Raw genomic sequence first — 144,179 nt, forward strand, 5'->3', positions numbered from 1 at the left:
AGCGGAGCTAACTGGTAGATTAGACTCTTGCCGTATCCGGTCAGCAAAACAGCAAAATCGCCCTTCTTACAAAGGAACGATTCGAGCGCCGTCTTCTGTTCCTCTTTTAGATAAAAAGCCAAGTCTAACTCGTTCATTGTAGCGGCCAAAGCCGTTTCAAACAACTGGTGTTCATCCATAGCCATACTGTAATGTTTACTAATGACTTCGACATCACATCGCTGTCGTCATCTGTTTAGCTCGACTCTGGCCCGTCTATATCAGATGGTTGTGACTGGTGCAGGTCGGATACAAGGGCATATTTAATGAGCATCATTATTCGACGCCAGAGTAAACTCGCTGAGCAAATTCAACTCGTGCTCTCGCGAGAACTCTGGATTTCCAGGGTATGTAAGCAGCACAATGCAGTGTTAATGTTCAAACTGGGTTTTTACACTTTATAAAAAGGGGCTGACAATAATAAATATTCTTATTAGAAATACAACTGCCACATTTTTGAGCTGTGCATAGCTATAGCTGAATAGTTAGGCCTACTACACTACTGTATTTTAATATTGGTCATTATGGTGGTACTTAGAGAGCCAAATATTTTCTGAGGTGGTACTTGGTGTAAAAAGTTTGAGAACCACTGTGCCAGAGCATCCTATCTTTAATCACTTAGACTGGCTTAGCCAGTGACACTCAAATAGACTGGGTGACAACCAGGATTAGGTTGGTGACAACTGGATAGTCAGTTGAAAGCTTGGAAAGACAGCAACCGGGGCAGGAAGGGGTAGCAGTAAGACAGACCTAATAATGATGACTGCAGCAAACGGATTATCGACGAAGACAACGGGGAGACGCATTTGCGGGAAGGTCTGTAAAAATGAGCACGGCCTCAAGACATAAATTCAAATGTGAGCCAGAGTCGGCTCAGCACTTGTCATATATTTCTATTAACTATTCAGTGTTTTCAACCACATAATGTTTATTTTAGGTTTCAGACATTTAAATTTGCATAAGTAATAAAAAAATAAAAAAAAACATTTAGAGTTACACACTGATGTCTATGGAAGTGGCAATAATAATCCTTTCCATTATAATTAGACGACATGTTTTATTCATATCAGATACACATTGTGTAACTTTAAAGTTTACTCTATTCTTCTCCCAGTTCATCGGCCACTTACTTTCATGTATTTTGGGAGGAGTGGATGAATTTACGTGTTGTAAATCCAACAGATCCGATTCTCTGAACAGCGGCACAAACTAACAAGGCGATGAATGAAATGAATGAAATGCTTGCCACAGGAGGGTGCAGCACATGATTTACTGCTGGGGAGATGAGGGAGGAGCCCAGCCTGGAGTTACCCCACAAAGCCCCCCAGCTCAGCAAAGTAGTTCAACAACACATGATCAAAAAACTGCTGACCCACATAATGCCACAGGAATAGAGGAAGAGAGAGAGCAAGGAAGCTGAGCGCTTTTGTGTCTCAACCATTTAACCTGTTAGCCAGCAACCCCACTTTTGAAAAATCCTCAGAAATGGCATACCCAAACTAAAACAGATACAGTTCATGAACAAAATATCAAGTATGATCTCATTTGAAAGCTGACACTTGGCAGTGTATTGTAAATTTAGAATTAATTATTGTCATAATGAAAAAAATAGTTAGAAATAGCTTCAAAGTTGTGTAAAGTTATTAGATTATTATTATTGAAATATCTTCATGAAAATAAAATTGAAGTTGGCATTGTATCAATCTACAGTAGTAATACACTGCAGCTAAAATCACATGTCTGACCATGTTATATTTAAAGGTGGGGTATGTGATTCTCTTTTTTGTCTAATTTTTCAAAATCACTTGAAATCCTATTCCTAACCCACTTACAGCCACTGAGTTAGAAGCACTGAAATGAAAATTAAGCAATTTAATCATCTGTGGAACGGGCAGGACTCGAAAAACTCCAGTCAATCATTTCCAAGACCACCTAGAATCATTGGACAGTAAGTTCGTCAATCAAACGGTCGTAACATACCCCCTCCACCCACCCCCCTCGCGTGCGTGACAGAGAGAAAGTAATGGGTGAGACAGACAGAGAGAGAGAGAAAGTAATGGGTGGAGTCAGCGCCAGCGTTGGAGGAAAGAAGGTAGGACCATTTGAGTTGTGTATTTTCTAAATCTGACGGCCGTTTTGCAAATCCCATACCCTACCTTTAAAATCTGAAGATGATAAGTCTAAAACTCTGTACGAGCCCCATTCAGTCTCAGTCTCCCCTGCACATATTAACACCTCTCCGGCCTGGTTATGGCTCTAAATATTCTTTTGATTTGTCTTCATTATAATTACTAAAGACTGGCTATTCACGCTGTTTCAATCCCTAATTTATTTGATCAAAGTTCTCACTTCACATTTGAAACTGTATCAAATGCCCTTCTTGAAAAAAGAAACATTTCAGTAAGCATTCCTATTTAAAAATTTTCATAAAAATAACAACAAGGTGGCAGGTTTATCTTAGGGCTAGTTAGCATGTTAGCTTAGCACACCATCAATACACGACAATTTATGAGATTAAAACCATGTTTTTGCTCCAAACTTACTTTATAACGCAAGTCGATTGTTTTAAATAACCTTCTGTGATCTGATTTGGCTTTGGATAAAAAAAATCTGTCAGAAAATATATTATTTTACAGTATTCTGCATGATGATAAAGTCTATATCGATTAGCATTACATTATAAATATAATCTATTATTATGAAAATACCTGACATGGCTCAAAGAACACAGATAAATCATATATCGTTGCAATCATGTTTATTGTCTCCAAAACATCTTTATCTACATGTTACAGCAATCTCTGGAAGCTTTGTTTATGTCAGGGAGTTCCTGGAATGTCACATGATATGGCTCTTCTTCATGTGTGCCATATATGGACTAAATGTGCATAGGGCGCCCTCAGGCTGCTGGTATGGATTGAAAACACAGTACATCAGAGTATCCAGCGCTCATAATCATTACATCGGCCCATTTTGGGTATACATTCAATAAATGGGAGGGGTTTTTTTTCTGAATGGGAGCGGCTGACACTCATAATTCATATTAAAGATATTTACAATTTTTTTTCATTACATAACTCCTGACACAAATGAATACATAACTGTCACTATAAGTTTCTCAGAATAAAATAGTGGTCAAATACTGAAACTTGAGTCTTTTAATGATGTATACTTTGTCTTAGGTAATAACATTAAATCTGATAGTAACTTTGAACTATTTAAACAAAGAACGATTCAGTGTGTCTGCATCCTTGTGCTGGCTAACAGGCTAAATTCACAAAGCAGCTGTTAGGGCAGAAGCGGAGTGGTTATCTGGCTATATAGTGGTTATATAGGCCCTCATTTATCAAAAGTGCATACACCAAATTTCCAGCGTACACCTGGCGTACACCCAAAACCACGGTGACTTTGAGATTTATCAATATGGACGTTGGCGTACGGCACGCTCAAATCCTACGGCAGCTCAGGAGGTGGTGTACGCACGTTTTGAGTTAGTGCGGAAATGCGCAGAAAAACGATTCCTAACACCACAAAACGCACTGACAAACTAAAAGATATGATATATTATGACCCACTGTAAAAAAACAACAGCATAGTAATTATAAACTTAAGTGTTTATTTTTGTGCAACATGGACTTCAGTGTTTAATTTGTGTGACTTTACCAAAGCATTTGATTTGTAGGCATATGTATTCCTTCAGTTGCGAGCCTGTGCGCTTTACCTGACGTTTCAAGCCTTGTTTATACTTTCGCCTGGCTCCGCAGCGCGAGTCTCCGCAGACTGCGCGCGCACCTCCCCAAACGGACGAGGCGTTTATACTCGACGCGCTCGCCGTTGTAGTATTCTTTGAAACGATGGTTAGGCCAGGGTTAGGCCCGGCAGGTGCGCACGGACTGGGTTCAGTAATGAAAGGCTTTCAATGACCAAAAAATAATTCAGACTGACAAAATAATAAAAATGACATTCTTCTTCTTTTAAATAATAATAATAATACAAATAATAATAATAACGACATTCTTCTTCTTCTAAATAACAATAAGCGTCAATAATAATAAAAATCATAATAATAAGAATAAGAATATTACAAATTGTCATGCAATTATTAATGTGAATGAATGGTACTCCACATCACATCATCATCATTATTGTACACCCCAATACATGTGACATGATACGAAATTAAATGCTAATTGTTTCAAAACACGTGCTGTAAAATAATGCATTGTGATAGGTCATTTGCTCATCCAAACAGAAGTGAAAGTCTTCCGTGTGTCCATGGCGTAAAATGAGGGCGTGGGGGAAGCGGAGACTTGAATATATAGGGGCGTGTTATTCTAATGACGATCGTTTTCAGCCGCGGCATTTATCAAGGGCAGGTATTGCGTACACCTGGATTTCAAAGGTACACACAGCTTCATAAATCAGGCGGTGAGAGGAGTGTAAGCATAATCTTACGCCAACATATACGCCCGTTTCTATGCAAGAATGATAAATGAGGGCCATAGTGTTCTACCTAGAAGAATGACAGACTTCCTCCTGAAGAATGTCTACATTGACACCTCAGTACAGAAAGGAGGCATCCCTGGTATGGAAGGGTGTCTGGAACACACAGGAGTCGTCGCCTAGTTGATAAGGGAGGTACGCAAAGGGAAAGGAAACCTCATTGCACTTCGGCTTGATCCTGCCAATGCCTATGGTTCTATACCCCATAAGCTGGTTAACGCTACCATGTGCCTTACAAGATCAAGAGCCTTATCCTGAATTACTATGGGAACTTCAGGCTTAGTCACATCTGGGGAAATTACATCAGACTGGCATCGGCTGAAAAGGGGGACTGAAAAGGTGTACCATCTCAGTTATTATATTTACCCTTGCCATGAATATGGTGGTTTAAGGTAGCCGAAGGGAGTGCAGAGGTCCTCTGTCCAAGTCTGTCATTTGGCAGCTACCCATCAAAGCCTTTATGGAGGATCTCACGATCACTACATCATCAGTGACTGGAAAAAGGTGAATTCTGCAGGGCTTGGAAAAGCTCATCGCCTGGGCAAGAATGAACTTCAAACCTACTAAATCCTGTGTGATTTAGTGATGCTACTGCAATTCAGGCTACCACCAAGGAGCTTGGGACTTTGTCACATCAGTTGACAAGTCTGGACTACCTGGCAGGTTTAAGGCTTGGATTTACCAGTATGGGATTTTGCCTCAAGTCCTCTGGTCCTTGTTTGTATATGAAGTAACCCTGTCAACAGTAGAGACTCTGGAGAGGAAGATCAGCACGTACCTCTGCAGATGGCTGGGCTTGCCACGTAGCCTAAGTAGTGCAGCATTGTATGGAAGGGGCAACAAATTCCATCTCCTGATTAACCCTCTGGGGTCTGGGGTGTTTTGGGGGTCCTTGAGATGTTCTGACATGCCCTGACATTTGTGCTTTTTTCAGTTGCTTATAAACATATTAATGGCAAAGGTGTAAATTCACTCTATATAGCACAAACAGGACTACCATAATATGTGAGCCACATGTATGTACATGTTTTCATTTTTGAGAGAATAATGTTTATGCATGGTTATTGAAAAAACTAAAAATGAAAGTTTCTGAAATAAGGCCACAAAACACATACTAAATATGTATCAATAAGACTTTTGACTAATGGATGTCATCACCTAGAGTTTTTTCTTCAAAATGATGTGAAAATCATCCTGCCTAATCATTCACATAAAACGATACATTGATTTAAGTTTTGTGAAACACTTTTAGTTTGGAAAGCCAATATGTGGATGGGGCGTAAACGATCCAACAGCATCATGCATATTTAGTAGTTCACGCCTGATGAGACAATGTCCCTGCATACTTAATGAGCCATTCATTCAGGTGTGTCACCTATAGCTAACTTAAATATACAAGCTTCATAAAAATGATCATTCTAGAAGAAAATTTCAGATGGCATATATATATATATATATATACACACACTACCAAATTGGTTCACAGTTGGAAGCATCGCAATTTTTTTTATTTTTCCACAAATTGTGCTTGCAAATTGTATAATATCCAAGGTAAACATGTCTAGTAATTGTGCAGTTAATTCTCATACTGTATTTTCAGTTTTGGAATATTTATCCTCTCCCCAAATTTGTCACCAATAAAACACAATACAAATTATTGAAATAAAAAATAATATATTTACCTTTTAATAGTTTGTTTACATCTACCTTGTAAATATATTTTTTTTATTAAAAAGGTTACAATTACAACAACAATTCAAGTGTAATCTTTCTTTGTAAAAACTAAAGTATACAAAACGTATTATTTGATGACTTTATTTTTGACAAAACATACTATATTTAACATATGAGCAAAATTGGCAAACAAAAGTTTATTTGATGTGGCAGTCTATTGTACAGTAAAAACTTTATAATCTATTCAAAACTAGTCAACGTCTTTCAAAACTAAAGTATACATTTTATCATACGTATTTCAAAGTAAAGGATTTATTAGTTAGTTGATGACTTTATTTTTGACAAAACACATACAGTATATATTCCTCATCTCAGTATAGCAATAGAGTTTGCTAAAAGCTGTTCATTCAATACAGCAGTATTTGAAAATCGATAATATTTTGTAAAATTACATTTATATTTGCATTTATGTCAAAACCTAGACACTTTTAAACATCAAAATGACATTTATTAATATGTATTTGTGTCAAAATGACATATAAACAGATTTTCCTATTCAATTTTGCATGGAAACGCTTCCAAGACGCTTGCGTGTCGCGTGAAATATATATATATATATATATATAGAACATATGAGCAGAAATTGCTAAACAAAAGCTTATTTGATGTGGCAGTATATTCTACAGTAAAAACTGTACCCAAATCTAGTCAACAAAATGTTGTCTTTCATATTTCGCCTGACTGTAACGTTGTTTTTATGAAATATTAGGGCATATAAATGTTAATTTGCAGTTTAATACGTTGCTTATACAAATAGCCTACATTTTATTTCAACATATTTCAGTCGATTTTTACTCATCTCAGTATAGCAATACAGTTTGCTAAAACATCATCATTCATTCACACACGCGATTTAAATTTAAACTGTCTTTTTGCGAGCTGTGGTAAACAGCGCGCATCTCTGCCGTTCATTCATTCACACACAGAAACGCGAGTGTGCGAGCTGTGGTAAACAGTGCATCTCTGCCGTTCATTCATCACAAACAGAAACCCCATTCACTTGAGAAGGAAAAAAACTTACTACAGTATTCCTCAGCTCAGTCGGATCCTTGCTCCTCGAAATACCCGTACTTCTGAGGGACATTTTCCATTATTATTATTCCTCACAGCGCTGCGAGACGGTGTAAACAAGTAATGATCTGAATAAACTTGTGTTTTCTCGAGCTGATATGGGGGCGTTCACAGGTTTGCGTGGATTGCCTCAGACATTTGCGTTTGAATAGCGCGCGCTCTCCGGGGCGTGGTCACATTACATTTGAATGAGCTCTAATGAGCTCGACTGGAATACTGGAATACTCTCTGGAATACTCTCTTTACTCTCAGATTTCACAAGATGAGAATATTTGTTTTTTATATAAATTACTTAATTTAAAAGAAGAGAATTCAAGCTTCATGCCTGTGTGTCTGTATGTCTGTTTGACTAAGTATTCGCTGAGTTACAGTTCATTTTCGGACGCGTTTCAGAATGGACTTAACTGACAGAGAGAAGGCAGAACTCGCATCACGTTTATTTTTCTTTATTTGGCAAAAAGCACAACACTTTGTTTTTATTTTGAGTATACACAAAAATAATACACATTTAACCAGTGGCGGATTTAGCAAATTGGGGGCCCAAGGCGAAAGTATGTATGGGGCCCCCCATTCGATCTTTAAAAGAGAACGAATTTTTTTTTTACAGACTTAATGGTGGATAGGCAGGTAAAGCTAATCTACAGGGAAGTAAAGGTTGGGCAAAAAAAGAAAAAAAAAACTTTCCCTTTAAATCCTGCATACATTTTCTTTAATCCAAAAAGCAGAGAACACACAAAGTGTAGCACTACACAAACTAATAGTCACAATGGCACCCAACAGAGAATACGGTTTCAGGTAACACCAGAACAATCTAGCATCACAATAAGTGTATTGTGATATCAAAACATTTTAGTAACTAAACAGAAACATGTTACAATGTTTACATGGTACAATTTCTGGTAAGCTACGGGTTTTTTTTATTGCTTGACACAAATGTCACGATTTCAATTCAATTCTTGTGATTTGATTCAATATTGACTCATTTGGATAAATATTAGGTACGCAAGATAGGCGTTAATTTTTCCAAAGAAAAAAAAAACTCACATAATGCTGTAAACATATATTAAACTCAAATTAAACATAATGTGTTTTTATTATAATAACAATTTTAATAATATAAGTAAAAAAATATACTAAATATGTAATATATTACACATATTTAGCAAAATAATCTTTTTTCTAGCCAACTAACATGCTATAACATATATTACGGCTTTCCTGAGGTAACGTAACGTTAAGTGACATAATTGTTCTCCAGCTGTTTTATTGACGTCTTTCCAAGGTTGAAAAACACTGATTGATCGATATATAAGGAATATACATTTCGGTAAGTTGTACTATATCTTTCAACATTGTTCATTCGTGTTTATTCACTATTAGCTAGTAGAGAGGATCGATTCGGTTCACCTGCTGCTAGTGATCTGTCACGTCACATTTACAAGCGCCAAAACGGTATTATAGTAAGGGGGTAACGTAAGAGGGGCGAACTTGGGAGAGGTGATGTTGCATTTTGCTCCAAGCAAATCCACGTATATCCATGCGAGTGTGTTAACATTATTCTCACCTAGTGCCACTTCACAGCTAACGTTAAGTTAGATGCTGCTGCTGTAGAGGCATGTTCAACGCTTTGGACGTTGTTGTTCCTGTCTGTATCCCCAACAGTAGCCGTAAAAAAAATTGTCATCTTTGGCAGCGTTGCCAAATACTTATCTGCGTCTTTTCGCTTTTTTCTTTTATTTGAGCCGCTTGGGTAACTTCGTTTCATCTTCGCGTTTAGACTCGTTTTATATCGTCTCTGTTTGTGTACGTCCCAGTCCTCCTGTCACTGCGTGTTTATCTTTCGCGCCGCGCACCGTTACGGACTAGTCCATTTCATTGTGAAAGTCGGGGGTGTATGTGTAGAGACGGATAACCATGAAGGCATGAACTGGACATTTTAACTACTACTTCAACGTTTCAACGTATTTCTTAAGAATATTAATACAATTTACCATGCTTTTGAAGCGTTCATGATGATAAGATGCTTTTTTTTTTTTTTTTTGAGGTTGGTTGGGGGCCCCCCTACTACGACTGCTGGTAGGGGGCCCCAAGCCGCCGCCTACCTATGCCTCTATGTTAAGACCGCCACTGCATTTAACAGAATCGATTGATGTATGAAACTTGTTTGTAATATCAAAGTCAACAGAGCAAAATGAATTTCTTTTTAACTGATAAGAAAAAAAGCGAGCTGGTATCGCCGGCGATACCGCCGACCCCAGGGGGTTAATGAAGAGTTCAGGGCATCTTGTACAAGAGAGGCAATACTTTATCGGGACTCCATGGATCCTAGGGTGGCATCAGCCGGTATCATGGTCAAGACAGACAGGATGTGGAGAGCTCAGGAAGGCTTGGGAAGGGCAGAGTCCTGACAGAGTAGCAGGTATAGAGGAAGAACAGATTAACAAGGTAGTAAGCATGTGGCAAACAAGGTGCTTGGACAAGATGGAAGGGAATGCTGCAGAGGAAAATCTCACGGTATGATATCAGGCAGGCAGAAACCCAGCGAATTACGTTTATGGTCCAGGCTATGTACAATGTCATTCCAAGCCCAGCAAATCTTCAGACCTGGGGAATGAACAATTCTTCAGCATGTTCGCTGTGCCGTGGAAGAGGCTCTCTCGAGCGCTTACTCAGCAGCTGTCCAGTAGAGCTGGAGGAGGGACGATACTGCTGGCGACATGACCAGGTGCAAGGCAGTTGCAGAGGCTATCGCCAAATTTGTGAAACACCGCAGCCAGAACAACATCATCTTTGTAAGGGCAGGTGAGCAGTTAGTCACAGCCCAAACATCATCAGGGATGATCAATTCTGCATCAGATTGGGATCTCTGTGTCAACTTGGGGAGGCAGCTAAAGTTCCCGAATTACATCATGGCAAATATGTTGAGGCCAGACATGGCGCTGTCATCGCCTTCGTCCAAGCTGGGTCTCCTAATAGAACTGACAGTTCCTTGTGAGGACCGAATGGAAGAGGCTAATGAGAAAAATATATATAAAATATCAAGAGCTGGTGGAGCAGTATCTGTGGAGAGGCTGGAAGGAATGCTGCAAGCCCACTGAAATTGGGTGCAGAGGGTTTGCTGGCCACTCACTCTGTAAAGTCCTAACTAAGCTGGGCATTACCGGGGCCGCAAAAGGCAAAGCTATTAAGGCTTCTTTAGAGGCTGCAGAGAGGTCTTCGAGGTGGCTGTGAATCCGGAGGAGTGATTGTGGGTGAGTGCTGCTGGGACACAAGCCAGGGCCTGATCAAACCTGGATGGGTCACCTGAGAGAGTATGTATGATTTTGAAAGACCCGAAACACACAATGACCTCAGGAACATCACTGAAGATGTGTCCCAGTGCATATCTCATGTCCTAGGATGTATCTTTAATCATTAATTTAATTCATTCATTCATTCATTATTTTTTTCATATTTATATTTATTTTGTAGTGTAGTTGACTATTTATTATTTATTATTATTAGTTAAACATTCTAAAATGTTTAAACTAAAAGCACTGTATGTAAGGTTGTGGATAACATCTTACTAATAAATTATCTTATATGTGATGCCAAATAAATTAGCAGCCCTGTGCAACCCCAATGTCCATACTAGTATGTGAGATTAAAATAAGTGAGTCCCAAAGCATAGTATGTTGAAAAGAGTACGCCAGAAGTCCCCAGATATTCTACTATTTCCGACAGATTTTCAAAGTGTGGATCTGTACACACTATAACAGCTAATATTACCCGCAACCCATTGTGCTTTGGAGGAGGAAAACTACAAAAAGCTACAAAACATGGCGGATGTGTGCGACCGACGGTTAAGTAGAAAGGTTTATATAAAAGGGATAGAGTGACTAATAATCAACATTTAAGCTGATAAAAAATTATATATTTAATGTTATCCGTGTTGTATTTCATCTGCAAAAACAATGTGAACTTTAATAAAGATTCGTTTGGCTATTGACTATTAAATGCATCGTTATGCATTAATGTGAGGAGAGTGTCCATATGAAAGACCCACGACTGGCAGATCAACGTGCTACTGCATTTCTCTCCGATACAGTAGGAAATGAAATGAAATGTGGAGGATGTTAACTGTGACGAGATGATTGACATACCAGTTTACGGTGACAGGATGCGTGTAGCTAAGCCTCAGAGAGCAGCCATTAAAGATGCTATTTTATGATGTAATAGTGTGTCCCGAAGCTTGTCTACTATTCCGCTACACACTCAAAAGTATGAACTTTTTATTCACAAAAAGAGTACATACTTTTAGGGCGTAGTATAAGTAGGCGAAATGGGACGCAGCATATGACATTCAAAGTAATAATTTATAAAACTTTAAATGAGATAATTTGGTAACCATTTTGCAATCAAAAACTTGTGTAAATGTGCAACTTTATGGTTCGGAGGTCAGTTCTAAAAGGCTAAATCTGGCAATATCTTACAGTGTATTAGAAAAACAGAGCTATGTATTATTTAAATGCACATTTGGTTTTGGTTTGAAAGACTTTTTAGTCTTCCAGTCTGTTGCCATTTTCAAATCTCAACATGACATTTTATATCTGTGTTTGTTTGGAAAAGGAAAGCAGATTGAATATTTTTTGCAGAGTTAGAAAAGATTTAAGCAAAGAGCATGTGCAGTTGACATTTAACAAGAGAGGCTATATATATATATATATATATATATATATATATATATATATATATATATATATACACACACACACACACACACACACTCAGCAAAAACAGAAATGTCCTCTCACTTTCTACCGCTTTTTTTTTTTTTCAGCACATTTCTTATTGCATGTAAATATGTGTATAAACATAAACAGATTTAACAACTGAGAAATAAACTGAACAAATTTTACAGACACTTGGTGAACAGAAATGGAATAATAAGTCTCTGAACAGAGCAGGGGTCATAGACATTTCATATCTGGTGTGGCTACCAGCTGCTTTAAGTACTACAGAGCATCTCTTTTTGCTCTGGCTACATCTGTAGTCCTCATGACTTCCTGCAGCAGGTCTATGGTATGTTCACGTAGGTGATCAGGAACTCTAGGCATCTTTCTCCTGTTTTTTTTCAGACTCAGTAGAAAGGTCTCTTTACAGTGCCCCTATTATGCTATTTTAAAGGTTCCTAATTTTGTTTTTGAGGTCTCCTACAACAGGTTTATATGCATCAAAGGTCAATATAATATACATTGTCCATCTCTTCATTTCTCAAAGACTCAAAAACGACTCATCCGAAGATTCAGTCTCTCTAAATCCCTCCTTTCCGCAAACCTGCTCTGCTCTGATTGGTCAACCGTTTACAGAGCATGTCGGAAACGAAACGCCCATTACCATAACTGAATTCCAGCTATGGAGGTTTCCTAAAGTTTAGCAATTGTACACACTGTAAAAGAAAGTCACGATGGTGTTGATTTTCACTTATCAATTTGAAAGCAAGTCCGATAATTAAACATTTGAAGAACTAGTTATTCAACCCATCCCTACATCGCAAGGACGACTTGAGCAGGACATTTCTCAGTGATACGTTTTTACTCAGTTTGTCGTACCTTAAAAGATGTTGAAACTTTAATTATTCTACATCAGTATTAACAAGTGTTTGTCCATCAACAAGCCAATGTGTGTATTACTAATTGAGGTGCACATGTGGGAACTGTATTATTAACTGTATCAATGACAGTGCATACGTTAGCCGAGCATTAACGTGAATGACTGATTAAACATTAAAGTTTGTAAAAACAAATCTTGCTCCATCCTTTATCATTACTCAAAGTAGTAAGAACGACAGACAATCTGCATTGACTGACATAGTTTTAGGTAACAGCAGGCCCACAGCTGATTAGCAGAAGTATTTCAGTAAGACAGTAATAACATGAGTTAGCCGGTTCGCCAGAGGCCTACACAATATAAAACACAAAACCACATATTTTGAACACTCGGTAGAAAATGTAACCTCAATAATTTATCATACGTATCAGCTGTGATTCAGAGAAGCAAATAAACTGGGTACTGTCCCATCTTTAATGGATAAGCCTTTTGCAAACACCGCATTGACATTGTGGAGATCTGGGAAATAATCATCAAGGTTATACTGCTGTTGTATCGCTGCGGTAATTTTAACCATTGACTTCACATCCTCATCCTTTGGAAGTGTATACAAAAAGAGGTAACACTTTACAATACATGTGCACTAATATGCATTAGTTCATGCTTAACTAATGCACAGATAATCATGTGTTAATGTATGACTCATGAAGAACTTAATTGATTAATGATTAATGACTACTGTATCAGCAACTAATAAAGAGTCTATAGGATTAATAGATTAATGGGAAGCGTGATTGGGTTTTAAGCTTTGTTGGCTGAAGACCAAAGTTTGGTTTGGAGGTAAAAAGTGTACCAAGCACAATGTTCTCTCACCATTCCTGATTTCTAACATGCATTCATCGCATTTGGCGTGGTCTTGCGGCTGTCAGAGCCGAAACAAAAGCTCCTGCTCTCCGTATGTTTTCCGTCGTCTCCGGTCACATTCATATGTAAATTGTGACCTTATTTTGGCCATTAGATCGAAAGATCTGAAAAATCCCATAACATTTACCAACCCATAGACCCTCCCATGGGCGTCGGAACCATTGTATATGGGTGGGACAAGACCCATCCACTTTTTAAGACCAATGATATTGGACCCACTCACTTTTACCGTCTCTAAGGCTGCATTTACACTGCAGGTCTTGATGCCCAATTCCGATTTGCTGACTATATCTGATTTTTTTGACGACCCGCTTACATCATCTTTTAAAAGTGACCCGTATCCGATATTTGCATTTACACTATACACTGCCAAAACAACCAAATGTAGACGTTCTGACCCGGAAAATGAAGTAAAACAGGTCGATATGCAATGGATGCAGAAACAGACAAAATTATTATAAAGATGCGCGGATCGCGGTCATAACCGCGGGGGCTCTGTGGATAATCCGCGGATCGGGCGGGTTAAGTAGGCTAATAAAAATAACATTCTGATTAAAACCCTCTGGGGACCAAGCTGTTTTTGGGGTCCTTGAGATGTTCTGACATGCCTTGACATTTGTGCTTTTTTCAGTTATTTATAAACATGTTAATGGCAAAGGTGTAAATTCACTCTATATAGCACAAACAGGGCTACCATAATATGCGAGCAACGTGTATGTAGATGTTTGTATTTTTAAGAGAATAATGTTTATGCGTGGTTATTGGAAAAAATTAAAATGAAAGTTGCTGAATTAAGACCACAAAACACATATTAAATATGTGTCCACAAGACTTTTGACTAATGGATGTTGTCCCTTTGAGTTCTAGCTTCAAAATGATGTAAAAATAGTCTTGCTTTATCGTTCACAAAAAAAAATACATTGATTTAAATGGTGTAAAACAGGTTTTGCTTGGAAAGCCAATATATGAGGGGGAGGAGTAGTTTACACCTTAGATTATGAATGTCCCACCCACTCTGCATAATGATGAGCCATTCACTCAGGTGTGAAACTGACTGAGCCACAATGCAAGGACAAAAGATGTATTTAGAAGAAGACTTATATTGACCATTTAAGATTTCGCTTACATCTCTCTTGTAAATATGTTTTGCTATTTTATTAAAAATGTTACAATTACAACAATAATTACAATTTCAACAATATTTCAAGTGTACTCTTTCTTTGTAAAAAAAAAAAAAAAAGATTATAGGCCTACATTTTATCATATGTATTCATTAGTTTGAATATAGCCAACATTGGAACATCTAACATCTTAGTCTATGAATTTATTTTTGACAAAAATAGTATTTTTTTTGCAGTTTAATACGTTGCTTATACAAATACATTTTATTTCAACATATTCCAGTCGATTTTTACTCATCTCAGTAGGCTATAGCAAAGCAGTTTATTCTTTCACACACAGACGCGCGATTCATATTTAGGCTAAACAGTCTTTACAAATATGTCCCCTTCATTCATCTCACAGAAAGGCGAGTCATATTATAGAAATGCGATTCATCTTTTTGCGGTTTACATAGGCCTACACTAACGTTATTCCATAACGTTATTCCACACGTGAGAAAAGAAAACAGCCTACCTCACTCCTCAGCGGAATCTGCTCCTCATTTCAGGAGATATTGCTCCTCATCAGCACTGTTCTGAGGAATCTTTTCTCCATAAGGTAGGCTATAATGTCTCACTCGCGAGGAGTCGCGACGCGCTATGTTTACAGCTGATGTGGGCGTTTCACAGCTATGAAATAGTTCTCAGAATTTGCGTTTGAATAGCACGCGCTCTCCGGGGAGTGGTCACATTACTGTGAATTAGCTCGTAATGAGCTCGACAGGAGTCGCTCTCTTTTTATACAGATTACAGAAGCTGAGAATATTTGTTTTTTATATAAATGACTTCATTTAAAAGATGCGATCTCAAGCTTTATGCCCGTGGGTCTGTTTGCCTGTTTGACTGAATTTTCGCGGAGTTATAGATCATTTTCGAACGCGTTTCAAATGGGAGTTTACTGACAGAGAGAAGGCAGAAATCGCATCATGTTAATTTTTCTTTATTTGTCAAAAAGCAAAACACTTTATTTTTATTGTGAGTATACAGAAAAAAAATAGAAACTGAACAGGATCGATTGATGTATTACACGAAAATGAAAGATCAAAATTAACAGAGCATTTAGTGTTTATTTTCATTGCTAAAAAAAAAAAAAAAAACGAGCAAAACGCGCGGGCGCGTTTGTGGTCCCCAGAGTATGGCGGCAAATCAATGCCAATAATCACCGAGCACACAACTGATGCTAGCGCGCGCGGTGAATGACTTCCGCGAGAGGATAACAGATCTACACGCGAAGAAACGGGAACTCGCGAGCTCATTCAAACCCTGCGCGCGCGCATGACATCATCTCAGCACGCAATACAAGCCCGCGCTCGCGCTTTATCTGCTCTCGCCTGCTGCTTTTGCTCGCTCGAACACTTTTATTTTTGGCAGTCGAGGGGCGGGACTTACTGTTTTAATAACCTCAAATGTCATTGGTTACTTTTCCCCTTTTCCAGAAGTAAGTTGCGATTGGACGCCTGTCCAATGACTCGTAGCCTAATTCACTTGACTTGAGACATGAGACATCACTTCATTTGTTTTATTTATTGTGGTTTATTAATGTGTAATGTGATTTAATGCATTGTTAATATAGAATAGATTCTTACCAGATACTTTATTAACAGAAAGTCTTATTGCATTGTGTTGTTAAGAGATATTTAGGCTACAGACTAATGACGCATTTCCATGGTTATTAGCATTGCAAATTGACCCAAATTTGTATAAATTTTTACATTTTATATTTATAACACTGTGATTTGTGTTATTGGCATTAAAATACCTAAAAGAAATTGGAGAAAAATGGGAATGTAAAGTCATACAGGTGAAACTCGAAAAATTAGAATAAGTTCATGTGCAAAAGTTAATTTATTTCAGTAATTCAACTTACAAGGTGAAACTAATATATTATATAGACTCATTACATGCAAAGTGAGATATTTCAAGCCTTTATTTGTTATTTTGATGATTATGGCTTACAGCTTATGAAAACCTTTTCACAATATTCTAATTTTGAATTTGTTTCTAATTTTGAACTTTTGCACGATGTTCTAACTTTTCGAGTTTCACCTGTATTTGCTGTATATCACCACTACATTATCACTATACACCCATTCACCACTATTTACGTTTACCCAACCAAAATTATATTGGTTCTGAGAACCTCAGAAATGTAAAACGTGTCCATTAAATAGCAAATATAACAAGGGCTTTGGATGAAAGATACATTACTTGTTTATATCAATATTCAAGAGTTGTTGTGTAAGCTTTTTGTTATCATGTGTATTACTATTATGTCAATTCTGAGTGGTTTATTATATTTTCTATTAAATGTAAAATGGATTCTGGCTTCTCAAGTTAAAATACAGTACACAGCATAAATGATTACACCCCTCTGAAACCCAACAAATTCAGATTTTTTTCTTTATCTAGGACATATTTTATTTTTTATTTTATTTTTTAAAGATATGTTATGTTCAGATGGGGTGTAATCATTTATACTGTGTACTGTACTTGCCTCATACTTTCTCTTATTAGGTTATTAGCTTACAAAAAGTTAGATGGATAAGATCACTATATAATATTTTAATATCTAATTTGCTGTGTTTAGTAATTTGCTGGGTTTAATTTTGTTCCTCTATATTTTGTAGCAAATTCTGAAAAGGCATTTGTAAGCTAATTCATGCTGTGTACTGTATCTTAACTTGAAGCCAGAACCCCTTTTGCATTTAATAGAAAACATAATTAACCACTTATATTACCTAAAAATTTATAAAAAAAATTGGTCAATTTGCAATGCTAATAACCATGGAAATGCGTCATTAATCTGTAGCCTAAATATCTCTTAACAACACAATGCAATAAGACTTTCTGTTAATAAAGTATCTGGTAAGAATCTATTCTATATTAACAATGCATTAAATCACATTACACATTAATAAACCACAATAAATAAAACAAATGAAGTGATATCTCATGTCTCAAGTCAAGTGAATTAGGCTACGAGTCATTGGACAGGCGTCCAATCGCAACTGACTTCTGGAAAAGGGGAAAAGTAACCAATGACATTTGAGGTTATTAAAACAGTAAGTCCCGCCCCTCGACTGCCAAAAATAAGGCCCTGTCCCAAATGGCGCACTTCATGCGGACTTTCGGTCTCGTGGACTTGAATTGCGCGTGCTCGCTGAGTCTACGAGTCCGTAGGCCGTCCCATTCACCATTTTACCGCTCTGAAGTGTGCTCAGCAGCGCCCCCTTTGTACCCTTGAAGCGGTCTTCCGCGAAGCCCGCATAGAAGCAGGCTCCACGCACTTTAACTACCCAGGAATCCTTGCGAAAGGCCAATCAGACAACAGATGGGAGGAGATTTCACTCAACGGATAATTGCTGACATGGCTGAGAAGAAAATATTACGGTTTTTATGACCTAAATGTACATTTTACCAGTTGTTATCTACAGTTTATACAAACATTATGGTCGTCGACCAGTGGTTGATGTCTCAAACATAATAATAGCACGTTTAATAATACGATCGCATTATGATTCATTAAATAAATAGAACCGAATGTCAGGGCTTTACTGAGTCATATGTAAACATAGTATGAATATTGAAACCTGTAAATTGAAAAAAATATGTTTAAATTATGTTTTAAAATTGTAATCTTAGTTCAAATGGAACATTATGTAGCCTATTATTATGTACAGCTGTATACATCATTTAAATAAGCATGATATATCTATTGTTTAATGCCCAGGTGATATGCACAATATAAAAATATAGAACTGTAAAATTAGGATGTGTAGTTGACATGCATATAAGACGTCGGAGCGCAAATATGTGATTTCTCCTGTCCAACAACAACCAGGCCGTTATTTCCGGCGTGCCGATCGAGTCTGTCCCAAAAATACCTCTCAATGCGCCCTCGTGGACTCGCGCCAAGGGCCCTATAGGTCTGCACTACATGACGTCACCAAAGTGTGGACTCTGAGGAAGTCCACAAGTCCGGAGTGTGCCATTTGGGACAGGGCCTAAAAGTGTTCGAGCGAGCAAAAGCAGCAGGCGAGAGCAGATAAAGCATGAGCGCGTGGGGAATGATCATGCGCGCGCGAGGGCTTGTATTGCGTGCTGAGATGATGTCATGAGCGCGCGCACGGTTTGAATGAGCTCGCGAGTTCCCGTTTCTTCGCGTGTAGATCTGTTTAGCCTCTCGCGGAAGTCATTCACCGCGCGCGCTAGCATCAGTTGTGTGCTCGGTGATTATTGGCATTGATTTGTCGCCATACCAGAGGGTTAATTTCGGGTGGGTCGCGGGTGGATATGATAAATCATTATTAACGAAAATATTAACTACATTCTCTAAAATATGAGTATGTTCCATTCCAGTTTAAGTTTCAAGAGAGTAAAGCCTGTTTATGCCATTAAGAAAATGAAATTCTGTCAAATAAATTTTGTTTTAAAGAAATCAGCGCTCATTCATCAGTGTATTATGTTACCAAGATGCGCGCATCAACCGTCACCTCGAGTCTGCTGTTGAAGGTGATGATCATCCATTTATCCTTACGCGTAACAACACATACAAATACATAATTTGACCATTGGGTACGGATACTTAAATCAGACAAAAATATTGGTGCGGGTGAGTGGCGGGTGGATGATTTGTTTTTGGCTGCAGATTCGGGTGACGTTGGAGCTCATCCGCGCATCTCTAATTATCCAGTGTTTTGCTTTCCACACTATTTTCAAAAATCAGCAAAACATTGCTCTCGTAAGGCAGTGAAAAAAATACTCCACTGTGTTGAGCCTTCGTCTTCCATCGCACCATTAATAAGTCGTGATCGCAGTTGGTGTCAACCTGAGTTGACGTCCCTTTTTTAATGACGCATTTACTGGGGAATATCCAATTTGTCTGCTTACATGGCAGACGCAAATGCATGTATCTGATTCATATCCGATTTATTACCACATATGAGTGAGGCCTGAATCCGATCTGAGAAAATCGGAATCCATGTGTTTTTTTTCCTGCTTACACGTTCACCGGTCATATCCGATCTGTGCCACATGAGAGGAAAAAATCGAAATTGGGTCACTTGAACCATGCAGTGTAAATGGGGCCTAATTCAGCGCATATGTCTGTTCACTCTTCAAAGCGCCGTCAGTCAAATCCATTCCACTTGAGGAATGCCCTAATAAATTAAACTCCATTCCGCGCTTTAGCTACAGTGTTGATTTCCACGCTGCTGCTCAAATCCACTTGGCTCATTCAGAGTCCGACCAAACCCTTACTTTTCAGGCTAGACGAGCCACTGCGCATGGGAACCGGAGCTTCTAACAGATCGATGCAGTGACGCAATGACTTTACCAATCATCGATTGGCTCTTTTACTTAGAAGGCAGGACAGTTTCTCCCAGGGGATTATTATTATTTTTTTTCAATGTTCAAAGTGATCAACATTTATTGTTTTTTGAAAAAATACAGCATTATGGTAATTTTTTTAAAATGCTATAGCAAGAAAAAAGTGTCAAAACACGTTATAAAAACGTACTCGGTTACTAACGTAACCTCGGTTCTCTCTAGAAGGAACGAGTACTGCGTAATATCTTACGCTATGGGGAAATCTATTTTCCGCGAGATACTGAAGCCTAGCCTGAGATACTGAATCCTAGCCTGACGTCGTCATACTCAGATTCTAGTCAGAATGTGAGTCTGATACTGCTCCATTGAGATTTGATTATGGGGCGTGTTTCAACCGAACCAGGAAAAAAAATGCCTCTGCACTCAACTGGATAGACCTACAACCAATCAGAGCAACGGAGTAAGTGACGTATGTTTTTCATTCATGTTTCCGATCGCGGTTCTCTGTTCCTCTTTTAAAATTAATGCGCTGTCGATATCTTCTATAACAGACGCGATGGCGGAATCTACACATGATGTTTTATAAACAAAGTTCAGGAGGAGCACATTCAAATAATCAATCCAATCAACCGTCTACACTATCAGCATGAGAGGAAGCATATATTTATTCACTCTGTCAACTCACCTAACATTCCTTGACAGTTTTCAGCATCCCTCCACTCACTCTCGGCTTGTTCTTCCACAGATCGATGCAGTGACGCAATGACTTTACCAATCATCGATTGGCTCTTTTACTTAGAAGGCAGGACAGTTTCTCCCAGGGGATTTTTTTTTTTTTTTCAATGTTCAAAGTGATCAACATTTATTGTTTTTTGAAAAAATACAGCATTATGCTAATTTTTTTAAAATGCTATAGCAAGAAAAAAGTGTCAAAACACGTTATAAAAACGTACTTTGGGTTCGGGCCGAATACCGAGCCCGAAGCCTCTCCTCGGACAGCATGCCAAATATGCATTTATTCTATCTGACTTATTTGTAAGCGTGAACTCATGAAATCTCAATTCTTCAGCGGCAGTCATTTGAATTCAACCCAAGCGCTCGTTGATGATGTGGATGATTACGTTACCGTTGCTCATCTGTTCATCATCGTATAAAGCCCGCCCTGACAATTTGATTGGTCCGAACAATTTTTGTTCGGGCATAATAGCTCCTCAATGGAACGAGTCCAGACCGAACTTCCCGACCTAAAAAATGTGTGGGCGGGGCTAAGTTCGGCTGGCATCCAGGCTAACTGAAGCCAAAAATTATCCTTAATTGTGGAATAATGTAAAACGCGTTGTGGCAGCATGCAGACATAGGCGAGACAGCTCGCGCGCCTATTGGCTGCCCTGCGGCAACTGCAGCAGCCTATCGAAAGGCCCCATCGTGAGCTCGGGCTCCAGCAGAGAATCTAAGCTCTAGTTACAAAGTATATAACAATGGCATTGAACACAGCTCAGCCAATAATAATCAAGAACTGGAAGTTCTCTTACGAGAGGTTCTCTCGTACTGCGTAATATACTGCCAAAAATTATTTTGGAATAATGCAAAACGCGTTGTGGCAGCATGCAGACATAGGCGAGACAGCTCGCGCGCCTATTGGCTGCCCTACGGCACCTGCAGCAGCCTATCGAAAGACCCCATCGTGACGCCAGCTCCAATGGGGGCACTTTGCACCCACTGCGTCACGTCCCGCCGAAACGGGCGTGGCCTTGGGCTATAAATATAGCTTCGACAGGCTGGTTTAGCTGGTTTTTCATCGCCAGAGCGAACCAGAGCGTGTTGCAGGCACGGCAAAGATACGCAGTACTCGTTCCCTCTTCTAGAGAGAACCGAGGTTACGTTAGTAACCGAGTACGTTCTCTTACGAGAGGTTCTCTCGTACTGCGTAATATCTTACGCTATGGGGAACACAGTGTAAAACATTGTGCATGCTGAGATCCAATACCAAAGTCCCAAGGGCAAGTGCCCGGGGCTCATATAGTACATGATCATCAGGAACTCATAGAGAGTCCAGGAAGAGAGGCTAGAATAGCATCATTCCTGTAATAAACAGCATCCTATAAGGAGCAATTATGCTGATAGTGTTCCACACAGCCAGGACGAGCAAACTCGGCCTGGTCTGATGAATATTGTGGGTCTTACACACTGCCCATAGAGCTGCGTGATCGATCAGCGAGCGTTTGCTCAAGCAGTTTCAGTATTCTGGGCCGAAAACATTGGGGCAGACAATACCGATTTATTAGACCGAAAGCAGCTTAGCCTGCAAAGCGGGAACCTCTAGGTTATAAAACCTAGGGCCGCGTCCATGCACATCGTGAATGTACGGGGTGCTAGGGACAGGCCAACCGGTAGGACTGTGTATTGATATGCCTGGCCCTCGAAGGCGAATCTCAAAAATCGCCTGTGACGTGACACTATTTGTATCTGGAAATACGCGTCCTTCAGATCTATTGACACAAACCAGTCCCCTTGGCGAATTTGCGAGAGGATTTTCCTGGTTGTGAGCATGCTGAACCGGCGTTTTGAAAGCACTTTGTTCAGCCGTCTTAGATCTAGAATGGGTCTGAGACCCCCGTCTTTTTTTGGTACCAGAAAATATCTGCTGTACAGACCCCCTTCGCTCTGAGCTTGAGATAAAGGCTCTATGGCCCCTTTGCTCAACAGTTTCGCAATTTCGGTTCGAAGTAGATGTGCTACTTCCTTTTCCATCGTGGTTTCGATTCGCGCCGCGCAACGGCGGGGGCGTCGAGCAAACTGTAGCGAATAGCCTCTTTCTATAAGGTTCAGCACCCATTCTGATACCCCGGGAACCTTTGCCCATGCATTTGCATGAATAGCTAGGGGTTGAATGAGATCTGGGCTCTGGCCGTGACATAGTGGCGGCCGGAGAGCTTTGGTATGCTGTAACATAGACGCCGTGCTTGCAGTGTTCGAGGCGGGGGGCGCGCTGATCACAGCGGGCAGCCTGCCCGCGCTCGACTCTCTTACGGCGGATAGCTGAGAGAGAGCGAGCGGGGGGAACCCCGTGGGGCTTGTCATGTCTGTGAGTGAATGTGGGCGCGGAACAGCGGGCACATTTACTACAGTGAAAACACCGTCGGCCTGAGCTGACTGTATGTGTGTTGGTTTCGTTTTTACAGAAACCGAGAGACATGCAGTGTGTAGTGTTTGTGGGCACTGGGTCGTGGGCACATTCACTACATTTAATGCGCAATCGACATGAGTCGATTTTATGTGCGCGAGCTCTGTGGGACGGGCTGTGTCTGTGTGTAGGAATGAGCACTGGGCAGTGGGCATTTTTACTACACTCATAACACCATCGGCCATGGCCGGAATAGCAGGAAAAAAAATGGCGTTTGTGTGCAGGCAAGCGGGCCGTGGTACCGGCTTGTTTACTGCAGAATACACTGGAACAGTCGCATTTTCTGGAACTGAACGAGCGAGAAGTTTTGGTGGAAGTCTGGCCGCAGCGGGACTTGAACTCCGTCGTTTTCCTAGGCGGGCTAGGAAGACTTTGAGGCCTCAGGCTTTATCTCAATCTTTGGCCGGGGCCCACGTGGGGGGCAGCGGCTGGTAGAGCGAGAGCGCGTTCTCGAGCTTCGGGCTTGTCGACGCTGTGAGGCAGCGGCGGCGGGCTGCGGCTGCGGCTGGGAGCTTCGAGCAGACGGCTGTTTTGAGCGGCCTGTTGCAGAGCTAGCGCGCTTCGGCAGAAAATGCTTCATGGCCTGTGACTTTTTCTGCACCTCAGCGAATCTGTCCACGAAATCTTTGACGGACGATCCAATGAGACCGGCAGAAGAGATGGGGGCGTCGAGGAACGCAGCGCTCTTCGAGTCCGGCATCTCAGAGAGCGTCAACCATAGATGTCTCTCAGCAACGTGAGAGAGGCCATGTTCCGCCCTATGGCCTGTGCAGCGGACTTAGTGGCGCGGAGTGCAAGATACGTGACGCTTCTTAAATCCGGCATGCTGATAGCTTCCGGTCCTTCCTCATGAAGGTTGGCGGAGAAGGTTGGCCTGGAAAATCTGCAGGGTGGCCATCGTATGCAACGCCGATGCAGCCTGTCCAGCGGCGGTGTAAGCGCGACTGTGCATGGCTGAAGTCGTGCGGCAAGCTTTTGATGGCAGCGCCGTCTTAGCATGCTGCCATCAAAGATGCGCTGTAGCAGCCCATCTTTGCCGTCCAGCAGAGGGCGGGCAAAGATGGGCTGCTACAGCTTCTTCCACCTGAGGAAGAGAATGGTATCCTCTGCTTTTAGCACCGTCCACCACGGAGAATGCTGCTGAGGCAGATGTACGCACCCTGGCTGAGAAGGGGGCGCTCCAAGACTTCGCGAGTTCTTCATGAAGTTCAGGCAGAAACGGCGCGGGTCTTGAAGGCAGCGAAGCGCGGTCCCCTTGCAGGAAACAACCATCCAGCCGGTTGTGCGTAGGCTCCGCGGGTGTCCGTTGGAGGAGGCTCCGGGACCCGCTGAGCATGGCGCTTTTTACGGCGCGGCACCGCAGCGGGCGGGGGTGCAGTCTCGTTGAAGAATGACAGGCGAGTCCTCAGAGTCACCATGGGCAATAGCTCGCAGTGAGGGCATCCGCCATCAGCGAGCGCGAGAGCTGCATGATCCTCACCCAGGCAGGAAACGCAGATGACATGGCGGTCCCCGTTGCTGAGTGGGGCTCGGCACGAGCCACAGAAGGTGCGAGGCATCTTGATAAAGACGCTCGGCTCTTTTAGAAAAGGAGTGTGCGTCGCGGCGGTGAACACACACTAGCAAGAAAGGATATAGTGCGCCGGATAGCGCAGCAGGAACGGCGGCAGAAGGCGGCGCGGCCAGTGGCTTCAGATGCACGGCTCGTCCCGCTGAAAGGCTTTCTCTGACGGTGCGGCTTCTTCTCTCTGGATCCAGCGATGCATAAGCTCCGCTGAAGAGATGAAAAATCAGCTAAACCAGCCTGTCGAAGCTATATTTATAGCCCAAGGCCACGCCCGTTTCGGCGGGACGTGACGCAGTGGGCGCGAAGCGCCCCCATTGGAGCTGGCGTCACGATGGGGCCTTTCGATAGGCTGCTGCAGTTGCCGTAGGGCAGCCAATAGGCGCGCAAGCTGTCTCGCCTATGTCTGCATGCTGCCACAACGCGTTTTGCATTATTCCAAAATAATTTTTGGCTTCAGTATCTCGCGGAAAAGAGATTTCCCCATACTGTAAGATATTACGCAGTACGAGAGAACCTCTCGTAAGAGAACTTCAAGTTCTTGATTATTATTGGCTGAGCTGTGTTCAATGCCATTGTTATATACTTTGTAACTAGAGCTTAGATTCTCTGCTGGAGCCCGAGCTCACCGGCGGGCCGGGCAGATATTTCCCGACACTATCCTCGGGGTAAATATTTATTTTGTTTAAAAAATATTCTATATTCTAAAACCTTGTTTTATTATATTAGAGTAGTAGGCCTACTCCTTCTAGGCCATCCAAAGTTCATCCTTGTTCATTTTCTGTGTACATCATTGTTCAAGGTTTTTTATTTATTTATATGTTTCTTCATTTGGATCCATTTGTGATCCATTCCATTCTGAATAAACAAACAACGCAGTTAACATGCTTTGTCCTTGTTGCATTATTCATTAAGATAATAATTAATAAATGTACACACAATTATCTGTGAACTTGATAAATGTTGCAGATACGTTTTACTAGTATGCACAAACAAATGCCTTTCAACTTATGTGTGCAAAATTCAGAATTGTAATTTGTACAAATAGAGAGTCTGTAGGCCTAATATACGTGTTGTAGCCATTAAATAAGCGCATTTAGTTTCATATTTGTTAAAATATTATAATGTTTTTTTTTTTCATCTATGTTGATTATGAAAAGTGAACAGCACGAGTAAGATAGGATGCACAATATATCGGGAGTGGGTGAGACATAATTTTGACCATCATTAAGTTTTGTTTTGTAGAAAACCTTTCTTTAAAGTGAATTCCATTTTGTATAAATTGTATCTGTTTCATTTTAATCATTTTTTTTTATCAACCAGTTGCCTGGATTTAATAAATAAGAAGAACCAGATAACAGAACCAGACAAAATAATCATGAAATGGAGGCGCCGGCGCCGTCACTTGCATTGCACTTGCATCTCATCATAAATTAAAGGAATAGTTCACTTTAAAATGAAAATTCTGTCATCATATACTCACCCTCATGTTGTTTCAAACCTGTATGAATTTCTTTCTTCTGCTGAACACAAAGGAAGATATTTAGAAGAATGTCAGTAACCAGACAGTTTCTGGGTCCTATTGACTTCCATAGTATATTTGTTTCCTACTATGGAAGTCAATGGGACCCAGAAACTGCCTGGTTACTGACATTCTTCTAAATATCTTCCTTTGTGTTCAGCAGAAGAAAGAAATTCATACAGGCTTGAAACAACATGAGGGTGAGTATATGATGACAGAATTTTCATTTTAAAGTGAACTATTCCTTTAACTGAAACTCAGCGTATGCCTCACAGACATGGGAAATACATCTGAAGAAAGCTTGAAATGTCTTTAAACGAAACAATTCAAAACGAAAATAAATAGGCTACTCTCTGATTATGTAATCCATGATGTGCATTTCTCTCTATAGGCGCATTCACTACGGAGATGGCGATGGTCAACTTCATCTTTTTCGCCGACACTGACAGAAAACACTATAGTGTGCTTGTTCAGTTTAATAAAATTAATACTTTAATTGTGATAATTAAATAATTGAATATTAAATATTAAGTGTCCAATGTTTGCTCATTTATTAATAGTATATATAATATACCTACCCTCCCCTCGAAGAAATCAGGACAGAAGTGGCTAAAAGCGGACACAAGAGACTGGAAACAAACACCAGGTTTAAATGGGAATTTGTCTCCCTCGTCTACCTGTGATCTGATGAACCAAAATGCATCTTAATACCAGGTGTAAACAGGGCCTTACAGACAAAAAAAGAAAACCAAAATGTGCTCTTCCTCCAGCAAAGGATTGTATTTAAATAATGCGCGGCATCATTTTATAATGCACTGTAAATGGCATACAAACCTCAACAATGGTGAAAACTGACAAATCATTTTCAGATAAAAATATATACTCTGAGCTTTACAAATCAAGCTGCTGAAAGTGACAACAAACAAAAACAGCACAGACATAATCCACCGGTAATATAATAAAAGCGCCATGTAATTTATTCATACTGGGTGCCATCTGTAGAAATACAACCTAGATACTATACAAACACAGCTAATCATTTTATTTCTACAGCACAATTCTATTAAATGACTTCAATGGCCAATTTCACAAATGAAATATAGGAAGATCCAGTAAATTATTTGAGTTTACAACTAGTACTGTAAAATTACAAGGAAAGGAAAGTGTCTAGAGCCAGGATTACAAATTAACACTAAAATGTGTATTATACAGTGTATTTAATTCCTAGAAAGCTTTTCCTATGCTGATTTTAGTGTGTGATTGTTTGCTTGAAACACAAATAAAACAAATGCCTTATTACTTTTGTTTCATATTATCATGTCCCCAAATCGCTAATGTAAATGTTTGAGTTTATGCCTCTGCTTAGCTGTGATGAGATGAGCGCCAGCTGGAGATTACATTCCTTCAGCAGAGAGTTTTCTGTCTTCCCTTCTGTCATACTGAATTTCTGTCATACTGTAATTCCTCTCTCTTGTTCTGCTGGAGTTTGTACAGTATGCAACATTCTTGGCCTTAACCTCAAACACAGTTTATGCTACACATTTAGTGAATGAACAGAAGCCTAAAAAGAAGTTACTAAACAGCTAATGCTTGAAACCGGAGATGCACTCCAGTTTGGCACTGCTGCATCATAGGAGGACATGTGCCTGTTCCAAACATCAAAATAATGCTGCCTTATATATGATAACTTTTTGGCTCAATATATGGCTGCATCACATATATCCTTTGCAAATAATGCAATCCACTGTGAAACTATCCACCTCCTTCAACACCACCTGACTAGATCTGCTATGGGGATATTATGGGCCCTATGATACACCCAGAGCAGTTATCATTTTCATGTCCCACGCTACGTTGTTTAAATAGCAAATGCATTTGCACCCATCTGTGTGCCCATGGGCATGCTGGTCTGAAAACGAGGTGTGTTCAGGCGCATTGTTGGCACGTTGCCATTTTGAGACAACTGAAATAGACTGCGCCATTGACCAACTGAAACCTGGTCTAAAGTCAATGGCACAGTATATATCTTTTTTTTTTAAAGGACGCATTTGTAATATGAGTCCACAATGCGCGAACACTCTGCTTATTACACACACAGGGACGCGCAGCAGCACACAACTATATGCCAAATATTAAAAATAAAAGGATTACAGTGTAAAAGATTATTATTGTGTAAATAAAGATATGGTGGAATCCAGCTTGTCCCGTAGATGATCTGCTTAAGCGATTTAACCTCGCGCACGAGCAGATCCGTTTCCGCCATGTAAATAGCTAATCTGCCATGGCGCAAGCGTAACTGGCTTTTAAAGGGAATGGGAGATGAGACTCTGATTGGTTTATTGCACATTACGCCTAAAACACACACATTACTCATTAAGAGAATAGGGACAACCCTTTTAGACCATTTTTCCCGTCATTAAATTAGCAAAAGTGGATTCAGACACTTCTTTAAACCATGCGCTTAGATCGTTAAAATAGGGCCCTATGTGTGTCTATTTATGCAGCAGAATTTCTTACATGCTCACAACAGCACGTCTTGGCTGAAGTCTTCATTCTTGCTCTGCTGCTGCAGCAGAAAGATCAAAATGCTTAACATTTCATATCCGTTGTTTAGTTTAGCATCGACATTCTAAAGCTACTTTGAGAGTTTTGAAAGACTGAAATAACTTTTGAGAGACTGAAATAACAATCCACATTATATAAAAACTTGTATATATAGTTCTTTACATGAGAAAAACTTAAAATGTTGCCAGGGCACCTGATTTTAAATCTAACAAGAAAATTAATCAAGAAAAATTGCAACTAAATTTGTCAGCTAGTGATTGTCACTGTATTGAAACAAACAGCTTTGAACTTTTGATAATAATTAGCGTTGGGGATTTTGATACATTCAGAATCCGTCCTTCTTAAAAATATTGATGGCACGTGGCCCAGTCGGAACAGGCATAACACTTCTGAGTTTTAAAGTGGTTATTCAGAATAAAGATACACCTGAAACAGAGAACTAAAAACACAAAGGTGACTGCACAAAGTCAGTGAGGGGAGTCTGTATGGAAAACAATAAAATATCATCAGAGGACGATGAAGCAAGCATGTGGCAGGGAAAATGGGTCAGCACAGCAGGAACAGGCAAGAAAATAGCTGTCAGTTCAGCAGTACACCAATAACTCACACCATCAGCTCTAACAAGCATGCGAGAGGTGAGCGTTACAGTCCACTGGCTGCAGAGAGGTTCTGGAGGCCACCATTACCAATGCATCAAACACACATATACAAGCAGGAACGAGCCATTCACTCTTTTGGCATCTGTTCAAACATGTCCTGGACTCAATTCCCTTCAGTTCACATGCAACCACATGAGAAGTCAAACTCAGAATAATCCAAAAAAAATAAATAAAAAAGCCCCAAATCATGACTGACTCCTTGTTAAAAGATTGTTGCAGTACAGACATGTTCCAAGTTTAATATAGCCGTGATTGATTTGAGTACCACAGGTATTACTTTTCATCCCTAGACTTTTAGATTTCATTGCACTTAAAATGGAAGTCTATGGGGAAAAACCTATGGATGGATTATACTCCATATAACTACTACTTTATGGTTAGCTACATCATGTCACTTCAGGCATCCTTGTGCATTTCATGCAAAAGTTTCCATATTTAAACCTTTAAATGGTCAAGACAAATTGAAATACTTGATATAAATTTACACAGACATAGTTAATCGAATCATAGTTATCAAATAGTTTCTCATTGTGTGTTAACACACACAGGGCCCTATCTTGCACCCAGCGCAATTGACTTTGTACACTGACGCATGTATCATTCCTATTCTGCACCCGCGCAAAGCGCGCTTTTCCCTCCACAGAAGCACGTCGCTAAACTAGGGAATGAACTTGCGCTCCCTGGGCGGTTCAGCGCAAAAAAGGAGGCGTGTTCCGGCGCAAACGTTCCTTCATGCTATTTTGCAGGTTTAGAAAACAATTGCGCCACTAACCAGGAAAAAATAGTTTAAAGTCAGTGGCGCGTTGTGCATGTTATTCATATGCTATTTTAAGGGCGCATGCTTGGCCCTAATCAATGTAGCGTGTGCACAACGCGCATACACTTTGATTCTCTCATCTACACAGAAGCAGCAGTTTTCATTTTTGCAAATCATACATTATTATGATAGATAGATAGATAGATAGATAGATAGATAGACAATTTATTATAAAAGCATACATCTAGCTTACACATTTACCCATATTATCATACACCTTTTTAACCGAAGTTAATTTGGGTGGGTTTCTCCATCCCCAACGTCCCTGACGAGAGCGTTGCTCTCCTTGGCTGTGAACCGCTCCTGGCGCGCGTCTGGCAAATCCGCCGTTATAATAGGAATCCGCTTTAGAACAAAGCGCGTCTGCTCTTAAAGGGAATGTGAGATGATGCTCTGATTGGTTTATTTCACGTTACGCCCAAACCACACCTATGAATAATGAAGCTACTTCAGACCAACCCATTTTAGATTTGCGCCTGGCGCAAGAGTCATTTATCCCGCTGGGAAAATAGCAACAGCGCCAAGACCCGCCCACAAAGTTACTTGCGCTTTGCGCTTTGACACTTGCGTTTCAGATCGTTAAAATAGGGCCCACAATGTTTAATTTCAGGACTATACATTTGAAATGATGCAAGTGCAAGTACCCCATAGACCTCTATGGTAGTAAGTGCATTTTTTTCAGTTTCAGTAAAAATGTGAATGTTAATTAACACATCTAGGTAACAAGTGACTTTTCTCTGCAGCATGGGATTAACTTCACAAACTGAAAGCATTAAACAAAGCAGGATCCTTTCAGAATATTTGAAGCACTTAAGTAGATAGATGGTACCTTCAGCACATCTTAAATAACACACCATCATAATGTCACCTCCTACTGGCCAGCCCCACTAAAGACTTTGAAAAGAGCCAGAAAGGAGCTTCAACCCCCAAATTATCCTACATGCATTTTAAATTCCAGATAAGCTTCTGCCTTGGCATATTCTTTTGTACGCAGAGAAGCCGGGATATTAAAAGGTGAGATTGTCGGTGGGGAAAGACTCTGAAGAGAACATAATAAAATAACTCATTAAAAGTCTTCGTCTCATATGGTTTGAGATAAGCAGAGGGATAAGCAGGCGGAATTCACAGAGACAAATCAAAAGAACACACATCCGCAATTCAAATGTAGCTCTCCCGTTCACCCTTTATCAGAAACTGTGCGAATCTGAGAGCAGGAGTTTTTAATTGACCTCCGATTTAATGCCGCTAACTACTGTAAAAATGAGGCCAAAACCACAGAGGATGGGCATAAGGCTTTCTTTGCTTCTCAACATCCTGCCGCAGTCTCCAGAAACTGGTGCATGCGACTATTTCAGCTCACCAATTCACTGTGCCAAATTGACTGCCTGCCCAATAATAGCTGACTAATACGTCATGCACAATGATGAACACATCAAACAAACAGGCAAAAACAAAACCCTCTACAAAGTGCACTTAACTCATTGCCAAGCCCCTACAGACAGCACTTCCCACGAATCAAGTTTGCAGCGTAATTGCGCTTGAGGCAGGTAGCTGAGAGGGAAAATAGGGCAGAGAGAGAGATAGAATGGATATGAGACAAAAACGAGCGAGAGGGAGGTAAGTGCGAGGTGAGTGGGACGAGACAGGCAGTAGATTTGGGGTGAGAGATGTGTGTGCAGGTAAATTTGCGCTGATGGTAATTGCCGTACAGCTGTCTGATTTAGCTGTGAAATGGCCTGCCGTGTCCCGCAGCTGGGAGGGCGGAGAGCCAGGTGAAGCTAATGGAACAGCAGTCTGATTGCATTGAGCTGTCCAGTCCCTGGGCTCCATGAGAGTATGAGCGACCGGCCAGACACACAAACACTTGACCTTTGCGAACATCTCGGAGGGAGTCACTACTTGCAGAAGACGCTCGGCTGGCACAGTACATACCTGGCCAGATCATTTATTCGATTTTGTTGTTAAAATGCCCTATGATTAATATTTATGCTGGCAGTCAAGAAGGGTTAAAGCCAGTTAATGCAGATGACTTGAAATGGCAGTGACCACCACATATCCTAACCTCTCAGAAAAACAGATAATGAAATTGAGACTCTATTTACTTTCTTAATAATAGTCCCTGGCGTTATTGTGAATGTTCAATCAGTGATATATAACCTGTTGTACCTCCGAAATGAAATTACTTTCTTTTTTGGCTGATGCCATCACGCATGGGTATCATCAACTAATTCAGGGGTGACCAATCCTGTTCTTGGAGGGAACCACACACACATTTAGGTCAGGTTTCATTATGGTATGGAAAACCCCACATTTCACAATACAATCAAATCCTATTCAATGAAGTCACACCTTCACTGAAAATGTTTCTTAATAAAATTGTTGTAGTACATCATATTAGGGAAGTGAAATGGTACATAGGCACACTTCTGATATAAAGACTGTCCAAAAAGTTCGGCAGCAAAATTATGCTACTTAAAGTCCCCATGTAGTCAGGGGGGTGTTTATCCCTTAAAACTCTGATCATCAAAATTACATATTTAAATGTGTTTTTTTCCAAGTGTTCATTTGTTAAATAAGTTTGGTTTTAGTAGGATATCTAGTGCTATAAAAAAAAACGGGAGTGTGGCGTCATGACTGACAGCCGTGATTGACAGCTTCTCTGAGCGAAGTAGTCACTGAGGCACCAACAGACTTTTTTCGGGATTTTCAGGGGGGAGATTAGAGCTTTAACTTTAATTTCTACATACATCCTCTATGACGAAATACATGACAAGAAAAATAGTCTGCAGGTGCATTTAAAATGTTTTAACTAATCATCTTGTAATGAAAGCCATTTCAGTTCTTCTTTCTGAGAATGAATTATCATATGAAGTAAAAGACAACAATACTCAAGCACTGTAAAAAGTTTTGCCACAAACTCAACTGACTGGTTTCTCTCCTGTATGATGTCATGAGTCTCTTCAGACCTTAGAACTGTACATGATTTATGAGTTTCTAGAACTTCTGACCTCCTAACTGAACTCCTTTCCAAAAATGTATCATATAAATAAAAACAGTATCAATAAAAATGAATAACACAGTTTTCTCTTAGTCTTATTAAGTGCAACCATAATCAAAGTACTCACTCAGTATTCAAAGTGCAAATAAAGACCACATTTTTCTTCCAGCATAGTACAGAGCTAAGAGATGGTTACAACTACACAGCCCAGCCTAAGATTACAAAATGCAGGGTTTTGAAATTGTGTTTGAATGCTCGGGTTTTACTTTCGATTTCGCGATCGCGTGTACTCTGTGTATAGGGAGCGGCGGTGCTGAGCGCGCATTCTAAAAGATTAGACATTTGTCAGACGCTTATAGGCTCTGTTGTGATGTCATCACTTGATCAGTGAACTCTTGATTTGTGCTGCACTACGAGCTCTGCAGCTCGTGTTGGATGAGCTGGATGGAATTGAAGCGACCGTTACCCAACTGAATTTAATTGTTTTTTATTTCTATAAAAAGTAAAATGACAGTGGAGGCATAGGGCCCTATTTTAACGATCTGAAACGCAAGTAACTTTGTGGGCGGGTCTTGGTCGCTGTTACTATTATACCGGCGGGATAAATGACTCTTGCGCCCAATGCAAATCTAAAATGGGTTGGTCTGAAGCAGCTTCATTATTCATAGGTGTGGTTTGGGCGTAACGTGAAATAAACCAATCAGAGCGCCAGGAGCGGTTCAAAGCCGAGGAGACCAACGTTCTCATCAGGGCCGTAAAAGACAGAGAAGTGACATTGTATGGGGACGGGAGAAACCCACCCAAATTAGCTTCGGTTAAACAGGCGTATAATAATTTGGGTAAATGTGTAAGCTGGATTTATGCCTATTTTTTCACATCTTCATGGACACAACAATGATTTCCCTCGTGTGTTAATATTTTTCCTTGTAATAATGTATGGTTTTCTAAAAATGAGAACTGCTGCGTCTGTGTGTAGATGAGATAAGCAAAGTGTATGCGTGTTGTGCACACGTTACATTGATTATGCCCAAGCATGCGCCCTTAAAATAGCATATGAATAACATGCGCAATGCGCCACTGACTTTAGACTAGGTTTTTCCTGGACTGTGGCGGAATTGTTTTCTAAACCTGCAAAATAGCACCAGGGAACGTTTGCGCCGGAACACACCTCCTCTTTTTCGCTGAACTGCCCCGGGAGCACAAGTTCATTTCCTAATTTACCGACGTGCGTCTGTAGAGGGAAAAGTCCGCTGTGTGTCTGGTGCAAAATAGGAATGAAACATGCGTCGGTGTACAAAGTCAATTGCGCTGGGTGCAAGATAGGGCCCATAATGTTAATGTAGCGATGCGATATTCTATCCTAACTTCACCCTCACACTCAGTCATGGCAATATCTTGAGACAGCTTTTCACCTCGACTCCACTCCACTCTTGTGGAGAAAGGCATATAGTTCATCATAATATATGTCATTTACATCATTCACCTATACTATATTGCTAAATGTGCATGATTTTTCATATCAACAGAAAAATATATCGGGATAACCTGGCTTTGCTTGAGACTCAGCAGCAGTTAATGATATGCTAAAGCCCACCGGCACATTGACGATTGGTTACAAGGTAGTTTGTGATGTAAGAAACCACGTTCAAACCGCGTTTTTGAGACTGTCTTTGGTTCACTGCAGTTTAAAGGAGAAAATACTCAGCAATGGTGTTGACGTATGAATGGTACGTGGCAATGGTGTTGCACATGGTTTGTCTTAATGCATATTAAAAAAACACATAGACATATCAACAACATTAAAAACTTCACAACAGGGTGTTTTAAATTATGATATGCCTTGTTAGGCCAAATTAAGGTAGCTTTGCATGTATTGGAAAAGGCAATACCAGATTTTATTTAAATTACATTCATTAATGAAAAGTACAGATTGAAAATAAATGAGTTTATTTATAAACGCATTGAAATTTGAAATAAATAAATTTTAATTTTTTTAATTTTAAAAGAAATTTTAATTAGAAATTAGAAACACATTGAAATACCATTGCCTTGGTATCAGAGTGAAGAGGATATGGTGAATGGCAGGGTTAAAAGGAAGGGATTGAAAAAATACTGTGACTTCAGCCAAAAAGGAAAGTCATTTCAGAGGTAAAGAAAGCTAGAACATTTTGTTGAAAGATTTTTATGAAAGGAATCGTTCATAATAAGACCAGGACAGCGTATACAGAAAAAAAAAAGAAAAAAAAAAAGATTCATGTCAACTTTAACGCTTTCATTCCGTGCATAGTTAAAACTACAGAACTTCTATCCATGCTAGATGGAGAAATTAGTCAATGGAAACCCAATGGTATTAGAGTTTTATTAATCTGTATGAGTGTGCATATACAGTACTGAGAAACATTACTAAGTAATCAACAAACCACCACTATCAGCTTAAGACAGCTGTGTAGATGACAGGCCTGTGGCAACAGAGTTCTCCATCTCTACTCGTCAGTGTGATTCTACACACTGCAAATTACAGCAAATCAGTGCCCCAGGGCAAAGCCAACACTGAGCCACTGCTGTTTGTCTTAAATCCAAATGAATACATAACACACTGAATATTAAATCTGTCGGTATTTCTTCCAGTGGGACTGGATGTGTTGAGTGGATCAGTTTTGATACAGTCACCTACCCCAGAACACAATTCCACCTCACTCACGCACAGAAGAGTGTGGTGGATGTAGATAAGGCCACAAATATAATCTACGCAACTACATAAACAGACGCAAATGCGTGGCCAACACGCAATCCTATGCCTACATGTTCATACTTTTTGTTGTTCTTTTGGCACTTTTGTGGTGACAAACTTTGGTACTCAAGGGAGCAATAGAGTTACCTTAAAATGTCAAACAAAAACATGTGTGAAAACATAATTAAACATTTGCATAGGGTGCAGGCTAATCTAGCAGGCTAATCATCTAGCAATGTGCTAAGATGGTGGTTGGTTAGCTTGAAATATGTTAGCATGGTCCAGTTAGCCCCTGGTGGTACTTTCTTTTTTTTTTACCTTTACAGTCTGAAAAGTCCATTAAGGAAAATCTTGATAGGACAGGACAATAAATGAGGATGCACAATGCTAGTCTTGTGTGCTGCATTTGTCCAATCAATATCATTGATACCACAAATATAATACAATAATATAACCCAGGGTTTACAAAAATACAGCGTGAAACGTCAAATTATGAATACCAAGGAATAATGGTTAACCTTGGATAAAGTATTAGTAGTGTGAAACATGAAACTAGATAACCCAGGATTATGTTTACACAGGGTTTAGAATGACCCAGGGTTAAATATTTCAAGGGTGAAAAGCCCTAATCAAAAATCTTTTTTTTTTTTTTCTCTATTCAAAGGTAGCTGTGTATTCTGGCAAGATACACTGTAGGGGTCCGACGCCAACTGCAATTGAGATGAACGAGAATGCTAATCATTAGCTTTTCTTCAGGTAGACCTCCTTGGCTAAAAGTCACTATAGTCCAACTTGCAGCAATTCTTGCAAAGAGACCAAAATGTTGCATTATGAATTGTGTCCTGACATTTTTTGTTATGCAGCAACACATGAAATTGAGCTTGTGAAGCTGGAAATGTTTGCGTTCATGTACTTGCATAGAGTTTCGGGCCTGCTAGCTGCAAGTGATGAAAAAGAGATATGGCTTCACTTGTAATACGTGTCATTTTTCTCAGTAATATCATATTCATTTAAATCCACAGAACAAAAACACTACTCATTTTCTGTCTGGAACTTAAAAAGAACACCAATTAAAGCAGCGTCGTTTGAGCCTCAAAAGCGCACAGAGAAAGAATGTTCCTGATTGTTCCAGAGATGTCAACTTCCGACTCATGTAATTATGAAACGACCATTAAACATCTGCTAGGCAGCAATCAAGAAAATTACCCTCTCTGCAATTAAAGTGGATGTATGAGACAGCATGACACTCTGATGGGATGAAATTCAGTCTGGTCCGCAGTCTTTCATCTTCCCGTTCATGCAGCGCTCTCTCTGTACAGTTGCTTTAATTAGAGTGTCTGTGTTAAATTGCAGGTGAGGGATACGTTACTGCACATACGTAGTGCAGGAGTCAACAGGTACCTGTGAGAAACACACTGGTCAGGAAGCAATATTCATTCAGCTTTTTCTAATTAGTAATTCACAGTGGTTAATTTGGTGATAAAGGGATCATCAGCAATTTCCTAGCAGGGAAGTTGAAACAACAGCCTAAAAACCAATGAACTTTGACTATTGAACTGTTTTACTTGAAGCTTTATCACTAGATTCATAGGCTACATTCACACTATCAGTCCAAATCAGATTTTTTGTGTATCCGATTGGAATCTGATCTAAGATGGTTGATTGTCCACATTGTGTATCCCAACTGTTCAGATCCGATTTGTCTGTCCATGCTGCTCATTCGTTTTTTGGAATATCTGCCTTGGTTTCTATGGCAATGGCCATAGATTTGGAAGGTATACGCCAAAATCTACAACAACAGTAAACACAACATGGAGATGTTTGAAATAGGGATGTTGTTTTATTTTGAACATGACAATGTGTCGCCACAGCACTGGACTACTGCATCTTCTGAGGCAGCGACAGAAACGTAGGAGGCTGGTATGAGCGGCTTTATTCCGTGCTGTCGGTCTCAAAACATGTCTCCATTATTTTGTTGTTTTTTGCTCGTCCAGCACTTTGCAACAACACAAACTAGTTTCTGCAGTAACTTTCAGCATGTTTCCTGTGACAACGTCTGGCGTTCACGTTTTACGTGCTGTGAGAAAGTCACATAAACCACATGAAATCCGATCAGAGTAATATATTAAGTGATCAATAGAGTGGTAGCTCTCAGTGCTATGTAGATTACTAACAAATAATAGTCAGTTACTAATTTAAGATTACATGGCGATAATTGTAATTAGTAATGTTATTAATTTCATTGCATGTTAGATAATATAATCTGACTTCTTTTGATTACTTTTAGATTACTTTTTCACATAGATGTGAATAGGATAATCTTGTATCATATTTATATAAAGATACAACGAGAAAGAAAATATATTGCGTTTTTCTTATCAACAACATGAAGTGCAATGAACACCACTTTACGCCTCGGTTTCACAAACTGGGGTTCGTGAAGGCACTCCAGGGGCATGTAAGCTGATAAAGCAAATAATTAATTAAATAATAAATATTTTTAAATAAAACAACCAGAAAGATACAAAAGATATGACTATCTGACCATTAACTGACATAAGAGAACTGCAAACATGCAAATGTGTTCTAAATCTAAAAAAAATAATTTGAAGAGGTTCTGCTGATAAAAATAGTTTTGGAATCCCTCCATTACATGTAAATACTCAAACTGGGGACTCAACTAGAATATTTTAAACTTATGTGTGAAAGGGTTAAAGTTGGTGGATTCTGATTGGCTGTTCGTCTGATCGTGAAAAATTGTATGGCTCATAAACTAGATAAAAATCGTTCTGAAAGTAATTCCAATGACTTTGATCCTCTTTGTCGTTATTGTTATAGTTGTGGTGTCGACTTCTTTATTCTCATATCGTTATAGTTATCATTATAAATAGTCATTAGCTATCTTTCTGGGTGTGAACGGCCCTTTATTGACCTTGCCACAGTCAATGGGGTTTTTATTTTTCTACATGTTGGACACTTAGAGCAGCCCTAGAAGTCCACTGTGCTGTACAGTTCAGCTCCAACCCAGATGTTTACTCTTCACTGTATCCATATTTTGTTTAAAGATTGAACAGATGATGATAGACCCATAATTCATCAGATCTATTTAAACACTCACCATGTTTCTCTAAGAAGGGTTTAATTAAGCAAGTGAATCCTTCAAAAGCAGAACTGTAAATAACTGATTACTATAGCAAATTAGTTATTTACTCTTTCAGTGCACCGAGAAACAGCATTTGAAGATGCTGGGATTGAAATGTAGAGTGAAACTCTGATGTTTTATTTATTTGAAATGTAATTCCAACCCGCTATATAATTGCGGTGGCAGTTATGCCTTGTTTTCCTTCTCATTGTGGCAAATACAATCTACAAGCTAATTTGCCAGAGAGGCCTTTTATATTTTAATCAAATATTTATGTAGTAATAACCCAGATGACAAAGGGCTCTGTCTTTGAGAAGAGCTCAAATAGCACATTAGTGTTTCTAGACGTCTCTTTATGGAACTGTGACCCAACATGGGCAGAACAGCTACAGAACAAGACTTTTAACACGACACTACACTGGCGGCTATTCCAAACCCAATGCTATTTATAACAAGGGCCACATGGAATCTGCACGGAAGTCATTTACTCGCCCTCATGTCATTCCATGTCATTCCTGTGCGGAAAACAAAGATAGTCTGAAGAATGTTGGTAACCAAACAGTCTTGGATACCTTAAGGCACCCACACACTACAAGATAATCAGGCCAATTTTGGGCCCAACTCTCCCCTTCCGACAATCCTAGGTAAAGTCCCGATTATCTTGATGGTTCTACAGATTATCTTATCAGATTTTCCTGTTGTGAGATGTGTGTTAAGTATCCAACATGTTGAATATTTACGATACAAACACGCACACGCTGTAGATTGCCACGTGAAATGAAATGATACCCAATCAGAAAGTGAGCTGACAGAAGATGGAGGCATAGCACGACTTCATCCAAACTGTTTTATTTTTTATGAATTTTCTGTAAAAAGCAGTCCAAATTCTATTATCGCCATTTCTTCTTGAGAAATGGAGATTCTCTAAGTCTGTGTTCAGAATGGAATACTAGCGTACATCAGTATACACTTAAGTACTACCTAGTTTTTTTCAAAAAGTATGTCAATACACAAAATCAAAGACTTCATATACAGAAAGACAGTTCACTCCTATTACTTATGAATGGGAGATTGTGCAACAAGCAATATGGTGGAATATGTCCTGCCTTATAAAGAAATGAGCCAATCGGTTATTGGTAAAGTCATCACGTCACTGCAGCTGCCGTTAGAAGCTCCGGTTCCCAAAGAATGCGCGTTTAGGACTGCACATGCACACTATCTTGGTCTAGCCTTAAAAAAAATGTTTGTCATGATTCGAGCTTTAGAAACAAAATTTATGAAACAGTTGTTGTCAGATTTAATTGCCGATTTCAAATATAAAATTTAATTGTAAGCTTGGCGAACAGTTTTGGAAAATTTTATGTTTCCCCATTCAAAGAGATAGAGCTGCACTTGCATGCCTGAGAGGCGTTTCAAAGATGGCCGCCGAGTGAAATGACTTCTCTTAAAGGGACTTTGACATTATGCAGTGATAAACATTTCAAACCTCATGCTAAATAGTTACATGACCTCATTATATTGAGTGGCAACCAATTATCATCATCTCATAAAAATAAAATACTTTACGTTAGTAATCCGAATTTGACTAAAAATGTCTTGACCTTTGGCAATCAGGTTATATAATATGTTACGTGAGGAGTTAACAATCAAGGCTGAAATTACTTGTGGATCACTCTGAAAATGGAAGGACAAGCCAAGCGCATTGCTTTGTGGAATACCGAATCAGAGTTTTGTAGCAGAACTCATGAATTCTCTATTGAGAGACTCTGCTAGTAGTGTCCTTCAGTGTCCTCACAGGAAGTGGTTTGGACTGTGCATGTGAACGACTGTCCACGTCTGGCCTATGCACAGTGGGGAGCGAGGTGAGGTGAGCAAGGGTCAGAGGCAGACACGTTGAGGCCGCTGACTCGGCAGCCGATAAGAATAGAATTACTGCTAGACGGACAGCTGTGCAGAGCTGTTGATGAGGCAGAAGTGACGATAAGCGCTTCATGGCTGTTCGGGGAAGAATAAATGAGATGCTGCTGATAAACAGCTGTGCCAGGCACAGGCTTTTCTTTGATGATAACAGACGCACTGCTCAGTTGTTCAGCCTTTACATGATGCCCATCAGTGATTTATTTCTACAACCAGATCGTTTGTAAATTTGCGTACCTGTAACAGCAGGAACAAAGCAAGCTGGACTTTGCCAATCAGGTATTACATTTAGCCTGTGTTTCTTTATGAGCAACCTACACAGAGGTCATATGTTGCCATGTTATTGTTGTCTCAAAACGCATAAAGTTGTAGCAACTACCCGGAAAACCCTAGAAAAACCTAAAAAATGGCAAGTGCCTTGCAATGCACTATTAAACCCTCAGAACACTGTTGCAACCACCAAGCAATTCCTTCACAACCACCCAGAGCACCCTGTAGCAGTTGCATGGCAACATGTTAAAAAACACAGAAAATGTCCTTTCAACCACCGGGAACACCCTAACAACCAAATAGCAACACATTTAAAAGCACTCTGTACACCTTAGCATGCACATAGAAACACTCTACCACCTTAAAGGATTAGTTTACTTCAGAAATAAAATTTCCTGATAATTTAGCTAGGGCTGACTTCTAATAGTCGAGGATTCGACGATTCGATTCGGAGAGGTCTGATTCGACTATGAACCTCGTAGTCGAATTTACATGGGCGTCAGTTTGGTTTGAAATGTGCTGGGGACAGAGACGCATTGGCATTTTCAGAAGGGCTGGGTACAAATTTTTTTTTTCCGCTTTCGCGCAGGTCATGTTTTGAAAGACGGTGTCCTGTAGCTTACTAATGTAAATAAATAGAAATGTATTAAAAAATCTGCTTCACATTTTCAGCAGGGCTGCGGAGCGGCTGTGGGTTGACTCCACACGGTTCTCATGGGCTTTATATATAGGCTAAGTCCTAACGTGAAAAAAGCTTTACGTGGTTTAATGTACCTAAACAATGATTACCAAATTTCCCTCTCATATTGCTCCTCATAACCACTGAAAATGGTCAAAAAATCGAACCCAGAGTCCAATTATTATGGACGTTATCTGACATTAAGCGTTTCTGCTTCACATTTTCAGCAGGGCAGCGGAGCGGCTGTGAGTTGACTCCACACGGTTCTCATGGTCATGGACGTGAAAAAGCTTTACGTGGTTTAATGTACCTAAACAACGATCACCAAATTTCTCTCTCATATTGCTCCTCATGTTTATGAAATGTTATGATATGTGTGTGATATGTTTTGTTCATCTGGCTTTAAATGAATAAAAGGTATTTGTTACACACCATGTTTTTCTTTTTAGCTCTTTTGTTTGAAATGGAAAAAATCTAGCTGCTATCTAAAAAAAAAAAAAAAAAAAAAGGTTCGACTATCAGTCGACTATGGCAAAATCTAACGAATCAGATTCGACTATGAAAATCCTTAGTCGAAAACAGCCCTAAATTTAGCCCTCTGAAGCTGCATTGAAACTGCAATTGTGACCTTTAAACCGCTGTACCCAACTGGAGTTCACTATATCGAGAAACATCCTGGAATGTTTTCCTCAAAAAACATAATTTCTTTTGGACTGAAGAAAGAAAGACATGAACATCTTGGATGACGTGGGGGTGAGTCTATAAGTGAACTAATCCTTTAAATATATAATTCAACCCCAAAAATTTTATTCTACCATTATTTACTTAAATTTACTTTATGTGCGACATGAGGGTGAGTAAATAATGACAGAATGTTTCATTTTTGGGTGAACTATCCCTTTAACCACAGTGAAACAACAATAGGAAAACGATTCAGATCAAGCTTTGTTGCCCTTGAGTTTTGCACATGGTCACTCACAATTCTTCATAGTTCTCAATGTTGTTGTTCGGCAGGTTTTATTGTGAACTCAAGGTGTATCCAAGATTGTCTACATTCAGATATCGAAAGGATTTAGAGATTTAGAGACCTCTCAATCTCTGAGAATCCCAGCTGTTTCTTTCAATGTTCTCTTGTGTGGATACTGGAATATCCTCCAAATCCGTCTTGCTCCCTTTTGAGAGGTGCGGACCAGCTTTTTAAAGCATCATCATTTAACTTGCCTGATCAAAAACAAGAGGGGTGGTATGACTACTGTATGAAGGGAAACTAATCAATGTTGGACACTTGAATTCCAATTATGCATATTTCTCTGAAGCATCTGCCTCTGAATTTTTGTGTTGTGAATGATGTCTCTGCAAAAGTGTTTCATAGTATGCATAGAGCTTTAGACCCTGAATAGATGAGAATATTTGAGAAAAAAACTTTTGTTGCATTCATATTTGTCACACTCGTACATTCCTTGACCAGATCGTGGTGTAAAGCCATGCAGGTTGATTCAGAAAGTATTAGGATATTTTCGCTGAATTGCTCTGGTGTTGTATTGAGCAAAAGTTTCTTTTGTTTGCGTGGATCAGGGTTGTGTTGGCCTCTTTTCTAAAGTTGTGCTGTGATGGAGTGGCTATCTGGATATGAGAGAATGTTATTTTTCATAGGTTTATTACCTGGTTAAAAGTGTAGAATTTACTAGTTTTCAGTGGATTTAGTATGTCATATTTAATCTGGGATAAGCAAGTCTGAGATTAACAAAAATAGACAATTGTGTGATGTCGTCTCAGCCTCAGACAACTACTGACACCGATGTTCGTTAATTTTTTATCTAGTTTTTTTAAACAAATTATTTGAAAGTGCAGATTCATGGAAACGAACCACTGGTGCACAATCTATGCAAAAGTAGCAAGAACATTCCAAAATCACAAGCTCCAGTAAAAAAAAAAAAAAAAAGGCCACACAACTGCTACACATTATGTTCTTTTTTAAAATTAGGTACTATGCTGCAATTCATGACAAAGTTTTGCATAGAGATTGCGAAGTTGATGGCTTTTGTGTGTGTCACTTATAATTGAGTAAATGAGATATCCACAATCAGAACTGAATATTCTGCTTTGTTTCCAGTCTTGTGTGTGAAATAATCAGTGTTCATTCATTCATTTTAGATGAACAGAAATATACCCATATTAGCTAATTTCTTCACAATTATTGTTATAACCACGCACAGAGACTATTGTGCCAATGGCTGAAAGAGCAAAAATTAAGTGCTTGCAATTAGACTATAATGTTTTAAAATGATAATCATATTAGTTACTTTTTGTATTGATTGCATATTATTCACACAATGGCAGTAAATTGCGCCACGTTGTTTAAATAGCAAATGCATTTGCGCACATCTGTTCGCCCGTGACGTGCTGGTCTGAAAACGAGGTGTGTTCAGGCGCATTTTTGGCACGTTTTTTCTCGTCGTCTCGGCAATTTTTCTCGTCGTTAAAATAGCAAAAGTGGATTCAGACACACCCTAAGTGTGGCTTTTGACCATGCGCTTAGATCGTTGAAATAGGGCCCTATATGTTACTGACCCATATCTCATATATTCATATTCAATATACGTCTTTTGAAGTCATATGATAGCTGCAGGTGACTAACCAAAAATCAAGTCCCTATTAGTTAAAAAATCTTTCCAGAAAAAAAAGAAAAAAAAAGAATAGCACGACCAAGTACATAAAATGGCAGGGGAGAAAAAAGAAAAACCCGTTTTCCTCTTGAAAATATATTCTCTGAAGCGGTTGAGGGATTGATTTCCAAGAATAAACCCATCAGCCTTTCCACTGAGTGGCCACATTAACCAAGTGTGGTGACTGTTCTCCTGGACTTACACTGAGAGTTATCAGAGGTGTTAAGGCCTTTGGGGGACATTCTGTAATAGGGCTCTGCACAGGTGACAAAATCTCGTTTAGAAGACATCTGTCCACCATCGCCACCCACCCCTCCTTCCAGGCCTGAAAACCAAACGGGCATTAGACTCTCACAGCACAATGCCTTCATCAGGCTCGATTTCCTTTACCGAGAGAGTGGTCTTTGGAGAGAAGAGGCAGCTTTTACAAAAGGCTTTAGACAAACAAAAAAAGGGGAAAAAGGCAGATTGAAAAGGCAGGAAGATAAGAAAAGAAGAGACCTGTTCTGGCAGAAAGGAAGATAAAGAGAGAAAGGCAACTGTAATATCAACGTTTCAGGAGGTCTGGAAAAAAATAACTAAACAAAAAAACAGACTGCCACAACTACTGACAATTACAGAGGCCGACCATGCATGAAATGCATTATCTGAAGCAGAGAGAAAAGATATAGAACAGCTGTCTTCAGTCGAGGGATCCGTGGTCACCGCACTGAATTTACACATCAAGAAACCGCAAGATGGGGGAAAGAAAATGGAAAAAGTCATGGCGGAGTCATTACTCACCAAAGCGCTTGAATGTGAATCAAACGAATATGTGTAGGTCTGTAATAAACAGGTTAGACGCAGCCACCCTGCAGTGAGTATTAGGGGCATTGGTCCTCGCCGTTTCACTCCATTTGACAGTTTAAGTGACTAGGCTGGAAAATGCTGACAGAACAGGCTACTGATGAATACGGGTGAGCGGCCATGCCAAAGAGCGGTTGAATCAAAGGTGTCTAAGATTTCAGTGTTTTAGAACTACACAGTTTCACAAGGAAATGTCGCTCTGCTTTCAACATGTTGCTCTTGCTTTCATTTTGTATGATTCCTTCCGTCTTCACCACCTGTGCTTTTCACATGCTTAAACCACCAAACCCATAAGACTTTCATTAATTTTTGAAATACAAATGAAGATTTTTTTTTTAGTCATACCTGAGAGATTTCTGTCCCTCCATTGAAAGTCCATTCAACCAAAATTTTCACAATGAATCAAAGTCTTCTGAAGAGAAACTGAAGAGACTCAACTATGCTTGCTTGACCTTCTCGTGTGTCCGTTTGCCATGTTTATTGTGCCATCTTACTTGCATGATTTTTGAGCATCAAAGTTTTGGTGAAATTGACTTTCAATGGAGGGAAAGAAATTTCTAAGGTTTAATTAATTTGTGTTTTAAAGATGTTATTGGTTTGGAAAGACATGAGTAAATCATAACAGATTTTTCATTTTTGGGAGAACTATCCCTTTTATGTTAATGTGCAAGTTGCAATATGTGTGTTGTAAAGGGATGTAATAAATCTATACAGAAATCAAACAGACTAATGCAATTGTTGGGGGAAAGTACTAAAAGACTAATCATTGGAATAGTTAAGAAACCAGAGCTTTCAAAACAGAATCAAATTCAGAATTATTTACAGAATTCTTGTGATCTGTATACAGTACTACCATTAAAGATATCAAACAATATTGTAGTTTTAGCTACTTATGTTTTCTTCATCATAAAAAATAGGGACTTGTTTGGCTGGTTAGCTTTAGCTAGAAAATAATTTAAATTTGTGGGTCCATTTTTGCTTGTAGATGACATAACACAATTATGCTTTATCTGTCATGAATTTGAGGATGAACCCAAGCGCAGACAGGATGCTTGACACACAGTTTATTTATGGACAAAAAACAGGGAAAACAAAACCCACGAGGGGGCAAAACATGGACAGGACAAGGAGTGATTAAACTAGACTAAGACTTGACAGATAACTAGACAATAAACCAACAGCAAATACAGAATCAGAACTTTCTCTAGACAATACTCTTGACAGGATACTCACAAGGTTTCACAAGGTATGATAATGAGTAACAATGAACCGGCACAAGTAAGTAAGTAAGTAAGTAAAGTCTATTTCTAAAGCGCTTTTCACAGATAAAATCACAAAGTGCTGTACACGAGAGAGGTAAAACAAAACAATATAAAAATGTATATACATATGTAAAATCAAAGTGACACTAGTGAAAACCCATCAACCAAAAGCTTTCTTAAATAAACAAGTCTTTAGATCTTTTTTAAAAGAGTCAACAGAGTCTGCCAGACGCAGAGACAGGGGCAGGGCGTTCCACAGTCTGGGGGCAACACACTGAAAAGACAGGTCCCCTCGGGTCTTATAACGAGTCTTGGGGACCATAAGCAGGTTCTGGCCAGAGGACCGAAGAGTGCGGCTAGAGGAGTATGGACCTCTAGCGAGACAAGACAGCGAACAGAGACAGAGACAAGACAGCGAACACAAGGGGATAAAATAGGGAGACTAATGATAACATAACAGGTGACACAGGTAAAGCAATAATGACAAAACGAGGATAACAAGGGGGCGAGGTTAAGTAACGAGACAACACAAGCACATGGCCCAAACAAAAGGCCATGTGCTTGCATACAAAACACGGGTCTGTCATGATCCTGCCTCAAGACTTATCAACTGATTGCCATTCAAAATCATCTGTGTATTCTAACAGAATAAAATCGTAAGAATCCCCAAAATATTATTATTTGAGATGTTTTACCAGTTACACATTTGTTTTGAGGGCTCTTAACTATGTGAAATAGACTTTTCCCCCTGTCTGATAAAGTAATCAGTCTCATGGCATTTACAAGTAAAGCTCAAACGAAAGGCTCAAAAATGTTTGGTACATTAAAGGAACACGCCGACTTTTTGGGACTTTAGCTTATTCACCGTATCCCCCAGAGTTAGATAAGTCCATACATACAGTACCTTTTTCATCTCTGTGTGCCATAACTCTGTCTGTGCCCACCGCTAGCCTAGCTTAGCACAAAGACTGGAGGTAAACGGCTCCAGCTAGCCTACTGCTCCCATTAAGTGACAATAGCGGTTAGCGGCTAGCGGTTGGTGCGTCAGACAGAGTTACGGAGATGAAAAGGGTATGTATGGACTTATCTAACTCTGGGGGATACGGCGAATAAGCTAAAGTCCTAAAAAGTCGGCTTGTTCCTTTAAGCAAAGATGGTAGTCTTCAGCTTATTTACTTCTGAGCCAAGCAGCCACCTGTGAGGTGAACGGGGAAGAGTTTTGTTACATTGTCAGTCTGTTTTGATTTCTGTATTTGTCTATGTTCTGTCTATTAGTTCAGTTTAGTCTTCCTCCGCCCCTGCCTGTTTGTTTCCATAATAACTTACTGATTAGTAAGTTCAGTTCAGGTGTGTCTTGTTAATTTGCCTCTTTAGTTCTGTCTATTTATACCCAGTGTTCTGTCTTGTTCTTTGTCAGTTATTTTACATTGCAAGTGGTTCTTCTGGTTTTTGTTCTGAGTTTATTTTCTTTAGTTTGAGACTGTTTATTAAATATTACTGCTGCACTTAGATCCTGCTTCTGCCTCTGCTTCAACCGAAATTGTAATAAGTTTGGTTCCAAAGCGCGAAAAACGCTGTTTAAAAAATAATTCTGTTCCCGCAAAATTCAGTACTGTATCTGGTCAGTATTGAAAAGTCAATTTTTAATTTTACGTAAAATGCGATATCCGCCGTGTTATTCTGTCATGTTTTCTCCCTTTCTTTCCAAACCGCGACAAACGCAAGTCTCCCTTCTCTGCAGAATGCGATACATCCGCTCAACCAATCACAGCGCACCATTCCACGCATTGTAAACAGTAACGGCGCCGCTTTAAATACACCCGGCATCCTAATTTTCCTTATCTAATTTGTACTTTGTGATCAACAAACAAACAAAAATAATAATTTTGACGGCATTGATGAACTTGGTGGTGGTTTCTACGGTCCGGAAGAAACGTAAGCCATCGAAATCTAACAATTTACGTGAGGAGATTAAGAAGAGGAGAAAAAATGCCGGCTGTTGCTTGTTCTCACACGACAGCATCAAACTTCTGTCACGCTGACACGTTAACCCCAGGGGATCTTTTGAGAAACTTTCAATTGTTTTACTCAATGTCAACGAAAACTGAGCAGGACCAAGCCATTTTACAGCTGATCGCCGTCAAAAAAGTTAAGGATGTATTTCCTAGTGGTGACTGATTGAATGTATTTTTAGTCCAGTGCCTGTATATAAGATTAGTATTGACCGATTTTAGAGGCTGTCATATGTGGATCAACTTACTTTGTTGTGCATTTTCAACAGTTTCAATATGAAAAATACTTTCATATTGATGAATGGATTAATTTTGAAAAAGAAAATGTGTCATGAATTTATTGCATTTTGGGGGAAAAATAATCAGTTTTTATAATAAATCTTTGATAATCAAAATCTGGATTTGAATTTGTTATGTTATTATAACCTAAATATGCAATGTGAAACTTCGAAACAGAAAATAGTGGTTTTCATCTTGCCACTTTCTTGGTAAAGAAAACACATTTTTCCTCAAATTAATCACGTTTTGGAACCAAACTTTTCAGCTAGACCTTGGTATAAATACTTTATAGATTCCTCTAAAACAAGGTCAAAAAACAGCAACTAAGAGAATTTTTTTTGTTGCACATGGGATAATGTAGCTACAGCAATGTTTTTGTTGAGAGATTGGGCTGATTTGAACTAAAAAAGAAAGTGTTTTACTGACTGAACATTAAGTCCTTAACCAATTGAGGAGTCAGGGTCACGTCCTGGGCTTCTGTCCAGCACGGATAGATGAGAGGTGACATGGTCTGGCTGACACAGCTGTTCTGGTCATTCAGGTATATAGGGGATATTTAGTGTTGTTCACAAGCAGAAACATCTGCTGCTGCCCTGCCACAAATGAGGGTCAAAAACAATTTGCATTCGACACATGCAGTGCCTATTACTTCTTATCTGAAACACGCACACACACTGCATCTCTTGTGACTGACAGCTTGGTGTGTCACATGGAAGACATTCAAGCTGACACCTCCCTAAATTATGTGAGACTACTGTTTCCACAGCAACCACACGTCTTATTCAGTTTTATCTACAATGCTGGATGGAAAATAGGTAATCGGTAGACAGAATCTCCCTAAAAAAAAAGGAATGTCTTTTGCAGACCAAGGCAAGCAATGCCACATGATGAGTGAACAGATGGGTGGAGGAAAAGTCAGCAGGGACTAATAGAGGATATGCGAGATGGCAAGGGGACACTGGACGTGGAGACCCCTGGCATGCATTAGTCTAGTGAGAGGTTGGTGCTGAAGAACTTTGCTTGAACAAGAAGGATGTGACCTGAGTCAATGATCCCCAATGCACTGGACACTATAAAGGGAAGCATCAAGCTACAGCACTACACCCACACTGCCCAGCGGTTTTGCTATAGTAATATCATTTGTCACACATTTCAAATTTGAGCCAGTGACTATGCTGAGAAAAAATGGCTTTGAAACAATTTTCACTGTGTGTAATTTTCTGTGTTTATTACAAAGAAACAGAATGTAACACATTGAATTATCTGTGAAATTATGAAGCAGAAACACATGTACTCCAATAATGTTTCTTTTAATTTATTTACCACTTCGAAAACTACTTTTTTAGAAAAAAATAAATAAAAAATGTCTTCATACTGGGCCGCTTACATGATGTATCATTTTACGTGGTCAGTGGCAGCAATCTAATTAATGCTAATTAGTTTCTGCGATTAATATTTTCTGCTGAACTTTTTTTTTTCTTTTGGTAAGCATTTGGATATTTTGTTATTAGTTTATTATTATTAATGTTATTTAATCATGATTACAGAAAAATGTGACAGCAATAATGCTAATACATGCACATTAAATTGTCACTATATTGGAAAAATATTTTAAAATATTTATTTGTAATGATTAATTTTTGGTTTTGAGAAAAGTAAAGTCACTCGTAGTCTCTGTTTTATTTAATCATTGTAGACAATGAGGAAATTATCACCCACAAGTGAAACAGCATGATAGAAATGTTCATGAGAACACCAAAAGTGTGAGGAAAGTATTGAGCTGTTAATCATTTGTTCTCTCTGTTTATATATATATATATATATATATATATATATATATATATGAGAACACACATTTGTATAATAACATCGGTATTGCACTGGGACCTGAGTCCTCTCAATTGGCTTAAAAAGTATACTAAACAATGTTTTATTAAAAATGAAAAAATGCAGAATGTTTTCTGTGATAGGTATGTTTAGGGGTCAGGTTAGTGTAGATGGATAGAATATACAGTTTGCACATTATAAAAATATTATGCTTATAATGTCCTCATAATTATAGGTGCACCAATGTTTGTGTGTGTGTGTGTGTGTGTGTGTGTGTGAGTGTGTGTGTGTGTGTGTGTGTGTGGTTCAGCTTTACCCTACATCGTATACCCTACGTCCTTTTACTTGTGCTTATAAATCATACTACGTGATATTTTTTTATGTAAAAATGTAAAATAAAAATCATTATATCTATGGAAAATCCCCATAAAGTGTGCACACTTAACCTAATATTTTAGATGAATTTGAGAACTAAACCTGACAAAAAGCATAAAAATATATATATTTTTTTTAACATTTTTCTATAAGTAAATTATGAAATATCATTATATTATTACAATTTCAAATATCTGTTTGAATTTGCAGAAGCCATTACTCCAGTCTTCAGTGTCCCATGAGGTTACACTTTATTTCGATGGTCCACTTTAGACACTCTACTATCTAAAAGTTGTGACGTAGTGATTCCAGATAGGCCTGTAACCCCAATCACGCTTCACAGAGCATTATGGGTTCTGTAGTTTTTTTTTCCGTCACAAAGTAACTTTGCAACTACAAGTCAGCTAATTCTCAATAGAGCATTAGTAGACTGTTAGTTGACTGGTTAGGTGTACAGTTACTTATAGTCAGTAGAATCTCTGTTGAGGGAGCATCAACATAAAGTGTCAGCAGATATTAAGCAAACAGTCTAACTCTCTGTAATGAAAGTTAGTTGACATGTAGTTACTTATAGTTAGTAGAAGTGTTACCTCACATGATCCTTCAGAAATCATTCTAATATGCTGATTTAGTGTTTATTTATTTATTTATTTCAAATTGTTTGTTATTTTCATAGTTGAAAACAGTAGTGCTTAAAATTTTGGTAGAAACCTTGATACATTGTTTTCATTTGATGAATAGAACGTTAGCTATCGTTGTTTGTTGTTGAAAAGAATAGCATTTATTTGAAATAGTACTATTTTGCAACATTATGAATGCCTTTACTGTCACTTTCTATCAATGCAATGTGTCCTTGCTGAATGAAAATATTAATTAATTTAAAAAAAGAAATACTGACTCCAAACTTTTGCTAGCTTAGCGACACTCTTTTGTGGAACTGGTTTGCAATGCTTCACGTGGAGGCCAAAGCAATGCATGACACGTTTAAGATGTTTTGAACCCATTAGTCACGTGCCTTTACTCTTACATAAAAGTTTTAGAATAGATTCTTTATATATGAATCTATTCAAGCTCTGTATTCCAGCTGAACTTTCAAATGTGGCTAATTGAGTATCCACAGTTGGGTTTTGTAATGAGCCCTGTGGGAATTCTAAGCTAATTCATTGTTTCATTGGCAATATCACGAATCAGGATCCAGATCCCTGCGGGCCAGGCGCACGAATGACCCAGTGAATCACATTTTTGAAGGTTATTTCAACCTGGAGCCTTTGTAACTTTTTCAAAGGACTTCAAATGACTTCAAATCTAATTTCCTCTCACATTATGAGGTCAAAATGACTATAGAGTTACAAAATCAAGGTCGTGCTGCTGAAGGGACAGTTCCTAGCATGGATAGATGTGTGTGAAAAAGAAAAAGACCATTAAGGGAGGGGACGTTTATGACCTTAACAACTGAGTTATATGATTATGGAGTCTGATCGCGACACTTGTGAGGTTAGGCTAGCAATACATTGAAGAAGGGACGGCGGGAGAAAAAGAGACATTACTGGAGCCGAGTCAGGAGACCAGGAGAGATTATAAGGGAGGTGGACAGAGCAATCTTGTATCGTTTCCATCCAAGAGATAAGAGACTATGGGGTCTTGGTTAATTCAGAGAAAGAGTCTGAGAGATCTGGCTTTTTCTTGAGCTTGAATTCTGTTGCAAAATACAAGCACCACTGTTCATTAAAATATTTCATGCTTGGAGCACTGACACTAAATCAGAAAATGCTATCAATAGATTAATGGATCAATGAAAAATAAATTAAAACACAAGCGCAAAGTTTAAAAATAAATAAATAAATAAATAAATATCTGAATTTATATTGAGTTCTTAAGATTGAGTACTGAGGCCTCTTTTTCTGGACAGTTGTACGACATCCGATATTCTTGACATTACATTCCTAAAAAATATCAAAATTTCAATTAGATAAAAAAAAAAGAATGTTTATCTTTTATAGATTAAGTATTTCTCATCAGCTTTTTTTGTTTTTGTTTTGTCATTTGCCATTTTCACAAAACTTTTAATGTTGGTAAGTTTCATAAAAAAGCAACATTTTGAAAAGAAAAAGCTGAAAAATTAGCATTTTTGTCAAAGACTATGTCCGGATAGGATTCAGAACGATGATCAAAACATAGATTGAGTAGATCGCATCCATCAACATCCCCAAAGCTTACACACTCATTAATTTGACACTTAATTCGGTAACATTAAGCAGTTTTGATTTGTATGCTGTTGAATGTTTGATGAATGCATTAGCTTAGATCTGATCAAATCAATGCTTTGATCGCTTGTTTCTGCTTCTTCTTTGCCTGCGTTTTAATCCGGAGATTCTGTACTCTTTCAGAAGATGTGTTATAGCGCCCCCTACTGTATAACAGTGGAAACATGGATTGCCGGAAAATAGTCAATGACGGGAAAGAGTTAAAGGACATGTATACTAGTGGTTGTATTTACAGGGCAAATTGCATTTTTATTGTACAGTATTTTTGAATAAATTAATAGATTCTGACAAAAAATGCATCACATTATTGACCTTGATTTCAAAAGGAAGGGCACATAAAATGAAAAAAATTTTTTTAAAGACTCAGCCACTGGTGGACCCATGAGAATGTTCACAGAGGCAGATCCAATTGTTCTATCTAATCAGATTTGATTTCAAACTGACCTGGCTCTTTCCACACCCTTAAAACAGATCTAACACATTCCTATCCATCAAACACAGAGTGATCTCTAGTAAGCGAGTCATTTTCCTTATCTACCTATCAGTGTGGTGGGCGGCCTGCAAGCGTGATCTTTTAACAATAAAAGCTGGTCAGCCTAAATTGTGTTTCCAAAAACAACAAAGTGAATGGAGAGTGTGAATGAAAGTGAATGAAAGTGTGAATGAAAGTGAATGGAGAGTGAACAGTAGTAGACAAAACAAAGGCGAGTTCACTCACAAAGTCCAATTTTTTTTTTTCAAAAGTCTTTTTTATTCACATAAGGAGCTTATTCCACATCTCAATTTTATAAATAGCAAGTTATATTATGTTTGAATTGCACAAAAATACTTCTATTCAAGCTTATTTTGAGCTGAAACACATCTTCCGTAGCACAATGATTGCACAAGGGTACAATCATTGCTATAAATATAAATAGGCATTTACAGATGAACGAAGCAGAGGTTGTGGTTGGTAATAGCTACAGGCTTTACATTTGCATCACTACGACATAACATCTGCTGTGATTAACCTCCTGCATTCACTGCTGTAAACAATTAGTCTAATTAACCACATTTAACCAACAAGCTGTTAAACAACCCAAGAACAGCGCATGAACAGACAAGCAGTAATTCAGCATGTAAGCCGTTTAGTCCCTGAATCGAATCTCTTCAGCTGACACACTCAAACTAAAGACAGGAATAAAGCAGCACTTACCTTCCAGAACTTTTTGGCATCCTCCACCCTGGACCGTTTGCGCGGGAGCGATACTAGCCTTGTAGAAGACGCATGGTCAAAAATCATGTTGAAGGCTAGAGGACTTGCACAGAATATCTGGGCTGCATACTGTGAGAATGCTTTATATGGCTCCCAGAACCCCTTCTAATTATCAAACACTCATAAACAATAAGAATCCAGCCCATCTGAGCCGGAGATCCCATTACACGCTAATGGAAGAGCAGACGGAGCTGCCGTCTAGTCTGGCAGGCATGTAGAGAGGATGGAACAAAACAACGGATACAAGATCTCCAACTATAAGAGCTCTCCTTCCTAAAAACATAATAGTTTCTCACTGGGGTCATCACCTTAATGTGGGTTATCACTTTAATGAGTTTAGCGTGTTGGCTAATGTGATTAGAGATTACGATCACAGCAGAAATGTGAGCCTAGGTGCTGATATTAGCATAGGCCTCCAGTGGCACTCAATATCTCATTTAAAGAGCAAATGTAAGAGCACAAGAGATAAAAGCTAAAGAGGTTACAGAGCAGAGAGTGCATACACACACACATACACACAAACACGCGTACAAGCATACAATATTTAATAATGTTTTCACACCAGAGCGTTAATGGCAGACTCATCCGTCTGATGTCAGATCACCAGTAAACTGCATGTCACCTTAAAAACTGTGGTCTGGGGTGCAAAACTTTATTTTAAGGTAACGTAGTTACATTGCACTTACTCAAATAAGTACTGAGTAATATTAATGAACTGCATGTACTTACTCTAGGGTTAGGGTAGGATTAGGATTTGTTTTAAGGGTTAGTTGCATGTAATTATGCATTATTTACCGTTATTACTATGATAAGTACATGTAACATATGTAACAAGGACACTGTAAAATAAAGTGTTACTGGGTTTGGTTTAGGGGTAGTTACTTGTAATTATGCATAATTTACTGTTGTTACTATAGTAAGTACATGTAGTACCGTGCAACTACATCACCTTAAAATAAAGTGTTACCAAATATGGACTTGAGTCTGATTCACAATCTAGCATAAATTGCAAATGAACCACAACTGATAAATAGGTTTCGTCAAGTATAGTGCCTTTGACAAACAGCAACATAGTTATTTGCTGAAATCGCCAACGTCCTCCATAGCTATCAAATCTCATTTGCACCCGTGATCATGCCGAATAAGACGATTTGATGCCAATGATCATGTATCATCCTTGACATCAGACCTGGTGGATACATCTTGAAAGGCCATATCTCAATTAAATGCAATCTGAGACCTAATGTATGGCTTCAGAACAACTGGAATATAGATCAGAATTCATATGGATCACTTTGTGGCGCCACTTTTGGAACTCTCTAGCACCAGTCACCATTATAAATGCACTATAAACACTTTATGCACACATGCATAAAGGTGAACAGAATTTATAGGGTGAATTTCAATTTCATGCCAGATTTAAAAAGGTTGCTTTACTATAGCTTATCTCCATTATGAGTAGGTTGTAGATTGGGTTTCAATAGCTTCCCCAACAGTATGTTTACATGTACTTTAAAAGTTGGAGTAAATAATCACTTTAATTTTTGAAAAAGTCATATAAACTCTTTAGTCCAATTTTTGAGAGGTTGGACTAACATACCTGAATAATGTGATGGGCTTATTTCAGCATGTATACACAGTAATCAGACTATAATTGGCCTCAGTGTTGTGTGAAATCTCCAAAAGACAGAGGTGACAAGTGACATGTAGGCTTATTTACTGATTCAAATACTGTGAAAGAGACCTGGAGGGGAGTAAAATCAAAAATTGGTTCACAGCTCAAGTCTGATTTTTCTTGTTCTCACTATGCATGGCTCCCACTCAGCCAGTCATTCCATTTAAAAAAAGATGAAACTGCACTGTGACCCTCAGGTTAAACTCACCAACACTCTCTTTTGCTCTATGTCAGAATGCATAAGTCCTCATGTTAATAAGCCCAATGTTGGTTCCTCTCCATTGCCTCCTAGAGCTCTGACAACGAGGGCTTCCAGTCCCCGCTCTAGCCCCGGCCTGCTGGGCTCTTGAGGGTGAGGTTATGTGACGGCAAGCACATCACACACATTCAGAACAAAGCCTACTCTGGAGACCCTTACTAGCGGCTAATCATAAAGACCCATGTAGCCTGTTCAATTAGCATTAACCTCCCCCGCTCCAACACTTCAGCTTTTATCTGTTCATCATAAACGCTCTAAATATGCACTCCAGCACCATGAGTGACACCCCGCGGGCGTGATTCAGCCCTAGATGTGGGAGTTGTTTTATTTCAGGGACTGAAAAGCACTTGATTATTATTCACCTCTGTAAACTGGATGAGCCATATACAGTGGCATCAACAATGACACAGTGAATTAATCAGACATTCAGACTCTGTTTTTAATCGACAGAGTCGCCCATGGGAGTCATCCTTGAGTCATCTGAGGTGTGAAGAACCCGGATGAGGCAGAGAGCCTCAGGGCCTGCTGAGAGTGCCACAACACTAAAACACCTGCTTATGGATCAAACACAACAAGAACAAACCACAACAGAGACTTGCACTGTGGAGACCAAACACCTGATGAGGGAGTGATATAGATCAGTGCTACTCAACTGGTGGGTTGTGATCCAAAAATGTGCAAAAGCCAGTGGAAAATCCTTGAAAGCTAAATTTCAATGTACAATTGAAAGGACTAGATCATTGAAAATGGAAAGGGTGGCAAGAGAACAGCTCTGTTTTAGTCCCCAGCAGGCTGGGTACATTTTAATAATGTTAGGCATCATAACACTAAAAAAGTACCATGAATACCAGAATACCATAGTACTACCATCATTTTGTAAATGGACCATAGCACTAGCATGGTTTTTGGACCATGGCATTTTCTGAAACACTTTGCATAAACATATCATGGTACATGGTAATATACCATGATGCTACCTTCACCATAAGTTATCTGGTTTAATCGTTCCTTTTTTTTTTTCTTTCCTCTTGTTTTGTCTCTTCCAAATGCGACCACAGTCTGCAATCAGTGTGACCGCTCGTTATCGCTAACCGGTTTATATTTGTCTCTAGATTTCTCTATATATCCTTTGTTTCCCTCTGTTCTCTGACAGAGTGTTTTGTGTTTCCAGCCTCCTTTGCCGTAATTTTGTTAAGTTTGGGATCCCTGTTTGTTTTGTTTAGTTTTTCTTTTGCTTACATTTTTCTCTTCTGCCCAGTTGTGTTGCGGTTGTCTGTTTGCCCCCCATACCTCACCAGTCTTGGACAGCTCTCCTGGTTTTGACCATCTGACCTGGTTCTAGTTATGGATTCTCAGTACACTGATTGCCTGCATGGACTGTCTTTCCGTTCTGTCTATCAGCCTGATCTTGACTGTGAGTTTGGATATCTCTGATAATGTCTGCCCCTTGTTTGATTTCTCAGTTTTTCTGACCTCGACTCCCACCTCACTACTGGATATTATTTGCTGATGGACTGATCTGGATTTTGACCTCAGCATGTTTGACTTTCCTTCTGCCAATTGCCCAGAGTTGGTTCGGAGCCCAGTGGCTCATGCTGCTTTATGTTTCTGTAGTAATAAAATGAAGTTGAGCATTTTTCTGCTTTTGAGTCTTTATAAGAACAGTATAATTGTGGAAGAAGTACTCCTGACATGAAACCTTTATGGTTAAGCCAGTCCCATAAACTCAAAAAAAAAAAAAAAAATGTCATTCAAGACTGTGGATGCAATCAAGGACATTTTTGTATGTATTTATTCTGTACTGAAAAATATAAAGAAAGTAGTTATATCTTGCCCAGCATTTTTGTGTCCACTGTTGTTCAACTCTACCACTTGAAGTGGCGCTGTGCAGACCGATCATTGAATGACATCCTAGTCCCGCGAGAGCGATTCGAAAGCATACAGAGCATCATTTATGGAAATTACGACATGCCGTGAATGCAGCACAACAAGACAAAGAACTGAGGAAGGCTTAAATACACAGATAATGCTGATTAATGGAGGAGGGAGCAAGTGAGAACTAATTAGGGAGTTCTAATGAAAACTAATGAAAGAACTAGAACTAGGCAAAATAGACAATGAAGACCAAGACTAGAAACTAAACATGACCGTGACACCATCATTGTACCATGTACTGACACCTTTTTACCCCCTTAGAAGCAAGCTACTGAAGCTGCCTACAGACTGTAGACAGTAAAGCAGCTTACAAAGGTTTGTAGCAGAGCCAGCATGTCCACTACCCACTCACACAACCAGAAAACACTGAGAGATGTGGGAGAGAGATCAGGAGGGTTATTTCCTGAAAGGACAGCAAAGTGACAAGTCTAAGTTGCTGTGTGCAATGTAAGCACAGTATCTGTAGTGTCATTAATGTTTTGTCTGTCTTTATTTACTCAGCTGTCAGGTCAGAGGTGAAGAGGACAAATACAGTCTATGTGCTTTAACTCTACGCCCAGATTTACACTCTCTAACCTTCCTGATCCCATCCATAGAAGCATTGCTGATGCAAGCATTAGCGTCTAACACCCTGGCGCTAGTATCTGACACCCTGTCAATGGCTGCTGTGGAGAGAAGGGTCATGGTAAGCTGGGAATATGTATTCCTCATTTACAAATTTTGACACTCATGCATGCCAGCAACACAGGGCCCAGGGTGCCTGTCAGATTACACTTTCCCTAACACACAATCCAGTTCTCCAGGGCTGAGTGTATGGATTTTATACTCCTCAGTGCTCAGAGTGTAAACAAGTCATTCCGAGGTGATATGAGTGCTTTTTTTACTTGTCTTGCTGATGCAAAAGCTCACTGTAATTTCCGAGAGGACGAGGGTGATTGACTGAACAAGCTTCATTAACATAGCAAACACAAGAAACTCTGCGTAAGCACTGCAAACTTAGACACTCCGGCTTGTAAATAAATGCAGCAATAAACCGCAGAGGTCAAAGTCTCTCACAATAATTACAAGAGCAGCTAGCGTTGCAGGTGTGCCACTTTAGCAAACAAAATTTTGGTGCAAAATCCGGTTTACTGGTGTAGTGCTGTCCCATGTGTATTTAACACATTGTCATTCCCTTTTAGAAAATAAGCCTCCTTTTATACAAACAAGGCTCATTATAAATTGCGCAATTTATACCATGTTCTAAGCAGACACAATTTTGATGAGGCTGAACTACATTTTGTGGGTCATTTTGTTTCTATTTCTGCGACATTGTGCCAGGTAGCCCGTCCACACTAAAATCTCATTAGACTTACATACTGCCTCCCTTATGTATATTAAACGACATGAATGAGGAGAAACTTATATTATATGTCAAATCCCCCAAAATTCCACAAGGAAAACCATAAAATCTGGGGAAGGATCAAGGAAGTCACAAAAATACAAGCATTCTGCAGCTGCAGTGCAGGAACTGTTCTAATTGGCTGTATTTTGTGATTGTCTTGCATCACAGCCAATTTCATGTGCAAATAACAAATTGCTTGTCGCTTGGAATCTTATCACGTCTTGCCTGGCTAGAACACATTGCAACATTATGACATTAAGTCAACAACAAACAACAAAAACAACAAAACAACACCAAAAAGCTGGTGTTAAACATAATTCTATTAAATTAATGAACTTTTAATTAATGCATTTTTAAGATACTGTTCAAAGGTTTGGGGTCAGGTAAATATTTTTTCTTTCTGAAAGAAATTAAAACTTTTATTCAGCAGACTAGTGATGTTCGGTTCTTCGAAAGAATCGTTCTTTTGAGCCTGTTCATAGGAAGTAATCGGTCAAGCGGGTTTACTAATCAAACTGAATCAAACTTTAGTTCCAGGTTGATGACGCTAGACGCACAGCCGAAGTAGACTCAAAATGAACCAAATGAGAGGAGTGTGATGAGTGAGTTGACAACTATGCAAGCCTGAGAGGCATGTACTGGAAATGTGCTTATTATGACGAGTGTTATTAAATACAATTTTATTAAAACCTGCGAAAACCTCTCTGTCGAGAGATGTAAATAACTAGTTTTATATTGTATGTAGATTATATTTTAAGTTGTTAAGCAAAATCAAGGAGTTTATAAGACTGTCTTATTCTTTAGAACATATCTGCCTTTGTGCATCAGTGGCTGTAATGTGTGCTGTAGGTGCTAAACCTTTAGTTTAGGAATCATATCCAAGATGTAGGCTACTCAATATTGGTCAGTCATATCCGACATAAAGGATCCGCGAATTAATCTGTGACCACAGACACCATCAGGGCTCGACATTAACGCTTGTCCGGGACAAGTGGATTTTTTGAAGGGACAAGTAAAAGAGAATTTTACTTGCCCGACCGGACAAGTAGCCTGATTAAACGTCAACAACAAAAAAATAACTAGGGAATCACTAAAATGAGAGAATGATTCTGATTGTATTATATTTATTGTAAGTTGCGATCGATGGATAATAAATGTATTAGCCTACTGAGGGTAACAAGGTTGCGCTGTTGAGGCTCGCGCAGCCTCTCGAGGAGAAATCCAAACAAATGTAAACTTAGTTTAAACTCAGTTAACAACATACTGCTAGTGCCACAATTCAAAATGTGTTTTAATAATTTTTAACATATGATACAGTTTAGCAACCTCACATGACGAGTGCACGGCGAGTGTTTTCCTGAATACCATCACGACTGAAAATGTGACATTGCTTTTGATACAACAGTTCAATAAACAGTTCAAATTAAGTCACTTACATTTTAGACACAATATTACATTACATTTTAGACTGTTTTTGTCCTGTTTCAGCAGCAAAAATAGTTCCAAACAAAGATCACAGCAGAACCATAACGCATCTCACAGCAACACTTAAACGTGTTTTCATTACTGAATGATTCAGCGTTTTGTACGAATTGGCCGAGTCAAAGATTCAATGACCCATTCATAAACATCTGTCTCATTCTTGAATGAATCAGTTGTTTGAACGAATCGTTTGAATGAATGACTCAATGACTCGCTCATTAAGACGGTCGCCTGCCGCCTCCTACTGGCGGTTTACTTTCATGTTTAAAAGTATCATCCTTTCCAACGTTTCTTATTTGTATATTCAAAAATATTTAAAACGATCTCATATTCATAACATTATTTAATGCAGTTGTAAATTTTCAGTATAAATGAATTAATTTGATCAGCCGTACCTAGGGTAACAACAGCCCTATAGTATCTTATTAGGCTATTCCAATTTAATCTATTGATCAAATTGAAAAATTTAAAACTAAAGATGAAGCATACATTTAATAAGCTTTAAAGGTGCAGATATGACAATATGCAGATTTAAATATATCAGAGCTGATTGAACACAGATGAGAATATTTCTTCAGAATAAAATATTTTTACAGCACACACACCCCAAAAAAATTCCGGACAAGCAACTTTTTTACTCGGACAGATTTACTTGTCCAAAGTATAAGCACAAGAAAAGGCTTAATGTCGAGCCCTGACCATTAACTTAAGTGAATGAAAGGCAATAATCAGCAATATGCGTTCACACAAATAGCTTTTTATTTGAATATTTCAATATGTGTTGACAAAAAGGACTTTATTTGAATGCTTCATTGATTTAACATGACAATGAGTTGTTAAAAAAGGAATGCATTCTAATGGCATTGCGTGATGATGTAAGGAAACAATTAATCGTTTCTTTGAACCGGTTTCGCGTAAATGAATCGGACTTTACATCACTAAGGCATAAGACACAATAATTAAATACACAAGACTAACCAGAACCAGGTGTGCAATATAATTAGTAACCATGACACCAAATGAAGAGCGGGAACATGGGGAACAAAGGAAACAGAAACAGAACACAGGAAAATGTGATACAAACTAAAAGTCCATGAAACAGAATGAAAACCTAACAACAATGTTTGATAATAATAATAAATGTTTCTGAGCACCAAATCAGCATGTTACAAAGATTTCTGAAGGATCATGTGACACTGAAGTAATGGCTGCTGGAAGCTTTGCCATCACAAGAATATAAAGTACAGTTTAACATACAGTATATTAAAATAGACACCATTATTTTAAATTATAATAATATTTCACTATATAACTCTTTTTTTCTTTTCTTTTTTACTGTATTTTGGGGGAAAATGCAGCCTTGGTGGGAGGAAGAGACTTCTTTCATAAATATTAAAAAAATGTACAGACCCTGAACTTTCGAACGGTACATTTTCATATTTATAATATTTTTTAGAACCTTTGGGCCTCATGATTGAAACATGAACAGAACATCTTTCTGTGTAAATTTTTCATAAACCAATTCTGAGGAAAATTGTAGCATTGAATTGACATGAAGTGAAATGTATCCTATGTTTGATACAATCCCATAATGTGTTGCTAATTTGTTTCAATTGTTTATAAAACCATTCTTAGGCAAACTGTAGCTTTGAATTCAATGTGACAATTTACATAAGAATGGTTTTACAAATGATTTACACAACATTTGTTCTGCTCATGTTTCATGAATGAGACCCCTTGTATTTCAAAGCCTTGAGTTGCTGTTCGGAAACGTTTACCTCTCATTGTTTTCTGCCATTGTTTTCTGGTGCATTTCCATGCAGAGAGGAAAATTGTTCTATGCAAACTGTAAGCAGCCTCAAACTTGTTGGCATTATACTGAATCGTAAAATTATTGTAGTGAATCATGTGAAATCAGTGCTATTAGCAGTTCATAATTCATTCTTAACAAATGAATCCCCCCTTAGTGTCAATTTTATACAACCTTAAATAGATTTCCTGCTGTTTTCCTTTGCTCCACTGCATGTATTCGCTGTGCGCAACAACTTTGCACTGATTTCAAAATAGCTCTGGCAGGGGATAATTTTTTAGCAAAACTATATATTGCTTTTGTTCACACAACAGAAAGAATCAAAGCTACGACTTTCATCTCAGCTAGAATGAGATCGGTTTTGCAATTTAATATCTCAGAAATAAGTCTGTCATGGCGTATAGCAGACAAATATGATCTCCCCTCGGCCCACCTCTCCACTGCATTGACATATCTCATCGTTTCATTTTCACAGACATTATTCAAGATATACAGATGTCAGTGAACTCTGCAAAAGCAATAATGTTTGGCTGTCATACGTCAAGGTAAAGCCTTCAGAGCGGAAAACATTGGCACAATGCAAACAGCCAGCGCAGCAGGAGAAAAGCGAACGACAACGCTTTTCTGGAAAAGCGAACGACAACGAGGAGAACAAATAGTAAGTCAGGTTTTGTAATGAATATTTTTTTTTTAGAAAAACAAAATAGAAAAAAGAGAAGAAGAACAGATGGAATAAATAAGCAAAAGAACAAAGGATCAGTTGAGAGATCCTCCACTGGTCCACATAGAAGTCAGGTAGATGTTGTTAAGATCAGTCTTAAGCTGAGATTTATAAAGCTTGTTGTGTCCTGACCTGAGTCTTGAAGTGCAAACAGACAGGACAGGGATTAAAATAAATAAATGATAATGTCTAATTGATAGATTGACCAATGCTGCGCTGTAAAATGCAACGGCTGTTTTCAAACTCATTGTTGGGCGTAGCCTACAATGTAATTTTCTATGCGCGTGAGAGCTCATTAACATGCAGTGACAATGGCGGGCGCACAAAGTTCAATATTATGCTTTTTCAAGAAATCACGGAAAGATGAGCAAGAAGGAGAAAAGTGTCATCTACATCTGAGCCTTCTTCACCTTTCCACAAGGAGACAGCGAGTGAAGCGACACCTGAGGCTTCCCATTTCCAGGACACTCATATTTCATCACTGGACATTCATGACATAAATCTGCACAATGTCAAATTATTGTCTCATTATAACAGCTGAAACAACTTAAAATACTCATTTAAAATAGTCATTTATGGTCATACAGATAAGAGTAAGACATCGAAACTCTTTTCAAAACTCAATTTGAAACTGTAAAGAGTCTATTTTTATTTGTGTACACTCACAATAAAAACAAAACATTGTGCTTTTGTAAAATAATGCCGGCGTTCAGACGTAGAACCCGGAAGCGATGTGTTTACAAAGTAAACAGCGTTAGAGACTGACACGGAAGAGAAGAAATTGTTGAAGTTGTTATGTTTGTATTTTTTTTTGCACACAAAAAGTATTCGTGTCGCTTCATAACAATAAGGTTGACTATTTTAACGATGTCTTTACTACTTTTCTGGGCCTTGAAAATGGTAACAACGTTGCAGTCTATGGAGGGACAGAAAGCTCTCGGATTTTATCAAAAAGATTTTATGAGGGTGATTATTTAATGAATAATATTGTTCTTTTCTCTTTTTGGTGATCTATGCAAATAAACATTCTACAAATAAAAATGGCATAATTATAAGGATTTGTACAGGCACATAAACTACAGTTTAAAAGTTTGGGGTCAAAAAGATTTATTTTATTTTTTTTCATTACTTTCTGCTTGTCAAAGAATCCAGAAGAAAAACGTGTTACAGTTTCAATGAAAATATTAAGAAGCAAAACTGTTTTCAACAAATATTTCTTAAGCATCAAATCAACAGATTAAAAGGATTTATGAAGGATCATGTGACACTGAAGACTGGAGTAATGATGCTGAAATTTTAGCTTTAAAATATATTCAAACAGAAAACATTTCTTTTAAATAATAATAATATTTTACAATATTACAGTTTTTACTGTATTTTTCATCAAGTAAATTCAGCCTTGGTGAGCATGAGAGACTGACCCCATACATAGGCTGCATTGCTGGTCTTATCTAGCTTAAGCTGGTCTCCCAAGCTGACTAAAAATCATTTAAAACCACAACCCCAGACTGGTTTAATCTATAGTTCAAATGATTCTAACAAACAGAAACCAGTGAAACACCTTAAGATGGTTCAGTAGAGTTAAAACCTCTGTTTTTCCAGAGTTTCCAGATAGAGCTTCAACTGTGCATATCAAACATGCTTATGTGATTGTTTTAATGAGCTCTCAACCCTAACAGAAACACAACCTGACATATATAATATAGGCAGGTCTTTGTTTTAAAGCACAACAGGTGAATTCTCATTTAAAAGCACCTCTGTGGGCTATCATGCACTTATTCATTATTCCAGACTTTTCTCTCCACATTGTTTTAAATTGAGCACCTACATCTGCACTGACTTTCCAAGGGCGTTCTTTCCTTTCTGAGTTATTCAGGGAGGATTACAGCAACACTGACAGAGAGAAATGGAGACATTAGGAGGCATAACGTCAGGCTGACCATTGAGTAGGAAAAAATGGAAAGGAAAACTCCAAGTTGTTTGAACAGGACAAAAGGACATTTTTCCGCAGAGAGAGAGAAGGTGTGGGGATGGGGACACAAGAAAGGACAAAGGAGAGCTAAGTCAAAGAGAACAACAGAAAAAAATACTGTTAGATGGAGAGAGAGCACATGTCCTGCTGAAGACTGAGTCCAATTAGAGCTGAAAAATGCAGCAGCGCAGGTGAATCTGACAAGATTATTCTGTTTGAATTAGAGGAACCCGTCCAATTAGACCGGAGCTCTGTTCTTGTGTACGTAAGTGAGGGTTTGTTTCGCACCGCTCACTGCACTATCACTGGACAGTGGCAAACCAGGAAATGATCAATTACTAGCCCCTGCATCTGTGGTCATGATCTGTCTCAAGCACGCTGCTTTATGACACATCAGACACAAGCAGCAGGTCGTGATACTGCAGCTGTGTGTCCAGAGGCTCTGAGAGCGTCTCTCTCTGTTATATCTGTTTATCACTTCTGTCTCTACCCATGTGGCTGCGGCAGGCATTGGACGGAGCTGCCACATCATCTGCTGCACCTCAGATGGCTGGAGCTAATGTACTATGAGTCAATGGCGTGTGTATATAAAGACATTGGCAATAGCTGCGTTTCCATTACCCTTCAAATTGCGCAAATTGAAATTGCGAATTGAAAATACGCCCAATGGAAACACGTCAATTTCGCAAAAACTCCCATTTATCGCAAAAAGGTTTTTACGCTCGCATGAGGTGGTTTTTCAGGCAATTCGAAAAAGAAATATTTCGCAAAACTGCAATGGAAACAGTTTTTGCGCATTTACAGGTCACCTGACGTAGACGACACAGTATGTTTGGACAGAATACGAGACGGAGTTCTTTATTTAATTCATAATAGACAGAAGAATTACAGGAATACTGGATTCTAAACCTCAAAGAAATGCCACAATCAAGACCTTGAAGCAGAAATGAGTGAGAAACACCCAGAAACACCTCATATGTGCCGCTCTCAAGTATAAGAGTCTTTCCTTACCATTAATGATTGGATACGTCTCCTTTGATTAATAATAATGGCCAGTGCGGTTGCTGAGATGCATAAACCTACCAACGTCCATTGTTATGATTTTTGGAATGACTTATCGTGAGAGGAAAAAACAAAGTTTTAGTCGCATAACATCGGTTAATGGAAACGGCATCATTTCACAATAGTTTTCTGTCGACATTTAGAAAAAAATCGGAAGAGTTTTGCGCAAATCTGTAATGGAAACGCGCCTAATGACATATGACAAACAGTATCTCCGTATTTTGTCTTTTTTTCATAAATCATTACTATTGGTCACCCTTTACATCTGTCTGTTGGGTTTTGCCAATATTTAACCAATGAAAAGTATTAAAAATAACTTTTCGCTAAACCTCATAGCTGAATCGGATTGGCATTCGTAGCATTGGATCTTTAAACTAGTAGTAAGACCTCATAACTTAATCCGCCTCTATTGTGAATGTAGTGCCGCACACAGTTTAGACCGTCTCTGTTTGTTTGTCTGCAATGCAAGGGTAAATAAAGAACTGGTTCTTTGAATAAGTACAGTGTTTTCTGTACTCAAAAAACTCTGTATATATAAAGACTAATGTTTTATGTATTTGAGAAAAGGAAAAGAGTGTTTCAGTCTAGCATCTATCATCGAGCCATAGCCAATACTGTCTTAAATAGCCTGTGCAAAGGACTTTGTCCTTAATAACATGGCAGATATAATATTAAATAATGACAGAATAAACTCGTTGAAAACGTAATGCAATGCACTTATTGCCATGCGGCCGTAACTCCATTTGAGCTGTTAATAATATAATGATACATGCAAGTGTCTGAACTTATATAAAGCTTTGACATCAGCTTTGACAATATCAGCTTTGACAATGCAATGTTTAATTATGTTAAAAATACAAAAAAACCTTTTCTTATATTTATAGATTGCAGAGAAGCGAGTATAGGAAGAGAGAAGAAGCGGGACTGAGACGACCAAAGACAGGAACAAAACTGGGTTTCCGAGCCAACAGCTATTATATGCCCCGAGCTTGAATGCAGCCCACCAGAAGGGTCCAGACCAGGGTTTCCGTTGTCCGGTAATTGCCGGACATTGGCCGGAAAAAAAATTAAATGTCCGACAAAATTAAATCTCTCCGGTCAAATTGTCCGATTAAAATTGCCTAATAATCCCGCCCCCCTAACACAATCTGAATTTGAGAATAAGCCTAAAATGTATAAAGCAAAAATACACCGACCTTTGGCTATGTTATAAAGGAACAGGCTCTACCGTTTGAAAGTTATTAAACATTATTACATGGCTTGGTTGAATTCCAATGTGGAATGCGGTCTGTTATTTCTTGATATCAGACCACTGCGAAGCACTAGCGGCGCCAGGATTTTGATAGGTGGGCCTCCAGAAAACTGGATGGGCCAGTTAAAATAAGCCAAAAATTAAAAAAAGTAAAATAAAAACGGGTTCCCCTTCATCTCCGTTTCAGCGCTTTTCTGGGCACTGAGGACAGCGACTCAGCCTACCTGAATTTAATGCGTAATTAGCATAGGTAAAAAAAATAAAAAAAATAAAAAAAACTTAAACAGGATTTTTTTGTTGCTTTTTTAAATACAATTTCATTTAATTTATTGTTTAATAAAATTATAGGCCTATTATTTTTAGTTTATTAACAGCAACAACAGCTGTAAAGATGAAGTTGACGATCGCCATCTCCGTAGTGAACGCGCCTACTGTATAGAGAGAAATGCACATCATGGATTACATAATCAGAGAGTAGCCTATTTCTTTTCGTTTTAAATTGTTAAAAAGACATTTCAAGCTTTCTTAAGATATATTTCATGTCTGTGAGGCCTACGCTGAGTTTCGTTAAATTAGGATGAGATGCGCTCCAGTTCACGAGCAATGCAAGTGACCGCGCGGGCGCCTGCATGATTAGGCCTATCGTCTGCTATTTGCTTCTTATTTATTAAATCCAGGCAATTGGTTGATAAAAAAATTATTAAAATTAAGATACAATTTATACAAAACGAAATTCACTTCAAAAAAGTCTTTCTACAAAACAGAACTTAATTAAGTGGTCAAAATCATGTCTGACCCGCTCCATGTCTCTCAATATTGCGCATCCTATCTTACATGTGCGGTTCACTTTTCATAATCAACATAAATTAAAAACTAACATTATAATATTTTAACAAATATTAAACTAAATAAGCTTATTTAATGGCTACAACACGTATAGTAGACCTAGACTCTCTATTTGTACAAATTGCTGCACATTCATTTTATTCTGAATTTTGCACACATAAGTTGAAAGGCATTTGTTTGTGCATGCATGTAAAACATATCTGCAACATTTATCAAGTTCACTGATAATTATGCGTGCATTTATGAATTATTATCTTAATGAATAATGAAACAAGGACGAAGCATATAAACTGCGTTGTTTGTTTAGAATGGAATGGATTGCAAATAGATCCGAATGAATAAACGAACCATAGTAGAAAATGTTTTTTTCCGTCTATTTGAAAGTTAGGCTAATAAACATGTTGCATTCGGCCTGATTATGTCATTTTTTAAGTTACATAGCCTGCCTCCAGTTTTCCTCAACTTGACTAATTAAGAGGCGATACTTGAATATCGGCATATCATCAAAATGTCCGGAAAACAAAACCTCTGCCGGTCACTTTGCCCGGCACCATTTTTTTCTAGCGGAAACTCTGGTCCAGACACAGGGGGCTGCTAAAGGCATCATCTGACAAACGCAGGAATTAAGAACCCCAGGTACTATACATCAGTCTCCAGCAAGCAAAGTTTGAGAAGGAAGGTTAGATTTACAGTTAGTTCAGTATTTGCTGCAATCCTGCCTGAATTTATTTTATTTTTCTTTAGAAACACCACCAGAGAACACTATGATGATCCCAGATGGTGAGAGAGCTTTAGAGTGGTGCAGAGGAAAAAAGCCCAACACCACCTGTCTTAATCTGATTTATGAGAGAACAAATAAGGGCATGTGTTTGGAGGGAAAGCTGCAGCATATTGTGGCTGTATAACGTTTTAAATGTGTGTGTGTGTTTTTTTTAATGACTGGGTTGTCTGCTTCAATTAATTTTAACAAGCAAGTGATGAACTCTTTTGACACCCAGCACTCACAAAGTTTGGTTCAATACCTGTCAACACCATTAACATACAACTGTTACAAAGACAATTAATTTGCTTATTAGTTGTATACGGTATATTCACATAGTCATACTAGAGACAATTAAACAGATTTTGATGGAGACTTACTCTCATTAGATTGAGACTGATCACTGTCAGGGTGTGTTATAGAAAGTAGCAACATTATAAACAGCAGATTTTAGGATATTTTAGAGCATGTCCTTTATCCGTCAAAGCATAAAATCATAATAAGTACAATCTTAATAGCACGCCTCTCCTCGACAACTCCTCAGTTTAAGCTTGATGTTTTCTCCAGTGGCTGGAGCAGTACAGTCTCTAGTGGTTCACATTGAGAACAACACCAGACAGAGCTCAGAATCACCTCAGATGAAGAACACAGCACACAGGATCAGACTAGTCAGTTACGTATCTGACGAATATGTGCTTGAGCTTGAATGACAGCAAAGACGCCCCTCTCTAAGAAACTCACATCAACTATGAGGATTTCAAAGGCTCTTTTGAGGCACACTGCTTCCATTGATTCGTCAAGATGATTAGCTTTCAAATCCATATATTACAGGACACTGAGGCTTCCAGCTGTCACTATAGCTCAAAGCAATGTTCTTGATTTGGAGAGTGCATGTAAAAACACTGTGAAGACATTAAACAAGGTCACGAGTGATGTGAAAGACACCTTGAAGAGATCTGAGCAGGGCAACTATAGGGAAGTGCAAAACTACATATTTTAAATCTAATTGATGGGTTGTCAGAAGGATTAGCTGAGTAAAAGATTTTTAGCAATCTTCAAAAAATAACATTAATATTAATACCAGACCCTGATCATAAGCATTTGTTAGGAGGCGTTCACATGGGACATGTTTAAACAAAGCTAGATGGAGTGCAATGAAATGAAACCGAACACAAGGCCTCAAGATGGATTTATAAAAGTTGGTATGCTTTTAATTTGACACGGTGTTTTAAAAACGCTCATGGCGTGAGCCACTAAAAAAACATAACGGCCAAAATGTCTGTAACTGGAAGTAATTGGAAATTTATTGTTGAAGATGAAGAATGTTATTTAAGTGGTGCTGTATGAGACGGTTTTAATGTGCTGAGAATACTGAACACTAAAAATGGTGCTAAAACCCTCTCTGAGAAGTTGCTTTTCTAAATTCATCCATTCTAAAGTACCGCTGCTAAAAAATAATGACTAGTGGACCATTTTCTCCATCCCTAAGAGTAGGTGAATCACCAAATCTACGGTGAGAAGAACACAAAAACAAGACTTTAGCTTTTAGACATCTCTCTAGGGGGTCTCTCTATAGTCGCCTCAAAGCCATGAAAATAGGCCATTTGAAACAACATCAGAAAAAAAACACAAATTAATCTAAAAAGATTACTTGTTCCTTCTTTCAAACTGCTTTTATGTCTTACAAAACAGTATCATAGCCAAGGGATGAATACAAAATGCACTTGTGAGTCTACAGATGTGGCTGTTGATGCTTTACGATTCTCTCTACTGCAGTTTTTTTTTTTTTTTTAATTTCCGTAAACCAGAAAGCATCATAAATTATTACTAAATAAGCACTTTGGCTTTAAAGTAAATGCCACACTGTCTCTCACAGTGCCGTCGAGGGAATTAGAGAGTGAGAAAGAGGCATGTATTGTTCCCTTTACCTTTTGTTCTTGCCGAGAAAAACATATTTCTATTGGTAAGACCCTTCAGCCACCTGAACAGAAACCCCACATTGTTCACTGTATCATTCTATACAAAACAAATAAGACAGAAAGAAAATATATGCTATTCATCACATTTTGGTTGATAATAAAATCTGGAAATGTGGATAGACTCCAGTTGAAATGCTCCATGCATATAGGATTCAACAAATCTCACATTTTTGAGTTTGACTTCTGCTGTGAAGTTGATTTTTTGGCATGCACGGGACATCAGAAGACACCTGCGCATGTGCACATCTTAGAGGGGATTATAGATCAGAGATCAGAGAACGGATGCATGCTGTGCAGGAGGTGGAGGTGCATCTTGCAATAGTGAGTGTGGTATCGGTGAACACAGACGGTGATGAATCTGTTTTAGAGAATGATGAAGTTATTAGCGTCTGCCATCTGTCAAAAGTCAACGAGACCCAAATTGAATCCTTAAAGCCGTCTGCTAAACTCAAAATCCTCTAATAAGCCATGCCAGGTGTCACTCACCCTTAATGTTCTAACATTTTGGTCCCAGTACAAATGCAGTATGGGTAAACATATTTTGAGTGTAAAGCACAAACTTAACCTTGCATAAAGCAAAACATTGGTTTTAAGGTGGCTAAGGCACCGTTTGTTTGTTTTTTTGTTTTTTTTAAGTGCACCTTTAAAAATGGGGTACTTTGTACAAAGAGTGATTAGATGTTATTACTATGTTATTACCCTGTTATTACTTTGAATTGCATTGGGACTGCAGTATAAAAACTATTGAATGTTCATATACATGAATATTCAGTACTATTTCAAAGAATCCCAAAGAAACATGGTATTACCAATGTAATTTTTGGTTAGTGCAATGACAGTACAGCACTGACAGTACTTACTACTGTTTGCAATTTTAATTGTTTCTGAAAGTATTTAAAAAAATGCAGCCATTTAAAAAGCTCTCTTTCCTCAGTACTCATCTTAGGGACTAAAACACAAACTATATTATAAGAATGTATACTGTAATATGAATATGAATTAATATTAAAAAAGTATTGCAACACACAAAGGCAACGAACCGATTAGTGCTTTATAGATGAAGGTGAACAGGGCTCCAGACTGCGACTAACTGCAGGTCAATAATTGGGTCAAATAATTTTTTATGTGATGACCAAAACTAAATTAAACATTTTAAGATGTAGGAAGACTCTTATTTAAACACTTATTTAAACATAAAAATTACAATAACATTGTAAACAGTAGGATGCTTATTGGCTATTTTCACTCCCTAATATAAATGTTTTCACTCGTTTTTCTTTTTAATTAATATTTAGACAGTATGAATGATAATAATTAAAGTTAATTTCAATTTAATTTAATTTTTTTGTAGAACTCAGTGGCTCCGGTGCTGCTGCCCTCAGATGTTAGTCTGGAGCCCTGTGAACTTAAAATAAAACTGCACATTGTAATATTTGTACGGTAAGTCTATTTATTATTAAAGAATTTGTCAGTATTACAGTTATTTTGGGGGAAATTTGAATAATTGCATTGCTGATTTAAGGTGTGCCCCTAAATTGTCTGCTTGTGCTCCTACAATTTTCAGTCAGGGGCTACAGCGCTCCTGTAAAAAAAGTTAGTTTGGAGCCCTGATGAAGCAATGAAACTGTCTATGAATAAGTATTTTTTATATTTTTTTCAGTATTTGTAAGATTTTTTTCTGGATTAAAAAATTATTTATTGATCTGGATAAGAAAAACTACTGTCTACTATGTTTTCAAAATTAATATTACAATAATATACAACAACATTTACATGAAAAACAGAAAATCATTCACTGCTCTTAATTGGTTTCTTTCTTTTTTTTTTTTTACTGACTGTTTACTTGAATAATTGCTTGGTAAAGCAATTTTTACTTGAGTGTCAAATATATGAAAGCTGCATGGCACTTTTTTAATGTAGTTTGTTGGCATTTATATTAATATTTGATGTTAATAATTAAAAAAGGTAATGTTTTCATTATATTATTAGTCTATTATTAATTATTAGTTGCTGGTATTGTGTATCTCTTGTGCTACAAAAGGTACAGTGACAAATTGTTTTAACACTAAAATAAAGAAGATAACACAAAGCAAACATCACCCCATAAGTGTTGTTTCTCTTTTTTTAGCTTTCATAATTTAATTTCTGACATCACACTAGTATTACCTCACCACCTACCAAAGAGCCTCAAATCAACTGAACGGTGACGTGTAACATAACTGTCTGTCTACCATTCACAGAGTTCTAGGCATGAAAAAAACACTGCACCCAAGAGGACTTTCTGCTCCAATGCTCAGCATATGCAGGCCTGAGCCAGCTAGGTTAAAAGCAAAGACGTGTGAGGTTTTTATATGAGAAGCTGATTTCCCTTAAACTTTATATGCTGCAGATGAATAAAGCATATAGCGGCTCCCTGCCCCACTGACTGCATAATGCACAGCATAATTCAAGTCAACTGACTAAATTCCTGAGCTACTTTATCACTACAAAGTGTTATGGTGCAAGAGAGGCCCTGCCAGTAATAAAATGCAAACTGTTTGTCTAGTCAGGACGCCTGCCTGTGAAATCCATCCATATGTGATAAATGAGGTGCACATTCACACTTTATATTAGGCGTCTTTAACTATTATGTGTTTCAATGTACACTTTTACTGCTCTTAAGGGGGGATACGAGTTGGTTTAGGTCATGAATAAGTTTGCTGATATGATTAGGTTTAAGGGTTGGTTAAGTTGTAAGGAAAGGGTCAACTGTGTAATTATAACTGTAATTAATATGGATATAGCTGTATTAATGTATAGCTGTTAATTTAAATAAAATAAAAAAGTTATGCTGCTAAGTACACACACTTTTTGGATTGACAAGCATATTTAAATGTCACATTTTATCTGAATGCACTGATTGACATACCATTACAATGGATGGGACAACAAATTTACATCAAAATACAGTAGATCTGTGAATGAAGTATTTTAAGTGTAAATGATTAATAGACTTGCCACTTGATCTAGTACATGTTAAAGGTGATATATTATGCCCCTTTTCACAATATGTAATATAAATATATGGTGTCCCCAGAATGTGTCTGTGAAATGTCACCTCAAAATACCCCCCAGATCATTTATTATAGTTTGTCAAATTTGCCCCTTTTTGGGCGTGAGCAAAAACGCGCCATTTTTGTGTGTGTCTCTTTAGATGCAAATGAGCTGGTGCTCCCTGCCTCCATTCAGAAGACGGCCGATCCTTTACACGAGCTCCGGATACTCCGGCAATAACAAAACACGTAAATCTCGTCCAAAATCTCAGAAATAACCAGTAGCGGAGTGCAGCCTTACAGAGACACTCAGGAAGAGGCTGCAACTTTTAGACTGAACCTGGACGTTTCTGAATGGTTAGTGGATACATGTATGTAGTTGTGGAGTTACATTGATTCATCTCATCGACTTGCATTTACCATCATGTTGAACTTTTACACAAGTTGACACAGTTCCCTGAGGTCTTTATAAGACAGCTGTAAAAAATGTTGGTCAAATAGTGTTCTGTGCTCGTCTGTGCAGCCAACGACAGAACAGTTTGCATGCTTTGCTCCAACTTTTTAACATTGTTAGAAGTGGTTACACTGTTACTGAAACCTTAACCTTCACAGGTGGTTGCTGCAGACAGATTGTTTCTTTGTTCTTAATTTTTATACTATTTCTGTTCACTTGACATTTTTTAAGAAATTTTGTTTACTCAACTTAAAACAAAAAAGTATTTGAAGGCTACATGTGTCACTAGTATGTTTGTTCCTTTGTGTTTTGGTTTGGTTTTGTTCCGTTTCTGTTTGCCTGTGTTTCCTTGTTTGTTTCTATGGTTACTGATTATGTTACGCACCTGCCTCCTGTTCTGTTGATTAGCCTCCTTGTGTATTTAAACCTTGAGTTTTTCTTAGTACCTGGTCTAGTGTTAACGTTATGTTATTGCGTGTAGTGCTTGGTTTTCCCTGGAGTTCATAAAAAAGTCAGTTTGATCGTCGTCTTAATTCTCTCTTGGATTACTGTGGCTTTCTCTAACAACATGCTGTTTAAATGTATTATTTGCTTATAAATTATTATTATTAGTTAAGTAATTTAATTTAATTCATATATTTCTATGATACTGAAATTGGTACAGAAGAATGTGACATTTTATGGACAAGGGTAATTAAACAATTTAAATAAAACAGTTTTGACAAAATTCAATAACACTGCTTACAATACACTAAAAATATTTTCCAAGGAATATAATTTTGGAAAGAATATTATTTTTAATCCAAGTACAATCAATAATGTCAGGGATTAACCTGGTTGAGCTGCATTGGTAAACTTTGCACTTTCTGCATGTTTTCAAATGTTGTTTGTCAAATAAATTAATACAAATGTATAAATATTTGTATAATTTATCTTCAATTTTTTGTACTGAATATATGTATATGTATACTGTATATAAAAAATATTAATTATTCATTTAAATTGTAATCAAAAGACAACTTATGCTATGGAAGCTTGTAGGGGGTACTCAAACTGCAAGTAAATTTTGAACTGCAGTACCCAATTCAACCACTAGTTGTCAATTTGCATACTGCACCTTTAAATAAAACTGTCTACAAATTAAATGAAGATGCCAGTTTATGCTGTAACTGTTAAACTGTCAGCACACTAAACCCTTTTCAAAGAACAATGCATGGGAGAATGTGAGGAAGCGAAATTAATACAATGCAACATTTTCAAAATTATAATAGCACATCACAGTTGAATGTAGCAATGCTGATACATCTTAAACACCGTCCATTACTTTTTACAATTGATGACTCCAGATGTGGCATTATCATTTCTGACTTTGCTCCCAGTTATTTTAGTCTAATAATTTGGTGAATATCTGTCTGTTACTCCACTGAAGGGCTTTAGTGCCCATACCTCATTAAACATGATTGGAATCTAGTGAATGTGACTCTAAACCAACTTTACAAGGTTTCCATAATGCTGACTAGTCATTCAGACAAGTCTAGTAGCTTTATAAAATATGTGATTTTGCACATGCCCTGAGTTGATCACACTAGTAATAGCTTTGGTCTTTGATTATTTTATATTGTCATATCTTTACTTATTCATGTATGTCAGTTGTGCTCGACAGTTAAAGCATCAATTATGACTTGTAACTATATCTGTTATCACAAGGGTAGAAATTTCCAATTTTGTGTCCAACAGCGTTTGAACAGTGATCTATTGTCTGGGCAACTCCTGTCTAATTTTGTCCTTATTGGCAAACAAAACCCAAAGCTGTGCCAGCTGTCTTTCATTTGAGTTCATTCGCAACATCTCACTCTGGCTCTGAATCACCCATCCCACGATACAACAGCTGCTCCACAGGGCCTGCCTCTCTCCACCAGCCCCGCCAGCATCCTAATGTCTCTATTATTCTATTCATCTCCTACATTAGCACTGTGATTTCTCTCCAACCCTCATGAATGTGGGAACTCAGACCTGGTTGTGGATGGCAGGCAGCTCAGAACTTTACAGGATCATTCACACTGTGGTTCACCTGTGCCTAGGTTAGACCAAGCAGAATCCAGGGCCTCTGAAAGAACCCCATGGGTCAAATGCTTTTAAACAGATGGGGCTCTTTTGTGCACAGTTTTTCAATTCAAGACGTGAGTACCCGCAATCCAGTTTAGCCAGAGGTTTCAAACTGGGGACCCCTCTGGGGCCTTAAGAGGGTTATAGGGAGTCTGGGAATTTGAGAGACAGAGAAAAAATATTATTGAGCTGCAGTAATGAGTCCTAAAACCTGGAAATGAGTTAGCACATTTTTTAAAAGGGTTTTTGGTTAAATGACTGAAATAAGGTCTGTGGTGAACACTAGCTCAAGATATTTTCATGCTTTATTCTGCAATATGAAATACATCATTAATGAACCCTTGACAATTTTTTCTTGTCTTAAAAAAGGCAGTTGATAACAAGTGGCCAAATGGGACTACACAGGTTGTTGGGAACATAAAACATTGTCACACCAAATGTCTACTCATCTATTCACTAAGTCGCTTTCATAGCCTTATTACAGTCAGTTATTTTAGTCAGTTGTTTATATTTGCAAACTATTCCAACTCAAATTTTCCTACTAGTGGATTTTATAGTAAGACTGAAAAGGTGACATTACCCTTGAACTTTACATTTTTACTTGTAATTATGAAAAAACGCACAAGAATCATAAAGCAGGGTGATGTTCATTTCCGGGTTGGCCAATAAAACTATATATATATATATATATATATATATATATATATATATATATATATATATATATGTATGGAACACTTTATACTTATGAAATTAATGTCTAATAAATGTTGGTTTAAAGCACTTGATTAATGCAGTTTTCCGCAATTCAGTATTAGGTAGCTGGTCATGTGACATTGGTGTTTTTGATCTAATCTAATCTTCAATCTACATGTGTTAAAGGAGCATAGTTGGTGCTGTTAAGATACCAGCATCTCACATTCAGCCACATTTGTTTCACTAATGAGGACATTCAAATTCTTTCTGGGTAAAATACTACAAACTAGGGTCAGTGTTTAACCCAGAGCTTAATGTAATGTCAAAATTAGCCTCAGGAGAGACTGAATTACACCATTCTGACAGCAGCTTTATTTGCTCAGCATGAGTTTTCAAACGTTTTGCCACAGACTCCCAAATATGATGGTCTTCTTGTGACGGAGGTCCTTTCTAAAATATATTATATTATATTTTGATGCTTCTTGCATGTTTCACAACACCTTCAAAGTGAAATGCCCAATACTTTTGATATATATATACATATATATATATATATATAACATTGCATACTTTCCCACATAGAAAACAAAATGCAAAGAGTGCTACTGGGGTCTAAAGTCCATATATCTTTGCTCTTTGGAACTCTCACAACACACTTCCCATGAACTTCCCATTAGTTGCAGCTTTTTTTAGAAGTGGCCTTCGCAATGTTGGGTTGGCAGTTGTATGTATGTTTTGGGCATGTTTGACTCAAGACCAGACCGGTGTCATTTGAGCATGCCATATTCTGGCTTGTACGAGGTCAAGGCAAAATCAAACATCGGAAAGCTAAGTAAACGTTAAATGCAGGTCACAAATCATTTTCAGTAAGAGTGATGGGCAGAATGCAGAGCTGCGTAAAACAATATACTTTTAATTTCCATGCCATACTCAGTATTTTTTAACTTACATTTTAATTTTTAAATAATCAATTACACTTTTTGGGGGGAACACCTGAGCATTTAACGTTAAGTTGTGATGTACAGTAAAATCTTTCTCATAATTCCACTTCACAATGATGATAATAGAAAAAATACAATGTGCAAAAACATTAAGCTGACTGATGAAATCTGATGTTCAGATATCAAGCCTAAAGGAAGAAAAACATGAAAAAGAAAAAGACCCTTTGAGTGATACAATCTGTGAGGACAGCTGCCTTCACTGCTGTGACCTGTGCAGCGTGCCGCTCATGAGGCTTTACACAACCTGACAGAAGAATGACCCCTCTCATCCAACATTCAAGTGTCTGAACCCTAAAAACATACATTCATAAAATCGGACTCATTGACTATTTAGCATTTTTATTGCTGCTTTGCATTTTCATTCATTTGAATATAAACATTAAAAGAACTGCATTCAGTACATTCAGAAGTACTTCCTTTAGTGCGAGTCTATGGGTTTTTTCCAACCCACACTCATGCCCTTGGGAGTACTTCAGTAACGTGATATTACATTGCCTCTTGCACGTTTTGCGACACTTTCAAAGTGAAATGTCCAGTGAGTGGCTATAAAAGCATGTTTAGTTTTATCCGCAAGACTGATGAACATGAATCTGGCAATGTTTTATTACGCTGGTTATTGTATATATCGCGAAAGTTCGGAAATGAAATGTCCGGTGAGTGGCACTAAAAGGTTAATGCTCTATCACATTTGAAAATAACATATCACCTACACCAAACCCTACCCTAAACCTATATTTTGTTTTTGGGCCGATTCAGCATGTTGAATTGGTGTCGGGTCGTTGGTGAGAGAGAGAACTCTTATAAATGTGAAAGTGATGAAAGCGAGCAAAGTCAAGACGGTACAGACAGAAGGATGTTATAAATCTACGTCATCTTACCTGAGCATTCGAATGCACATAATAATATGTGCCGACTGGAAAGAAGACAGTGATCAGCGTGATTGAAATTCAACATGGTAAGCAAGCGCTGCTTTGTTTAAGGTTTTTGAATCTGCAGTCCTAGTATGGGTTTCCCTTTTCGAATGACGAAAATAGACTATTGATACCTGCTGATATAGACAGATATTTACTTACACGCAGACGCAGAATGCACGTGCTAGTTGACAGTCACCTTTAGTCCTTTTGCTGTGTTCAAGTGTAGCTTTTTGGCCAACAACAGGCGACAACACAGTCTGCCTTTGTCGCCGCAAGTTCTTTGACGTCGGCTCGGTGTATCCCGGGTTTTACTAGGCATACTAGAAACTTTCTGGGAGGCGTGTTGAGGCAAGTTGGAGCATAAGGAGAAATGTATTAGCTTACAAATCATGCACTATGGTAAAAGTGTTTTGAGGTCATAACAGTATTGTGATAGGAACTGCACAAAAATAAGTGCTTATTAATCGATATTCTGGCCCTGTAATTATAATTTATGTTAAAAGAAATAGAACTTGTTGGTGTTTTACTGCATCTATAGTGTTCATTTCAGCTGGAAACTGAAGTGAATAGTATGCTTATAGGTATGTTTTTGGAGCAAAAATGTAGGTAGCAGTACTTTTTTTTTTACAATGTTGGATTCCCTGTCTGATTTGACATCCATCAAGTGAAAATTTTAACAACATACACAGTTTGAGCAAATCTTTCGGTAGCTCAAATGAGTTATGCACTGACTTGGGATAACGGTTAGTTCAAATAGTATTTGTGACGTTTGGAAACACCCATATCAGGTTCAACACTTGCTGCATTCTGCTTGTATCCTCATCCTTTGTTATAATTCTGCTGCTTTAATTGCCTTGCTTGGAAATTAAGTCCCAATGGAGTTTAGCAGAAAACTAAAGATCTGGAGAGAGACCTGACAACATTCTAAACTAAAAAGAATCTTCATCAACAGTATAAGGTTAAAGTGACAGTGTAAAATCACAGCAGCACCAAATGTATTTGACATGTAGTATATCTGCAGCCGTAACCACATGGGACAGGAGAATAAAGACGTGAAGATGACAGCGGCACACAAACACATCCAAACACACCTCATCTGCATTCAGAGCCTGAGGTGTGTGTGTTTAACTGTGTACGCAGCGAGAAAGATTTCTCGCAGAGGAAAGTTTGATGAGATTTTAATCAAAAATCTCTTCATGCAGAGACTTAGCGTTTGAGATTAAGGTGCCAAAGCCATCGCATGGTGTATTGACAAAATGGGATTTTTGCACAACAAAAGCTGCAGCTCAAGTCGCATAAGGGCATAATTAATCGTTTTAAATGCATTGCATTTTTTTTTTTTTTACATCCACGCTAATTCCACCACGTAAGCCACTCGCGGCCAATAGCCTAAATCAATAGACTTCCATTAGCCTCAGCTGGACATTTTCAGTCACGTATTAAAGGTGTGTGGACGTTATGAAAGGCCGTGCTTTAGAGGATGGTGTCCTTGTCCTCGATAAGGCCAATGAACGGTGAGGGGACGCAAACAGAAAGCAGGTAAAAAAATAAATAAAGGCGTTCTGCTCAATACAGAGAGATTCAAAAGGTTTCCGAGTAATTTTCACAAACGTGCTTGGTTTAAATGCCAGCTTTCTAAGGCAGTAGGGTTAGAATGAGTAATTAAGGTCAGGTTATTCAATTATAGGCATGGTATTGAGAAACGCACTTAGAATCCTTCACACAACTGAAAGATCTACTGCAATCTAATATTATGCAATCTGTCCTACTGAGACAGACAAACAACTACAAACAATTTTTATTTATTTGTTTGTTTGTTTATTTGTGGTTGTTAGTAGAACTAAATGATGTTGCAGGCCGGACTCGAACCTGAGTACTGAGTATGTGTGCTAACAACTTTGCCACAATTACAATAGACTATAAATTTAATAGATGGGATAATCTAATTTCCATGTCTAGCCTATTGCAATCTTTTTAAAATAAATAAAAAGTGTAGCAGCTTTTCTGCCAAGGGAACATCAGCACAAAATAAAGCAAGAAACATAATTGCTAATTGCAAAAGACAAAAAGAATAAAAATGTTTTACATTATTTAGACAGGTTAATTAAAAGTCAAATCCAACCCAACACTTTATAAACCAGCAACAATTAGCTCCCACGTCTCTAAATTGTGAAATCTTTTGAGAGAATTTAGCGAATTAAATGTTGCGCTCAAATATTTCTAAAATGGCCCATTAAAATCATAGCAGTGCTGCAGAACCATGGACAGCTCCAGATCACATACTAGGCAGTGTGATTCAGCACCATGGACAGCGCCTCAAAAACACACAGACCTCTTAAAAGCATGTCGTGACACACCACATTAATTATGATAGAATAATATGCCAACTAGGACAGGGCGATTGCTTGACAAGTGAAAGCAGCACTCGCTGTTATGATAACCACACAGTAAAATATGAATACTGTTCAATTTGAAGGTTTGCTGTGGTTTTATTTGGTTTGGTGGATCTCATAGCATGGGCAAGCCAGTGTTCAGCAACCAAACCAGGGTTGCATTTGCAAAATGCATTGTTAGCCAACTATGGTCGCAAAATTCATCAATACCAGCATAGTTCAACGATTCTGTGTTTCGGCTCTAGTATGCCGAGGGAACCCAGGAGTGATGTAAGAGGGAACTTGCAATTGAATGCAATAAAACATTTGAAAATAAAGCAAAATAAGGGAGAACAAAAATAGCAAAGTAGTCTTCAGTTGCCATGTTTCTTATTTAAAGCAATAATCTGACATTAATTTGATCCAGAAAGGATTAATTAGACGTTATTACTCCACCACCTGTGTGATGTCATTAACTACACTACCAGTCAAAAGTTTTGGATCGGTAAGATTTTTAATGTTTTTAAAAGAAGTCTTTTCTGCTCACCAAGGCTGCATTTATTTGATTAAAAATACAAAAAAAGAAAAAAACATTATATATATATATATATATATATATATATATATATATATATATATATATATACACAATATATTATATATATAGTGAAATATTATTACAATTTAAAACAGCTGTTTTAAGCTGTTATTTACATTTTTATATCAGGATACTTTGATGAATAGAAAGTTCAAAATAACAGCATTCATCTGAAATACTTTTGTGACATTAAACACTACCGTTCAAAAGTGTTTTTTTATTTTATTTTATTATTATTTATTTTATTTTTTGGGGGAAAGAAATAAAAGAAACCAATACTTTTATTAATCAAGGATGAATTAAATTGATCAAAAGTTACAGTAAATACATATATAATGTTATAAAAGATTCATTTTCAAATAAATGCTGTTCTTTTGAACTTTCTATTCATCAAAGATTCCTGAAAAAAAATTAACACAACTGTTTTTAACATTGATAATAATAATGAATGTTTTTTGAGCATCAAATCCGCATAATAGAATGATTTTTGAAAGATCATGAGGCACTGAAGACTGCAGTAATGATGCTGAAAATTTAGCTTTGATAACAGGAATAAATTACTTCTTTTTTTAAATATACATATTTTTTTGTATTTTTAATCAAATAAATGCAGCCTTGGTGAGCAGAAAAAAAAAAGAGAGAGAAATCTTACCAATCCAGAATTTTGACAGGTAGTGTGTATTATTGAACCAACGTGGTTTGAATGACGGATGTTTTCAGGAAAAAGTTGTGACTAGCTAGTTAGTTTCTCCAACGATGCATCATACTATGGTGGTTAAGCAGTTACATCGTTGTATGGGAAATGTACCCCAGATCTGCCTGACCAGTGGAAACCAGAAACCCAGCAGCATTTTTCAGCAAGGATGTTCAGAAACAAATTCCGTGAGAAAAATCTGGGACAACAAAAGGTCTCAACTGTTAAACTGACGTTCCGAGGGACATCATATATGTTGCACCTTTGGCTATTTTTAGAAGAGAATTGTACTCTTGAAAACAACCCCACAGGAAACTGTCTTCTAATAATAGCGACAAGATTTTATGTAGCCCTGGTTGGGACACATTGTTATAGGACACAATAACTTGTACAGACTATTTAGGATGCCAGCTAGAGCATGTAAAGAGATACACAAAACTGTGAAATCAAGCGTTGGTAATTACAGTAGCTTCAGCATTTCACTGCACTCCTCACTAATGAATAGAAATGATTGGATGGCAACTGCTGGTGACACTGACTCTTTCTCAAGTAGGACTGCAATCATGGTCAATGGCTTAAAGCCAAACACATCACAAAATGCATTAAAACTTTTAACAGACTATAAAAGAGGCTGTCATTAAAAGTCAAGAGGGCATAGCCTTCCTGCAAAGTTACGATAATTTAACGTGATTACATTGAGATTTCTAAAGTTGGCAAATTATGTTGAAATTGAACATTCAGACTGCAACAGGACACAGAAAATGTAACATGAGCTTAACACTTTATGGGCCCTATCTTGCACCCAGCGCAATTGACTTTGTACACCGACGCATGTATCATTCCTATTTTGCACCCGCGCAAAGCGGACTTTTCCCTCCACAGACGCACGTCGGTTAACTAAGAAATACACTTGCGCTCCCGGGGCGGTTCAGCGCAAAGAGGAGGCGTGTTCCGGCGCAAACGTTCCCTCATGCTATTTTGCAGGTTTAGAAAACAATTCTAAACCGCATACACTTTGAAAAAAAAACAGTTTAAAGTCAGTGGCGCGTTGCGCATGTTATTCATATGCTATTTTAAGGGCCATAATCAATGTAGCGTGTGCTCAACGCGCATACACTTTGATTCTCTCATCTACACATAGATGCAGCAGTTCTCATTTTTGCAAATCATACATTATTACGATAGATAGATAGATAGATAGATAGATAGATAGATAGATAGATAGATAGATAGATAGATAGATAGATAGATAGATAGATAGATTATTATAAAAGCATACATCTAGCTTACACATTTACCCAAATTATCATACGCCTGTTTAACCGAAGTTAATTTGGGTGGGTTTCTCCATCCCCAATGTCCCTGACGAGAACGTCAGTCTCCTCGGCTGTGAAGCGCTCCTGGTGTGCGCCTGGCAAATCCGCCGTTATAATAGGAATCCGCTTTAGAACAAGCGCGCCTGCTCTTAAAGGGAAAGTGAGATGACACTCTGATTGGTTTATTTCACGTTACGCCCAAACCACACCTATGAATAATGAAGCTACTTCAGACCAACCCATTTTAGATTTGCGTCGGGCGCAAGAGTCATTTATCCCACCGGTATAATAGCAACAGCGCCCAAGACCCGCCCACAAAGTTACTTGCGTTTCGCGCTTGATACTTGCGTTTCAGACCGTTAAAATAGGGCCCTATAACTTGAAATAAGTGTGTATATATATATATACAGTATATATATATATATATATATATATATATATATATATATATATATATATATATATATATATATATATATATATATATATATATGTATATATATATATGTATATACTGTATATATATATTTACTGTATATATATACCTGCTGCTATTGTGTGCTTGTTTCTATATATACATATATGTGTGTGTGTGTGTGTGTGTGTGTGTGTGTGTGTGTGTATATACGTATATATACACAATAGCAGCGGGTACAGATTTCTTTATTTATGTTTCCTCCCTCATAACACAAACCCTAACTTTTGAAAGGTAGCTTACAGTATATTTTCTAGTAAATATTTTCTGTAAAAAAACTTATTTATTAATGACATAATAATGAGAGCATTACCAAAAGCTCAGACTGAAGGAAGAAGTCCATGGTTCAAATATATATATATATATATATATATATATATATATATATATATATATATATATATATATTATATACATATATATTTACATATATATTTTTTTGCTAATATGATATACTGTCATATATATTGTCCTTATGACAACAGAATTATTAAGAGCGTTTTTTTGTTTCCCATTTATATTAGTGTCTATAAGCGCAGGTTATTGTTATTCAAGATGAAATTGCACGTGTCATAAAACATCAAGACACATTGTAATTTTTAAGTTTAGGAGTAAAAAAAAAAGTTGTTAAGAGATGTGTGAGTTGTAACAGTTTGGTGTCACTTACATCAGTGATGATCAGACTATCATTCTTGCAATTGGTTTCAAATGAATTATAACAATGCAGTTCTTAATAAAGTTACTGCTTATGAGTAATAGTTGTATCAAAATTATTTAACTCATTTGGCACCTGGAAAGTGTTAGACCAAGGGCCAGATTTACTAACAGCTTGTGCCAGTGCAAACCCTCTTTTACTATATCAGCATTTACTAAAGACACGCTTTGAAAGATTTGCGCTGAAAAGGCGTGGACACAGATATTTTTGCATCTGACCTTATTGCACATGCATTTGTAGGAGTTTCCCTTTCAGTCGCAAAATTTATGGGAGAAGAATATTTAAATGAATCATGCAAGGTGATTTAATAAGGTTTAATAAAAAAAAGCATGTCTTAAACCAGACGTTAATTTGCACTGATCTTGGTAGATTGTGTTGGTCATTATGGAAATGATCTGACTGTGTCTGTGTTCTTTCATTTGAATTTACTGCGTTGTCAGTAGATCACGCGCAGAACTTTCCACTCCCATCTCCCATCTTTTTTGGAATTGCGCTCTCATGCTAATTTGCCCTCTTTCGTAAATCTGGTCCCTAATGTGAGTCTAGCCAGTGTGGGGTCTTCCCTCCTTCTGCCTGACTAGCGGCGCTTATCTTCCTAGAAAATCGTTTGTACAGCAAAGCCATTAGGAAATATCACAAGATATGCTCTTATCAATTGTGCACTGTGTGCTATAGGAACGCTGATGTTGACAAAATTATCTTTAAGCCCTCACACTCCACACACAGAAAGAGCCGATGAAGATCCAAGGGGAAAAAAAGTCAAACAAGCAGATCGATAAGATTTAAATTCAGAGAGTAAGATCCGTGGTGATGGGACAAACACTTCACAAGAAGACTTGAGTGAGAATGTCCATTTACTTTGTACACATTCATCCACTGAGTTTTTTCAACCTCAAAAACTACAGAACATGTGGACGAATGTCTCTAAGCCAAAACCAAGGAGCTAATGACCTTATTCAAGATGATTTCTCATATGTGAATAGTGCTGATAGAGACTATTATGAATGAGTCAGAATCAATGCCGTCATACAACTAAAGAGTGACTTTCTGCAATTGTGCATCCATCTTAACTGTTTATTTCCATCCTTTTACACTGATCACAGGAAATACTAGAGCGCCTCCAAGTGGCCAGATAAACCTCTGCAGAATCACTTGCACAACTAGACACCTCCAGTACCAGTCAAACTTTAATGTCTGTTTCTTGTGATCTATAAAACTTTTGATCTAAAGACTTAACCCTCATATTCCATTGAGACTGACTTTACTGAGGTCGCAAAGATGTCTGTGTAAAGTAATAATAGTAATTTAAAAATGAACCTCGTATTTTCCTTCCAGCCATTTTAATCTGCTCCACTGTTCAAATCAAAACCCAGAAGGCAGATTTTGTTCACGCTTTAACCCTCTGTTGTATCACAAACTAGAGATACAGATATAAGAATGATACTGATTAATGTCACTTCTTATTCATGTATTCATGTTTTATATCTGGGGTCTCCGAGATCCCAAACAAACAGAAATGTATTTTTTATCATGTCAGAAGCATGTTATAAAGTTAATAAACTTTGTTTATAATCAGTTTTCATAAAATAGGAAAAGAAAAAAGTGTCATGTTAAATATATTTGACCAATTAAAAAGACTTTGAAATGGCCACCTATAAACATTGGTAACACTTCACAATTCGGTCGAATTTGTTAATATTAGTTAATGCATTAACTAACATAAACTAACAAGCAATACATTTGTACAGCATTTATTAATCTTTGTTAAATTCACAGTGCAATAACTAATGTTTAGTAAATGTTGATATAAATAATACAAATGCTGTAGAAGATGCTGTTCATTTTTAGTTCATGTTAACTAATGTAGCTAATGTTAAGAAAATGAAACTTTATTGTAAAGTGTTACTTTATTTTGAAATTATTTTTATCAGACAAATATAAATTGTGACTATACATGAACTTAATTAAAACACTTTATTTTTTTCGTATGTTATTATTCATTCTTTTTTTAAAAGATGACTTAATTATTCAGAATTATAAGTGTGTCCAAATCGTTATCTATACTGTATTATCTGCCCTGAGGGTTTCATTAGGTTAAAACAAACGCTTGACAGCAGAAAGAATGAAAATCTCTCACAAGCACATAAAGGGCGGTTAGGCATTAAAACATCTGATATTAAAATGAATACATTATTTTACTGCAATAATCAGTTTAGCTACTTTTACAGAGTTTACCATGGCACAGTTATAATTCTGATGATGTGTTTTTAGGAGCATTTTTCTATCACTCACATGAGAGACCAAAGCAATAGCAAACCGCAACCATCCAATCAATTCAGGATGGAGAAAATCAAGTTCCGCCCGACATGTTTGAGAAGCAGTTTCACTCGGATATACGTCACGATAAGGGAGAAAGGACTCAATTTGTTCATGCTGACTTTAACAACATAGTATTATCATTATATATGGTAAAAAAATATGGTATTACTATGGTACTATGTCCAAAAAAACATGGTAATGATTTTTTTTACAGTAATTTGCAATAATGTGAAATGTTTAAAATGAATAACTGTTGTGCGTACACACATGTACATACACGACCTCAGGCGGTCTGTTAGAGGAGTAAGGACATCTGCTCCATCAAACATAATCAGTCTCTGAGAGATTTGCATATGCAAGAGCTCCTTAAATGATGCATCACTCAGAAACACCTGCAGGGATGAAGTATGCATTTGTAAACGTGTTAAAAACATTGAACCGGCCCAAAATTGAAGCAGGTTATAAAAGGAACAGCGGTATGCCAGACTGACTTCCAACAAGACAAGACACAAACAACCAATTTATTTTCATCCCAAAAAAATAAACATTGACGTGTAGGATAGCCCATACATTATGTTGACCTGTGATGGTTTAATTTGCAGGGTTTGTAAAGAGTGAAATTGACTATTTCTGTCTTCAGTCTGTTTCACGTCAACTTCACAGACCTGGGGAATCGGCAACGTTGTCCCCAAAAAAACAAAAAAAAAACTGAGTCAGAGGGCTTTTCCAGATATTACACTTCCTTGAGTGGATCATATTGATAGTTAAAGTGATAGTTCACCCAAAAATTAAAATTCTATCATCATTTACTCACCCTCAAGTTGTTCCAAACTTGAATACATTTCTTTCTTCTGCTGAACACAAAAGAAGATATTTTGAAGAGTATGAGTAACCAAATAGTTGATGGACCCCATTAACATCGATAGTATGGAAAGAAAAAATACTATGGAAGTCAATGGGGCCCATCAACTGTTTGGTTACCGTTTGGTTATTCTTCAAATTATATTCCTTTGTGTTCAGCAGAAGAAAGAAATTCATACAGGTTTGGAACAACTTGAGGGTGAGAAAATGATGACAAAACTTTCATTTCTGTCAGGACAACTATCGTCAAATACGATTGACAATTAGCATTAGGGCTTTGACTTTTGGCCAAAAATCATATTCGAAGTTCGTTTGTTTATTAATATTAATATTCAAAAATATTTATTAATAATATTTTGACGGAGATAGCATGGGAGTCGATTCTGGCCTGCCTCGCCCCCAATCCCTCCCCCTCCTCCTCTTACAGCTTGCCGGGATGTAGTGTTGACCGGTGGGCTCTCATGTTGCTGGTCGTCACGTGGTATGTGAGTTTGGTCCTACATATTTTACACATCACTTTGTCCTTACTCATGATTTTTCCGTTTCTTTGGGAACCCAAAGTAGCGCCACACGTTGCTTTTCAAATTGTCAGGAGTGTAGATTTCGAACTCCTCGTCAGGCGTGGTTGTTGTAGGCGTTGGCGCGGCCATTGTTTTGGTATGCAAAATAGGTGCTACCCAGGACGCTAATGTCACCAACAGGAGCCCAGATGACCAATAATAGCCTTGCTAATGAGCTCGCGATTCACAACTTCACCAGGCGTGAAAAAGCCTTGGAATCTGAATTGAAAACAATGTTTACAAGCAAACACATTTACAAAAAATAATGCCCATAACAGGTTCGAATATTAAAGGCTGCCTAATATTCGTTCGAATATCATTATTTTTTTAAATATTCGAATTATATTCGAAAAACGAAGTTCGGAGTCAAAGCCCTAATTAGCATACAGTTAGGATTGGCGGTATGGTTCTGTTCTGGGCAAGAACATGCAGCCTAGCATGGATAAGAGCAGGGAGAGCAGCAATAACCCTTAGGGTAAACAGAACACAGCCAACATTAATGTATTGCAGATATCATTAATTCAAGAGTTTAAAGTACAACATAGTTCAAGAATATATCCTGATTCAAGATGAATCAGAATGCCATCCTGACTGACACGAGGAGGAGCTGGGGATGGATGAGGGTAATTAGCTCCTGAGAAACGCGATAGCTGCTGATAATACTGAAGGAGCTTATATATGTATACAGTGATAGGTGCCTTATTCCTTTAGGTAGGCGTGTATCAGCTGAGAGTCAGCTGATGCGAGCTTGACTAACGTGACCTGCCAGAATTGACGCTATGCTTAATTTTTGGGTGAACTATCCATTTAATGTGATGAACTACATCTGTGGTTACTCTGCTGGGTGAACTTGAGGAGAACTGAACATTCATCCACTAAAAATCAGTAAAAAAAAAAATATATATATATAAAAAAACATGGTGAAGTCATTGTGCAAAAGAGAATTGTGAGAATTTAGAGAAAGAGAATTTAGCAGCATAAGAGTGCAGATGCTATAGCTATTATTATAGCTATAATTGATTTAATATTTGGATATCTAATGCAATGAAATACAGGCGTTTTTAAGCATACAAATGCTTTATGAGGTCACTTTATATCAATTCCACCAACTATACTTTTAAAACTTTTTCTAAAAAACTGTCATCTAGTAGATTTATAATTTGCCCTTAATTTGCCAGCAAACTTTATATCCTTACAATCCTCTAATGCCACTTTCCTTAAACTGCCTCCAAAAGTCTGTGCCTAAGCTTTATAAATTAGGTAGTTGAGGAAAACAACATAGTCAGTGGCTGTTTTACTCCTTGTTTTGAGGGCCAATCATCTCCATCTCACCACCCGGCTTGATCTGCCCGTTCTTGTTGGATTCATCATCCATATCAGACAGTTCTCTCCAGCGTAATAGGCATTAAAGTTGCCCTCTTAATATGACGGATGCTCTCTGGCGGTAAGAACCATACACCAAATACTTTTTCTGGACTATATCCAGTGACGATATATAGACTGATAGATATTTTGTGGAAGGTTTTTTGCAGCTTGACAGCCCAGTCCTAAAATGAACAGTTTGGACACATTCTAAAAAATACTGGTAATTCTGTGGCTTAGTAAATATTACAGTAATATTTAACTTTATTAACTTAATAAAATCTCTGAATATCGTTTACTTGATTGTTTGAGTTAAACACCAAAATAATTGACAAAAAATCCAACAGTTAATTTTATCTAAAATTTACAGTTATATTTAAGGGTTTTTTTTTCACTAAAAGAATTTAGTATTTGACTAACCAATTATTTATTTATAATACACTTAATATATTTGTGAAATTTCTATGAAAATATTTGAGAATGGAGAATTAAACTGATCTGTTTCAAGAAACAAAAATATTACTTAATTCAAATCAATATTATTAATATATTTAACACACTCTTAAGAAATTGAGTAAGTTTACTCAATTAAAACAATGCACCCATGCTGTTTAAACTCTCTTCAGTCCAAATTCAGAACAGTTCTCTCTTCTCAGCGTCGCAGAATTGGTGCATTACCTCTGTGAAATTCAGGTTTGTGTATGTTTTATTTTATCTATAAAATCATTACTGTGCTTTAAATCATTTTATTTAATGCAAAACAACATACAGAGGCGTAATGTGACACCCTGTCTTTTCGCGTGATTGAAACGCCTTGCATAAAACACGCAACTTTATTCCTAATGATAATGAATATAATTAATTTGGATGATAAAATGTCCTCAGAACTGTGCACTGTTTGTTTATTGGCAGGTTATGGAGTCAGTCGCTCGCAGTATCTTTCGGCTATGAGTGAAACGCAGGACGGCGGTCTGAAGTTCGAAGTTCACCCACAGAGCGCGAGTCCGTCTCCGGCACGAGAACCAGCGCTGATCCGATGGAAATTGGATAACAGACCGGTTGATTACACTTGAATTAGGCTACCTGAATGTTTAAATTTTTCATTTTTACTTCTAAATTGTTTGTTAAATGAGTATAAATGTAGGCAATATTTTATAGGCTACATGTTAAAACAGTGTAAAATATGCTGTATTGCTAAAAGCCAATGTCATGTATACTGGTGTTTGTATGGAATACTATTTTACAAAGGTTTAGAGGAAATAAAAAAAAGTTAATATTACTTATAAATAAAAACAGTTAATATTACTCATAAATATTGTTTTTTAAATGTTTAAATGTTAAATTATTTCTACTCAATTTTATTTGTTAATGTACCAGATGCAGTCACTCAGATTTTCTTTTTGATTTGCATTTACTAAATTCATACAGTACATTTCATTGATTTCACAGCTTTAAAATTTACTCAATTTTTTTTAGTGTAAATATGTTTCACCAATTTAAACTTTTTAAGAGTGCTGTCTCTTAGACTTCTGCCCTGTTGTGCTGGTTTGGATCGATATGAGGGTGAGTAAATTATGTCATATTTTTATGACCTGTTCCTTAAAAAGTGAATGAATTTTTTTTTTTGCTTAATTAGGTTCTTGAGGGCACCTGTGGATGAGTCAGTTCATCAATGATGTTGAATGTGAAGAACAGCAATAGAAGACGGAAGAGATGCTTGACCTTGTTGATGAAGGGCCTGTACTGGAGAGTGGAGAGAGACAGTATGGAATGGCTGGAGAGCAGGAGAGATCACAAGAATTCATTCCTTTGCCATTTCTAAGCCACGATACTTTGATATACCGCAGCCTTCATATGTGCAAGATCAATATGGCCATTACCTGGATATTTCACATTTCTATACTTCACAACAAAGGGACAAACTGAATTAGTCCAGACAATCGTCTCTATAACCCAACTGAGGTGAAGAAGACAGTGTTGGCGTGTAGCAGATGGCTGCCTCGCTCTTCTTCAAAATATTCAGAACTATTATGACTAGGATAGACTAGGAACTATTTAATTCCAATTCAGAGAGTGTATGGGTTCCAAAGTATGTGAGCGGTGGGAGGTAGAGCACTGTAGTTTACTATTATGATGTTATAATAATAATTGTTTTCTGGAATTTCAACAAAGAATGGTTTATAGTATATTGTACTGTACATATGATACCGCCTATATGTTTCAGTGAATACAGGACTTTACAAATTAAACATTTAAGTAGTAAAACTATTTATGAAACGCCACAACTGGCTGTAAAACACCAAAATCTTTATGATTATGATTACAGGGACAGATTGCTGATTAATAAAGACTATATATTATATAATACTATGTTATGACCTCAAAACACTTTCACCATAGTAAATAATTGTAAATGAATTCATTTTGACTTAACAACCAGCATTACATAACCAGCACCATATGCATGCCGTTTCTGATGTAGTAAACTTGTTCAGTAGTTCCTCTGATACAGTATTGCACTTGAAATGTAGAACACTCAGGTAAGAGTGTTCAGATACACGAAAAAGGCATGCATTCAAGTAGCATTTGTTTTTGTTAAAATTAGCAGTTAGGTTTTGGGTAGCGTTCAAATGTGATAGACCCTTAACCTTTAAGCACTATTCAGCGGAATTTTTTTTTTCCGAACTGCCGCAATTTGTACAACCACCAAAGTAATAAAATATTGCCAGATTCACTATTATCTGTTTCAGATAGAAATAAACATGCTTTTAGCACCACTTACTTGACTTATCGTTTCAAAAGTGTCGCGAGACGTGCACGAGGCAATGGTACTTTATTTTGCAGAAATGTTGCCACAGGCACGTTTTTCCAGTTAGCCTGGGTTGATAGAACCACCACTTAATAACATTAATACACATTATTCCACATTTTGATTTGTATAAGACACATTCCACTCTGCTTTACTATACTCTAATTTATGTTTCTCAATCGTAATTAACATAAAGCAGTCCTGCCCACTGATAACAACACGAATGTATCACAGTATCAATGGTGTAGCAGTATAACGGTGTATATACCATTATACTTCCCTGTCTTAGGTTGTGTGAGTGTGTGTGTATTTTGGCTCCGATGGAGGCCCGACTGAATGACAGGGAGAGATTGAGGCTGCTGGAGCTTGACCGTGTTTGTCTAAAATCCAAACGGTGAAATTAATAGGCCCTGTTATTCTCATCCACCCCTCCACCCCTCTGTTCCAGCCTGTCAGAGAAAGACACACGCTCTGAGTGACAGCTCCATGCACCCAATCCCTCCCCTCTGATCGACATTCAGGGAAAAAAAATAATGTTCTGCTTTTGTCATGTAGAACGGGACTCTCAAATATGCAGCCAGTATGTAGGGCAAATGGAAACCCAATCCTATTAGAAACACATAAGATGCAGTCCCATGTAAACACACACACAGAGAGAAAGAAAGAAAGAAAGAAAGAAAGAAAGAAAGAAAGAAAGAAAGAAAGAAAGAAAGAAAGAAAGAAAGAAAGAAAGAAAGATGGTTTCCCAGATATGTATTCAATAATAATGCTGATTTAAAAGCATTGTATTACCATGGTAATAAAAAACTCAATTTATAAAACAAGTGACTACTTTTTGGTACTTTCTTGTTAGTGAAAGAAAAAGAGTGTACAATAATAGAGATGTTGCACAGTATTTGGTGGTTGGTGTGTGTTGTGATATATATCACAGCTGTATATGAGTGTTTGTCTGCAACACTTCATTGCTGCAGGACTCGACACATCAGTCAGGATTCTGCCAAACTCCTTTATTACTCGAGTTTCTAGAGCTGCCAGCCATACTGGACACAGCAAAGTTCACCGTTATTATTTAGACCTCCACATGAAAGGGGAATGAGAACAAAACAAGAGATGCCACAGAGAGAAAGGGGCAGTGAAAGGTCTATGAACTGTAGCTATAGCAGTTCGGGGCAACAAACTCACATATCGACCAACCCGAAAATTCTCACGATTTGATTCGTATAAAACGTATAAGAAACAAAACTAAGTATGAAAGTCCACCCCTAACTCAACCCTTAAACCTAAACCTCAGTGGGGCTTAAGATACAACACTGCCAAGAGAGTGTGTTATATCGACTGATATCAATAAAATAAAAATGTCATCACTATTATGGTGCCAGTATATTGCATTCCATACTATCTAGATAGGCAGCCTACAACTTATCAAGTTCTCACGAGTGCTCAAATGTTGTTTGCATGCATCTTTTGCAGAAAACGCAAACCCATAATGGCCCTGTTAAGAGAATAGACCATCTGAGAGTAGACATCACAGCTACATCACTCCAGTTGCATGTGCATTACGGTGGAAAAATAAAACAAACAAACTAAAAACAATGGTAACAAATGAAGGAAAACAGCTGAGATCCACAGAATAAGGAGAAAACATTTTGTATTGTACTTTTGGATGTCAGAATTGGAATGCAAAAACAGGTCTTCATTTTTATAGAATACCGTAGTCTAAGATAAACGCAGATGTTTATGGTTGCAAGCCATTAAATTAACAGACTGGACTGATGAATAAAGCATGAATTTGATGTAAACAACATATCTACACAATATTCACCTATGCAGTTTTGAATTAGCCGTAGAGTTACAGCATGACATAATATTTGAACCTATAACATTTTACATAGACTAGATAGCAGTAGTAGCAGTAGTTCTAGTGTTTTGTCATAAAAAAAGTTAATTGCCTACTAACTCAGACATGCAAGTGTGGTTCACCTTTAGTAGTTGTTTGGCTTGTTTATAATAGCCCACATCTTGTATAGCTTAATTTTGAGTCCTTGCAGTACTTCGGTCAGAAATACACAAAAATGTCCTGAACATGACCGCAAAGTAGAAATCTTTATGGATCAAGGAATTTGGGTAACACTTTATTTCAATGGTTCACTTTAGACATTACACTAACTAAAAGCAACCTTGCAACTACATGTCTAACTCTCATTAGACTCACTCATCTCAGTGAGGATGCTGAAAGACAGTTCATTAGGTTTTGGAACATAGCCATAGTGTGATGAAAATAAGTATTTTAAAAAATAATTCTGCTGCAGAATTTCCACAGTCGTCCATTATAATCCTGCCCTGAATGGTAGCCGGGAAAATGTAATTACGGACAAACCTTTTTGAAAAACTGCAGTGAGGCAGACATGCTTTAACTACTGATTATACCAACAATCCAGCGTTTAGAAGATTGTACCTAAAACAGCATTTTAATTTGCTGCAGTGGAGACCTTATTCCAAATGCTTTTAGAGTTTGCTTTTGTAAAACGGACATAAATAGCAAAGATCAAGTTTAATTCAGCATAATTCATTACTCTTAACAGCTATTTTCATTTTTTTTTATTTCATATTCAGCCTGCTGAGAGGTAATAATAACTTGAAGGGCAGAGGAATCTTCTTTAAAGACAAATGCATTCCGAGAAGATCTCATAGTCTTTTTACACATCTCTGACACTGTATTTGACACAATCTGTCATCTTTCATTGATGAAACATAAAAAATTCTATATATTTTTATACTCTAAGGAATTTACAGGACTTTTTTTTTGTTTTTGAAGGATGTTCTATTAGCTTGAATTCACACAAAACCAAGACTGTAGACATCATCTCTCTTACCTTCAGACATCTCCCAAAAAAAAAGGAAAGAAAGAAAGAAAGAAAGAAAGAAAGAAAGAAAGAAAGAAAGAAAGAAAGAAAGAAAGAAAGAAAGAAAGAAAGAAAGAAAGAAAGAAAGAAAGAAAGAAAGAAAGAAAAAAAGAAAATAGGTAATATAACTTATATTTGGAGGCTGGGATTGATGTTGAATACTTTTGAGACCCCTGATCATCTTTCATAAAGAAGCATGACTCCATTGAGCGAGTACAGGTGAGAGATGAGGTGGAATAGGCGGCATTAGCTGGGAAATGAAACATTTCAAGCAAAAGGACTGATGTTTCCTACACAACACACGTTTGATAGGAAATTCAATACTTTATATCAAAGCTGCCACGTCAATATGTTCCCAGAAATAAAACATTTACACCTCATCTCCTCATTTCAAAGTCCTAGAGTACCCAAAGAATGACCTCCAACTTTCCAAAAAAAGATGAATTGATGATATTTACATAAGATTCAGAAAAATTATAGTAATTCCTTTGCATATTGATATTGACTTTAAACACCAAAATACCAGCGCCACAAATACTCAATCAAAAATCATAACTTCCATGTCCTGAGTGACCCAAACCTAACATTAATTCTTTAATTTCATTTAATTTGCAGCATCTGAAAATATATTACTTTTTTGTGATTTAACAGATCTCATCTTGAACACATTCATTTTGAAACAAGCATCACAAAGCACTGCAAATAACACACACACGCCACCAAATACACTCTTTACTACTCCAGGATGCTTCCATTAATGTGAAGAGAGCTTTTCCATCCAAAATCACTGTGGTACAGAGCAACAGATGAGCATGCCATATATTTTACAAGCTTTAGCAATTCAGAGGCTCGACAAATGATTTTCTGTTCGGGAGGCAGATCTCACAATAACCTCACTTATAAGAACAGCAATGTACGATTCCTCTCAGACTTCAGTATTACATTATTTATTCATTGTCACCGGATTTCTTTCCAAAATTCGAATTACATATACAGCCCTTGGTAAAGATTTGGTCTCTCTGGAGAGGTAACCCATCACTGAAAGTTTCTTACCATGTTAGAAGAGGCAGCCGTATCGATCTGTTGGGTGGCAATTAAGACAGACATGATTGAGATGCCAGTGCCTGCCTCTGCCCGTCTCCTGCTGCTGTCTCTCTATCTTTCACTTCAAGTCTTCAGGACGTCCGCTGGGGTACGGAGGGAGGGGTTCTGTATGTGACTCTGACTCGGGACCCCACGCCAGCTCACTACAAGACACTCTCCAACAAATAAATCGCCTAGTGGCACAACGAAAAGACAATCTATCTATCCCAGTTTCATACTCTGTGGCTATCTCGCTCTCCTTCTCATTCTTTCTCGCTCTCTCTCGGTTCCGTCTCGCTCTTTTTGACTCCATCTCCCCCTTCTTTTCCCACCCTCATCCACGCACTGAACATGCCTCTTCATGGATGGAGTGCAACATCAACATGAATTCAAAACCAGCTGACTCTATTTACTTTCCTACAGTAACTCAAGATCCTGTTCTTATTGAGCGATTTTTTCCGTTTCAGGAAAAACGCGTTCTGTCTGAACCGACACTAAAGCGCGCGCTAATGACTGCACATGCACATTGGCTGTTTTTCATAATTTGAGCATTTAGAAACAGAATTTATGAGACAGTTGTTGTTAAGATTTCATTGGTGATTTCAAATATGACATTTTATTTTAAGCTTGGAGAACAGCTTTGGAGAATTTGAGGTTTCCCCATTCAAAGAGATCGGAGCTGTACTTGCGTGACTGAAATAGCCGTCCGAGAGGCGCTTCAAAGATGTCTGCTGAGTGAAATGACTTGCCTTAAAGGGACTTTGGTATCGCCCAACACTATTTAGTATATGTGGAGATTTTCCTCAAAAGTTTGTGCAGGCGTGCATGTTTAAAAGGTTGAATATTAATTAATCTGTATCACTGAGAAAATCTGTCACATTACAGATATAAAAGAGGTGGCAAATGCCATTTCACGTTGACTCATCTCTTCACAGGTTATTGGCTCAGTGGTTCGACTACACCAAAGACTGTATATATACCATTATTTACCAAGAGGGTTCACTCATATTAATTGGAATAGGAAAAATGGTAGAAAAAGTTCTGCCTTCAAAGAGCATGCAGTGCCTGTTAGAAGCTCCTGTTTATATAGAAATAATTAGTGTCTTAAGACTCTAATGAAGTTCTAAGGATTGAACATGCTAGGGATTGTATGTGCATTGGCCGGACCAACCTGAAACATATGGTTTAACGCTATTTGAGTTAAAGAAACAACATTTTTGAGATTTTTATTTTTTATTGCCCTAACCCTATTTAAAATATGTTATTGAAATGTTTGGCAATCAGTTTTTGAGGCTTCAGCATTTCCCCATTCCCAATTCAAGTAGATAGGAGTTGGTCTTGCATGCCGGAAAGAGCTGCCAGAGGCATTGCAAATATGTTCAGCAAGTGAATTGATTTTCCTTAAAAGGGACTGTGTTCAGAAAGCTGTAGGATCCTGCAACGGCCAAACAAAAACACACCAGACAATCAGTAACTTTCTAGCACTGAAAAGTAGTGAAGTGCTTGCCTCAATCCCCTCCTGATACTGCTTGAGGGTGCGAGTTGCTGGTGTATTTCCATCCATTCCACGAACATGAAATCAATCCGTTCAGTCGTTCTGAGGCTGGGATCTTTATGTGGCACGTCTAGCATGCCATACCTGCTCCACTGAATGGCACTGGTGCAATCCAATGCAACACCGGTTTATTTATGTACAGCCAAAGTGTTTCAAAGACAGATCAAATGATTTGGTTCCTCAAAGCTGTTCAGCTGACAATTGTAGTGATCCAGAGTTTCAGTGCCATGCAGAACAAAACCTGGTCGAAGGGAACGTGTTTCGGAAAACTGACACAATGAGACGTGTCTGTTCCTGTCAGAATCACTTCAAAACAACACACAGCGCTCCCTCAGAAGACATGGAGAGGTGCTGCTCAAGACATGAGCTTCAGGATAGAGCCCACAAGAGAGAAAAATCACAAGCCAGATGCCTTCAAGACAGCAATGAGATTACTTGGAGAGCAAATTGAGACTTCCGCTGAAACCTTCTGCTTCCCTTGAGAAAAAAGACCCTAGTAATGTTGCAGTTTCGGAGATCAGATACGATTTCTCAGATTGGGATCAATGAACAATTAGTGTCCATGATAAATACTGTATATGTATTTTAAAAATCGAGTTAACATCATACACCTTGTTTTTATTTCTTGTATTATGAATTTGTTAATCACACCACACAAACTAAACTTCCTTGTTATAAAAAGGTCAAATTATCAGATTGTATTTATGTAATTATTTATTTATTTATTTTTTGGTCACACAACATGACTGACTGACTTAGCAGACCAATTTGGCAGACAAATTCATTAAAAAAAATTAACTAACCACAGAAGAGGTGTTTTTTACATTAATTAATTAAGCAAGACAAAAAAAATTCCTCATTATTGAACCATTAAATAATGCTCAAATATGAAATCAAACATTCAGAGCTCTGAATATGAACTCGAAATATTAAACAAAATGGAGCATTTCTAATCAAATTCGTACATTCAAGTTTAAATGATCTAGGATGCTATTAATCTTATAGCTCTATATGTGTACGTGTCAACAAATGTATATTTCATTTCATTACATCTTTGATGCTATGTGATGTATAATGAAACTAAGTCTCAATTAAGTCTCATCTAACTCCAGTAATAAAATTCTACTCTAAATGAACCTCTAAGGGAACATTTACTTCCCTCATATCTTGATTTGTCTTTGTTGAACATATGATTGGTTAGTCATAAATCAATTATGATGCTGAGGGACATGAGCTGAGGTTATGGATCCATCAGAAAGGCTGGTCCGCACTTTCACACTGCAAACTCCCAGCAGGTCCATCTGACACAGGTGCAGAGTAAGCATTTTTCACTGCCAAACACACACACAAGACAGAGTCTCGCAAACAATTACCTATCTGCTCAAACCTGACATAAAGAAGCAATGATAAATCATCGCAGCATACACTGGCATGCAGCAAAGCATACAGCCTATTACACTCTATACATGCTGTATAATGCTTTTCCAATTTTAAAAATATGTCAAGCAGTATGCAGCGTGAAACGATAAAAGTATCAAACAGTACTATGCTACATGGTCTTATTACCTTGCATGGTGTCAAATTATTATTTTAGAAATATGGACATTTTTACTTGCAATCCACATTTGTGTACAAATGTGTTTGGCGGTCTGATGAAATAGAAAGATAGCCTGTTAACTGTCCTTTTTATCCCTATCATGTATTTTAGTAATCACAAATTAAATTGGCCTATATCATTCAAAAGCTTAAACAACCCAAATTCATCCTGTAACAAACGTTTTGAAATTGGACATTGCATTCCTATTGAAATGGTACTTTAAACATTTTAACAGGCTACATTTTTGTGCTATCAACTTCAAATTTATTACACAACTTGGTTATACATGTGGCTTTGATTTTCTAGCAAAAATAGTACAAATTATTTTGTATAGTTTGTATGCAATAATGTTTATTTCAGTTCATTTGCTTTACAGTAAACCTAAACTTCTATGACATTTTACACATTCATTTTTGTGACATTCATTTTTTAATGCCGAGTGCCTTCTTTAAAAGAGACCTTAGGTCTATATTCCAAAGCATTCATGAATTATAACCCTTTAAGTTCAGATCTATGCTCAAAAAGGAGAACGGCAGTAAACAGGTTAAGTAAGTATGAGGTGGGAGGGGAAAACTAAATTCCAGTGGTTTTGAGAGCAAACAAAGTCCATTGACATTGAATGAGGGACCTGAGCCTAAGCCATGTCTAGATACCAGACTATTACAAAGAGTTGGCAATGGCATGGTTTCTTTTGACAACCATCTACAAACCAACTCAAACATCCAAGCAACCACCTAGAAAATATTTAGCAACCCCACAGAACACCTTAGCAACTGTATCTCAACTCTATGCAGTGTGCACAATGCATTTTCTGAATATTCCCCATGACTCCTCTCTAAATAATAAAAGTCAGTTTCTATCACACATTGTTTGCTTTTCATAAATGTAATAAAAAACAACTAAATCAAAAGTAATGGATGTAGCAATGAGGGGTTCTTGCAGGCTGAGAATGCTGCCTCCACAACGAGACATTCAAGAGTCCCCATGATGAGTTTATTTCATTATTGAACAATGCCTCCCCAATTCCCCACTTCATGAAGGAGGGATGAATTAAAAAATGAACAGGCTCCCAGAGGCCTGCAATAGCGCTGTCATCTAGCTGAGATTTGCCTCAAGCAAGATAAAATGAGTGCGTATCCGTCACTCCACATCAGTTCGGAGTACTCGACATAGACCAGAGCCATCTCAGTGATGGAAACAGAGAGGGCTGAAATTCATGCAAATTGTGTTTGTTTGTTTGTGTTTATTCCATCGAGTGTCTGTGGATTTGCTGTTTGTCAATTTTTAGAAATGCACACACAAAAGATGTTTGTTTGTTTCATTACAACTATGGCTGAATACAGCTGATGGTATTTATAATTGGGGAAGTGGCATTATCATTAAAAAAAAAAAAAAAAATGTTGTTAATTTTTGTCATGAAGGGAAACAGACGTACATTTTAAATGGATGGCTGTCACGTTAACATGGATGTACTATATGTGTTGTCATGAATATATATTATGCTCATGAATATTAATTAGATTATGCACAAATCATTTAAAATGATCTTTTATTGTTTTAATAAATTGTTAGTCTGTGACATTGTTCAGGAGAACAGTAGAATAGTATTTTCTTATTTGCATGTCTGAAGAGAAATGTAACCAACTTTATAATTAGAAATGTCTAAAAAAATCATTTAAATTACAATTTTAATGGCACACTGACTGGCCATTTTTCAACATAAAACGAGTCATTAACTCGTTACTCAGTGATTGAAGGGAGCAATAATTCTTGCTGACCCATTCGAGTAAATCAAGTGAACATGCAACATATTCAGTTTCATAACTTAATTCCCTAAATTTGCCACTATCTGTCCTGGGGTTCTGTAGGTCAGTGGATAAACACAGTCCAGTGGGAACATTTTGAACATTAAGGTTAACAATGCCTTGAAATCAAATGTGACAATTAATTTTTTAATGGAATATTGCAGCATTTATTATACATTATTTATCTGTGCACATTAACTTCCCCTCCTTCTCTTCTCTTATGACATGTATTTTGGAGCGAGGGCGGGACAACCTGTCACTTACATGGGACCACAGCAACAGCAAACTACAACCATCTAACCATCCAATCAATTTCCCATTGACAAAATCAAGTTCCGTCCTACATTTTTTCACTTGGATGTATGTCACAATAGAGAAAAAAAAGACTATCTCAACTTCCGTTTAATGCCGACTTTTAAAGGGGTGGTTGATTATGATTTCACTTTTCTAACTTTAGTTAGTGTGTAATGTTGCTTTTTGAGCATAAACAACATCTGCAAAGTTACAACACTCAAAGTTCAAAGCAAAAGAAGATATTTTCTTTTAAAAGAAATAATTTTTTAAGGACTACAACAAACGACTGGTAGGGGCTACACAACATTCCTCCCGGGTTAGTGACATCACAAACCCTAAAATGTACATAAACCCCACCCCCGGAAACACGCAGTACATGTTGAGAAGAGGAAGAGTTGTTGTAGCTGAGCACATTTGTGAGTCTGCTCAAGCTGTCGCATCCGTCTTTTCACATGCAATACAGTACGTAACACCAATGCAATAGCATGTCACTCTGTAGGCATCTTACAACAGTTCCCACATGAGCGATTTTATAGATTATCATGACAGAATATGCTAATCAAAGACTTGAAGATAGTTAACTCCACATCCACAACATAAATTCATCAACTAACCATTCAGAAATGTCCTGTTGCATTCTACGTTGTCACTTCTTCTTGAGTCTCTCCATCATTGTCCGACTCCAGGCATAAAAGGCACATAAAAGGCAGAACAGGACATTTTAGTGCTTGTCTGCGTGAGGTAATCAGAGCTACTAACACACGAGCTGTTGAAGCTCCGCCCTCTGTGCAGGGAGCAGCAGCTCATTTGCATTAAAAGGGACACACATGAAACAACGCATTTTTACTGACCCTCAAATAGGTACAACTTTAACATGCTGATAAAAATGATCTGTGGGGTATTTTGAGCTAAAACCTCACATAAAAATATTGTAAAAAGGGGCATTATACCACCCCTTTGATAAATATTCTCTTTTCCATTTTGCCTGATATAACTTTTTATATTTAATAAACCAAAACTGTTGTTATATATCAAGAGACTGTGACATTTATTTTCTGTTTTGGTAGTGATTTCACTGAAATGAATAATGAGCTGGTACAGCTGTGAAAAAGCAATAGATCAGAGTGTGAGTCTGTATGCTCTGCTGTTGCCTTCACCTTCAAGTACTACAACACTGTGGACATGTTTTGTTGTCTGTGCCAAGTGCCGACTTGTGCATTTGTGCTGTCGTGTCTCTGGACGAAGGTTCACGTGACACTCCTGTGAAAACAGGCTTTATTCACACCAAAGGAAAACATATTGATTGATGAATTTTTTTTCCATACAAAGTTGCGAATTTAACTTGTGCACAAAATTGGAATATCGAATTAAACGTATGCAAATTAAGCACCATTTCCATCCCATGTGTTCAAGAGAACAAAATGCCTGGGAAATTGGCACAAAATATCTGTAATAAAAGTGGAAGTTCCTGCAATCGGGGAAGCCAATGTGGCTCTTTTTTCCCTACATCATAAATTACATGCGTCTTAGAGCACAGCTTCGGACAGGACAGGACAGGACGCGGAGGTTCTAGGTGACCTACCCCAGACAGTGGTAGACACCATCACTTCTGCTAGAGCCCCCTCTACGAGGCGCCTCTATGCATTGAAGTGGAACCTATTCGTTGACTGGCGTTCTTCCTGACGGGAAGTCGAAGCCGAAGATGTCCGATCAAGCCTCGCATCACGATGCAGTTGAAGGTAAGTCATTGGGAAAGCATGACCTGATCGTCAGGTTCCTGAGGGGGGCTAGGAGACTAAATCCGCCTCGTCCCTCCTCTATACCCTCTCTGGTGCTTAGCGCACTGCAAGCAGAGGTTAGCCCACTGGATAGTGGATGCTAACTTTCTGGGCCGGCAGATGCAATTACCAAGCAGCCTATGAAGGAGTGAGACAGCTCTCAGATTTCATCAAAAATATATTAATTTGTGTTCTGAAGATGAACGAAAGTCTTACGGGGTTGGAACAACATGAGGTTGAGTAAATACTGACAGAATTTTCATTTTGGGTGAACTAACATATTAAGGTTAACGATTAACGATTTTTTTTTTTTATATATATTCTTTTTATTAAACATTTTAGTTATTTCAAACAAAACATATTAAAACAAAAACACAGCACAGAAAACAATATTAATAACCATATCTATGGGCATGTGGAAAATTTACATACAGCATCTCGTCATATGGTTGTACCTACATTTTATCCAGTTTGTGTTTATGACCTTTTAAAGCAGCATTATGCAGCTTTGCCGATTTCTTCGCTGTTTTCTCGCTTTTTGCTCGCGGGTTTCTCTATAGAGCTCCCCCTACAGCTTCGGAATAAATATTTGACAACACTGTCGTCAAAACTCGTTGGCAACTCGCCCCCCTCCCATCTTCTCCCGCTGGTCATGTGCATTTGTTTTCAAAGAAGCCGGCGAACGCACGGAGCCATGTCCACTGAGGTATGTATGATACACAGAAGGCTAGCATATAAATGTTTAGATAGTATATGTGTGCAGTGCCGTAAAGCAGTTCGTTACATCGCAAGACCTGATATCACGCGATACTTTCTGACGCTGCGGCCGGCAGCCCGCCAGCCCAAAGTTGCAAGGGTGGTTTTTCGTCTCACAGGCGCTCGAGGGGTGCGAGAAGACCACCATTCAACCCGAAAACAGTCATATAACCATTCCAATGACTCCGAAGCTGTTCGGTTAAGATAAAAAAGTTACTTAGTTCACCTTTAATCTTCAGACACTTTAAAATATTCTCCCATTTAAACAGGTGCGATTTACCATTGAGACAATACCTCAATCTTTCTAGAGTTACAACTTCAGATATCAGAGATTTCCACATCTGAGTAGAGGGGGCAATTAATTGATTTTTAATTTAAACAACGATCAACTATGGGAATTTATGTAAATTGACTATCCTAGTTCTGCTATAACAGAATTGCAAAAAACTAGAGGGACGGAATAAGACATCAGTAAAACATTGCATATGCCACTCTCTTGCACATGAAAAAACTAGCAAAAGCAACAGTTTGAACAGAAAAAAACCAAAACAAAAAAACAAAAAATCAGTTCTGGCTGATCACTGATAATACCCTTCAATCACTGATAATAATCGGATTTTCCCTGAAGCCTTTAATACCTGAAAAACATCAAGCACTGTTTACTTCATTAGTATCTTTGTTTCTTTGTTCTTTATTTTAGTATGGACTGCTTACTTGAATAATTATTTGAGAACATGAAACAATGTTTACTTTATTGAGAAATACTTGAAAGATACATGCTATTGTCTTAAAAATAAATAAATAAATAAAAATATTAAATAAAAATTATTTATTATAATTATTTATTTTTTCCTGTTAAGCATAAACATTTTTAAATATTCACTTTTTAAATAAGGGAGTGTGCTTGAATACATTTTAATTTGCCTGTGGTATTGTATTGATTTTAAGAATGGAATGTGAAATTTAACTGGTATTGAAATTTAACTGGTATTGATTATTGCAATGTTGGACAACATATTTAGAAGTGCTCTTGCATATAGACACCATTTAAACACAAATATCAGACATTGATTGACTCAGACTTCCCATTATGCAAAAAAAAAAAGAAATGCTCAACTTATAATTTCATTCTGCAGCACCAAATGAGTCTGTATACAGATGTGTGGTGTTTAATAACTTGACATTCAGCGACGACTGAACTATTTAGATAAGTGATGTGCGTGTTTTGAACACCCACAAGCTTTCTGTGCCAAATTGTCCCATTCCTCATAATAAAAGAACGCCTGATGGCGCTTGACTCTGCTATTTTATTGTGTGTGTTATTAATAGGACTGCATCAGAGTATCAGGAGAAATAAGAATGAAAATATGAAAAAAAAAGAAACGTTTTGAACAGAAAGTCTCACGTGATCAAACAGGATGGAGTCTGATGTGCTGGTTTTACATCTTTGTGACTTTACAGGTTTACAGCGCATGATTGACATGTCTTAAGTATCTATTTACTGAACGTCCATGGGTGTGTGTGTAAAACAACACACACATACTAGAGCATAATAATGTTTATCTCTCTTTGGCTTGATATCAAATAGGGCCCCTATTTGCATATAAATGAATGATTGTCCTCTGCCGTTCATTTATCAGAGTATTTCATGAAAAAAAAAGAAGAAAAAAACCCGTAGAAACATGTTCCTCCACATTTTCATAAGCCTGTCAAAAGAGGTGGAAGGTTTATAAATAATAAATAATGAATGAAAAAAAAATAATAATACAGGCCTCAGTTTATGTGGAAGGAGCTAAATTGCTCATGTTGCGGAGTTTACAGGCTAATAAATAATGATGTATGAATTTCACTGATTACTGCACCCAACTTACACTGATATAGATGTATTTAAAGTGTCATATAAATTTTGTAGCATTTAATTTTTTCTGCGTCCCACATATACTGTTCTACGAGGTTCTTTCACTAGAAATAGTCATAATTTAGTTGTTAATGTCCTTTCCAGAAGTTAATTAACAGAAGTGTATCAACGAAACAATCACAGCCATGTGAGTTTGACAATTAACCATCACTCAGCGCATGAACAGTCTGGTTTGTTATTATTAACTTTCACTGTAAAGTAAAGAGCAGCATGGTAATGTTGCATTCTGCGAAACATCTCCTTTTCACTCTTAGAAAAGAAAAGGTTCAATGGGTTTCCATATCAACGTGATCTCATGAGTAGTGCTGTGAAACGATTATTCACGATTAATCACAATCAAAATAAATGTTTGTTTACATAATATATGTGTGTGTACTGTGTATAATTATTATACACACACATGCATGTATATATTAAATACATATTTGCATGTATAAACTGTATATATATTTATATATAATTTATATTATATAAATATTTTATATACAAATAATTCATTTTGCTTAAATATTTACATGCATGTGTGTGTACTTATATATACAAAATAATAGAGCCCGACCGATATATCGGTGGGCCGATATTATCGGCCGATATTAGGCATTTTCCAAACTATCGGTATCGGCATTTATAACGGCCGATAAATGAATATTTAAAAAATAAAATAAAAGCGGACGAAACACCCTGCAACCATGTTATGAGTGTTGGCGCTGCATAGTTTGTCCACCAGAGCGCACTCTACAAGGAAGACTGCTAACATCAATGAGCTTGGAAATCACAACAAACTTATTCTGCCTAAATAAAGTAATGATTACTGTATTTATAACTAGCATATCTGTAGTTCCAGTCCCTGCATTGTAAAACGTAAGTTAGGCACGCGAGGAGTGAACATTTAGACATAGAGAAAAAGTATCAAACATAGCAGCTAGCCTGTGCATAAAAGTTAGCTTTTCTTTTACACGTGTGTGAAATCCAAGTGTGCGTTACTGTAGGGGTAATTAACACATGGTTACCAAGTCGATCGTTCCCTGGGATGCGTTTTCATGAAAATCGAATGTAAAGAGTTATATCTCTAAAAACAGATGATCTTATAACGCTAGTATATGGGGCACAGAGTAAGTAAAAGTAAATCGCTAGTTAATACCACTAACAAGGCTCAAAATAGCCTCACACTAACACGGTAGCATAATGAGGGTCCCTACATGCAAACCGAAGCATTGATAACTTTGTAAGTGTACAGATAGTTTAATAAGAAGATACTTTATAAAGACAGAACATTACTCGTTTACAGGCATCATCTAGGAAAACAGACTCGACTAATCGAGTCACGAACGCCGTGCTAAGTGAGCTGGTCAATAGGAATTACATTTGTGAAATCTAACGTAGCACGGCATTCGTGACTCGATTAGTCAAGACTGTTTTCCAAGATGACGCCTGTAAATGCGTAATGTACTGTCTTTATAAAGTATCTTCTTATTAAACTGTCTGTACACTTACAAAGTTCTCAATGCTTCGGTTTGCATGTAGGGACCCTCATTATGCTACCATGTTAGTGTGAGGCTATTTTAAACCTTGTTAGTGGTATTAACTAGCGATTTACTTTTACTTACTCTTATATACTAGCGTTATAAGCTAACGTTAATCTGTTTTTAGAGATAAAACTCTTTACATTCGATTTTCATGAAAACGCATCCCAGGGAACGATCGACTCGGTAACCATGTGTTAATTACCTCACATAATGTATTTAGTGCATCACTAAGTAGTAGATTTTAGAAGGCAGGCAGCAAATGATGATTGAAAATGGTTTGTTGTAGCTTGATGGAATAGTTGGATAGAATTAGGAGTGACCTTTGTCTTGTTTAATAATAATACAAATGATGATGATAATAATATAATATAATATAATAATATCATCATCATTGATTTTTTTTAAATTATTACTGTCAATATTAATAATAATAGTTGATTTTTTTTGTTCAAAGGACTTTAAGTTTCATATCTTAAGTTTGTATTTTTAATATACATTATATTTATCAGAACTTTAATATATTCTGTTTTGTTGTGACAATAAAGTTAATTAAAAAATATATATATATTTTTAAACTGCATTATATTATTTTAGTAAGGCTGAGGACTCTTAAATAACTACAAATAACTAATGTTAGGGAAAATCTGTTCATGTTTTGTTACACGTTTCTGGATTTAAAAAATATATATACTGTATATCGGCCGATATATCGGAATATCGGATTTTTAAATCACCAAATATTTGTATCGGTATCGGCCTTAAAAATCCTTTATCGGTCGGGCTCTACAAAATAATCATACACAGCACACATACATTATGCAAACACGATTTTTTTTATTTTGGATGTGATTAATTGCGATTAATCGTTTCACAGCTCTACTCATGAGTATTCATGTGTATTTTTACGTAAAGTGTGGTTCTACTACATTTACTTACGTTTTCATACACACTGAAACGTACAAAATATTGACGTATTGACAGCACTAAAACATTAATTATTTACATATTAGCAGCTTTACAGATGTACAAGTGTACAAATTCTTATTTATGATAATTCAATTTGTGACATTATTCTATTGTTGTCACGGTTAGGTTCAGTTATGTTCATTTTTAGTTTTGTTTTCATGTACTTTTAGTTAGTTATTCATCACATGTATTCCCGCCTGTCTTCCATCTCCATGGTCACACATCATTATGAGTTTGTTTGGTTACGCTGTGTTTTTGATTATCACCTTGTTATCTGAACTACTTAAGTTCCTGCTTCTCTTATGTTCATTGCCCGGTCTCGTATACGTATGGTTGTGTTTGCTTTACCTGTATTTCTACTCTGTGGAATATTATTAAACTACATTGAAACCTTTTGTCTTCATCTGCGCGCCGCCTTCTGCAGAGCAACCGTTACAACTGTATTCAATTGTCATATCAAATGTTTTTCAATCACATTTATTAAATGCAGTTTTATCATCTTCTTCGCTCTGTTCGTGACTTCTTCAAAAGATTACATAATTTTAAACAAGACTACATTTTAAAACCTTAAAATTAAAAAAAAAAGAAATTGTAATTGTTTAACCATTATTTATCATGTTGTAATATTTATTCTGTTAGCCGTGGGACACAAAAGACATTTTATAGTATAGTCCTACAATAGAACCATAAAATACACAAAAAACGCAACATAAATTCATAAAAGTCATACATTTTATACATTCGCTGTAATCCAAATCTTTAGAATCCGTACAAAAGTGAGGAACAGATCCAAATTCATGCCTTTATTCTGCTTTTTTCATCTCCACTCTCAACAGCGACCGTAAACGTCAAATACCGCACTCGTTGTGAATTAAAAAATTGCTTAAAATAAGCGCTACGAGACATTTTACGCCAGCGATAACAAATGCACATTGCCTGCTTCGTCACAGATGTATTTTTTTTTATTTGTTTTGCATTTGAATCAAAAATGCATGACTTCACATAGTGAATCGTGGTAACATTTTCAGCAATTAATAAATTCTGCTCTGTACCTCATACAAAACTATTATATACCACCAGACTGCAACACATCATCATTTGGACAACTTTTGGTACCGCTTTTGACTTTTTTTAATAAATTACTGTGATTCCACTTGTCTGTCTGTTATATTTTTCTTTATAACTACACGTTTTTAGGAAATGGTTAGGGGTAGGTTTAGAGGTAGGAGTGGGATTAGCGTCTCAAAATATAATTTTAATGCTAAAATTTTAATTTTCCTACACTCTCTATAAATGGTTATGTTTAGGTGTGGGGTTGGGTTTTGGAATCTAAAAAAAAAATTGTCTTTATGATATAAAATAGCATACATCTTTATGATATTAAAGATTTGTAAAGATTTTACGTTTTTTAGCTGTAAAAATGTAATAATGTTTATATTTAAATGTTGCCAAAACGTACAAAAAAGTATATTTTATCCCTGTAAATGTTGTGTATTAATGCCTATGTATTAACAGTGAAATCAGGCTGTCTATATAGAACCTGTCTATATAGTCTATATAGGGTTCTTGACTTAATTTTAAACATACTTTATGCCAAAAAGGTTCTAAGGAGAAATGTCTTAAATGATTGCATAAACAATTTTCTAGTTATAAAGTATGTATACAAACTGTTTAATTCATAAAATGTTTATTGAAATGTAATCCATCCATAAAGTTACCATGGGAACCCCTAAAAGGTTCTATATATGAAGCACCCAGCAGAACGCTTTAAAGGGTTAGTTCACCCAAAAATATGGGTATATGGGTAACCAAACAGTTGATGGACCCCACTGACTTCCATAGTAAGGAAAAAAAAATACTATGGAAGTCAAAGGGGCACATCGACTTTTCGGTTTCTTACATTCTTCAAAATATCATTTTTTGTGTTCAGCAAAAGAAAGAAATGAATGCAGGTTTGGAACAACTTGAGGCTGAGTAAAGGATGACAGAATTTTCATTTTTGGGTGAACTATGCTTTAATAATGCATGTCTTTTAAAGCATGTTCTATTGCCCTTCAAAAGATTGACTCACATACTGTATGTGATGTGTGTTTATTAAAGCCGATGTAACGCCTCTCTAAAGACGCTGCTGTCACTAGCAGAGGGGTTGTGAATCAGCATCTGTAAGCGGTACCTGCTCGGTATCACTAGCCTTAGGGAAACAAAGCACAAACGTACAAATGAGAAAATGAGAGGCCACTGAATAACTGAATAATAGGCCAGTAGAAGTAACCACCCTGAAAAATCTAGCAGCCACCTAGTATGCTAAATTACAAGCACCATAGCAAATTAATTACAATGCCCTGGCATCCACCTACAACATACTGGAAGTGTAGCAGTGGGTTTTGTAGGCAAACATCACTCACATTTTCTACAAAAAAATAAAGGATGGATGTTTTAAATATATTCAGCCCATCACAGTTGCAATTTTCTTTGGTAATTCATAGTTATTATGTTATAATAGTTAATAGATTTAGTAAAACATAGCAGAGTCAGATATAAAAGATTATGTTTCAAGTGTTGCAGATCGCCACATATTTCTACAACTCACTTTATCTCAGGTATTGGTTGAACTGATTTTACTAATTATTGATTTTAAAATGGACAAAATTGTCCAATGGACAACAATTGTACTAAAATTGTTAATTAGTCAAAAGTTAACAAAAAAAAGTCCCTAGAATGAATTGATTTGATTATGAAATATACTAACATTACCATGAACTAATGTTTCCTACAGAATGCTGTTGTTTGTTTGTTTTTTGCTGCAAGGATTGATTTACGATTTACATGCATTTTGTGATTTGTTTCACATACTTTATGTACACAAAACTTGCTTAATTCTCAGACTGATATCAATGAAAGCAAGATGTTTGTGAGACATCTGCTTTTTCTTGTTTAACGACGGGAAAAATGGTCTGCACGCCCGGCGCATGGTCTAAAAGGGAGCTATTTACATGGCGGAATTTGCAAGCGGAAAGACTGAAGGTAAAAAAAGCACATAAGTAGACCATCTACGGGACATGCTGGATTCCACCATATCTTTATGTACACAATAATAATCTTTTACATTGTAATCCTTTTGTTTTTAATATTTGGCTAGTTTGTGTGCTTCTGCGCATCCCTGTGTGTGTGTACGCGTTGTGGACCCGCGTGTACGCGTTGTGGACCCGCCTATAGGCGCATATTACTAATGTGGTCTTCAAATAACAAAAAAATATTGTGCCATTGACTTTAGACCAGGTTTCAGTTTGTCAATGGCGCAGTCTATTTCAGTTGCCTCAAAATATCAACGTGCCAACAATGCGCCTGAACACACCTCGTTTTCAGACCGTGGCGCAGGACGTGAAAATGACAACTCGGGTTGAATCTAGCAAAAAACACTTGTGTATGATAGGGCCCACAGCCTTTGGCGTCAAGAACAAAAAATATGGGAAGTGTTTTCACCTTCATTTATTTTGATATCCTAATTATGCATGATTATTTGGTAAGTGGCAGTAGATTATTTGCATTCAGCATCAGAACAGATCTGTGAGGCATTTCTGAGTCACGACCCACCAGGTCGGAACCACTGATGTAAAGGCTCAATGACCACATGAACAAAAACTGTAAAACAGCAAAACTCTAAGCTCATCTCCCCTGTAACAAATAGAGATGGACATGAGAGGAACAGCGAGGAGCAGCACTCATGCGGAGATGCTTTCCCTACGGACCGAGACGCCAAATGTTTTTCTGCACTGATTGGATCCTCCAGGCCAGTCTCACTCCCCTGAGCTCACAGAACGACAGAGCGAAATGACTGTCTCTCATGGCACACATGGCTGGGGCTGAGATGGGGTATTTGGAGAGACATCCTCCTGGATAAAAGCCCACTTCAGTTACAGCCTCATCCATCCGGACGTGGGCAGTGTTCATAAACAGCTGCCATTACACCCGTCAGACATGCACTCACAGGGGCCACAGTGGCCCCGACCCCCACAGACACAAACAGCTCAGCTGTGTTTACTTGACTGTGCAGGTGCCCATATAAAGCATAACCTGTTGTTATTGTATTTCAACACCCCCGTCCACTGGCAGTGATCCGCTGTAGAAAAGGTGTTTCATTTTCACATGTGTAACCCTGCTGATCCGACCGATATCTGTTTTTCTGAGTGTGATAATGTAAAAGATCTACAGTTAAGATCTTATTACAGCTTATTTCACACCGCTTGATTGGAGATAAGATTTCCAACCTCTTTCTTCTTTTATAGTGTATTTCGTGGCAAGTAAATAACAAAGAGCTTACTTTTGACCATTATTAAAGGAAGACCATGTCTAGAGACCAGAATAGACTTGGGCTGGGATTTTTTGACTTGGGCCACTAAATAACCACCAAGCAACCACCAAGGTTAGGACACCCTAGCAACTGAACAGAAATCAATTAACAATGAATCAGAACAACACCCTGGCAGCCAGTAAATGAATAAGTAAGCACATATATGTTTAATATATAATTTTCTATGGCAAAATAACAATTATATCTAGTTATTTTGCTGCTCTACTGTATTATTCAGACATCTTCCACAGTATAGTCACACTTTGAGATAGTCACACTGAAAGACTTTGAAATATTCCTCTTGTATTTATGCTCTTAAATACATGTGCCCCCCATGCATTGTTACAAGTGGCCATGGCACTGTTGTGCTTGGGCCCATCAAATTCAAATTTGATTATATGAGAACTCCAGCTGAGTGTTTTTTTTTTTTTTTTTTTTTTTTTTTCTCAGTTTTGTTGAGCCCATGTACATTGTAGCATCAGTTTCCTGTTCTCAAATGACAAAAGTGGAGCTTCGGTGTCGTCTTCTGCTGTAGCTCATCCACTTTAAGGTTTGATGTGTTTGCCTTTCTGTCAGCTTAAACCAGTCTGCAAATTCTCCTCTGACCTCCTTACAGCACTGAAGCTAAATGAATGTTCTCTTACGAGAGGTTCTCTCGTATTGCGTAAGTTGCTTACGCTACGGGAAAGTCTTCTTTCTTCGAGATCTGAAGCCAAAAATTATCCTTAATTTTGTATTCATTGTCAACGCAGTGCGGCAGCCGGCAGACCAAGGCATGCTGTATAAGCGTGCTCATTGGCTGCTCGGCGGCAACTGCTTAAGCCTATCAGTGAGCCTCGTGAAACGTGGCCTTCTAACCGTCAAGATGGGTGTGGCCAGTGTGTATATAACGAGGGCTCACAGGCTGAATATCTGATTTTCTAGTCTTCAGCGAAGCTCTACACATCGCTGGATCTTGAGAGCCGGCGCCGTTGAAACCAGCGACCAGCAAGCTTAGGACAGCGCCTGAGAAAGCCGGCCGCCTTCGCCGCCTTCAGCCATCCGTGCCTGCTACGCTATCCGGCGACATATCCTTTTATTACTGCTGTGTGTGTTCGCCCTGCGACACACACTTTCTCTCACTGTTCTAAAAGAGCACGAGGTGTTTTTGTCAAAATGCCTCGTTTTTCCTGCGGCTCGTGCCGCGCCCCGCTCAGCAACGGAGACCGCCACCTCATCTGCGCTCTCTGCCTGGGCCGCGAGCACGCCGCCACCGCACTCTCTACGGGCGGCTGCCCCAAGTGCGAAGAACTTTCAATGTTGACCCTGCGGGCTCGACTTGAAGTTTTCGACCAAGCTGTCGCTCCGCCTGTCCCTGCCGGGCCGCGCAAGAAGCGCCGCTCGCAGAGACCACCGGAGACTGATGTGACTGAGGAGCTCGCCGGAACCTCTCCCTCGAGCTTCTCTCTCGCCCTTTCCGCCCCCCCTCCCGGCCGCTCAACCGCCGGCTCTCGCCCGCGCCGCCGCCGCGTCAGGGGATGAGGCGAATGAGATAGACACCCTCCCTCTGTTCGAGCCGCGCTACTGCGCCGCTCACAAGGGATGGCAGAAGCTGACGGTCTCGGAGCAAGCTTCCTCTCCCTCTGTTCGAGCCACGCAAACTGCGCCGCTCACAAGGCATGGCAGAAGCGGACGGTCTTGGAGCTCTCTTTACGTTACAAGAAAGCTACTCCGTCCTCGCGCGTCACTCACCGGCGAAAAGGAGAACAGAGTGTTTTCGTCCCGCTGTGGCCGGACCTACCTCCATTTCTCATACATTTCTCAGTCCCCTCTTAAGTTCAGGCGACTGGAATTGTTCATATCGCAGTATACGAGCCTGTTATAAATACACGCACGCCTGCAAGCAAACGCCGTCACAAGACATGGTTTAAGCTCTCTTATATCCTCGCTCTAACCGAAAGCTATTGTATTCTCCCCTGTGGCTCAGTGGCGGAATCTTAGGCTTTCGCGCCAGAGACCCGTGTTCGATCCCGGCTCTCGCGGCAGTTAAAAAATTATGCTGTTCGCTTCTCCGAGCTCGCGGCCAGCTTTTCTTACATACAGAAAGCGAACCCGCTCTCCCCCTTGTTGGGCCGCGCAGATTGCGCCGTTCACAAGGGATAACAGAGCGGACGGTCACGAGCAACGTTCAGCGCGCGCGCCTCACTCACCGGCGAAAAGAGGAGAGAGAGTGTTTTAGTCCCGCTGTGGCCGGACAAACCGCCAATTCTCACACATTTCTCAGTCCCCTCTTAAGTTCAGGCGGCTGGAAATATTACTATTGCAGTAAACGAGCCTGTTTTTATACACGCACGCCTGCAAATGAACATGAGGTCGCTCTCTTATATCTTCGCGCTAACTGAAAGGTAATGTGCTCTCCCCTGTGGTTCAGTGGCAGAATCATAGGCTTTCGCGCTAGAGACCCGTGTTCGATCCCGGCTCTCGCGGCAGATAAAAATTTATGCTGTTCGCTTCTCCGAGCTCGCGGCCAGTTTTTCTGACATACAGAAAATGAACCCGCCTCTCGTACCACTCCTACTCATGGTGCTCGAGTATTCATGAGCGTCTAAACACTTTCCTCGTTCCCAAGAAGGACGGAGCTCTCAGACCAATTTTGGATCTAAGACGTTTGAACAAGGCTCTTATGAGAAGACCGTTCAAAATGCTCACAACCAGGCAAATTCTCGCGCAAATTCGCCCGAGGGACTGGTTTATATCTCTCGATCTAAAAGACGGGTACTTTCAGATCCAGATTATACCCCGTCACAGGCCATTCTTGAGATTCGCCTTCGACGGTCAGGTATATCAGTACACCGTCCTGCCTTTCGGCCTGTCGTTGGCACCCCGTACATTTACGAAGTGCATGGACACAGCTCTTGCTCCCCTGAGGGGTCGGGGAATGTGAATTCTGAACTACTTGGACGATTGGCTAATTCTAGCACAGTCAGAGGCCGAACTCATCGCCCACAGAACAGTGCTTCTAAGCCACCTTGACAGCCTGGGGCTCACGGTCAACTGGACCAAGAGCTCATTAGTGCCCAGTCAATCAACCTCTTTTCTGGGTTTGGATCTGGACACTGTGGCAATGCCGGCCCGCCTGTCGACACAGCGCGCGCGCTGCATTCGACACCTGGCTGCGTCCTTCCAGCCGGGCAGCACCGCACCTCTCAAGACATTTCAGAGGATGCTGGGTTGTATGGCTTCAGCTGCAGCAGTGCTTCAGCTGGGTCTGTTACGTATGCGCCCGCTACAACGCTGGCTGAATGCCCGAGTGCCTCACAGAGCCTGGGCTTCCGGCGGCATTCGAATCAGAGTGACTCAGAGCTGCGTTTCAGCACTGAAGCCCTGGTTAGCGGCTGACTGGTACCAGCGGGGAGTGACAATGGGAGCCATCTCACACCGCAAAGTTATCTCGACGGACGCTTCCACCTCAGGTTGGGGCGCTCTTTTCGAGGGCAAACCGGTCTTTGGCCTGTGGTCAGACCAGGAGAAATGCCTCCACATAAACTGTTTGGAGATGATAGCGGTCGAGAACGCGCTCAAGCGCTTCCTCCCATTCATACAAGATCACCATGTGCTAGTCCGCTCGGACAACATGTCCGTGGTATCCTATGTGAACCGACAGGGCGGTGTCAGATCCAGGAACCTGTGCAAGCTGACAGAACGCCTTCTCGTGTGGGCTCACCGCTCGTTGCGCTCGCTGAGAGCCGCGCACGTGCCGGGCCACCTGAATGTCGGTCCAGACAGACTGTCCAGAGACATCATTCCCCCGGGAGAATGGTCCCTGCACCCCCAGACAGTCCAGTTTTTGTAAAAAAAAGTCTCTGTCTTCAGTAAAACGCGTGGGGGATTTGCACGCGCTATCTGTTAGCCCTGCATGTCTTGAGGTCGGATCGAACGACTCGAAAGTCATTCTCAACCGAGACACGGTTACATCCCCAAAGCGATTGGAACCCCTTTTAGGGCACAAATCATTTCCCTTTCGGCTCTGCCAGCATCCGATAATGGGGACAGTGATAACCTCCTATGCCCTGTCAGGGCACTGAGAGTTTACATCACGCGCTCCGCCGCTTTCAGGCGTTCCGAGCAGCTCTTTGTTTCCTTCGGCGGACGCACCAAGGGTCTCGCCGCCTCGAAACAGAGCCTGTCCAGGTGGATAGTGGACGCGATTGCAGCAGCTTATGCCTCCAAACACCTGCAGTGCCCTCTGGGTATCAGAGCCCACTCTACTAAAGGCATGGCCTCTTCGTGGGCCTGGTCCAGTGGAATTTCTATCCACGATATTTGTATGGCGGCGGGCTGGGCCTCCCCATCGACATTCGTGAGGTTTTATAACCTGGAAGTTCCCGCCTTACAGGCTAAATTGCTGTCAGTATAAGTGACATGTATGCTCTGCCCAGTCGCTTATGTTCAGACTACGTTCACATGCTGGCGATATTTCTGGTATGGTACTTAGGGTGAAGTGTTTTATACTCAGTTTCTCATTCCCCGTTACGCGCTGTTTACCGGTGCTGGCCCGCGCTGCTGGCCGCCCGTCTTCCACTCTGTTGCGCGGGGGGTAATTCTCTTCGTAAAAGACCGATGATGTCGCTCTTTTCTTACCCTAATGTGTGCTTATGTACTGTGTGGGCTCGCGCTGCCGGCCCCACTGTTTTGCACTGATATATACTTATAGACCGGCCGCGCCGCTCTATTTTATACACTGAGTGAAGTGCTTTGTACTGTGTTGGCCCGTCTCTCCGACCGGCCACCTGTTCCAGCAGAATGTTTTTCCCCAGTCTCCCTGGGATTCATGTGCTGGATGCTCGGCGAGCACGGCGTTGACAAGGGGTTCCCGTAGCGTAAGCAACTTACGCAATACGAGAGAACCTCTCGTAAGAGAACGTACTCGGTTACCTAATGTAACCTCGGTTCTCTCTAGAAGAGGGAACGAGTATTGCGTAACCTGCCATGTCGCGCCACGAGCTTTTGCGCTTCAGACTACAAAAACCAGATATTCAGCCTGTGAGCCCTCGTTATATACACACTGGCCACACCCATCTTGACGGTTAGAAGGGTGTGGAGGGCGCGAAGCGCCCTCATTGGAGGCCACGTTTCACGAGGCTCACTGATAGGCTTGAGCAGTTGCCGCCGAGCAGCCAATGAGCACGCTTATACAGCCTGCCTTGGTCTGCCGGCTGCCGCACTGCGTTGACAATGAATACAAAATTAAGGATAATTTTTGGCTTCAGATCTCGAAGAAAGAAGACTTTCCCGTAGCGTAAGCAACTTACGCAATACTCGTTCCCTCTTCTAGAGAGAACCGAGGTTACATTAGGTAACCGAGTACGTTTTTCGCCATTCAGTCGTACCTGAATAACCCAAACAACCTCAGTCACTATGGCTTTATAGACAGGCAGCGAAAAACAACAACAAAAAAAGGCATATCAGACTAAAACCGATTTACTTGTTTCAAGTATTAACAGTGAAAAACCCACCAAAACCAAATCCATATGCTTACATCCAAAGTTTTGTATTTAGATTGTTCCATCATTGGGGATGTGTACAGTATATAACTTAATGCATAGAGTGCATCAGTTTCTCGTCTAAATTCACTCATTCACTCTCACATTTGACAGTTATTCATTATATATTAAATAATAAATCAGTGAGCAGTTTCAGGCAACAGCATATAATGCATAAATACAGTAATACCTATGGTGTTTATGCCATCTGCACTACTGCGATGGATATGGGCAAGATTTTTCGTCATTTGCTGAATGATATTTGTTGTGTGTAAACCGTGTGAACTACGCCTCAGATCACTTGAACACTCAGATGTTTGATGTGATCAATTGAACCTCATGTTGTTCTTTTGTATATTAAGTTAGTGTCACATAATTGGTTGATTTTAACAAGCAGGCCACTGAGTATATTATCTTATGAGGCAAAGTTTTTTGTTTTGTTTTTTCTGGGTGTTTGATAAAGGCTATAGGGCAGTATTTGAGAATGCTAGTTCCATCCCTAATTAAATGTCTCGCCTGTCAGTAGTACAAAGGAAAGAGCAAGCTGGTAATTGATAAGGAGGTAAAAAGTAGACCAGTCCATTACCATACCCAGTGCCTTTGAGAACTAAATGTTACATATGCACATTTGTATACATTTAGATCTCTGAAAAACTAGCAAAATGTCAATGAAAATGTTTCCAACTCAGCATTATCTGACACAATCCACACTGTGTGTTAAACTGCAGTGTGTTTAAAAAGCATGTTAAACTAGTACTGGGTCAATGACAAATAAGTGTCATATTGTATATTTCTCTTACTTGCTATTATGTGTTTTGTGTAATAATGTTTTTTCAATACTGTATGTAAACATAATCATGCCAATTTGTACAAAATTGAAACCAAAAATTTCACAAATCATATCTAAAAACACACTAGGCCTATATACTGTTTATACTCCAAAGGGCCTTTGTTGGTCCAAAGAATGTAACTATTATTAAATTAAATAAAGTAGTTATGTTTGTACATTAAAATTAAAACTGATGTGTTGACAAAATTAGAAAAAGTAATATTTCAAATTTACACAGCTCAAGTTAAATGATTGAAATGCAGTTGTGATGCTTCTGCAGTACAGCAATATTTGCACATGCGCAAATGGAAAGCATGTTTAGCGCTCATCCTTCAGCTCATCCTTCAGCTCTCTCTCGACCAACAACAGTTTGTGGAAATCAAATCACACAAAATTCACTGTGCAACTACAGGACAAAAGAATCCCCATTGTAAATGAAATTGGAGTAGAGGTAATATCAATAAGTATAGATATAATTCCGAGATTTAATATAGAAGACCCAAGATTCAATTTAAATCAGCAGATTGGGATACATCCAAAGATATATGTGAAGAAAGATTTAAGGAGTTAAATGGGTCAACAGAACAAGTAGATGAGCTGCAAAATCAGTGGAATTATGTGTAAAACTGCAGAAGTGATAGGAAAAAGCAAATGTAGAAGAATGTTATAGAATGGCTTTTAGAGTCAGAAATAGATTAAGTAAAGTAAGAAATACTTTTTCATTTGATGGTTTCATTTAGTACAAAAGAGCTCAGAAAAATGTTAGGAAAATGGTTAGAACAGCTAAAAGAAGCCACTGGAGAGAATTTTGTAATAAAGGTGATATCTCATAAGGAAGATGGGTGGGATCCAGAGGTGTAATAATATTCCTGGCTTTGTAGAGTCTTTTGTTAATGTACATAGCAATGAAAATATTTCAAATGATATGAGGAAATGTAGAGAGCAGAATCTGAGGAAATACCCAAACTTATTAAACAAAAAAAGACATTACTGGGGGTGGGGGAACAATTGATGTTCACTCAATGTATGAACTTAAACAGGCTCTATTGAGTGTGAGAAATACATCCCCAGGAAAGGATGAAATTTGTTAAGAAATGTTTAAACATCTTTCAGATGCTTCATTGAATGTAATTGTAAGTCTTTTTAACAAGGTATGGAAAGAAGAAAAGTTGCCATCCTCCCAGAAACACGGAGGTATCAAACCAATAGCAAAACCTGGGAAAGATCAATGAAATCCATTGAATTACAGATATACTGTCTAGCGCTACCATCAAACCGGACTGGCCGTCGGGAGCACCGGGCCTGGCAACTGATTTGGCCCACTGCCCTGTTTGTTTGTTTATTTAAATTATTATTATTATTATTATTATTATATATTATCACCTGCCCAATGTACTAAAGTGATCATTTCCAACTTTGGCATTCGATAATAAATCATGAATTGTTTAGTCTTGACTGGCAATGCTACGATTCAGCTCATGTGCGCTCCGCATCTCAGCTAAATTGTTTTGAACTGACTAATAGATGCGAGGGACTCGAGCGTAAAGAGGAACCGGTCAGGTGTAGCAGAGAAGGAAAGCTCTCCACGAAGAAGCAGCGAAATGTAAAAATGACTGACCTGTTCAGAGCTTCGAGTGCAGGTCACATTAATCTGTAAATAGGCAACTGTAGTTTTGTCTTTGTTAACTTACTGTAGCTAAGCATTAAACTGCTAGCAAACGTTAGCATCCCATTACTATAGTCACTCAAAATACGGTAAGCTAAGGACATCATTATTATCTATTGTAAAGTTACAGTAGCAATTTAGCAGACCGATATTTACATTATAGTATAGGTTTTGAGGGAGCCATAATCAGTGATAATGGAGTCAATCCAATAACATGTCCAGTATTAGAATTTTTCCATTACGATATTGTCATGAGTAGTTATTATTGTACTAATTTTGACATTTTAGGCAATTTAGAAAATTTGTTTTAATATATTTGTATGAAATATAAATAATTTTAAGATAAAACAACAACACATTGTCCTAATGACTAAAATACATTTAGATTATGTGCAAACAAATTACGATGAGATGGCTGTTTTGCAACAAGGTGGAGACAGTTCTGTTCATAACAGTAGACCTGCTGATGAAGAAGTGACAGGTACAAGAAAAATTGCGCAAAAAGTACACACACAAAAGGGAGAGACAGAGAGATTTCAGGGAAGATGAGGAGAAGGAAAATTAAATTGAAGGTGCAGTTCAGAACCTTTAATTATTTTGTTCTGCCCCAGTCTAAGGATTTAAACCTTTTTTATTTGATGGCCATACAAAAAGTAGGGTTGTCTGTGATTCCAAATTTTGTTGTGGGTGTATGGGATATCCTGGATGAGTGTGAGATTTCCCGGCCTGAAATTGTGTCCCAGTCCATCCCTGACATCAAACCTGTGTTTATTGCAAAATATGGTAATGACCCATCTGATATGTGCTGGAAAGAAAGGGGCTTTTAAATCCACAGCAAAATGGATTTAGGAAGGGTCATAGCACAATACACTCAAGATGTCTTGAGAAAGATATGAAAAGTGAAAGTGAACACAGTAGTTGGAGTGTTTTTTTGATGTGGAGAAGGCTTTCAATATGATGTGAAGGGAAGGATTATTAATTAAACTGGACAAAATTGGAATAAAAGGGATTATATAACTGAATAATAAGTTGTTAATGGATATGACTATTGCATGACTATCACCTGCACACAACACTGGCCTCGAGTCCCATGGAGGAGCTCCGGAAGGATAAAAGTGACGACCAGGCCTGGCACATTTGTGTTGTGTTTTATTATGTTTATATGAAGCAGATGTCCATGAGGAGCTGCAACGCTTTACTTTCATTTTGTTGTTTGTTTATTTTATGATTAAACTTTACATCTTTGATCATTTGTTGGTTCCCACCTCTTTTTTCCCTGAGCTTTGAACATTGTTACAAGGACAATACAAGTTAGTGTGAGAGAATCATATAAAAAAAATTATTCAACTGATTATGGAATGACACAAGGAAGTGTTTGAAGCCCTATTCTTTTTAATAAAACGATAAGTGATGTTTTTTCTAAAGTACAACCTGAGATCAATATGGAAGATATGCGGATGATGGTAATATGCTTCTCAAGAAAGAGACAAATAACTAAAGTAAAATTAAAAATCTATAATCAGATGTTAAAGCAGGTATCTGTGGTAAGATACTATGGATTGTGGATGGATTCAAAATTGCTCAGAAAATTAGTTATCTGCTCAGACTCTTTTTCTGTGTTAGTAAGTGTAAAGAACGGGAAATCCCATTTGACACTTGAATAGTATTTATTTTTCCTCACAGGTTTTTGTAATCCTGCTTTTAGAGCCCTGCATGTGGCTGTGCACTGCAGCGATTGTGGCTTTTCTCACAGATCCAGACCAAAGCTTTTAAGACACTTCAGGCCCTATCTTGCACCCAGAGCAATTGACTTTGTACAACCGACGCATGTATCATTCCTATTTTGCACCCGACGCACAGCGGACTTTTCCCTCCACAGACGCACGTCGGTAAATTAGGGAATGAACTTGCGCTCCCGGGGGCAGTTCAGCGAAAAAGAGGAGGTGTGTTCTGGCGCAAATGTTCCCTGGTGCTATTTTGCAGTTTCAGAAAACAATTCCGCCACAGACCAGGAAAAACCTAGTCTAAAGTCAGTGGCGCGTTTTCAGTGGCGCGTTCAGATGCTATTTTAAGGGCGCATGCTTGGCCATAATGTAGCGTGTGCACAACACGCATACACTTTGCTTCTCTCATCTACACAGATGCAACAGTTGCCATTTTTGCAAACCATACATAATTACAAGGAAAAATATTCCACATGAGGGAAATCATTGTGGTGTACATGAAGATGTGAAAAAATAGGCATAAATGTAGCTTACACATTTACCCAAATTATTATACGCCTGTTTAACCGAAGCTAATTTGGGTGGGTTTCTCCCATCCCCATACAATGTCACTTTTCTGTCTTTTACGGCCCTGGCGAGAACATCGGTCTCCTCGGCTATGAACCGCTCCTGGGGCCTCATTTATAACCGTTGCGTACGCACAAAACAGGCCCCGAAAGAGGCGTACGACACTTCCGACGAATAAGTTGTGATTTATAAAAACAAATGTGACGGGAACATTTGCGCACCTGCACGCAAACTCTGACCCATGCGTACGAACATTTTGGAGACGGAGCAGTTTGGCGACACCGATGGTGAGCTGGAGTTAAATGTCTTTTTTGGTCACTTTTAGACAGAACATTTTAAGAAAATTATACATATTTCACTCACCAAGCCTAACAGCAGATTGTCTGAGAAAATATTTCCATGCAAATAATGCACTACAAGGCCTATCTGTTTCCATTAAAAATATAAATCAATTAAAAATACTATTTGGTCAGTGGAAAAGATTGAGAAAATCTTTCTCTGAAATGTAGCCTATTTTATAGCCTTTGATTTATTTATTCAAAAAAAGGCAAGGATAGGCTACTAAATGATCTTTAACAATGTAATGTGACAGCACATCCATATCTCATGTTTTCCAAATGTCTTGTACCATTAAACATGTGATCACGTGGATGAATATACATATGCAAATGATATGTAGATGAGGATATGCATAGTAAAACTAGGCGTTGTAAACTCCATATATGGATATTTTGGGGAGGAGATGCATGTGCGCACAATCTTCCGCTGACTGGGATTTATAAAGTGAATTCTGCGCAGGTTCTGGCGTACGAACGGCTTTATAAGTCTGAATATTTTTTTGCATACGCCATTTTTGGTTTTCGGGCGCACGTACACTTTTAGTAAGGTTCCTACGCACAGTTTTATAAATGAGACCCCTGGTGTGCGCCTGACAAATCCACCGTTATAATAGCAAACCGCCATGGAACAAACGCGTCTGCTCTTAAAGGGAATGTGAAATGACGCTCTGATTGGTTTATTTCACGTTATGCCCAAACCACACCTATGAGTAATGTAGCTACTTCAGACCAACCCATTTTAGATTTGCATCGGGCGCAAGAGTCATTTATCCCGCCGGTATAATAGCGACAGCGCCCAAGACCCGCCCACAAAGTTACTTGCGTTTCGCTTTTGATACTTGCGTTTCAGATCATTAAAATAGGGCCCTTCAAGTAGATAGATGGACACTATGGTCGCAAACACGCATGTCCATGTGCATATTCTTACAGGCCATACCCTTTTAAAACCTGGAATGCGCTGCATTTTACTTTTTTAGGATGCTGCACATGATGAAGCCCTAACCTTCATATGCAAGACCAACAAATGGCAAATGAGTGTTCTATGATGCTTAAAGTACATTTGTTTTTAATATTGACCATGTTACTTTCCTTTCAATACTGGCCTGGATGCATTGTTTTTAAGGTACAGTAAGTGATTTTTCAAAAACTTTTATTGAAAAGTTGTCGGACCGAGCACACAACAAATGTGTAGCCAATTAGCATTAGAGAGCGTATGATGGTGGAGGAGAGAGGGAGAGCAATATGGAGATTTGAAGAAAGACTGTTGAAATCTCAGAGGAATATCACTGGAAAAAGAAGGGTTATAGGACCCACATTAATGCTAGAAAAGCTTTCCAGTGCTAAAGAGACCTAAGCGGTTAAAAACATAACAGTCAAACAAGCGTAAAAGCAACAATTTATTCCAAACATGTTATAAAGCAGCACCAAAGCAGTCCTAACGACGATGTGTTGCACTCTAAGTACTCTGGTTGAATAGTTTTGTATAGTAACAGTTTTGTATGAGCTACACAGTAGAATTTAAACGTATCCTGATCCACTCTGTGAAGGCATACATTTCATTCAAACACACAACCACTTAACACAGCATGTCAAAATCGGTGACGAAGCACGCAAAAGCCAATGAGCAATTGATGTAAACTAATGTAAAATCACTGATATAAAACCTTTGTTGTAACGCTTCTTGGCGTGGCAAATTTTCCATTTTTAACGAGTGCTGGATTTGACTGTTAGGATCACTCTACTGAAGACGGTGTTTGTGGTGTATTTTATTTTTTGAGCCACAGCATATTCATAATTATGTCCTTATATGTCCCATGGCAAACAAAATAAATATTGCATGACAATTAATGGTTAAATGATTACAGAAAGTTTATTCACTTTAACATTTTAAAGTGTAGTCTTGTTTAAAATTATGAAAGATCTTTAAATGAAAAGTTATTTCAAATTAAGTAAATCAGTCAACTGCCTTAAACTGCACTCAATTATTCTGTTATTCAATTATGCATTTACTTATCAATTATTCTCAGTATGTCTGCTCACGAGAAATAATCTTTTGAAAAAAATATTTTTATTTATCTTTTTGTTTATCTAAAATGTATCTTTTTCAAATGTGGCCAATGGTCACAAGCCTAATTTGGGTCACACACCTCCCACCAACAATCAGCCCTAATGTCGTTTGCTGTCATACATGCTGTGCCATCATTGCCCAGCTAAGTTTCGGGGCACATACATTTTGGCTTGTTTGTTTGTGAACAAATTGTGCCCAGAGTTAACATTATTCTCAAACTTGTTAACTTCCAAATATATTTGTCCATAACAGGCTACAATGCAAAACAAATGGTATGCAGCTTCACGCCAAGTATAGAAGAAATACAATCATGTGATTCACGACTAGTTGGCACCTTCATTAGTTGCAGGTTTAGTCAGCTTTTCGTTGCAAACCCTACAATGTTTAGAAACACATTAGTTGTTCTCTCATTAGGATGAAGACTTGTTTTGTATACCAGCTGCTGTGGCTAATGCAGTCAGTATTCCATATTTATTGCTGATTTCTGAACACTCAATAGGGACGGCATGACAGACTGCAGAAAATGCAATCTTTTTATTGCCATCTCTGCACTTTACACACTTTTTCAATCATCTCAACTTCAAAGACCAGAGCGAAAAAGCAAGAAGAGGCAGAAATGCAAATAGGGCAAATAAGGTTATTAAGTGGGAGGGAGTGAAACAGTGTTAAGAAATATGATTTGATGCCGGCAAATATCAAATATAGAAATGACATGATTGCAATTGCATTACCAGTGGTTTTCAACCAGGAGGTCAGGACCCAAGGGGCCCTCAGCACACTTCCAAAGGGTCTGCAAGATGGCTTAAATGATTTATCATTCAAAAGAGTAAAAAAAAAAAATGTTTTAGGTTAACATAGCTTAAAATCAAGATTTAAACTTAAACTTTTGTAAACGGAACTTTTAAACTTTATCTTATTTTGCCTCGCCATCTTAACAACTGCCATTTTTATCCAGGTCTCCAATGGTCTTGGACAACCAATACATGTCAGGGAATACAAATGTGATTTCTAAACCTGTAACTGCCATAATTAATATGATATTAAAAAGACAAGGATATTTCTATAATGAATATATAAGTTTTGTCAAGCTCAAAAACATTTTATTACATACAAATTGCTATATTTATGGAACCTCAAACATGAAATGCAGGGGTGGGGGGAGGTGATCAAATATTGTGACCGCAAATTAAGAATTTGTTCCTTCCCATGACTTGCTACCATATTTTCCGGAATAAAAGTTGCACCTGATAAAAATTGCATTGTTGAGAGGACAACACACACACACACACACACACTTGTACATTATATGTGGTTTAAATCAAATCAAGTATCAAATCAAGTATATTTGTATAGCGCTTTTCACAATACAGATTGTATCAAAGCAGCTTCACAGTATTAAATTAAAATAAAATAATACAACAAGGTTTGTTTCTAGTGGAATTTATTGATTGATAAAATAAAATTAAATATCCCCAAAATATCCCCAACTGACAAGCCAAAGACAACAGTGGCAAGGAACCGAAAAAACTCCATCAAGTGCCCTAATGGTGTCCTAAAACTCCATCAGGTGACCTAATGGTGTCCTAAAACTCCATCAGGTGACCTAATGGTGTCCTAAAACTCCATCAGGTGACCTAATGAAGAAAAAAAAAACCTTGGGAGAACCCAGGCTCGTTTACAATGATTCTCCATAGGCGTAATGGTTTTTTATACTATACAAACTGTATATTCTATCCCTACACTAACACCACCAATAAACCTACCTATCACAGAAAACTTCTGACATATTTTGAATAAAAAAAACAAAACATAGTTTAGTATGTTTTTTTTGTAGCCATTTGGTTTACGCAGACACAGGTAGTGTCCTCATAAACCATGTTTACATTGTAATGCCCATTTCATTATACACATTTGACATTATACACACAACACACACACACACACACACACACAAATAAGTTGCTGTGGTGTATAAATCATGTTATTACTACATTCACAAATAATAAAAATACATTTAAATAAAATGAAACATATGCAAACATTATAATTCATTATATTAATTAATTCCCTCATTTTAGTTAAACTGTGGCCATGTTGTACTGCTTTGTTCTCTTGTTTAATTAGTACTACATGGCCACGATTTAACGAAGACAAGAGAACAAATTAGTACAGTAGTACAGTATGTCCATGAATTAAGGGCTTGACATTACCGCAGAGATGCCAACTGCTCGCACCGACGTCAGCGAATTGTCCTCCAAGCTAAATAAGTCTCAAACGCCTAGGGCGCCTTAATGGCTTCATGCGCAATGTTCATGACAACCGAGAACACTGATGTGGCGTTCATGATGGCTGGAGACTCTAGCATAGCATCCGTGACAACTGGAGGTTCTGGCGTGGCGGCCATGTTGACTGAAGGCTTTGGTGTGGCAGCCATGTTGTGATCAGGCTCTGGTGCGGCGGCCATGTTGTGGACAGGCTCTGGTGTGGGAACCACAGGACTGGAAGGTACCGGAAACACAGGACTAGTGACCATTATAACTGGATATGCTGGTGGCCATCGGAGCTTGATGAGGGCTTGATATCAAGGGCACTCCAGCTGGTGGATCATGACAACTTTGTGACACTTCTGTAATTACGGTTTTGTGTAATTGTATTATTATTTTATTTAATAATTATTCAATAGATTGCATTCTTCTGTAAATAATAAAGTGGTTTTGTCATTATAGCAGATTTATAAGAAATATCTTTGAATATTGTGTAGGACAATGAGGGACCTTCAAATACAAACGGTGATAAAACTTCTTTATACAAGAGCTTTGTAAAATGTTATTGCTAATAAACAGAGCAGACAGCATCAGCAATGACTGCAATAGCTAAAAGCTTTTAAATTGCAATTCAAGGCCAAGTAGCCCCATTGCTTGATCCTAGACATTCTACTACACAATGTCATCCTCCTTAACAACCGTTTCATTTGCATTCATGGGAGGGGCTTGGACAACCACATTAGCTCTGTATTAGAAATAACCATTAGCAAGAGATCATCCTCGCATCCAATTTGCCATCGAAAAATAGAGCCACTATAAGCAATAGCCTATGAAGAGCTAATGAGCCGCATCAAACTCTATTAGCCCTAATGGCAATGTGTCATTTTGGTTTAGAACTAAAAGATGACTGGATTTCCTGCTACTGAGCACAGAATAATTGAAAGCTGAACTGAAGTTTGCTAAAAAAAAATGTCCATGTGAGATGAATGGTATGTGCTATAATAGCATCTGTCAGCAAACACCAGCAACAAAGGCGAGTGCTAGACAAAGATCACAAGCACACTTGAAGGAAATGCAGACAGTGGGCGAAGACCAAGAGCAAAGAGGCAGCGAGGTGAGTGATCTTGCTCAGGGAACAGCAGGACGGAACTGGTAAGTGTGGCAGCATTTGAGCAGGTTAAAGCTGATCTTTAAAAGTGAGGAGAGCAGAAGGTCATGTAGCTCTGACAGCTCGGCCTCAACAGTCTGATGTTTGATTAAATGGCGCGTTGACCTTTCAGAAGACTCTGGGGTTGGATATGTCTTTACCCGCAGGCTACAGTCAAGCTCTTTTAACAGTGAACATATCTATCAATCAGAAAGGGCTTCATTGCACCTCAAGTGCTAAATTCAATGCCCCATAGTGATCTATGAAATACTGGGATGAGAAGTATTTTATACAGAGGCAGATGTTACACATTTTAGAAAAATAAAGAAATCTGAAAATGCAACAGTGTCCTTCAGATGTGGAAAACTAACAGACTGCAAGTACAGGCTGACATGGCCAGCTCAAATCTGACTCACTATCTTACTCACTACTATGGTTTCTATGCAATCTCTGGTGTTTACTGTGCACAGGTTTTTATGCTGCCTAGAAAAAAAAATCATGGAGAGTTTTGTTGAGTAAACAAGAGTGGTTGATCACTTAGTCCAACTTTTTTTTTTTTTTTTTTACAAATATGATAGCCCTTTCTAAAAAAAATAAAGGCAATGTTATACTTGTCATGTGTATAACCCTATGCATACTATATGAGGAAAACAATGGGTTAGACATTGTAAGGACAACTATTATAAAATTAAATAATATGCAAAAAGAACATTTTAATAATTGGCTTTTGTATTGTCATCGTACTTAAACCAAAATAAATAATTAAAATACTATCCAGAAAACATTTCATTTGTATGGCGCCGGTGTTTAGCAGATCTTTTTTTCGACAAACTATTAGCGTACTGTTTTATATAAACACCCCCAAACATGTTCAGTTCAATTCAATTCACTTACAGTGTATTTTTACACTAAACTATTTGCTAAAATGAATTAAATTAAATTAAAATAAAATAAAATAATCCTCATTATTTCTTTTTTGATGTTATGACTAATGACTAATCCCTGACTTAAAGAGTCTCTTCCTGTCTACGATCTTGTGTCTTGGCTGGAAGAAGCTGTAATGTGGACAAAATTTTAATGCTGATAGTAAAAGGTTTGGGAATGTGAGACTACACCTGACAATGGATTAAAACATTAAATTCATTAAATCTGCAGCAGAAACCATTATATCCATTGTCCCATCAGTTTGTTGGGACTACTAGACAAAAATAAAGTCACTAGTGGCAACTGCACAAAGTCACACAAAGATTTTAAAAGGTCATCTGCCATCTAATCCTAGCAACTGTAAGCAATCTGAATCTTTATATGTACTACAGGATAGTATACATAGGGTGATGCTGTTATTAGACTTGGTTTAATTGCATGACTCTAAAATACATACCACCATAAGTACTTGCAACTGCGTTTTCATGCAGATTCTGTGCGACTCCTAGGTGTTCAGACAAGGAGTTCAGAAAACAGCTTTTACACAAACCAAATTTAGAACTCAAGTCTGCAGTACCCTAAAATATGTCACCACGCAGTTAACAAATGAACCGAACAAACGTTCAAACAATGAGTTAGTTACATTGCAGTTCAGTCACTGTGCAACAGAAAAATTAATCTCCATCAAAAACAACAAAGCCACTACAGAGGAACATTTGGTGCCTTTCTAAAACCACTCCCACTTGTCAAGTGCCAGCTTTGTGCACTCTCCAACACTGCCATTTCCCATGAAACTCTGAGAGCCAAAAGTTCTTCTGAGAGATTGTCACTTCAGAGCATCTCAGACAAGACGAGTTGGAACGGAGACAGTACCCATCTCATCTCCCAAAACCTGCTTCCTGTTTGAGGAAACCTAATTAATAGGTGTGCCAGAGGCTCATCGACTGCCAGGGAGCATCTGCCCAAACGGTTGGATTTGGAAAGGCGGATCGAGACACCCACAGCCTGCCATTAAGCAAGCATCAGTGGCTCTATGTGCAACCAGCACTTTAGGTGAGTGCGGCCGCTCACAGACGCCATGCTACGGCCCAATATGGCCTGCGCTCTACAGTACACACTTCCTGTGCTCAGATCCCTCGCCAAAGCAGACTTCAAACAGAGATGCTTTCGACATCAATCAGTCAAAGCATGCATAAACAGTCACTGTCGCCCCTATATGGCTTTTACAAAGATTTCTTTCAAATAAAACCCTTTGAAAGTGTTTTAAGGTCAATACGGGAGCTCGCTCGGGCGGCAGTTGAGATATTGCATGCCTGACGAGTCTGACAAACAGAACAGAAGACATTTGGAAGTCATGACTCTCACCTTTACCCCCCTCTCCTTATTATGTGCATATGATTGGCAAGGCATTAGATCTCTCCAGCACTCTGGAGGGGGCCCAATGCCAATTGAAATGTAACACACATTCAGGCTTCAATCATACAGATGAATATGAAACAACTGAATGCTTAAGCAGAGAGGACCCATCTAACCTCTCGCCACTGATCCATAATGCGCCCTCTGCGATCATATAGGCCTTGTTTACATTGTCAATGAAATGTGACCCAATTCCGATTTTTTGCTCATATGTGACACAGATCGGATGTGTTCTATGACAGTGTAAACAGGAAAGGAGAGGAATGGAGAGGAATGTGGACACATGTTGACACAACATATCAAAGGTTGGCTTGCTCATCCTAAAATTTCGGACCCACTGCTCCTCGTTAAAGGACGCCATGATCTCATGAAAGTGCGTATCTATAGCACAAATTTTATTTCTCGTGCCATTTACGCCAAAAATAGTTTTTGCGTCCATATGATATGCAGTTTTCGCATGCATATGATATGCACTTTATGCCATGTAATACGCACGCACTCCACACCCTTAATCCTACCCAAGGGGTTTACAGTGCGTATCATGCACGCAAAAACTATTTTTGGCGTATAAATGGCACGAGAAATAAAATTAGTGGTATAGATACGCACTTTCATGAGATCGTGTTGTGTGTTCCCACCAGTCCTGAGATCTCTCTCGCACACAATAACTGAAGCATATGCGCAGGCTGCAATGATGGCCCTTTTCGTCCTCCCCCGCCTCAAAATCATGGTGACGTTTAAACATTGCATATATCGCAGAGTTAGCATCAAGCATATTTTGCGTTCATCCATCTGTGCAAGAACCCCCTTTAAGCATGCGCGACTTTTCAGATAGTATGTCAAGTGTAAACACATGAATCGGACAAGGGTCACAATTGAAAGAACATGTAAACGGACGGATATAGGAAACAAATCAGAATTGGGCATCAAGACCTGCAGTGTAAATAAGGCCTTAGTCCCATCTCTCCATTGACCATACTTGGTTTCAGTGAGATGCGCTAACCCCCTGAGGTCGGCTATCGCGCCGGCGCGATAGGCTCGTTTTTTTCCTTATCAGTGAAAACAAATAAATAAAATAAAATATTACTTTTTATCTAATATGCTTGTGTTATACATCAATCGATCCTGTTAAATGTGTATTATTTTTGTGTATACTCACAATAAAAACAAAGTGTTGTGCTTTTTGCCAAATAAAGAAAAATAAACACGAAGTGAGTTCTGCTTTCTCTCTGTCCGTGTAGTCCATTCTGAAACGCGTCCGAAAATGAACTGTAACTCAGCGAATACTCAGTCAAACAGACATACAGACACACAGGCATGAAGCTTGAATTCTCTTCTTTTAAATGAAGTAATTTATATAAAAAACAAATATTCTCATCTTGTGAAATCTGCATTAAAAGAGAGCGATTCCAGTCGAGCTAATTAGAGCTCATTCAGATGTAATGTGACTCCGCCCACGGAGAGCGCGCGCTATTCAAACGCAAATGTCTGAGGCAATCCACGCAAACTGTGAACGCCCACATCAGCTCGAGAAAACACATCAGATCATTGTACTTGTTTACACAGTCTCGCAGCGCTGTGAGGAATAATACTATAATGGAAAATTTACCTCAGAAGTACGAGGAGCAACAGATCCGAGGCTATGGAATAATGTAGTAAGTTTTTTTTTCATTCTCAAGTGCGGCGCGTATCTGTGCATGAATGAATGAATGAACGGAAGAGATGCCGCTGTTTACCACAACTGGCAAAAGACGGTTTAAATTTGAATCGTTTCTGTCTGTGAATGTTTCGCTTTTAGCAAACGGTATTGCTATAGGCTACTGAGTAAATATCGAGTGAAATATGTTGAAATAAAATGTATTTGTATAAGCAACATATTAAACTGCAAATTAACATTTATATTTCTTATAATAAAAACGAAAGTTACTATGTTACAGACATATGAAAGACAACATTTCATTGATTAGTTCTGGATAGATTATACATTTTTACTGTAAAATATCTGCCACCTCATATAAGCTTTTGTTTGCCAATTTTTGCTCATATGTTAAATATAGTATGTTTTGTCAAAAATAATCAAATAATATGTTATAGTGTTTATTCCAATGTAGCCTAGGCTATATTCAAGTAATGAATCCTTAACTTTGAAATATGTATGATAAAATGTATACTTTAGTTTTTACAAAGAAAGATTACACTTGAATTGTTGTTGTAATTGTAACCTTTTTAATAAATAAAAAAATACAAGGTAGATGTAAACAAACTAATAAAAGGTAAATATAAGCCTTTTCTTTAAAATCATTTTTTATTGTGTTTTATTAGTGACAAATTTGGGGAGAGGATAAATATTCCAAAACTTAAAATACAGTATGAGAATTAACTGCACAATTACTAGACATGTTTTCCTTTTGATATTATAGGCCAATTTGCAAGCACAATTTGTGGAAAAATAAAAAAAACACGAGATGCTTCCAACTGTTGCTCTTGCATTCTTTCTTGTGACACACCTGAATGAATGGCTCATTAAGTATGCGGGCCCCATTGTCTCCAGGTGCGAACCACTAAATATGCATGATCGTTGACGCCCACTCCGCATATTGCCTTTCCAGACAGAAAGTGTTTTGCAAAATTTAAATCAATGTATTGTGTTCTGTGAATGATTAGGCAGGATGATTTTCACATAATTTTGAAGAAAAAACACTAGTCGATGACATCCATTAGTCAAAAGTCTTATTGACACATATTTAGAATGTGTTTTATGGCCTTATTTCAGAAACTTTAGTTTTTAGTTTTTTCAATAACCATGCATAAACATTATTCTCTCAAAAATACAAACATGTACATGCATGGTGCTCACATATGATGGTAGCCCTGTTTGTGCTAAATAGAGTGAATTTACACCTTTGCCATTAATATGTTTATAAGCAACTGAAAAAAGCAAAAATGTCAGGGCATGTCAGAACATCTCAAGGACCCCAAAAACACCTTAGACCCCAGAGGGTTAAAATAGTTCACCCAATATTGCCAATTTTGTCATTATTTACTCACCCACGTGACATTCCAAACCCATTTACTTTTGTTTTTTCTCTGTCGAAAGGAAAAAATCTTTTTGTAGCTCTTTTCCATACAGTTTTACAAATTGTCTTTTTTAGTGAGAACAGTGTCACTGTGAAGTCAGTGTACAAATACAAAGTTCAATCATGAAACTCTATTTTTTTTCACAGGCTGATAGGTCCTTAATTCAATCTGCTAACAATCACATCGTTGTTGGTTGCTTTTGCATCAGCAGTGAATGTTCTTGCTGCTCAACATTCAAATACTTGCCAGTATTTGCTATTAGAAGTCTGCAGTGCACTTTCAGAAAGCATCTGATATCAACATCTAAGATAAGAGAACGCTCTTTTACTCCATATCTTGGTGCATATTGCGTGGTCTGCTATTAATTAACTAGGCACCATGTTTAACGGTCTTGCATTCGATGCAGGAGAGTATTATTAAGCATAAAAGCAGCAGCGTTTACGCAGTTCTGTAGTCCCTCTGGGGCCTAAGGTGTTTTTGGGGTCCTTGAGATGTTTTGACATGCCCTGACATTTGTGCTTTTTTCAGTTGCTTATAAACATATTAATGGCAAAGGTATAATTACACTCTATTTAGCACAAACAGGGCTACCATAATATGTGAGCAACATGCATGTACATGTTTGTATTTTTGAGAGAATAATGTTTATGCATGGTTATTGAAAAAACAAAAAATGAAAGTTTCTGAAATAAGGCCACAAAACACATACTAAATATGTGTCCACAAGACTTCTGAATAATGCATTTTGTCGCCTAGAGTTTTTTCTTCAAAATGATCTGAAAATCAACCTGCCTAATCATTCACATAAAACAATACATTGATTTAAATTTTGTAAGACACTTTTTGTTTGGAAAGGCTTTTGATTTGGTTGATCGTTATTTGCTTTTAGATAAACTTAAACTCGCATAAAATAGAACTCGCATCATGTTTATTTTTCTTTATTTGGAAAAAAGCACAACACTTTGTTTTTATTGTGAGTATACACAAAAAAAATAACACTAACACTTAACAGGATTGATTGATGTATGAAACCTGTATGCAAGATCAAAGTCAACAGAGTATTTTGACTCTCTTGCACTGATAAGAAAAAAAGCGAGCCTATCGCGCCGGCGCGATAGTCAACCCCAGGGGGTTATGTAGCAGCAAGCGTTTTTTCCTGTCATTCATTTATTGTGCCCAACGGCTTTTTCACTTATTAAAATAAGAGTATAAGGGTTATGTCAATGATATTATCAAACGACTTAAATTATGATACTTGCTTCAGGTTGTTGCTAGGTTTTCTTATCTTTATTAGCTTGCAATGTGATATATATTGTTAATGTGAACACATTTAAAGAGTGCACATTTCTAGAGCTAAGCCAATTGGCGTGGTAGCCCAGGCACACATAGTTTTAGGCCACTAGAGTGAAGCCACTTGGCGTGGTAGCCCAGCTACACATAGTCATAGGCCACTAGAGTGAAGCCATTTGGTGTGGTAGCCCAGGCACACATAGTCATAGGCCACTTTGGGGTAGATCTGCTTGTTTGGTGGGGTGTTTTGTCCTATCCCATCCTGTCCTGGATGATGTTCATCCATATGTGTGGATATATGCATGTCTACCGATGCTTGTTTTCTTGCACTCAGGAGCATGCATATATTGGCTTGTATTGTCCAGTTATCGTCTATCCTGCTTTGTTTCATACATGTGGTTATTTCATGTATGCAGTTGTGGCCTAATGGTTAGAGAGTCAGACTTGTCACCCGAAGGTCGCAGGATCGAGTCTCAGCACTGGCAGTGAATGTAGGTGGGTAGAGTGAATGAACAGCACTCTCTTCCACTCTCATTACCCACAACTCATACCCACTTGAGCAAAGCACCTCACCCACAATCACTCCCCAGGTGCTGCCCACTGCTCCGGGTGTTTGTTCACAGTGTGTGTGTTTAATACTCACTGCTGTGTGTGTGCACCATAGACTGTAAAAAATATGGACAAAGCGTCTGTGACGTCACCCATAGGTTTTGAAGCCGTTTATGGGGGGTATGGGCGGCGCCATCTTGGAAAATCTTGGGAAATCCTAACCCCGCCCACCTTCTGACGCAGCGCGCGTCACTCAGCTCGCTCTGCTACTCAGGTTATCTCTGTGTATATTTTAGGCAACAAAATATGTTATAAAACACCATACTAACTCTTTTCGTTTTCATTTAAAGAAATCTTAAACATTATAGCCACACAAATGTGGTTCAGGCAACGCGTATTGATTATATTCACTGCACATAACGTTTGCCTATTTATAAAAAAACAAAATATAAAACACAAACCTGCCTCTTTTCGTTTTAAATATAATATAAAAATATTAAACATTTTAATATGGTCCAGGCAATATGTGCATTTGTACTAAACAACAGATTTTGCAGTAAACAACTTTACAGATCATCTTCATTGTATTAAAATTTAAAATGACAAAACTCAACCCAGTCTCTTTTTGTTAAATTTCACTTTTATCAATATTAGCCATTATAAAAGTATAAGTAAAAGGTACAAGAAGCTATACAAATAAAGCAAACAATTCAGTCAAACATACAAAGTCAGCGCTCTAGTCTAACCATACAACGGTAAAGTTAAATAGCTTATAAAGTTATGATGTTCCCCACAGCCAAAACGATTGCCCAGGGAACAAATTATAGATTCACGAGACCAAAAATCACCCGTTAGATATACACAAGACGAATTATATCTCATGTTTAACCACTACAGAGACGCCGGAGTCCGCGGCAAACGCCAGAACGACTAGCCGAGGAAAAGCTGTACCAGGCGGGGTAGCGGGGCAGCGCCCAGTCATCGCTGGATCTCACAACTGGATAAAATTTTCATAAATCTTTAAATAAACCACAGATTTGAGCTTTAAACAACTACATTCTCACCTGAAAAACTCTTAAAACTACATTTCATGATACAGAAACAGTAGTATTATATTTCAACTGTGTTAAAAAATGGCGCTTCTTATGTTGTCATTCTCCTTGGCGCAGCCTAAGCTGTCAATCAAGCTGTCAATCAAAGTGAACCACGCCCTTATTTGTCATACATTTTATATCTAAATACGATCTAAACTAACAAGTTAGAAAAAAAATCACCCCCCTCACAGTTGTCAGGCACTCGGAAGCTATCGAAAAATACAATAAAAGTCCATGGGACCAACCTGTAAAAACATGAATTTATGCTGTGAAAACGGACATTTTAACATGGGGTCTATGGACATTTGCTCCCTTTTGGGACCTCCCTCTAGCGGATTTTCGATGTATTGCAGTTTTTCGCACTTCCGGGTAGGCTTCATTTTTCAGATTAGAATGTTGCCGCTTGGTGTGCACTTGGATGGGTGAAATGTAGAGCACAAATTCAGAGTATGGGAAACCATACTTGACTGCACGTCAAGTAACTTTCACTTATGTAATATGTGCAGCAGTCTTAAATGTTCACTGCAGCATGTCTGTGGATGTATTGCCAGTAGCAAGTATCTGTACTTGTCTCTGTCTCTGTACAATAATCATCAGCAGCAGCATCATCTATTCCACCAAGACCAAATAAATTAACGTTGCAATGTACATTTTCATGCTTATCTCTCTGAGAGTTGTCATGACAGAAATACAAAGTTCTGTTATGAAACTCTAAAATGGCACAGGCTGAAAGGTCCTAAACTCAATCTGCTAGCAATCACATCATTGTCTACATAGCGCAGCTGATTGGTTATATTTGCATCAGCAGGCAATGAGCTTGCTGCTCAACATTCAAATACTTTGCAGTATTTGCTGTTACAAGTCTGCAGCGTGCTTTCAGAAGCTTCCCCAGCTCAACCTGTATATATTTGCTATACAGGTAATTTCATATATGTTATATGTGCAGCAGCAGCATGTCTGTGGATGTCTATGTATTGGCAGTAGCAAGTCTCTGTACTTGCACTGCAGCGGCAGCAATAATCAACAGCAGTAACAGCATAGCAGCTCTATTCCACCAAGACCAAATACAATAACATTGCCATGTCCATTATCATGCTAATCTCTCTAAGAGTTGACAGATAATAAAATAATGAAGGTCCACCCCTAAACCTCAGCAAGGCGTATACAAAATATATCATACGAATTCACCATCAATTCTTCAAACTTCAAATAGTTACAAATTGCAACTATTTGCTCTACAATCATGCTCTATATTACAACTATTCTGAAGTTTGTGTGAGGAAAAGCCAAAAATGTTACCTTTACTTATTTATGTTTTCCCCCAGAATCTGTTAATTAAAAATACATTAAAATGCACTTTACACACAAATTGACCTTAATACACATCTTCGTTGAGCATAGCCAGAAGCCATATCAACCTGTAGCCCAAGACTGGTTGCCCACTGAAGCTAAGCAGGGCTGAGCCTGGTTAGTACCTGGATGGGAGACCTCCTGGGAAAAGTACGTTGCTGTTGGAAGAGGTGTTCGTGAGGCCAGCAGGGTACATGAAGGTGAGAATACGATGTTAGAATTTTCTAATTTTCAGCGTGAACAAAAAAAAAAATAATTTTTAATCTTTAAAAAGCAACAATTAACATGCAATATTAGTTGCTCCAATGTTTATTTGCACTGAGATTGATAGAAAAGAAATTGCGCCTGTTTTCCATTAAAGAATGTCCCAATGTTTCAGCAATACTTTTAGAGCATTTTTAGACCAGTCCTAACAGACCATTTTTGTTAAATGGACATTTTGTTTCATGGCCAAGTCATAAGTTCAGTCCCTGACCATGCTCTGAACATGGATGAAACACACCCCAGGGAACCTTTATGGGACTGGACTTCAGTCAGGACATCAATCTTATGTATGCGACCCTCGACAAGGGCCTAATTTTCATTCCCATTATCTTTTAAGCCTTTTGAGTGAATTCCTTAAGCAACAACAGACACTAAATGGCAGCGTGGCTGAAATGCAAGACGCTGCCATGCATTTATAAGTTAATTTAGATGTAGTGAGTGCTCCCATGATAAAGCGCTCTCATAATGGCCGGGGAATATTCTGTTCAGGGTCTAACAGGTGTTATTTAATTTTCTGTCTGACCGCCATGCAAGATCTCATTAAAATGTTATCCTGAAAGAGTGAGGACTTACAGAGACAAACATTATTATATGCAAACAAAATAGTCATGTTGTATGGTCTGATAAATTTGAATGTTATTGCTGAAATCTTCCTCCTTTAATTCTTTGTATTTTGTTTTCCTGAAATAATTCAGCTTAAACTGATTACCATACAGACCCCATTCAAACTTGTGTTTTGTAGATCATTTGAGCAGTTGGTGAGCTTTTTGAAGAACTAAAGTTTGAAAAATCCCTAGTGAGTTACATTGTTAAAATGTTCACTCTATTAAAATAATCTGCATACTGAAAAATGATTAGGGTAAATGACAAATAAGAGTGTCCAAGGGTAAGAAAAATATTTTAAAACTGTAGTTTAAAGCATGTGACACTTTTCTTAAAAAGGTTGGTTTCATATGGTTTTGAAAAATATTTATACCATGTTCAAGAAAAATTTAAATGTAATGAGCCAAAAACTGTTGCCTTACATACAAGTCCTTAGAGTGCATACATCTTAATAAATTTTTTTTTATTAAATATATTTTATTATGTATAAATTAATAAATATATAAATTAACAAATTTACATTAAAAAACAAACACAAATGCCGTTATATAACCTAAACTAACCTTAACCTGTCATAAAAAAATCTAATTATGTGATATTTTAAGAAATACTTATGAAAATATTTCTTATTCTTATAAATAATACAAGATTATGCCAAACTACTCAAGTTTTTATTTCATAACCAAAGATGGTGTTGTGTGTTTATTTTCACACAATAAGTGGCTCTGATGCAACATTTCATTTACAGAGGCAAAAACCCAAGACTAAAACCTAAACTACCTATATAATGTTCTTTGGCTGCCTTCCAAACACTATTTCCTTTAGGACAGCCCTAAATAAACGCATTGTAGTGCTTCAAATCAACATGAAACACTTTGGTTTATAGCATTTCAAAGTTCAACAATATTTTCAATGAGAAAAATTGTAGAGCAGTACCTGACTTTGTGCAATGGGAACTGATTGAATAATGAAAAAATCAGTGCATAGCAGAATGGAGTAAAGGTGGTTGGAAGGGAGGGGTTGAAAATGGGAAGAGGAGCAAGTTATTAAAATATGATCAAAGATTGCAAAGACTTTTTTTTCTTTAAAATAATTTGCACCAATAAATCACAATATGACTAAGAACATGTACTGAGAAAGTAAATGGGGTCAATTTTGATTCCCCATTGCCTTAACTTATACAGCTCTCGGAAAACCTGTTAAAAGCTTGAAAATGGCTTTCCTCAGTATGACTACCCACAATGCCTAGCTCTGGGGGAGACACAAATGAAGAGTTCCATTAAAAGAGTTATACATCACAGAGAGACTTTCCCAGAACTTCCCTCACTCACAGAGACAAAATGGTGTGTATGAAAAATGGTGTGAATCAGCTGGCTGAAAAGTGTGTGTGCATCTCTCTCTTTCTCTCTCTCTCTCTCTGTGTGACAGAGAGAGATGGAAAGTTAGGGAAGAGGAATTGCTCAGTGGCTGTGCTTTCAACTCCACACTTCTTTCTACTGAGATTCTTTCTACTTTCTACTACTCTACTATGCAGAGACCAAAAGACGGAGCGTGAGAGAGAGAGATGACAGGCTGACGTGTTGATTCAGGAAAAAGTTTCATCACATTAGTGAGCATCACAAAGCACTTTTCAGAAATTCTGCAAGTGTGCAAACCGTCAGCAATGTGCACGGATGTTTCACGAAGTTCTTTGCAGTTTGAATCAGCAATAGTTGCAAATGGGTCAAATCAAGTATAAATGAACTTTCTGAAGGACGTGGTTTTCATTAACACAAAGCAAAAGACAAAGAAGTCAGAAACGAGGAGGAGGATAAATACCATAGATCCCATGGTTCTCTAGCATCTCATCTGCTGCTGCGGAAGATGAACAGCGATATCCGTGATCAAGGTTTTTGGCTTACAAAGGCATTATTTGAATGCCAGATGAAGGTTAATGAGGAAAACATCAGTGAAAGCTGCCAGTAACAGAGGGACACAAAGAATGGTTAGTGTGACAATGCGTAGCATGTTATTGTCAATGTGATGGAGCGTGTTGGAATGTAATTCTTTTCTAATTACACAGTTGCATGCAATGCTTGAATGTGACACTGTAGGTCAATCATAGTATTCTGTGGTCATATAAAGACTGCTTAACTGTGCTTTTGCTTGTTGTTTAATGTGTCTCGTATCACTTTGTGTGCTCTATCTTCGCACATAAAATTTACATTCAAATCTTTCATGTCAATGTATTTATTTATGTGTTAAGTAAACGTGTAATAAGTAGGATAATGTAAAGTCAGCAAAATATTTTGTGGCAAAAAAAGACATTAATGTAACACGTTAAGCTTAAAAATAACATTATCCAGCAACAA

Source organism: Abramis brama (assembly GCF_963993115.1).
Source record: "Abramis brama genome assembly, chromosome: 24".
Classification (NCBI taxonomy): domain Eukaryota; kingdom Metazoa; phylum Chordata; class Actinopteri; order Cypriniformes; family Leuciscidae; genus Abramis; species Abramis brama.